At 41.9% G+C, this 107,102-nt stretch overlaps 7 protein-coding genes across 18 annotated transcripts in view; 4 read left to right on the top strand and 3 right to left on the bottom strand.

The window, feature by feature from the left end:
- LOC135500108 (polypeptide N-acetylgalactosaminyltransferase 1-like) overlaps positions 1-13,539 on the top strand; it is a 23,506-nt gene extending 9,967 nt beyond the window's left edge. For 3 of the 5 annotated variants that reach the window (XM_064791322.1, XM_064791318.1, XM_064791319.1), the window contains 13 exons: positions 177-227; positions 3,142-3,310; positions 5,473-5,645; positions 5,878-5,982; positions 6,239-6,341; positions 6,848-7,018; positions 7,217-7,334; positions 8,537-8,717; positions 8,813-8,952; positions 9,200-9,298; positions 9,666-9,800; positions 10,187-10,265; positions 10,746-13,539. In XM_064791322.1, coding sequence (XP_064647392.1) covers positions 177-227; positions 3,142-3,310; positions 5,473-5,645; positions 5,878-5,982; positions 6,239-6,341; positions 6,848-7,018; positions 7,217-7,334; positions 8,537-8,717; positions 8,813-8,952; positions 9,200-9,298; positions 9,666-9,800; positions 10,187-10,265; positions 10,746-10,813 — 1,592 coding nt within the window. In that variant the 3' untranslated portion in view covers positions 10,814-13,539. The remainder of the gene's footprint in view (positions 1-176; positions 228-3,141; positions 3,311-5,472; positions 5,646-5,877; positions 5,983-6,238; positions 6,342-6,847; positions 7,019-7,216; positions 7,335-8,536; positions 8,718-8,812; positions 8,953-9,199; positions 9,299-9,665; positions 9,801-10,186; positions 10,266-10,745) is intronic. The other 2 variants (XM_064791320.1, XM_064791321.1) reach the window with 1 other exon arrangement.
- Positions 13,540-19,639: 6,100 nt separating this feature from the next.
- Positions 19,640-64,962, top strand: LOC135500199 (secretin receptor-like). Of its 8 annotated transcripts, none has more exons than XM_064791462.1 (13): positions 19,640-19,758; positions 34,074-35,838; positions 57,035-57,134; positions 58,693-58,803; positions 59,144-59,286; positions 59,815-59,909; positions 60,795-60,963; positions 61,178-61,334; positions 61,572-61,705; positions 62,031-62,122; positions 62,566-62,704; positions 63,155-63,272; positions 63,672-64,962. In XM_064791462.1, exons 2-13 carry the CDS (start codon positions 35,746-35,748, stop codon positions 64,022-64,024), a joined length of 1,704 nt encoding a protein of 567 aa, XP_064647532.1. In that variant the 5' UTR covers positions 19,640-19,758; positions 34,074-35,745; the 3' UTR covers positions 64,025-64,962. The 8 variants fall into 8 exon arrangements, with proteins under 8 accessions (XP_064647532.1, XP_064647533.1, XP_064647535.1 ...); XM_064791463.1 differs by lacking the exon at positions 19,640-19,758 and adding an exon at positions 33,205-33,239; XM_064791465.1 differs by lacking the exon at positions 19,640-19,758 and adding an exon at positions 33,855-33,931.
- A 288-nt stretch (positions 64,963-65,250) lies between these two features.
- Positions 65,251-69,244, bottom strand: LOC135500198 (uncharacterized). The gene is made up of 2 exons (XM_064791461.1): positions 68,907-69,244; positions 65,251-68,480 (listed from the first exon to the last, which is right to left on the bottom strand). Exon 2 carries the CDS (start codon positions 68,469-68,471, stop codon positions 66,504-66,506), a length of 1,968 nt encoding a protein of 655 aa, XP_064647531.1. The 5' UTR covers positions 68,472-68,480; positions 68,907-69,244; the 3' UTR covers positions 65,251-66,503.
- A 384-nt stretch (positions 69,245-69,628) lies between these two features.
- On the top strand, positions 69,629-72,814 carry LOC135500100 (uncharacterized). The gene is made up of 2 exons (XM_064791270.1): positions 69,629-69,868; positions 70,318-72,814. The coding sequence occupies exon 2, from the start codon at positions 70,327-70,329 to the stop codon at positions 72,277-72,279; it is 1,953 nt and encodes a 650-aa protein (XP_064647340.1). The 5' UTR covers positions 69,629-69,868; positions 70,318-70,326; the 3' UTR covers positions 72,280-72,814.
- Positions 72,815-74,695: 1,881 nt separating this feature from the next.
- On the bottom strand, positions 74,696-83,883 carry LOC135500099 (cullin-2-like). Its single transcript, XM_064791268.1, has 20 exons — positions 83,741-83,883; positions 82,945-83,097; positions 81,984-82,086; positions 81,495-81,592; positions 81,053-81,241; positions 80,814-80,910; positions 80,582-80,692; positions 80,219-80,381; positions 79,904-80,034; positions 79,449-79,556; positions 79,062-79,124; positions 78,808-78,936; positions 78,348-78,434; positions 78,044-78,190; positions 77,742-77,819; positions 77,539-77,605; positions 77,018-77,211; positions 76,568-76,672; positions 75,912-76,028; positions 74,696-75,783 (listed from the first exon to the last, which is right to left on the bottom strand). The coding sequence occupies exons 2-20, from the start codon at positions 83,061-83,063 to the stop codon at positions 75,652-75,654; spliced, it is 2,238 nt and encodes a 745-aa protein (XP_064647338.1). The 5' UTR covers positions 83,064-83,097; positions 83,741-83,883; the 3' UTR covers positions 74,696-75,651.
- Positions 83,884-86,571: 2,688 nt separating this feature from the next.
- Positions 86,572-87,999, top strand: LOC135500780 (basic helix-loop-helix transcription factor scleraxis-like). Its single transcript, XM_064792430.1, has 2 exons — positions 86,572-87,144; positions 87,925-87,999. Exons 1-2 carry the CDS (start codon positions 86,572-86,574, stop codon positions 87,997-87,999), a joined length of 648 nt encoding a protein of 215 aa, XP_064648500.1.
- Positions 88,000-88,252: 253 nt separating this feature from the next.
- Positions 88,253-99,617, bottom strand: LOC135500732 (uncharacterized). The gene is made up of 13 exons (XM_064792366.1): positions 98,273-99,617; positions 98,063-98,145; positions 97,830-97,885; positions 97,002-97,186; positions 96,546-96,696; positions 95,555-95,785; positions 95,282-95,318; positions 94,989-95,087; positions 93,576-94,589; positions 89,837-89,934; positions 89,279-89,498; positions 88,978-89,124; positions 88,253-88,629 (listed from the first exon to the last, which is right to left on the bottom strand). Exons 1-9 carry the CDS (start codon positions 99,612-99,614, stop codon positions 94,464-94,466), a joined length of 2,310 nt encoding a protein of 769 aa, XP_064648436.1. The 5' UTR covers positions 99,615-99,617; the 3' UTR covers positions 88,253-88,629; positions 88,978-89,124; positions 89,279-89,498; positions 89,837-89,934; positions 93,576-94,463.
- Between the last annotated feature and the right edge of the window lie 7,485 nt (positions 99,618-107,102).

The following is a 107,102-nucleotide window of genomic DNA, read 5'->3' on the forward strand; positions in this document are numbered from 1 at the left end:
TGATCCACCGAGAATCAAAAATTTCGACGAAGACTGAAGTCTTCTTTGTCATATTTTATAGAAATGAAAAATCACGTGGCTTATGTGTTTTTGTTCCCTCCTCAGTAATAGTATCGCAGAAATTTTCAGTTATAAATGTGGCAGCGATTTCAACGTCGATAAAAATCTGTTTGCAGATGTAGGAAAGAACGCGGTGGCAAACCATAACATTCTTCCACCACAGCATGGTAACATATATCTTTGTTTTTCCTTCTACTTCATGTCCATGTAGATGAGAGTGCTCTAGATTTGTCCCGATTTCCAGATTTTTTTATCCAGATCTGGAATTTAGATAAAGATTTCTGTTGATGATCGCTCGATTGTTCTTAACAAAGCGATGTTGTGATTCCTAAAGGCCCCAAAGGCATCTTAAAGTTAAACATTTGATAATAATCTAGGCCCAAATTCACAAAGGGCATTTAAGGGTTAGACATGTACAACTTCTCTCTAATCAGTTTCAGGGCCTATTCATATTCTGTGAAGATTCACATGAAGGGCCTGAATCTGTCTATTCAGTAGTTAAACGCTGTTTTAAGCTAAACACCCTTTATGAATTTGGCCCCTAATGTTTTGTCTGGAAGGTTCCATCTGCCATTCTTTTCCTGATTTTTTTGAGTGGCCACTCTCATCTATGAAGTCCAAGATGCGTTGTTCAGGAGTGCTTTTTCACTGTTATGGGTCAAGCTGTTGACATCTTAGCTCAACTCGGATGCGTTGTTGAGAAATCTGCCATCAGCTTGAGTCCATGATACTTGCAAATAAGAGAAGGCCTTAAAACTTTGCGTGTAAAAATGATATCATTGGTGTAACGTTCGTTGCAATCACCTGCTTTGCTCCTTTTTCTCCAGCTCCAACATTGATGATATCAAAATTATTTTGAATCCTTGAAACTAATTTGCAAGGGGAATAATAAAAAGGGTCTAAAGTTGACGAATGCGTAAACATTGGATGGTTGAAATTGTCTGGTTATGATCATTCTCGACTACTGATTAATTTTGCTTTTTGAAGTAGCATAGAGTCACCCATCATGCATAAATTTCTCACAATATTTCATATTTCAATATTTCTCACAATATTATAATGTTTCAAATTTCTCACGATTTCGTATCCCTTGAGTTCTGCTATGTCCTGCCAATGTATCCATGTGCTTAAAAGCTGCATGCCTTTTTGTTATCTTGTAGATTTCTGCTTGCCTGTGTAATAAGTAACCTAGGGGCAGGGTTGAGGTGGGGAAGGGCATTTGACCCCCCCCCCCCCCCCCCCCGCCCCTCTTTCTACACTACACCCTTTTAAACCCATTGATAATCTTTTTGGCTTTTAACTGAACGTTTTCATTTTTTGATTTCATAGTTTAATATTTCACATCTCAATATTTTTGTTGCGTGTTCCTTTAGGAAATGCTTCAACATGTTTTTAAATCGAGTAGGCAATTAATAATTCTTCTCATATTGAAACTCGTTTCTGTAAAATGAATTCAATTTATTTTGTGGTTAAATGCAAATTAATGTTTTATTCTGCTTTTCACATCGATTTTTGAATGTTCTCTGTTTATTTTAGTTCAACTCTTTAATTTCAGTTATAGGCTAAGAAATAGCATCTCTGCCTGCCATGAAGTAATAGATCTCTTTTAATCCAATATCAAAGGCAAAGGTTTAAAAAAAACTGATTGCTCTTATAAACCCGCTTCATGCAAATTTAATAAAGACGTTGAGTGAAAGATTTCCCTAAGCAAACATGCTGAGGGGCTCATAATGTGCATTTGTGCTTTAGATATCACAAAAGCTTATGAGTGGTAACGAGGAGTTTTAAAATTCTGAGATTTTCTGCACTTGAGGATGTGCTTTGCATACAATATGACGTGAAATTTATCAAAAGTTCCTGGTCTGCACATAGAGTAAAACGTTTCCATTAAGGACACCCTTGGGACTGACTAATCCTATCCCATTGTACACTGATCATATGCAACGGAAAAGACCAGTTTGGGACTAAATGTAATGTCCTTGATAGATAGGGTGTCCTTAATAGAGGTGTCGCTAAGGAAGGTTCCACTGCATAGCGATATGAATTAGGGTATATTCACCTAGACTAAATGTAGCAGTTTTCTGTTTCTCTACCCTGAATATTCTACCAGAGTTCGATCAATTCCACACTGACCTTTGGGGCATTCGGTTTCCAATCACATCAACAAACACCATATTCATATCAGGTACATTCTATTTAATGTGATGTCACTGAAATGATATGCCATATTGGTTTTGGTGCGTTTAGTTTAGGAAATGATTTAACCCTTTAGCTCAAAGAGTATTACAATTACTGTTGTAAAAAGGCCCTGAAGTTGCTGATGGTAAATGCTAGTCAGTGATATAAGAAATTGTCAGCAATAAGGCCTAAAACGACCTGGGGCATGTGTGTACTGTTCATTTTTCCTTTGTTGGGGAAAACAACATGATAATGGACTAGGCCTATAGACAGTCCTTTCATCTGCCCTTGCCCCAAGGCTCCATGACCGCAAAATCCCTGGAAATAGGCAGGGATTTGGCGTATTAGGGTAAGGTGATCTTCAGTTGATTTGTTATGGTGTGCCATGTTGGCAGCGTATCTTTCCAATACAAAGATGAAAATGTCACGAATTCCTAATAGGGTGCTATAAAAGGTCAACAGTGACACTAACATAGATGAATCTTGTAGGCCTGACGCCATATCGGGTCCTTAAAGCCTTCTAGTATTTCTATCAGTTAAAGCCAGCCTACATGGTTAGCAAAGGTTCTGTGCGAGTCTTTTTTGCCGGTATAGGCCTACGAGTAGTAAAGTTACGGTGGGGGTAGCAATGCAGATTACTGTGATTGAATTTGTACTCTTGATTGAGTTTGTAAAATGTACTCCTGAGTGTTATTTGTAATGTGTTGTCATTGATACAGACGTTGATCAAAGTAGACATCGTTGACTTTGGAAAAGAGGTCAAGTGTCCGAGGTCCCTTGTCAGAGGTCAATGATGTCACAGATTGTATCTTCGCACAATGCTATTGCTTGCTTTTTTCTTTCAGTGCATAGACAAGATGTGTGAGGGCACCCTTGTACAATTGCTTCAATGTGTCGTTTCAGGTCTTTTAAAGCGTACACCAATCGGTCCAGGTGAGATGGGTAAAGGCGTGCCAGTACCGCCAGAAAAACATGAAGAGAGCAAAAAGATGTTCAAAATCAACCAGTTCAACCTAATGGTCAGCGATATGATCTCAGTTAACCGTTCACTGCCTGATTATAGGTCATCAGGGTAAGAATGAAATCGATTTTGTTCTCAATCGGGGTGCATAGGGTGCATGGGGTGCATAGGGTGCATGGGATGCATAGGGTGCATGGGATGCATTGGGTGCATGGGGTGCATAAGGTGCATGGGGTGCATAAGGTGCATGGGGTGCATGGGATGCATTGGGTGCATGGGATGCATTGGGTGCATGGGGTTCATAAGGTGCATGGGGTTAATAAGGTGCATGGGGTGCATAAGGTGCATGGGGTGCATGGGATGCATAGGGTGCATGGGATGCATTGGGTGCATGGGGTTCATAAGGTGCATGGGGTGCATAAGGTGCATGGGGTGCATAGGGTGCATGGGGTGCATGATCGGTCCCTGAAGTGTCACAATACTACTTGTGGCTTTGTGCATGTACAGGTAGTCGACTGCACATACACCATGTGCAGAAATGAGGAGAGTTTGTTTGGGCAGCACAGACATCAAGCGGAAGTGATATACACTAGGACGAAATCACGCTGAATGAGATGCTAATTCACATGAACTGTCTGCACTGAAATAGTCCCCAAAGTATTGTTATTTCCCTCATCTGTATTCAGTACGCTTTCCCCTTTGTCAGCACGGGTGAATGGTTTCAGCATGACTTATCACTTCCGACGGGGCAGTCGGGCAGAATGAGAAACATTTTGATTCCATATACGGCAAGAAGCATTACTTCTGGGATTGGCTCTTTATTATTCAGATTCATGGGGGGAGGATAACTAGGGAGCTCGGTTAAGGCGTCCTGATGAATTGAGTATTTTCTAATATTCTGTCACGATTTGAATCATCTTGTTTGATTGAGAGAGATCTTAGATATTTATTGGAACAGGATTAAGTCAATTATAAACCCATCCAATTCTGATTTACAGAAGATTGAGACTGAGATTGTAAGAGACAGTTTAATTGATTGCGTTTTCCTAAGAGGCTTTGGTTGGGAAATGGCTATTTTCAGGATCTTGCAGTCAAAGAGTTAAATAACTCCAGCAAGAATCGGGCGAATGATAACGTTACTGAGCAACTTAGTCTGCGCATATTAAATAAAATCTTGCAATCTCGGGTAAACCAACATATCTTGGTACAGGTGAAATCATTAATTAGAACAAAGTGGCTCTCTTTTGCCAGAGGTAACGAGACTTCACCAGACATCAAGCAATCTAAAGGGAAATGTGTATACAAGTCGCAATAAGACTGCCATTTTGACCCACCAGCTCCTGTTTGCTTGTTTCTTCTTGTGTCACGTTTGCCTTGGAGCAGTCATTTTTCCCAAGACTTATTATGACAGTCGTAATAGGAGATGACTACTCTTTTGGCTCGTACATCTATGTGGGTGTCTTATTGTTAGAGCATGTATATTTTCTGTTTATCAGTTTCGTATTTCAATAGAGTGTGGAGATGTTAGTTCTTTTACATTTGTGACTCGCTCTACCAAAAATAGGCGCTTGTCGCATCTGAACTCGACAGGTTGATACGGACTTGTTGTTCATTTCCCTATTGTAGACCTTTTGTGAAATCTATTACAAACTGATTTGGTCACATTTCACAAAAGGTCTACAATAGGGAAATGAACAACAAGTCCGTATCAACCTGTCAAGTTCAGATGCGACAAGCGCCTAGTTTTGGTAGAGCGGGTCACATTTTAATATTCTTTGATAGTCACAAGCCAAAAAAGGAAAAGTCCCCGCAAACCAACGAATTACCTGTTTCGCTCGCAGAAGAGCGATCGTTTTCCCACTCATTGCAGCGGTAATTGCTGCCAGTCACACCAACTGAAATCGCTAATTTGAGGGGTGCTTTAGTATCTTACCACGCTCATTGCACGGAGGTGTAACATACCTTCTCCTCTGACTCAATGTCTAAAGTGGGTGTATGATTGTCAATGTTTTGGAGCTTGCTATCTTTCCTCGCGTGTACTATTGGCCGGGTGTCAAACATATGTGAATGTTTGGCACCTAGATTCTTCTCAGAATTGATTTTTACGTGAAGTGATAAAGTTGTTTTCTTTCGGTGGATGAGTTTAAAATTGTGGCTGGGTGGGTCAAGATGGTCAAAAAGTGATTGTTTTCAAATGCGGTCTTCCAGCGATAAAGTAAATGGGGACGTTAGAAATGACACTTGATTTGTCTCTTTCTCTCTTCTCTTGATAGGTGTCGCTCGAAAGCCTACCCGACCATATCCGACCTGCCTGACACGAGCGTGGTGATAGTATTTCACAATGAGGCCTGGTCGACACTTCTGCGAACCATCCACAGCGTCATTAACCGCTCTCCGCCACAGCTTTTAAAAGAGATTATATTAGTTGACGATGCAAGCGAAAGAGGTAAACTGTTTTGACTGAGAAATGCTGTCTTTAGCTAAGAATTGTCTGATTACAGAGGTCAAATTGACTGTTTTGAAACCAAATGTAGTGTCCTTAGTAGAGACTTCCAGGGCCACCTCATGGCCAGGTTTTATGGATTCTGTCTTGACTTCTTAGTCTAAGAGGGGGAGGGGTATCACATGACCACATGAGTCCCGATTCAAGTGTAACATTTCTTTCCTGTACCTTTCAGATTTCCTCCAAAAACCATTAGAAGACTACGCTGCCAAATTACAGACATCAGTTCGTATCCAAAGGATGGGAAAGAGAAGTGGTTTAATACGTGCAAGATTAAAAGGTATGGATAATTCGCAAATGTTACAAAAGTGTCGGTTGAGTGACGTGATCTTGTGGTTGGACTTGTTACAGACTCGTATTCCAAATGTTGTGACCACCACCACTGTGCTAGTAACCTTGGGCTTGGAGCTAAAGTGAAGTTCCACACCTGAGGTAGTTTGGCCAGAGGTTACAATCAAGGTGTGTAAGAATCTCAAATAGTGATCAGACATTTTAAATGATTGATTGATTGATTAATTAAACCTTTTTCTCCTCAGGTGCTGCCCTTTCTGAGGGAAAAGTAATAACATTCTTAGATGCTCATTGTGAGGCAACAGAGGGATGGTTAGAGCCTTTACTTACAGAGATCTATCACAATAGGTAAGTTTGAATCTTTACAGTTTAGTGCTGTAGTTAGCTTTCGGGGCAACTTGGCATTATCATTATCAATATTTAAGTTTCAAACCAGACAGTCAAGCCCTGACCACCCTTATGATCGAGATCTAGACAGGCTGAAGCTACAATAAAACGGCAGTTCACTATTGACAGCTACATTGTATATCTGTCTGTCTAATGGAGGTATAATCTAGGTATTGAGGTTCTTAGCCCTAGAGAGTTGGTTGCAGCAGGTTGGTAGGACTCTTCATGGGTAGGGCTCCTTGGCATCTCCATCAATTCCAAAGAGCGGGCTGCATACGATTCATAATGTTGCTTCTCACCCTTTTGACATATTTTCAAGCCGAAGTCAATAAACAAACATGCTTGTGACAAGTGGGATGATAAACGTGACAAGTGACAGTGTGAATCCTATGTAAACCAGGCCTTGATTATTACTGTCTGTTTATCAGTTTGTGCCTTTTTATTGAATTTTCAAATCTCCATTGCAGAAAAGCAGTAACGTGTCCAATCATTGATGTGATAAGCGATGAAACATTCGAATACATCCAGGGGTCCGACATGACTTGGGGTGGCTTCAACTGGAAGCTCAACTTCAGGTGGTACCCCGTACCTCAGAGGGAGGTCGACAGGAGGAAAGGAGATAGAAGTTTACCACTCAGGTAGTTAACTGAAAAAAGTCTTTACAACAAAGTGTCGCCCTCCACTTCAGATACTGTAGTCCTGTGTGTGTTTTTAGCTATTTTGTTGATACAGTGATATAATTGAGACATTAATATGTCGTGGCAGCATCGTCGGATGGAGCTGTTTGAAATATGCTGTTGCAGTTTTATCCTAACGAAGTAATTTGCATATTTCAGGACACCTACAATGGCTGGTGGTCTCTTCTCAATTGAAAGGAACTTTTTCTATGAACTCGGTTCCTACGATCAGGGTATGGACATTTGGGGAGGAGAGAATCTAGAAATGTCTTTTAGGGTGAGTGTGTCCGATTTCGAAGTGTTAAACGACAGTTGAATTGATTGCTAAACGTGACATATGAAGCAAGTAGTGAAGGAAGACCCAGTTGCCATTACAGATATATCTTGACCTCAAATAGTCTGCATCTCTTACAGATTTGGATGTGTTATGACCCAGTTGCCATTACAGATATTTCTTGACCTCAAATAGTCTGCATCTCTTACAGATTTGGATGTGTTATGACCCAGTTGCCATTACAGATATTTCTTTACCTCAAATAGTCTGCATCTCTTACAGATTTGGATGTGTTATGACCCAGTTGCCATTTCAGATATTTCTTGACCTCAAATAGTCTGCATCTCTTACAGATTTGGATGTGTTATGACCCAGTTGCCATTACAGATATATCTTGACCTCAAATAGTCTGCATCTCTTACAGATTTGGATGTGTTATGGCCCAGTTGCCATTACAGATATATCTTGACCTCAAATAGTCTGCATCTCTTACAGATTTGGATGTGTTATGACCCAGTTGCCATTACAGATATTTCTTGACCTCAAATAGTCTGCATCTCTTACAGATTTGGATGTGTTATGGCCCAGTTGCCATTACAGATATTTCTTGACCTCAAATAGTCTGCATCTCTTACAGATTTGGATGTGTTATGACCCAGTTGCCATTACAGATATTTCTTGACCTCAAATAGTCTGCATCTCTTACAGATTTGGATGTGTCATGACCCAGTTGCCATTACAGATATTTCTTGACCTCAAATAGTCTGCATCTCTTACAGATTTGGATGTGTTATGGCCCAGTTGCCATTACAGATATATCTTGACCTCAAATAGTCTGCATCTCTTACAGATTTGGATGTGTTATGGCCCAGTTGCCATTACAGATATTTCTTGACCTCAAATAGTCTGCATCTCTTACAGATTTGGATGTGTTATGGCCCAGTTGCCATTACAGATATTTCTTGACCTCAAATAGTCAGCATCTCTTACAGATTTGGATGTGTTATGACCCAGTTGCCATTACAGATATTTCTTGACCTCAAATAGTCTGCATCTCTTACAGATTTGGATGTGTTGTGGCCCAGTTGCCATTACAGATATTTCTTGACCTCAAATAGTCTGCATCTCTTACAGATTTGGATGTGTCATGACCCAGTTGCCATTACAGATATTTCTTGACCTCAAATAGTCTGCATCTCTTACAGATTTGGATGTGTCATGGCACACTATACATCGTCCCTTGCTCACACGTGGGCCACGTGTTCCGTAAAGCCACTCCGTACACATTCCCGGGAGGAACGGTCAAAATTTTAAACCACAACAACGCCAGGCTTGCGGAGGTTTGGATGGATGAGTGGAAGGACTTCTATTATAAAATTAATCCTGGTAAGTGAATTTCAAAGGGGTAGCGTTGGACAGGCGTGAAAGTTTAGCAGTTTACAGTGTTTATTCTCTCTCATTCTTCTGCTCCTTAATTTCAGGTGTGAAAGCAGGGGACGGTGGTAATACAGATGTAAGAAAAAGTCTACGAGAAAAATTACAATGCCACGATTTTAGATGGTACTTAAAGAATATATATCCTGAGTCACAGATGCCTTTAGATTATGTTTCACTAGGAGAGGTAAGCTTTTTCAGAAGAAGTACCTGGGTGTGAATCAAACTGTCTCATTGAAGCAAGAAGGCCTCAACAACTGGTGCTGCCAGCTGTCAACATGACTGGTACCTGTGCTGCAAGTGGTGCCAGACCAACCATGATGCCAGCCTACAAGTTATGTTCTCTCAATTGGATTTTGCGATTTGTTTTAGGATCACTGACAAGTAACAAGCGAAATTTCTTGACTGAATATGAACATATCTTTTTGTTTCAGGTGAAAAATAAAGCCACAGGGCTGTGTTTAGACAGCATGGGTCGTAAGAGTAGCGAAAATGTTGGTCTTGTCAACTGCCATGGGATGGGGGGAAATCAGGTAAGTAAAATGTTGCAATTCTAAAATTTATCATGTTGGTTTCATCCTCTGTACCCAATATCAACGCTTTCTAAAGATACATTTTGAATTTCTTGGACAGACATCCCAATATGTACTAAATCTCTGAAATTCATGCTGTCCCTCCTGACGTGGAGCTGCATGTTGATGGCAACTATTGGTGTCCAACAATAGTGCTCGGTAATCATACACTTTAGGTAGTCTTACGGAGCTGAAAGGGAAGAAGAGGAAGAAAAGGTAAAGGAAGAAGAGATTAACTTGACATTTATTGAAGTCAAAATGCTTTAATGACTTCAGCCCTTGTCTCCAAGAACAAATGATCAAATTTTACTTGAGAAATATTTTCCAGGTGTTTTCATATACAAAAAAGAAAGCATTCCAGACAGATGATCTGTGTTTAGATGTGTCTGCAATCGGGGGTCCAGTGAAACTGTTTACCTGCCACGGGCTTGGCGGGAACCAACTCTTTGTTTACGACAAAGCAGTGAGTATATGTCTACCCTACGCGTAAAAACATTGTGAGAAAATAATTTGTGGTTGAAATATTACTTTACAAAGTTACATTGACCATGCTAAGTATGGCCATTATTTCCATGCTCTCAGCTGAGACATCATCTTTTAGAATGTATCAGCAACTTTCATCGCTGATTAATCCATAAAATGGAGAGAAAAAATCAGTTCGTACCAACGCTGATGAAGTCACCTGCTCAACATTTCTTGAAAACGTGGCGTTTCTCCGGCATTGCAGTGTAATCTTTCATTCACAGCAACGTTATTATGCAGTCAGTCTCTGCGGAGGTTTACCATCAGTTTGTTTGCGGTAGTTTTTCCCTCTTTCTTGTGTGTGACGATGCCTTTTTTCTGTTTCAGACATTACATATCAAACATGTGAATAGCAACCAGTGCCTAGATAGACCGTCGCCAACACAGAGAGATGCACCAGCAGTTGGTAGGTAGAATTAAACTCTTTGGTCCTATTTTGAAATGAAAATGCATCAGGCTGGGTTTACATATGATTCACATTGTCACTTGTCAAATGTCACTTGTCATCAGAATGTTTGTTAATTGACTTCGGCTTGAAAACATGACATGTAATGTCATGAGGGTGAAAGTGACATTGTGCATGGCTTGCTCATTGGAAATGTCCTGTTTAGTCCTTAAGTGACAATGTGAACCCAGCCTCAGACTGCTGCAAGAGTCTCAAGACCATGCCAAACAGGACTGGATGTACTGTGCTGCCATCTGCAAACATTTGTGCGTAACAAAATACTATGGTGCATATTCTACAAGTTCAAACATTAGCCAGTTTGAAACAGGAACTAAACCAACAGCTGAACACACGAACTTATGCCCACGACTGTTCAGGAGTGTCTCGCCTTTTTATCCACGATACCAGCATCATGACTTATTCTACAATTCTTTTTTGCAGGTCCATGTACAAATTCCGAATCACAGCAGTGGGTGATAGGTGACATTGATTGGTCCAAGTTTAAATAATGCTGGTAGATTTTATATAGAGTCCTGTTAATTCACAGATGATATTATTTCGAAGAATATTTTTATACTTGTCAGTTTCGCTTGTAATCATTCCGTGATTGTTATTGGAAGGATGAGTTCTTATGGTTGTGCGAATAAGTGATGGCAAATATCCTGATATAATGCATTCTGGCGTCGGCTCTTTAAAAGAGTGGTGCTCCAATAAAGTAATACTTCCTCAGCCTGGGGATCAGTTTCCAATTTTAACTGGTCTGGAAGGGGATGGATTTCCATACCACCAATTTATTATGGACATCTAATCTAAAAAATGAACCGAGTTTACAATGGTTAAATGCTGATTGAATTCAGATTTCAAACATGGATTGATCAGCAGCACATGTTGAGGGGCAGAGTTCAAAAGTAATTCAAATAATGAGGAAAATAATGGTGTGCTTTTTTACGTGGCTGGTAAGTATTTGAGATACTGGGGGTATAATTGTGACTTGAGAAACATATTGAATATTGTGAAATGTGACTTGGTGTCAATCTGGAAGTTTTGTGGTCACATGGAGATTATCATCATAGTTGATATTGCGATATGTAAATTCATTGATATTTTGTAATTAGTGGCAAGCAATAGTAATCTTCTTATTAGGCTGGTTTGCATAGAGACAAGGTATAACTTGTCAGTTGTCATTTAGATTTTAAAAAGGCTATTCATAACCACACTTTTCACTCTCATGTCATTTTAATACGTCTTCAAGCCAAAGTCAGTTAACAAAGATGTTAGTAGCAAGTGACTTATGACTCATGAATCCTGACAGGTAACAAAGTGAATTCTATGTAAACCCATTGATCCAATTGGCCCGGTTCGATGAATCAAATATGTCACCATATATCATTTTGGTAAACGTAGAGATAAGCCTGGCAGTAGAAGATTAATGAATTAAAATAAATGGTTGTACATATTGATGCAAAGAATTGTGATAAATATTAATGTCAGTTGAAATTGTAAAGAGAAAAACTTACATGTACATCTAGTAGAAAAAACATTCTGTTGTACCGGTATTTATCTGTCACAGTGAATTGTAGGGCTTAGATTTCTGCAAGTATTTTGGCTTGATTTTTGGCCTTGTGCATTTGTGTTCCAGGTAAGTGTCTCGTTGACTGGATTCAAACAGGGGACGATGGGATTTACATCTGTACTTTACTTACTTAAACCTTGATGAAAATTGACTTTTTAATTATTTTAAAATGACATTTTATCATTAGTATTTCTGTGGAATTTTAATATTTTGATTATTGTAAAGTGCTATTTTATTGTCTGTGTATTATTTTCACAAATAACTAGATTCACGAAATAAAAATTGTGAAAAAATATTTGATTGGAAAAACTGAAAGAAATTTTGTAATTTGGGAAAATAAAAATCATAAAAATAATTTTTTCCCAGAAATTTTGGCTAAGCGCAGTGTTAAAATTTGGCAGTTTTCTTATTACTTCTATGTTATTCAAGTATTTTGATTATTAGAAAACTTCTTCAAGTGGTGGATTTGAAGAAAAAACCTTGTTCTCATCATACCAGGACAAGTTTTGGTGTAAATTTGATGCTTCTTCAGACTTTGTAAAAATACTGTGTTAGGAATTGTTTGATGGTTTCGAGGTTACTCATACGTTTTTAAAGTTAAAAGAACAGACTGAGAAACTGGCGTAAAAAATCAGGTGCTGTTTTGGCTTGTTCGATGACTGAACTACTTCTGGTATTCTGACGTATTCAATAAAACAGGCTACGTGTTACCACTTGAAGAGTCAACTCGGCCCTTGACCTAGGTTAAAATCATGTACTTAAACGTTGACCATATTTGGTTTATTTCATGACAGGGAAGATTTTAGATTTATGCATGTTCAGCCACATACTCAGTTGATAAAAGTTGATCTCATTTTCCAATTAATTCAAGATTTATGTTCATAAGAAGATTCCCAGAATGGTTTACGAGAAGTGAAAATTCACAATTTGAAATTAATCATTCCCTTTTATTCATGTGCAACTCTGAAATTATCGACAACATGACCATTACGATAAAGGGAATTGAAGGCTCGAGTTCGGGGTTTGATTGGTCAATATCTGTTGGGGAGTCCCAAATCACTGCACTGGGTGGTGCTGGTCTGAAATGGCTCCTGCAGGGAAAATGGTTAATCTCCGAGAAGATCCTGTCGACCTAACTACACATAATTTAGAACTATTCAAAATTCATTCCTTCTGATGGGTGGACTTTGCCTGCAAGAAAGTTACCCATTATTTATTCTTAAATGTGCACCATTCAATAAAAAGATGCATATCCCTCCATTTGCCTGTTGTATGTGATCATATCACACAAGATGTAAAGTTTACACAAATAAACATTTATATGTCTACTATTTTCAAAGAAATCTGTCTTGATTATTTTTTTGCAGCAGTCGCAGTGAGGATTTGGTCTGTCAGCCAACCACCGTAGGCCATTATTCCATAGTCTTACTCAATGGCTAAGAGATAATTTTAAACATTTTTAGCTCAGCTGACTACGTCAGTGGAGCTAATCAAATACGGTACAGTAGCTAGGCTATGCTGCGCTTTCCAGACCTGCTTACATGTAGGATTTGGGCAAACAATATATGGCCTGGGAACCTGGTTGTATATCGTGCAAGAGGGACATGACACTTTCAATCTAGCGATCACAAAATGCTTTTAGAACCAATCGAAAAAAACTGATTCTCACCTCTTCACAGCTGCCACCATATCGACAGAGCTTGTTTGCCATAGGGTGGCCATCTTTGATATAAAAATTGGCGGCCATGTTGATTTAAGATTGTTTGTTCACCTCATTAGGCTTGAGAAATTTGCTTTGCACTTCAGCCTCTGTGTTCTTGGGTGCCTGATGTAAAATGTAGTGGAGGGTAAATTGGTGATCGCACCAACTGAAAAAAATTGGGGTCTGATAAATTGATGATGTTTTTGAAACACAACCCCGAGAGCTGTTCCAAACAAACGCCGTAAAAAGAAGGCCAGAGGCATCTCCTGGTACAGGCTGAAACTGGTGATGGCTCAAATGACCATCAGCTTATTAAAAAACTCTTGTTGTCTGGTTTTGATACTAGAGTTGATAGCTAGTTTGTATTGTAGGATTACTTTCGGATCTTAACCAAAACGTACATGCATACTTGTGAAAGTGCTCTATCACTGTGCATGTCGAATTTTAAACCCCCTTGCATATGTACCAGGGTGATACCAAATTGATCATAAAATTCAATCACCTGTTTTTACACTTACAGATTTTGCGGGACGAAGCAGATGTTGGTTATGGCGATGGCATCTTGCCCTGTCTTCATATGATTCGCACTCTTCGAGAGGTAGAGTACCGAGGAGCAGAGCATCGGTTATGCAGTGGGTCCGCTGAACAAGACGACCAAATGGCAGAAGGAGACAGATCCTCACATTGCCGATCATAGGTTTCTGGCAGTTGATATTGTCGTCAGAAGGTGTTTCAACTGCAGCTTTTGGAGTACATCGATTACTTTTTTCAATTCTTCCTCGCCACCTCCTTTCTTCTCATGTTTCATTTCGTAAAGGAACTTCTTGAATCAGGCCCGAGGGTACATTTCTTTAAGATATTTCCCCTTCCCCCTCTTTACTATCTGACCCAGTCCGCGGTCTGTTTGGTATACTGGTTCGTTCTCAATCTACCTGGGGAACTATTTGGACTACCTCTATGTTAAAACCTGTCACAAAACGCCTTTTTAGTCGCCGGTCTGACTTTTTTGAGTGTTTCCATTTCTGGATGTTCCCCTCCTTGTGTGGGAACGCTGGAAGATAGATGGACACGTTTGCTCCAAGCTTTGGATGGGGCCGCTTTCTTGCACATGTACTGAAGCATTTTCATATGAAATAAGATCTTTTTCTACCGCCGGGCTCGTGATATTCATCCCTCATCCCTGACTTGTGAAATGTACTGGCGTTGACGTTATCCCAGTACTGGCGTATTTTCATATGAAATGAGATCTTTTTCTACCGCCGGGCTCGTGATATTCATCCCTCATCCCTGACTTGTGAAATGTACTGGCGTTGACGTTATCCCAGTACTGGCGTTATCTTTGTCATAATCCGAGGTAAAGCTAGCCGGGACTGAACGTCGACGACAATACCAGTCGTGTCAGAGTGTACAAACGACCAAGGCCATACCTCCCGGAAGTAGAGTCCATTGATCATATTCTTTTGTTACGAAGGGTATTTCAATGCAAATCGGGTATTTTTTCAATTGGCTATATCCCGTTGGCATTAAAATGTGCACTCGTTCACCGTATACAACAAATAATTGGGCCACTGGAATGTTCTTCTTGGTATAGCAGGGTCTTCTTCTTCTTCTGTCAATCCTATGTCGTTCACGTTGATGTCATTTTTATAAGACCTGATGACTTATCTCTCTTTGATCCTTTACAAAATATATACACGACGTCGGTTCGGAATTTTTTACAACCCAGACAGTAAGTGTAAAAATTCAACGAAGGGTTGATAAAAAGTACGAGTACAACACTGTCATATGCGACCTTTCGAATCTGGGTCAGTTGCGGTGTCATTGGGTATTTAGCGAGCACGGCGTCCCAGACCCATCTGTCGATTGTATTGGGGATGTTCGTTATGAAAAACACGACCGTGACCAGGAGGAGCAGGATCGTGATGTGGGCATCTTTTTGTTTAGATGTTTGATTGGTGTTAAGTTTTGATTCTGCCTTTCGCAGACGCTGTAGCCCAAGAGTTATGATGATCGAAATGTTGAATAGGAGGACCAAAAAGAAGGGCGTGCTAAAGATACAGAATTTATGAATTAGCATGAATAGGTTATGGAACCAAGACGGGTAAATACTCGGCTCAAACAAACAGATGTCTTTTGCTACGAGGGCTTCGGGGTTAACTGTCCTAATACTGTAAGGAATCGACACTAGAAGATAAAACAATAAAATCAAAGTGACCGCGATTTTTGCCCTTCGCTTAGTGCACCACGACGCCGCCTTCAGCGGAAACCGAACGGCGAGAAATCGGTCAAAGGTCATTGCAGCTATTGTCCAATTGGATAGTCCGTATCCTCCAAAACATAATGCCAAAATTGGGCAGACGAAGGGGCCTATTTTATAACTGAACATATGTTTTGGGTGATTGTTAATAATCGTGCGTAACAGCACGTGACCAAGGAGGCACGTGCTGTCAAATATCGCGAGGACTCGCATGTAAAAACATGTCGTCTGCTTGGCGTATTGCGGCAGACGTAAAACGCGGAATGCAAGAAAGTTTCCGACCAACCCGAAGGCGATAATGAACGGAGGAAGCACTTGATCTATAACGAATAGAATAACAACGAATGTTCCCCCCTCACCTGATATACCAGGGGTTGCAATATTTACAGTAGTTTCCATGCTCTGTTGCATATTCTGTGTGTGATTGCCAATGAATTACGAGCAATCTACAAGTATGTATTATGAATGCATGCAAACCTATTCGACGCTGCGGTGCCTACATTATTTGAGTCAAAAAGATACCCAAATTCTTTCATGAAGTTCAGAATAGTTGATGAAATAAAGATCCATCTTCCACACTTCGTTTGTCTTCAGAATCACGGGGATTTTGCCAACTGTGCATTTAGTTGACACACTGGACATTGTCCCCAGTTGCTTTTCGTAAGACATGTCTCTAAGAAAAGATGTAAAATTGATGCAACATTGATAAAACCTCGTGCGATTGCGCGAGAGGCTTGAATTTCCGAGATCTCTCTCGTGAGTTGAGATTGCGAGAAATAGCCCGAGTTCTAACTGCGAAATTTGTCGGTCGATTTTTATAGTTCCTGCTTTGAGCGACGACTGGCAAGACGATACCAACGTCATGCGTACGTAAATACTCCCCAACGATTGGTTAAATTCTGAGGGCCGCCTCGGTGAAGCAGGATCGATGGCCGCTGACTGGTCAATACGGGAGGAGGTCGAATGTGGCTCGGGAAAGCAGTGAGCGCTGCAGTTGTCGTCATCTACACGTGCATCTTCTCACGGTCGTACTCCCTACCACTGTCTTTATCATGACAAGACGTGTGACAGCCCATAGCACTTGTTAAAATCTGAGAACATATTTACTGATATATCCCCAGAGGGGCCTCATCGGGACTCAACCTATCTCTCAGACAGCTCAAAAACGATTACCACTCCGGTGCGGGTATTTAGCAGTAATTACACGAATTCAGACGCGGATATGTTTTCTACCGCAGGCGCTATTCATGCTACGAAGTCCAGGCTTTAAGGGCAATTATGAGAAAAGTATTGTTTTTCTGACACAAGATCCGTTGTCGGTGGTTAGATGTGACTCTCAATTATTTCTTGTGAGAGGGTGATATAGGGTTACGTGGTTGGCCTTGACGTGGTGCAGTTGGAAGAGAAACAAACTACCCATCACCAAATTGACTCTGAACTACTGAATCGGAGGCTCTAGCGGAAAGGCTGATTTCCTCGGCTCAAAGATATTTTAGTGGGAACTCTTTCTTCAAAGCGATTTCGAGCTATGGGGTTTTACTGGAATGGTCATTTAAGCCATTCCTCTGCGAAATAAAGCCCAATATCTTCATAAATACCGCAAAGATTGCAAGCAGTAATGCCAAAGTTATCAAATAATTGACCATGCGGGAATATTTGTCATACAAATCTGTTTTATCACATCATTTGTCACATAGTCGTGAGGAATCGTGATTGGATGCAAACTAGCCTCAGACACCTAGGCGCCGATTGGCATCCAAACTGATTTGAGTGACTTGGATGACCCTCTCTCAGAACTCACATCACTCAGAGTCGAGGGTTAACAAGTCGATGAATTACAAGTTGCTGGACTGCAGCTAAAAACCAGTTACGTGTTGGCGCCATACAACACGCGCGTACCAGATCGCATTCTGTCCGTGTCATCTTCAGGTGGCTGATAAAAGCAAATCCCTTCCAACTCCGTCTTATTAACTAGATGTTAACGTACAGCGTAAGAATCAGTTGTGTGGCTGCTTCTTAGAACACGTGGCGGTCATCTTGAAAGAAGGAATTCACTAAGTGAACGTTCAACGAACAATGTAAGGATCAGTGCCGTGGCTGCTAGGTGGCGGCCATCCCTAAACAAGGAATCCACCTTCAAGTTCTTAATTTGTTCAGGAGTGCAGCTGGACTTGATCTGTATTCTTACATGTCAAGAAGAAGTCACTTGATATCATCACTTGATGGCATCGAGTGCGGGCGTTTACAGTCACATGTTGCGTGAAGCGGAGCGTATGAGCTGCCGTTGACTTGTAACACTTGTGATGAAAAGGCATTGGTAGGTGATGTAGAATGACTTCTGGCGATCGAGCAAAAGAGGCTTAAAAATCGTTTCAAGTCCTCATGAAGTCATGGTTATGCACTCACTGTCATGTCGATGGTCGTGTCCACCGTCCATCGCAAAAATAGCTGGATTCCTGAAACAGATGGAGCGAGTCATCACAGTCACCTGTTGCGTGAATCGAAGTGAAAGAACTGCAATTGTCATGTAAAAAGTATAAGAGTGGTTAAAATTATTCGGAGTTGAGGCGGAAAGTCTTCCATGATCAAACGATTGGAGAACGTCATTATATGTTCACAGTTATATGTCTCCTTGATCAAGATAAAACTATTCATCATGCTATAACCAACTAAATCTGAAACAATTCCGCAGTGTCCTGCCTCTATAGTTATTGACAGTAGTGTATCGGCTTGTTTGTAAAATTAATTGGAAATATAAATTTCAAGTGGGCAATTCATATTTTTCTTGTAATTGGCCAAATTAGGAATCTGAGTTTTCCTGAAGCATGCCTGAAGGCATGTTTTAAGAAGGTTTATCACGAGTTTATCGGTAACATCAAAAATTTGGTAACATTTAATTGATTTTAAATTCTAATTTAGCAACGTTTGAGGACAAAATCTTGATGATGATGATGAAGCACGCATTCGCGAAAGAACCGAGTCTGCTGAATTGAAATTGAAAGAAATTTGATTGTAACGGGATTTAAGGCAAACGCTAGAGAGCAGATACGGGGAAGAGGCCATATTAGTCTGGATTTGTAATTTCTACCAAAAAGATTAGTTAGTGGAGAGTGAGCTTGAAAAAGACGATGCCTAGGGTGCAGGGATTCGATCCAGCGACCTACGGCATGGTAGGCAACCGCTCTACCCTTTTATCCACCGGGACAGCTGCTGGCGTTTGAAAATTTGTGCATAATATACACAGATCCTTATAATATATGTAGTGGTCTGTAGTGCTAACCCTCACCCTTACCATCCCGGTGGTTGGGGCGGGCTGGGGGTGAATCGGTCCATCATACCCACCGCGCGCAAATTTAGTCGAATGAGAGATGTATTTGGAACTAATGTGGCCTGGACTCGATGGGCCTTGTCCAGGTTTTCCTGGCTGTCAGTAGTGTATAGTACCCCCAGGTAAATGGCACGGCTTAACCCGCCGGCCATGAGGGAATTCCTTTATGGCCCAGTGGTTGGCGCGTTGGTCCAGAGTGGAAGTTCAGCAACGTCGAGCGCGGTCAACCTTTGGATCGGTGACCGGCGCGTAAAATACAAGTAGTACAATAGTAACTTTTTATATAGGATTGACATGTCCATGTGTAAAAGGAAGTAACCTGTTGCTATCGTGTCTTCGCAGTATAAAGTGATAAGGCGTGCTCCACTCGCACTACCTGGTCTATAAGTATCACTGAGACTGCCCCCATGATCAACTGTTCTCACCACTCGAAGATCGCGTATAATATCAGTAATCACAGTCGTGTAGCGGAAAACGGTCTTATTGTTGTCGGTAATTTGCCTAACTTCATGGGATGCTTTCGTATTGCTATATAGTATTTTGGATAAAAACTCTTGCTGTTATTTGCGGGGGGATAACAGCTTCCATCGAATGGTAAGTTTGTTGTAGGCCTACTGTCTTCCATTTTCAGTAGCTAAAACAATTATACATTTGTATCACTGTAGAAGTTAGTTTGTAGTCTGACAGAACGCTACATGTAAACATATTTCAAATCAGTTTTTAGAGTGTTTCGCGAAGCTTCATTTTGAGAGGATTCCATTGTCAATTGAGAAGAATTCGATCTTGTTTCACCCAGGTAGTTGCTGGAAATAAACCAATAGCAGCAGTTGGGACATTTCGCGCCATTTTTGACCTCAGTAGGAAAAGGGAATTTGAGAGGTTTTGAGTGGAATGATGTATACACACCCTGTATAATTTGATAGTTGCAGTATTGTCAATCAAGTATTGTTGCAATTTCCATTTATATATCGAAGATAGTCACTGATTAGATTAGTAGACCAGTTGATTCTACCTCGTCCCCGTCCCCTGCCTCTGCTGCGACATTCTAACCGGGCTACTATTTTCTGTTTCTCCGCCATCTAATGTCACAGGAACACAGCTCGCATGTTTCCTTATCTGTTTTTTTTCTCGTGGCATTATCCTCCGCAACATCACCCAAGACATGTTCGAGAATGTTACAGGTCAGATTTTTGATGGGCGTTTTTTCTACTATCCGGCTTATGCTTTAAGCTTGTTTGTACAGGCCTCGAGACAATCTAAATCAGCTTTTATTTATTTATGTTTGTTTGGGGTTTTTTTTTGGGGGGGGGAGGGGGGTCTGTACCTTTGTTATAAGAATATTATGGCAGTTGCGCTCGTGCTGGAGTAATAATAATCATGTAAAAAAATATGCGAAGTCTCGTCAGGCCCGTTCGGCCTTCCCTGGTGTCTCTTGAAAACATTGCGAGAGTTTTATTGACCCCGTAACTCATTTTACCTCATACATATTTACTCTGAGTTCCTGACAGACTAATCATCCCGGAAGGTTTACCAACCATTAGGAAACTTCAGATAACATGCTCTCAGGAAACTCAAGAACGTGTATAATGGTACTCATCACAGTCTTGTTTGCTTTCGGCAAAGAGTAGTGCATTGCATCATTGACACCGGTTTCTGTGTCATCCCGTAGATGCGCGGAGTTGATTTCCCGTTGTTCTCTTGCCACGAGAAGCCTGCCAACAACTCTTCACACTATACACAACTTCATAATCAACCACTCTCTACCCCTAAGATTAGTCCAGAGGTTGGTGCAGGGGCGAACCACGGAGGAGCGTGAAATGTACTTTTCTAATCCGAAAGTATGGAATGATGGAGAAGAAGAAGAAAATACATGTAGTCTAGTTGCATAAATAGATTTGGGCATGAACAAAATGTGCCCACAATACAGCCCCCCCCGTCATCTTGACTACCCTGGCTAGGTTTCAAGGGAGTACAGACCATAAGGTTCAGGGTACCCCCTTCTACATCATTTTAGTACATCAACTGGTATAGATATAGATAATCGTACTAAAATTACAAACTCTGTCAAGCAACACTCTATCGCTAATAACTGAGGAAGAACCCTTTCAATGTCAACCTTATCATTGTGTAGGCAATGATTGAGTGATCCGGTGCTGTGTTGCTTCTTTGACTATAGTCGTATCTTTGTACAGGATCAGAACCGAAACTGTACTTTGTGGCTTTATCTTAGTAATACACCAATAAACCATAATACATCATGATACCGACTAAAGAAAAAATCTCTGTGTGCGTTACTCGAGGCTTGCTCGTAATTGACGGCGTGGTTATTTCTCAGAGAGGGTCTTGGTAAATATATTATTAACTCGAGTATCAGATGCAAGTATACTTCCCTGTGGGTCCGCTAACATTTGTTGTAAAGTGGTAACGTCCCGTAATAGCTTGATAGGCAAATTTCAAAGAACGCCACTACGAACTACGAAGCTCTGTTGCGTCATTTCCTGTGCTAGTTCCTTCACCTGACCCTCCAAGGCATCTTTTATACTTACCTGTTCGAGAAATTGGAAATTTCCGTTCAAAAGTCGGAAATTTCCGTTCAAAAGTCAGAAATTATACTATTCTATACCACTTGGTGAGAAGACCACCAAAGTAAATTTAATACACCTTGATGCATACACTATCGGCAGGTAGCCCCGAGACCTTTGAGCGTTCAATAATTGCGTAAAATGCGATGAAAGACATTTCCTTCTTATGTTTCAAAACAATTAGTAAGAAAATATCCCTTATATCGTCGTCATGCCTGACCTTCTGACACCTTTTCCTGTGGTGATTGACGTATAACGTTTTTCGAAACAATCCTCGTAAATGATGTATCGTTCGCCTTAACCTTTCGGAACGTCTTATTGGGAGGAAAAGGACCTAGTGCCAGTGCATGACGGCAATGTTTGTTTCTTTTTTTATACCCTGAGCAGAAAGAAAGATTAATATGATCATGAGCATTGGTACGAACGGCGTATCGACAAATGTTATCCGCCTTCTGGTTTAATTACGAAAAGGAACAAAATATGGCTTAGTTATATTTTTTTCGGAATTGCGTCGCGTTTACTATCACCTGTGATGCCTTCCCTTTTTTACGAAACATAAATTAGTTATTGCAAACCCTGTGAACCCGTACCGGCCTAATATATCAAGATTTCTATGACAGAATAATGGAAATTTAGGTGGGGAAGTTAAAGCCATTTGAGTTTTAATGTACGAGGCAGTGCTAACCATTACTGTTGAGGTGGAGAATAAGTCATTCTAACTCCCGAAGGAGCAAGCAGAATGCATGACTTCACATTATTTTGACAAAAATAGAAACTAAGAACGGTATGAAAATAGTTTTTTAATTAGCCCCATGCTGTTTTGACTTTTAAGTGACGAACAAATGGCTGTCGTTCTTCGAAACAAATGGCTTTCGTTTCAGAGAAGGAAAGCCATTTGTTCATGCTTATGACAGCAGTGTATTCACCTGTTGTAAAGAGCCATCTGTTTTTTCGAGAATGACAGTTTAAAGGCGTCTCGTCACTTAAACATTTGAATTTGAAGTTCGATTTACCAGTTGGGATGTTGATACGCATAAAGTTCAACAAATTCGCAGCTGACAACCATTGATTTCTTCTCCGCCAGAGGGCCAACTTTAAAAAGTGTACACGAACGAATCTTGGACGAAAACAGGGGCGTGGGTGGGCTGGGGTGGATGCAGGGGTGCATGTGCACCAGCCTACGTTTACGCACCTGAAAAGTAAATTCCATCCAGCAAGATTCTCCATGATTTCATACGAAATCAATCCAGATGCCATGAATCATTCCCTTAATTGCAAATATTACATCTCATGTGTCTTGGAAAAGAACGAAATATTTCAACACTGGTATTTTTTCTGATATTTTCGTTTGTAGCAAATTTGATAGAATGAAGTAAAAACTTTTCAATTGATATATCCTAGGCCTGGTATTTGTTTGTTAAGTTGAACTGTTGACGCCTTCCGGCACTATGGAAAATAGCTCTCGACAAAATGAACGGAATAAATTCAAATACAAGCTAAACAAATTAAAGGAAAAACCATTGTCTGATCTCTGACAAATATTTTGTATCGGAAAAATTGCTTTACTGGTACAAGTTTAGTTTATAAGCAGATTAATGCAGAAATAAAATTTTCATGCAGCTCCCCAAAGCAGTTGTAAATAAGGACCTTTTGAATAATTGTGTTTGCTTTACAATCTATCTCGCAGACTGAACTGCTGAAACCCATTTTCTTTGCATGCAACACGCCTCCGCTAAGCAACATGCTCAGGGGCCCTGCTCCGAGTAACAAGTTTGGTAGCCTCTGTTGTATTGTGACGGTATAAGGATCGGTTCTATAGCGACCATTGGCATCACGTTTCTATGAAATTATAAAGAGTACAAAACGGGATCCTTCTCAGGACGCTCTATCCTAGGAGACATGCTTTTCTTCCAGACCGGTATGTCTATAGCTAACAGGCTAACGGCACGGTAATAAAATACACAACAATCATTCATTGGCTATTCATTGCAATACTTTTTTCTGATCTCCGAAACGAGTCCATGTCTTCCAACCTCAAGGAAAAAAGAACGCGGAGAGCAACGCTAAGATACAACGCTCGATACTAGTATATCATTGTTTATCTTCAAAACGCATTAGTTGCATTGCCTCACAAAGCAATATCTTATTATGTATATGTGTATTGATCAACAAATACGTGTACAAAAATCTATCGCTATCCGTCAGTTAATTTATGTCATTACAAAAAAAGGTCGCCATGGCCTGGCTATGAGACGCGACGAAAATCCCCACCATTGCCTAAAAGCCTTGGTGGCTCAACGATTACAATGCTGGACTTCCGATCTAGTGGTCACGGGTTCGATCCCCGTGATTCCAATACATTTTTCTCTTTTTTTTCTCTTAATTTTGTTATTATTTATTCATTGGGCTGTACAAAAGGGAACAATGTATATTCATGTATCTCGTCATCCGACTGTGATTGCAAAATCAGATCAGTCCGCGTGTCCCCTTTCCACCATGTCCGCCGGGACACCAGCGCACCACAAATTAAGACCCTGGGGATCCCATCAGAAGCCATCTCGTCAATGCTCGTAGGCCGAATCATTTCTGGATTCGCTGCCGCCAAAGAGCAGACGAGTTTCTAAAAACGGAACTTGGCATGGTGGCCACCACTATTTAGCGCTGAACATTCGTTATTAGGCACAGGAGGCACAGTTAGGCACAGAAGATGAATTTAAATAGCTGGTATTAAGACGCCATTGTTTTATATGGTCTCATGCACACACTCTTGTTGCATAGTATCAGAAAAGCTCGCTCGATAATAAATTTTTGGTAGTAGTACGTGTATGTGTAATTGTATCCAAAATTGTCATGGTTACCCAAGCAGTTCTATACCCATAGGCCAATGATGATAACTACATTCAATTATCTAATCAGAAACCGATGTGATTGACAATCGAATCAAATGGTGTCTTCGACGGTCTGCGGGGAGTCTGGTCCGTTGCCGGCGAACCCGAGGAGCTTATTGTGGCGGCATCTGGGAAGTTTGGGTTGTAAATTGACTCGCGGTTAAAAGAGTCCCAGGAGAGAAATGATGAGGCGCGATTGGTTTGTCACTTTAGATATGGCACGATGATGCTCAGTCTCAGAGAGAAATTATGCATAACCCAGTTACAACGTACGTGTCTTTTCTAAAGATAGATTCTGAAATTATTTATGTCGAAACGTACATGCCAGTGTAGGCTTTATCAATGATTACATGTCGTACATTGTAACGTGCCCAGAATCTCATCCACACGCAGGTAAGCTAATACGTCAGCCGCCTCCTCTCATTAAGTTCTCTTGATGATATGAATCTAATAAACCACTACTAATATCATGATTTATACTATCGCTTATGTGAGAAGCCGTCTTGACTCGATACTACTATCATTGAACCGACATACACAGACTCGATAAAAGTTTCACTGCCTCTCTCGAGGTAAGTGCACGCTGCATCACAATGGCTCAAAATGGTATGATACCATGACTAATTTCCGAAAGTGCAACCAGCACTTGCCTTTAGAAAAGTATAATGCCTTTCATACCCATCTTGACCCTCAATATATATGTTTACGTTTATTTCGTACTCGTAGGTACAATACAATGCAATGGGTGCATTACAAACACTAGTGCATTACAACGCGATATTACAAATGGAAATTAAAGAGGAAGAGAAACCGACATCATGTGAGACATGCAAAAACTACGTTCAATGCATTGACATTGCTCAGCTTACAGACAACGCGCGTCGTTATGGGCGGAGGCTACGGAGGCAATACCGCTTGAAGTTCAGTGTGTTGATACCTAACACCCTCTATCCTGAGAAAGTCGTGGGGTTAGTGTTCGCTTCTCCGGTCACGCTGGAGCCGGGGAAGCTAACATTAACCCCTGAATTCCTCGGGATAAACGCCCCCATGTACTCCTCAAGGCTTTGGCGGTTACTCTTGATCGGGCGAAGAGATGATTATCTCGCAAATAAAAATAATGCTCTGCCCAGCCCGAAAAGTCCACGAACGTTCTCCGTGGGTTCTAATGACACTTATTGCTGTTTGAAAGAGTACCCATGGTTTCCGATTTTAATGATACAGCTATTTTTTTTCACATACTGATTATGCCTAATTGGTTGGTTTCTTGTAATCATCAACATCGCGCTGTAATAATCACTCCCGCAAGAAAAGCTGCTTTGCTACACAGGGAAAATGCGAGCACCGGTGGGATTAATTTGTGGTCTAATTAAGCGCAAAACTCAACACTAATGTTTTTTGCAAACTTGTAATAATCTCCCTCGCAGCTCAACTGTCTCAATGCCGCTGGAAAGTTTTTTCAAGTGTTCCCCATCTCAATGTTTCCATACTAAGGCAGCAAGAGCGATCATGACTTCTCAACGGAGAAAGAAGTCATTCTTCTTTTCTGGCATTCCCCAAATCAATGAGAAGAAACAATGAGAAACGGAAACACCGCAATTGCAAACATGTTGAGTGGAGGAGGGAACTTGAGCGTAGGAATTAGGTGGCGAGGAGGATATTTAGCCTACACGCCGCCATGCGTCGCCTCATGTACGTCAAACCAATGCCGACTCCTAATCCTGATATTGGCTTACATGTCTGTCGCGATTTTGGACATGACTTGTCAATTTCAAGTTAGCTGACAGTTACATTCCGATCTAGGGACGTGTTTAATAACTTTAGCGATACTTTGTGGGGAAGTCACTGTCCTGCACGACCCAATTCCACAATTCCACAATTTTCACGAAATGAAGACGTACGTGTGTGATAAAACCAGTCAGATATTATTCGAAGCATCATACACGACATTGATTTGAACATTGATGAAAATTTAAAAACCTGCCCTCCCATACACAGTTAATCAGGATTCCTAATTGGTTATTTGCCTGACGTGAGCTATAAGGCTTTAGCTTGGTCTGTTGGAAGTTTATTTTAATTTTGCAATGATCATTGCTGTTTATGAAGTTAATTAAAGTTGCGTGACTTCTGCAGACTAGACTGCAGAATGTTGATGGTTAATCAAAATATTTAAATTTATTGGAATGGGTAAGTGTAAAACTTCTTCTGTAGCCTTCCTTTCAGACAATTCATTTTGAATTGGAAATGGCATTTGAAAATGTTTAATTTCGCGAACAGGACTTACAATGTTAGATGGGGTCCATCTTGCCCGTATGTATCCGTCTGACAGAGGTTGACTTGTCAGGGTTAGAGATTCGGTCCGATAAATCAGAGACTTTTACATTGAAAGACTCTGTTTAAACAAAGCATTAAAAACTGGTATTGCCGCTGCGCTTCATTTGGCATTTGAAACAGTTTTCATGATGGCGTCTTTTTCAAGCGCTTCTATTACATAATCCCAAAGGTTACACGCTTTATACGGTAGATAACGAATCACCCGAAGTGTTCTCATTAACCTGTAATAGCAGCAACGGAAGACAAAAATATCACATGAATAAAATAACATCTCCTTTGCCGATGGAGAAATCGCGGAATCCTTTTATGAGCGGAGTGATCTTCAAATCAGCAGAAGGTGAAGTCAAATTGAGTGCTTCCGTTAAAGAAATGACCCTGTCATTTAGAAATTTGAGATGCAGTTCTTATCAAAGATATTTGACGACTTTCTCTTTACCTCTTCTATTCGTTTAATTCTCAGTGGTGTAATGAGTCACTTTGCTATTCCTTCTGTGCTCGCATGAGAAGTGATCTGCATGTTATACCTACCACTAAACAAGGCAGCTGATGTATGGGGATGCAGCACCCGATTTGAACTTTAAGGCGACTATAGTTAAGGACAGGGGGTTAAATTGGCCATCTTCAGGTACAAATATATATACAGTCAGGGCACTGGTTCGTGACATGCCCTTTACTCAATTGATCTCTATTCATTGTTGAAGCATAGAACGAATGCAGCGAAAAAATACTCTGGTTAGGATCACGATAAAGATTCATTGGTAGAAAATTATAACCATTACATTGTTCATGCACGTTCTCCTGACCATTTTATGACGTCAAAGGATTGTTTAGGAAAATGTACGACATCCACCCGGTGCGCGGATGTATGAAGAAAGCGAAAAAACCTCTCCTATTTCTAAGGTTAAATAGAAATGGATCACCCAACGGTATAGTTCCGCGCAGGATTATTGGGAAATGTAACAGATAATTAACTAGAGTCATCATTGTGTTTACTATTGTCAGGGGATGTATCAAGAAGCGAAGATTGTAGCAGAATCTTTGTATGTTTGACCGGTGACATTTGTCTCTGTAGCAAAGTTGATGTGTTTTGTTTGAGAGGCAGCTTAGGATACTTCGAATTGTTGTAGAGAATCGACGAGTGTATAGACACAAACAAGTAGTTTTGTGAGAAAACACACTTTAGTCCATTCCAACATTTGGATGAGCCTTCTCAACGATGTCATTCATTCCAAATCAATCCTTTGCGGACCAAATGACAACGAGAATACCTGGGTAAGATCACTTTAACATCTGACAGCTTGTAGCACTTTGATAATCTAGCCGAATCCCAGAGGAACCCGCCACAGATTTCAAGTCACTTGATTAATACTTAAAACTGATGGATTACCAAAACAATATTACTTCGTCTGTAGTAATGGAATCGTCCTTCGAACCTTATACTCCTGGGAACAAAATTTAAGATGGATCGATACTCTAGAATATTAAGAAATGCGTTGCCTGATTTTTATGCTTGGCTCAATCGAGAGTATTGCCCTGCCTAAGAGATGTTATGACAGCAAGAAGGTGAATGTTGAGCTCGCATCTTATTTCAGACGTAATTGGTTGGTGAAGCAGCCGCAGGAGTTGTGGCTGCTCCGTGTTGGCACGGGCTGTGAGTAAGACGTGTATTCTCAGTACAGACCGAAGGTTGATCTCTCACATATTCCCATTACACCATAAGGTCCCTGAGTGGTGCAGGCGCGTGACGATATCTGGAACAACGGATCAATTAGCGATTGATCAATCACCGCAAATTCTAAAATAACAGGTACAAAAACTTGGTGATAAAAGGTGTTATGTGTAGAGTTTAAAAAAAACTTGTGTGTATCAATTAATTCTCGGCTGATCGATGGCCAGGATACTGGTCACGCACCTGTGATCAGATCCACGAATCGCCACGAATTCGATTGGGGGGGACGACGAAGGTGGAACCCCAAACCACCCCCACAGTCACACCTCCCTGAAGCGACAAGCACGAAAAGGTTCATACAACAGCAATTGTGGTTTATCTTACCTAACACAAATGACATACCTCTTATATATGGTATTGTGATTTCTCCCAACGTCAATATCACCTATCATGCCTGAAAGTTGTAGTGCCGGTCCTTAAGTCCATTTACTTCAATCAGTTACGGCATCGACGACTCGAAATTTTGGGAAGAGACTGTTACAATTATTTAGGGATCTTCCCAATTCTTAAGGCACTGAATGTGTCTCGCCGAACAATTAATGATAATAGCAGTGGTCTATCACTCAATACTCTATGAATTGATCGCAATTATCTGGATGATTCTCTGACACTTTCAGACTACCGAAATAATCTTGTAGAACGTATTTGAAAAGGTCATCAGGCGTCTGTCTGAATGGAGTTACAGATTGAAGCTCTGTTGGTACTTTGGTAACACGACTAAAACCTCGTATGTCATGGCAGTCAGGCCAAGGAATAGTAACACCACGTCGGTGGAGGCTGAAGATTGTCTTGTGCTACAGCTTGGCATTTGAACCAACCACACAAGGATTCTCGGCAGGCCGATCGTCGGCTGAACTAGCACTAGTATAGGAGGTTTCTTCCGACTTCTTATAGGTTTCTCTTACAACCTTTTCCTGATTTATCTGACAAAGTTTGACTTTTCTCTGAATGGTCAGATTTCTAGAAAACCTGTGAAAAATTCTAGGGCTTTCCAAAATAGGGCATTTAAGATCAAATGCCGATGTAGAATGGCGTAAATTTGGTCTCTTCCGCTCTAAGAGGCAAATGAAGCGAGTCCTCACATTAAGAGATTGTGGGTGTACGTGGCTTTTGGCCAATCAGAATACAACCAATTTACCCAATCGGAACGCTTGTAACACGCTTTGCAAACTATTAGGTGATTTTGTGGAGGCACCCTCCCGAACATGTTCTAGTTAATGTACGTACATGTCCATAATACGCGTATCGAGCGATGATCAAGTTATTTCTGATTTCGTCAAATTCTCACGAGTTTCGGACCATCAGCCGTTCGGGCCAACATTGGATTCCGGGCATTGGGTCCAGGCAATTAACTATTGTCGCTGTCATAACAGGAAAAGGAAGCGCTCAATCTGATTAAAATCAAATGGACGAATCGCTTACGAGGTTGAATAATAAGCTGTCCTGAGTTCCCCTGGCGTCTTCCTCATACTCGAAGGGCAGGTTTCTCACGGTGATGGTCAATATGGCAATTTCCATAGGTCGCACAATGGCGGGAGGTCGCAATGATATATTCCTGAGCACGACTCGAAGCTGTCAGGAGAGCGCTGGTCTCTTCACTCTTTTGGTACTGAGGACAAGGTCCTGATCTTTTAGAGAGGTCCATAACAACAAACAACTATCATCTGAGATCGTGGGTTCCATCCCTAGTCTAATCAGCTCTTCACATGAAATCAGGTGACTCGACCTTTGAGCAAAGGATCTTTTACGTTGTATTATATACATATTATGAATTAACGAATCTAACTAGACACATTTACACTGAAATGAAACAACGCATCAACTTTTGAAAAATGTCACAGCTTGCCTCGACGCATATTCAGATATCGGCACCAGATCCAATATCTTTCACGCGTTATTATTGTCACAGGTGCAGGAAAAGACGGTTTCTTTTATCCTGAAGCAGAACAACAAGTTCATCGGAAAACATAATCCGATTTGTCAAAGATATTTGTTGGCACACGGGACACATCAGCTGTTCAGTAAAAGACATAGTATGCGTTCTGCAACTGAAAGGGATTGCTGGTGTTATCAGTAAAGTATACAATGCTGAAATTCGTATTTGTAGTCCATATGGAAACAATACAAAGCATTCACTGGACTAGCTGCATGTACTAGATGCATCTTCCCGATTTCGTACCTTACAGTACTGATATTCGGATGTGGAGAAGAGACATTAGTCGTACACTGCTTGAGGTACCAATGATAAAAACGATAACATGGCAACCTCCTTCTAAGTTATTGGAAATACATATCAAATATATAACTGTACTTTTCGGATTTCCTTCATCTGCATAGTTTTAAATCCAGGGTTGTAAATTGCAGTCCGCAATTTCTTTTCAGGAAATTGCATGTTGATAATATTTATTGCGGATATAATGCTATTTTTTGACGAGGCTTTCCACTTTAAGACCGGCTAATCCTTGGCGAGAAAGAAAGGGCTTCGCCACACCAGCGATGTTACAGGTTGTTGCCCTTTATATCAAATGGTTTTCTAACTAAAAACTTAAGCTGGATTTGTACTTCGACGATACTTTGGTTTTGGAGCATAGGACACGTATGGGGTCGAATCATCGCTTTTTTGCACAATGTCTCTGAAAATGAGTTTTGTTATCGATAGTGGGGAGAGGCGTTCAACCTCCCCTTTCCAGGATCCGTTCCAAGCTCAGTGTATTGCCACTGGTTTATCTTGTAAGCCCCCATCCGCAATAGAGTTAGGAGTACATTTACAGGGCCACCGATAATGTTACATCGGGAATATTTCCTCTATCCAATCACATAGGTCAAATTTAAGGTATACAATAATAGGCTTGTGTACTGATAGAAACATAAGGGTGGTAATTTCAACAATGTTCCGTCCGATAGTCCAAAGGAACGACTCATGTTGACAAAGCTTGACACGCGCTTTGAGAATCTGAAACATGCTGATATACGGTTCCCGGAGCCAATCTTCGTTCGAGTAACTCAACTAAGGCTTTGAGGATATCACAATAGTACTGGGTGTTGAAAAGATGGCCAGGTTGCAAGAGTGAATGATCAACATTCAAACTGTTAACTGTAAACCTCATATATGTCATCACCACGTTTGAAAATGTCTACTTTTCATTTTGCGTTGAGCTCATATATAAAAGATCTAAACAGAGTTAATTTCATGGCCACTCTCAACTGATCCTGCTAACATTTCAATAAACTGGCATAACATGCATACATACTCATTTACTCCCGAGTGGAAAGAAGCAGTGTTCAAACCTTTGGACTCTTCAGTATATTAGGCTTGCCATGTGGTACAGGAAGGTCAACCTCCAACCTTCGGCCGAACAGTAATTAAAGAAGTTCGGCCAATATTTGTGGCATCAATTACCAATTCTTATCATATCGATAGTTTGCGTCTAACGTCGTTATCTCGCCCTCATTCCTCTGTTACTAAGTGCAAATAGCTATAGATCGATATATCCAAGCCCGGACCAACGATGTGGCCATTTTACCAAATACATGTAGATTGAAAATAATGATATAAAATGGAACCTAGTGCTAAATAAGCTGCAGAAGTATTGCTTCCAAATACATTGTCTTTATTAATTCTTGATATAACATACAGCCTGATATTCTGTTAACATTGCATAACATGATATCCGCATTGTTTATTTGAGACGGTGTCCGACATTGATTGACTGTTTACTGCCCAAAAATTGTCAGAAATAATATATGAGGTGTTACAGAATGTTAGCCTTGACATGTTAGTGTAACAAAGACAAACGTATTTCACGTGTAAGTTGTGGTGGCTGGCAAATATTTGCTGTATATGCATACATAAACCGCCCGGCATCACATCTTCTATATTTCTGAGATTCTCCCGATTCTCCCGTTGATGTTTCTCTGTCTTCTGCGGGATCTCCTGTTGTCTACTTCGAATGGCGCGCATTGGGTTTTCCATCAGTTAACGCTGTCATACATGTATGCATTTGGGACTTAACGATATTAATTGATATAAAAAAGCTGTGTGAAGCGGTCGTTTGTCTGTACAGTATTTTGCTTCCAAGTTTATTGCTCTTCGTATAGTAAGAAAAGGTATATAAAAAAAGTTTCATAAGTCAGAAAGTTTCATTTCGCGCAGACCAGTTTGTTTCGTCCTCCCATAAAAATGTAACCAGTACCGCATTATAGCGGAACCAGCGCCAGTTCGTCACACTGGCGATAAGAAGAGATAGACCTATCGGAATTGGAATTAAATAGCTATGGAATTGCTATCGGGGACATTAAGATAACGCCCGTGAAATGCAGCTAGGGCTGTCTGGAGCTACGATCCGATGTGACATGACAATTTCTGTAGTCCCAATAATTTTGATCCGACCATCAGCACAAATCGATTTGATTCTTTTCGTGCATGTGGTGAAATTTGAAGGTACGACAGGTGAAAAATACGGAGCAGAATCAGGCTTTCGGCGAGCTCTTGCTTCCAGTTTTCTTTATCGTCCGGTTGAGGGAGGAGATCAAACTGAAAAAAAGGTGAGCCATACATGAGGCAACCTATGAGTGGATGGGTTTGTGAGGGCTCAACATCTGAGTAGTATCTGGGAGGAAGCTGGGTAGCCCATACACTGGAATTATCAATCAATGGACGAAACGTACCCGTTCCTTTACCCAATAAAGGTTTTTGGTGTCGTCAAAGATAGTTACATTCACTTGATACTAGAAAAGGGACTGGTAACTTTTATAGGGTAGCTGAATGTTCCATCCAAATTTCTGGAAATTTTGGTTGGTTGGTTGTGGCAGGAGGAGCGAAGAAAACTAGTTCACCGCAATACAGTAAATACGTAAGAACATCCTGTATCGTATTGGCTGTATGAACCTTTGTAACTCGAGCCCGCTTCTACAGTGCTTAGCTCGATATCTGTCACAGCCCACGAATTGCTTTGGAAAAGTAGGAAACTATCTTTGGAAATAGCATGACAGAAGATAAACAACCGTATCGAGAGGAGGTTCACTTGACCTATCTCTCATCAATTGATGCAAACAAATCTATTAGTGAACCAATTATCATGCTCCTTCGATATTCACAATGACAATCAAAGGTTAAACCAAGTTCGAAATTCTCTTATTAAAGGATGAAATCCGTTACTTGAATATTTCGAGATTGGATTGATGTGCCAAAAACACGAATAGTGATTGTTTTTCCCCCCTGCTGCCGAGAAGAAAGTGTAAGCTATTTCCGTTTCAGTTTCCGAAAATCTGTGCTGTGAACTGCTCTGTAGGTATTCAAATACAGTTTGTATCTGTATTTCGCTTAGTACCCTTGTCGTTTTTTGAGCTGAGCTGATGTTTACCGGTATTTCTTTCCAGGAAAGACACTTACTGCTTTGACGAAACGCCCCAACGACTGGACCAGCTGAATCCATCCCAAGCTCGTGTTAAATCCGAGACTGAGGAACTTCGCGTCTGATTGCAGAGCCGAGCCAAACTCTACCGAATTCATCGAAACTAAGATCAGGAAATGTGCCGAATTTAAATTTAACTATTATTGAACTTAAATTGATTCGTTTCGACAACGCACTTGAAATTGTTTAGGATTCGAAGAGTCGAGTTCAGAATTGAAATTTTATCGAATTCGAAATTGCAATCGTGTCGAAGTCGTGATAGAAATTCGAAATACTGTCGAATTCAAAGTTGGCTCCTGTCGAATTCGGAGTTTCCATCGTGCAGCTCATTTGTGTTATAATTTTGCATTTCGTCTGTTTTGTTGTGTTTCAATCTTACCGTAAGAATGTTTCTTGGTTATTAACCTCTCTGGATATAATTTCCGAACCTGTGTTAAGCAAAATACAACTGACAGGTTATTTAATGACGTGGCATGTCAAGCGCGGAGGAAAGGTGGTAGTTTACTGACATCACGCCATCAAGCCATTCAGGAGTCAAATGAACTTTGCGAGTTTAGACGGAGTGTGTAAAGGACAATTCTTTAATCAAAACGAAAGCGCATCGGTGATAGCTGATGCGCAGATCCCAGAAATAAATCACACCTGTTATTTGGTGACAGAGGCTAGAGGAGAGACCATGATCGAACACCTATTCGATGTGACTAATACAGAAATACTTATTGCCTATCGTATTTTTTTGAGTACTTTGTGCAAAGTTCATAGCTTTTAGAGGATACATTGTATTTTTGATATCATTTTCCCTGTTTGGATAATGAATTATAAATGATTCGAAGGATCCGCTTCAAGTTGAATGTTGATCTCATAAAGTGCAGCTCATGAATTATCTGCTTCACTTGACAAACAGTTTCGAGTGCGACCCTAATAGTTTACCTTTCAAATGGGAGATCGAGGGATTTCCTTTTGGCTCATATAATTTAACTTGAAATCGAAGCAGGTATTCACGAAGGCGATCATAAACAATTTCTAATATACTTCAGAGCAGACAATTGGATAGTGGTATAAAATACAACGGATCTATCTCTGGCGAGACAGTTTAGGAGAAAGTCGCCAGCATGAACACATTTCCTGTGGAGAAGAGAGACTTGCTTATCATTGCCTTGATGATATTCATGAAGTATTGACCTAAGGATGGATTGATAATTTAATTTGTTTTACCTCGTCACGGATAATTTTCAATGAATAATCAATATTTAAAAACAGTGATTTACTTGGCTAGACCTTTAAAGGGAAGACACTTGCTGCGTAACGATGTTTTCACTGAGGAATAATATAAAAGACTTGTCAATCGGTCGACTTTATTTTGGTTAAATGTTTATATGAGAGGACATGGAGAAATTTTCCAAAATTTTCCGTTTCTGATAATCGGATATCTAATAATTATCTATCTGCTTCTGGGTAGGAAGTTAAGGAGACAATGTTGAAATACATACATATTCCAAAATCTTCCATTTCTGATAATGGGATAACTATATCTGCTTCAGGGTAGAAGTTTAAGGGAACGATGTCTAATTAAATACAGGTCACATCTCGTCAAGAGACAAACCATACCTCTGACAGGATACTGGTCTTAAAATAGAATGGATTATCTCGAAGTCCTTGGACGATTTTTGATTATTCATCGTCTGCTCATCGGATTATCGTTAATGATGTCTTTGACGGAAACGCGTGGGGTTAGTACCTTCTTATTCATTACTTCCTGTCTAATGCCAGCTTTTAGACTCATGATGTCCTAGAAATGATGTCTGACATTTAATATAGATCATGAACCATCTTCTCCCCATTTTTTTGTAAGTTATCCCAATTATTGTTTTTCTTCGACACCTATTGGTAAACTTGTTGTTTGGAATTTCTTTAAGAGACAGGTTTTGCAACCCCTAAGAATGACGACCTCCAAATGTCTGTTATGGCACTATGTCTTTGGCTAATGCGTTCAGAACACTCGCCGAACATCTTCTATACTCAATTGTGAGAGGAATCGGGAGAAATTTAAAAAAGGTCGACAATTAAGTACATTATATAGAATGTACATATGTGTAGCCTCTTCAATGTCAAAGTTAACATTACAAGGTAGAGACCTCAGTCCAGTACATATTATACGTGCCTGCAAATCTCTTCGTAACCTTACCAAGGATATAACAAAAGAAGAAATAAAGACCAGGAAAAGCCTTTGATGGGAAATTCGTCTTAGAAATTCACCATGAAGTGCTTGTTTTTCTTGAAAATGGCTGGTCCCCTCTCAGGAAATCAGGCTACGCCTCTTTAGTTACCCGACCTTCGATTGCTCGACAATTTGATATACTCCGCGTACGTTTTCTGTCAATCCCACCACCTGTTAGGAGCGGCAAAAAGGTATCGATCTTGCCGATAATTTATCGGGCTGCCATCTCCCTTAGTTAGGCGGAACCACTTTTCAAACATAAAGGCACCTCATCAGTTTATCAACTGAAGGTTGACTTTGACGATATTACTATCGGAGGATTGACGAGGCATCTTAACCCTCAGGGGTGGGTTTATATGGGATTCACTTGTCGTGTATGGTTCACCTGTCACTTGTCACGAGTACGGTATGTAAAATATATTTGGCGATCAACAGAACTTATATTTGAAATTATAAAATTTTTGATCGCCATGCCGATACAATACACTGGCCCGTTCAAGTGATGAGTACATGTACTATAATTTTTTATTTTTTTATATTGTTATCATCTTTTTAGTCCCTGTCTATTGTGATGAGCTGTCAATAGTAACATTCTTTCATTTTTTTGGTCAAATGGCAGACTTTCCTAGGGCTAGATCGGGCAAATAAATTATATCAGTGTCTGGTGTTTGGGACTGAAAACACGTACCTCGGTCACAAACAAAACTCCCTCTGCAAATGCATAATAGCGGAACCAAATGTCAGTATCATTATCCTATTTGGGGATGTAGCGCCAGTTTCGCCATATCAAGCTCCACAATACAGGTTGATTTATTATCAAGATAGTAGACCTTAATTAACGGGATAGTAGCCGCTTAATGAGGAGTAATGGGAGATAGCCGCGAGTGAAATGGTTTGGCGTGTGAGCTGTCACGCACAGTAGCAGAATGGAAAGATTATGCATGGGGACGGGGGTCGATGAGAAAAGACACAAAGGAACATAAGTCAAGAAGATATGGGTTAAAAGGCTCCTCGTAACGTAGCAAATATTTCCCCGTGTAGTGTCGAATACATGTCGACTTCTCCATCATTTTGAATAGAAAGTTCATCAGTGAAGAATCTGTGGACGGCAAATGTGGTGAGCCGTTGGCAATTTTGTTTCAATTCCTTGTTGATGTACATGTAGTGTAGAATCATCATGATCATGACGCTAGAAAAAAAGTCAAATGTCGATTGAACCGGGTTAATAAGCCACCAAAATGGGCCCTCGTGTTTCTCTGGTCGCTCGGGCGGAGTGACTTCGCCCATAAATATTGTCCTTATATGATATCCCGTGATATTCTGCGTGATTTTCCGTGATATCCCGTGATTTTTCGCGTTGAGATCGTTGACTCTATCACGATGAAGTCAACTCTTCCCCACTCACCTAGATACCACCATACAAATCGTCTGTTTGATTTCAATATATCATCTCGAAAAGACGGTACTGTATGATAAAATACCAATTGAGGTTTGTTTATTAGACGTGGGGGAAATTGAGAGATGACGTACAGGGGAATTATGGTTAGGAAGAAATACAACCCCGGGATGAAATATGACGGCATCAGCTGAGTGCCATGCACTAGAGAGTTTCAAATACCGAATGTTCCATTAATCATAAGTGGCCGTTCAATGAGTACGTAGCCAACATGCATGAATTTGGCACGGGTATACTGAAGGTAAAACACTCAGAATAATTTTTTTGGAAGTGACTATTTGGCAAGCCCGGCTTACCAAACAGCGACTTTTTCTTGTCCTGAATGAAGAGCTCTCCGATTGGCTAATGTGTGGTAAAGTCTCCAGCTCGCCAAACAGGGTAGATTTTTTACCTGTTTGGCAAGCCCGGCTGGCCGAAGAGGGTGGCTTTTTAGTGCTGTTTGGCAAGCGGCTCTCCAAACAGGACAAAAAAAGATGCCTGTTCGGCGAGCGGCTTGCCAAATGGACCCGGCCTAATTTTTTATGTCGTCTCCTAAATGTCCAACGATGTTTTTTCCCCCAAAGATAAATCGTGTATCGCCTTCTTGTTATGCATTCTAACATGTGTACTTGCAGTGAGTTATAAAACATACATGAAATGATTGTACTGGAACTTTTGCTTTCTTCTAGTTATGCCATTAACTTAAGGGGACAGTGTAAGTTGGCCAGTTCGAGTTAAACAAAGTCGCCTATAGGTGTCAGTCGCATCTTCACACTTGCAACAGCTGGAATTGTTCTTCTTCTTCGGCTGCCACACCGGTACTTCTTCCATACTACCCCGACCCAAAAAATGCCCATTTAGAGTGAAAAAAAACCGTCTAGACAGTTTCTTTTTTTTCTTGACGTCTGTTTCAACATAAGCGTATTTTCGTGATTATCTTCTCTTTGTTGTTAAAATTGACGGCGTGCGTGATTAATTAAAAATTATCTTTAGTTCGTGGGCAACACTAATTAGGCGCATTATAATCCGTACAAAATAAGCCTGCAGGCATGTATGCGACGCATAAAGAAATCACATGACGGGACCATTGGGAAGGACTTTTTTCTTCTTGTATGAATTCAAGCTTTGTATTTGTAGACCCTCCACGAAACACATTTTATAGGGGTCCGTCGGTACATGAATTTGATGAATTTATAAGAAAAGAGTTTATTCAACATCATTATTCCTGAGTAGTTCAGATTAATTAGGAAGTTATAGCGACGTTGATATTTTCAGTCACTTTTTACCGAGAAAAGTTCGTTCGTCTCAGTATTTATATGCAGCATGTACAACGGGTTCGTTCCAATCACGAAACGACAAGTAATTTTTGAGTGCTTTTGGCAATGGCAGATTGTCAATATTAGAATCTGAGCAGCCATGTTGGTTCACAGAGAGAGTCTGACGAATGTTTATGCGGCACAAATCTGATAGACTTGAGGGTACCCGAATCGTTGCAAGCAACTCTTTGGAAACTTCACAGTTCTTCTGCGCGGTTTCCAATGCATTTCTGTGTCCGCAAGCGGACATATACTGGACCATTTCCTCATCCTGTTTTTTGCAGACGATCTGAGCAAGTTCTGTGATCACGTGATCTTTCACTAATAGGCAGAACAGTTTCATGATTTGCTTCCTCCATTCGTTTTCCTGATAGTCCCCAAATTTCGAAACAGAAATAGAAATATCTGACAGAAGTGAACAGCCGTTCTGACAGAGTCGTCCAATACTGACTGAGAGCGTCCGAAGGTCTGTGTAAACGGACGTGTTTTTGTGAGGTTCCGTAACCGTAGTTATTGCCTTCTCCAAAAGGTGACAGCACCGTTGGGGAGATTTCACCATTGAGCTAATCTCGCAGCCATGATAGAGCAGTGTAAACGAAATGTGCAGCAAACCACGTGTGATATACTTTGCGAAGTAATCTTGTGTAAAATCTTTGTATTCATTCATATTGTTCACGATTACCACGGGGGAGCTGAAGTCGTCATAACCGAACACAGGTTTTCGTGACGTGGACGGTCCTCTTATCACAGTTGCTGAATACGTCATCGACATCGAAATAGGGTCAAACTCTGATGAGGTCTCTGAGAGAATCTTCACAGCCAGTGAAAACGGGGACAGTGAATTTGATATGACATTACAATCCGCATCAAAACGGAGTAAAAGTCTTACTAAATCGACGCGGCAATTCATGACCGCTATGTGCAACGGCGTGTACCCTTCGTTGTCAATGATATTGGAGTCTGCCCCCCTGCGCAGCAATTTCTCCACTTTACGCGAGTGCCCCTTTGAAACAGTCGTGTGAAGCGCCGTTCGACCAGTTTTGTCCTTGAAGTTCACACTCTCTGGGCCACCGCAGAAACATGACGGGACGTGGTCGTTGGATGGGAGCTCAGGGCCAATCACGCAGTAACTGCTCATCGTGTAATGAGACCTCTGTGACTTCTTCCTACCAGGGAAGGAAAACAATATTAAGAATATGTGACGGTGACAGTCTGCAGGATCTAGTTAGAAAATGCTCATGAAAATTTGGTTCTCACAAAATGACATTTTAAAAGTTAAGTTCATACATTTCAAGCGAAACGGCCTAGGCCTACATTAAGGTAAAATTGTCTTGCTTGGTCTCGCCTTCATGTATACTGAATATTCACCTTTGCCTCATCGTTAAACGTTGAACTAGAGTAGGTTTCAAAAAACAGGAGGAGCTTTCAATAAACTTGAAAGGGTTTCATCGGCAAAGGTTAAACTGGTGTAGGTTACAGTAAAAGCGAAAAGGACAAAAATCAAATACCTCACCTGCTTTTGACGAAGGTTCTGGACAGTGTCACTTTTGTCACCCGGCGTCGTTTTAGTATCCAAGTCCGAGTAGTCAGCCTCAGGTCCCTGTTAATGATGTTGCGTTTTTGTCTGCAGGAATGGTTGAAAGCTGCGGACATTCGCAGCGATGACACCAATCTGATCACAAAATATTATTTTGCTTTGCATTCGTTCGGCTCAAGGAGTGGGCATATACAGGTTATTCGATAATCAGTATACACCATTCGATTCACGGAAACCGAGAACGAAAGTATTGGGCGAGGTTCCAAAGGGATTCGAATCATCCGCAGTCCTGCAATATGTATTGATAAAGTGGTTAAAAAAAGTCGTACTTATATATATGTATTCACGTTCCGTGAAGCAAAGTGTAGGGGCATGGTCATGATCGGGCTCCGTTCCGAACCTGTCCTTGAAAACGCGCGTGTTTCGACAAGGAGGCAGAAAAAGCCAAAGGCCTATATTGTTTTATCTGCTAGCGGGTCGAGACAGCTTTACCAAGGCCAGGCAACAATACAAAGAAAACTCCCCGATTACTTAGGCTGTAATTAGGGCACGTATTGTAAATAGTGCTAACGCTTAAACAAATGGTGCGCATGGACATGTCCCAGCCCCTGCTTGCTTTGTCGAGAGGCCAGTGGTGCCCTGCATGCATGGGGTGCTACCAAAAACGTAGACCTAATTAAACAATAACGTAGGCCTAATCAAGCAAGGTAATCACAAGTAGCTGATTACACAGTGCTGACTATGGAGAGCATAGCATGTTTTACGTAAAATATTGATCATGATATGCTTTTAGATTCGCCGAATCATTTCAGCCAGGTTTTTCCTACGGACGGCTAGGTACGAAATACGAAGGTCAATAAAATCATTTTATGTTCTAATTCAATAACGTGACAGTCGTAAATCATCTACATTGTACACATTGGATGTATTTAAAACTTCCCTGTTAGTCCCCCGTTGCATGAGGAATCGGGGATTTTTCAAAGTCCTTCATGTAGATGAGTACATTTACGTTCTCCGCCGTTCCTTAGGATGTTAGCTCTTGATAAAAAGGTTGCGTAACCTTAAAAATAGGGGATTCTGCAAATCAATTATGATTCTACGAGTCTACAGTGATGTTGGGCCTACTATATAAAACACGTTTTTCATTCCTAACAAACGAGAAGACCTGCATACTATTCATTTACGCGACAATCGTAAGCCCTTAAATCATCTTGCAGGAAGAATCGTAGACATTTTTGTCGACAAAGTACATTCACATGTACTAGAAAGTGCTTCGTACTTTGTCATTCATAGTGAGCTCTTCGGAAGGGTTGTGACACTGCCTATCATTCATTTTGAATCATTTTCAAATGTGCGCTACGCCACTAAATTAACGCACGAAATCTTTTATCCACGGCAGAGATTCTAATGCTGTTTGGCACTTGGTAAATAATTAAGATGGCCTAATGTATGGAAAGGAAGATATGTCAAACTGTCATATGCGGAGGGCGACCTTGACCACGTGTACGTTCGGTACGTGTACGGCTTTTGCTGTCGACAGACGCTTCCTGCTAGATGTGATGCGAAGTAAAATGTGTGGCATGTTGGGCGCCCCTTTCAAACGTTGATTGAAAAAGGATGCACCTCGAATACCAGCCGTGGAACCCAAGTTGGCTCTCGGCACACTGAGACATTGTGAGATGCAATGGCAAACTGACCACTCATCTTTCACCGCAAGTAGTTGTCCTAGACTCTCCAGCCCCATCTTCCCGCACTCAAGTATGGGCAAAACACCCACCCTAGAGCAATTATCCTTATTTTTTCCGCCGTTGATAGGTCAGCTGTCACCAGTTGCCTGACCAACATACCAACCTTTTGACACCATCGCGTCAATATCAGGATACAATTTTTTTCTTGGCTATAACTGCCCTGTCTGACGTGGGAAGAAGGCTAATGATAGCATCGACTACTCTCGGCTCATCTAGAGCCAGCATTTTTTGCGTGGAAGCCGAGATTTGCCACCCGTAGCAAAATATCCAATTTCGATTTGAATTGCTCGCCCTGCACGGTCAATATGCGTTGCTTGACTTTCAGACAGCGATAAGGCCGGTTTTGCAACGCCGAAGGCAATGCACGAAGGTTTGTGGTGTCATCAATTTCTGAGCTACATTTGTAATTCATTCACGCGACACGTGTATATGATCTTTAATATTACATGTACAATGTAAACCGTCGAAAAATACCTTCGCATAGTTCGTACTTCGTCGTCCGCAGCTCTTCGTAAGGCTAACGAAACCAGCCTAATCTTATTGTTTTTCACTTCAAAGTTTCACTTGTAAAAAAACACACTTTGTTCAACTGCTGTTTTCTGTGTGCAGTGATAAAAAGCATGAATGCCGTGTTCTCGTGAGATGGTGACGAGCATTAGAAGGAAGCCATTAACAACTCTGATATTAGTCACGACCCTGGATGAAAGATAGTGCTCCACATTCAGGTCATAGCATTCAATTTTAAGTTTTAACTAGATTCTGTGATTTAATTGTCTTCATATTAGTAATAGCATTTACGATTAAACTGATTAAATGAGCAAAAATGCTTTTCTTCGATTACGTGTACATGTAGTTAAATTAAGAAGCCATCTCAATCCGCGTTTCTCTGTATCGCACCAAAGGCAAATGCGAGAGAGGTGTTCTTTTAGTTTGCCTAGTATCCGGTCCCCAGACTACAAATCCACTGCTCGAGAATAAAAAAATAGATGACGAGACCACTAAGGAAGCAACTACGGACGAGGTTACGTAAATAGAAATTCATTTGGCGGAAGTAGCCACTTTTTGGCAGATTGCAACATTAATCTGACGTAATTATTCGATAGGAAGGCAAAACCTGAAATTGCAATAATTATTGGCATATTCTAGATTGATTGAGCAATTAAAGGGTGTTATGGTTGCTTTATGACACGACAGCTGAGCAGCCTGCGAGGGACATTGTAAGGACTTGTTGCACTTTCGTCGTAATCTCAGCTTTTTACATTTAGGTATTGTGCAAATCAGTTTACACGTGTATCGCCACATCAAGTTCATCCTACAGGGTCAAACAGCTGATGCACAGTGATAATTCGTAATAAAAAATATGCCAAGGGAACCAGTCAATTAGTCGTTGAGTGTCAAAGTTCCGTTTTATTCGGCTAACGACATTTCTTTCAGTTTTTCCGCCGAACAAAAAAAAATTCATATTCGCGAAACTAAGTTATTCTTGGAATCCGCCAAAGAAAACGCCCGCATGAATCTACCGAGTTCACGGTAGCAGACATTTCTATAAGTCTGGATCCATCCTAAGGGCCGAACTCAGACTCGTAGAAACTCGATACTCATTTGGTCGTTGTACAATAGAGTTGACATTTCAGTTATTCCTGAGGACAAAGTTATGATCCCCGGTGTGTTCAGGCACCAAACGTCATCCATTAGCTCTCGGCTTAGTAGAAACTTGGGAGTAACTTTTGCTTTTTTAATGCCCCTGCGCGCTACATGGGTGTCTTGTTACTGGCGTGAAGGAACTCGGCATGTTAGACGATGATCAGGGAGGGCTCGATTTTCTGTTATCTGATTGTCGGTTCGGGATGCGCAAAAAGCATAGTGTTACACTATCTTCCAACAGACATTACGAAGATTCTTCAGAAGAATTGCCAAGTGGTGCTTGTATGTGTATAGTTGTCGGTTGAAATGAAAATATTTCATTGATGATTTAGGGCCCGATACAAGCATGTTGAGTTCTCCATGTTTAGCTGTGATTTACTGCCGGTCTGTTAACTGCGTCCAATAACTCTCAAATTTTCAAAATCCCGTAATCGGACGTGAAATTTTATTTCTCTCTCTGCGACATGATATTTTGATGAAATTCGTGATTTAGGGAAGATCATTGTGATGGCGGGATGCACGTTATTCAGACTATGATTTGAACGATTTACAGCCGACAGATACATGTAACTGAATCACCTTAAGAATTTTGCGGATAATTCGATCCAATATCACAAAGAACTTGAGATGATAAGGCACAATTTTACCCTTTATTTGAAAGACTCTGACCAAACTAAATGGAGTGAGCGCCGAATGCTAACTCAGCTGCAAGCCAGAAGACACGGCGTGATCTATAACCTAAAGCAAACGTTTGACTCCAGCGAGCAAGAATGAAGCCAGCATGCACGCTTCAAACATGCCCTCTACAAAACGATTTTAATAATTTACTTTCAATCGGTTTAGGATAACCCCCAAGTGTTATCAAGGTATAGTCCTGTTTTAGTCAAGGTCTAGTTCTATTTCAATTAGGGGATAGTACAGTTCTTACCAGGGCTCTCAACGAGTATCGTCCGTGTGTTCTTAGAAACACAATTATGGATCCCAGTCAATCACTCTGGCTTAGGACAATCGCGAATCGACTACCATGACAAAGGCTATGTCATGAATTGATTACCTATAAGTTGCGACCAGGTCAATACGTCTCGTCCTTTAACGATTTTAACCCGCTTCGGGAAATGAAGGTTAATATCATATATTGATGTGTCAATAACTGCATCCATGGAGGGTTGGACTTCTTTACTCGGACATCTTTTCCTGTTACACCAATGACGTTGAGGTAGTAGATCACGTGACTTGGTAGAATAAGATGCCTGCGCCCATGTGACTTGGGTATACAAAGGTAGAATCTTGAGATGTCTATTATCTTGGTAGATAGATGTCTAAAAGGACATCATTCTGTGACGATGACATCATTTCTTGATGATTTCTAATCCCGAATGGACCTCCCTATATTCCCTGTGTACTGCGCAACATAGTCATGAAACGAGTGCGGGAGCTGAGGCCAAAATCGCGTCAACCTCCAAACAATCACTCTGGCTTAGGATAATCACGGATCGACTGACATGATGTTGGGTCTCTCTTAAATTGATTACCTATAAGCCGCGACCAATTCAGTTGGTCTCGTCCCTTAAAGATGTTTAGAACTATCCTTTTGACTGATAATAATTCGTTTTAGGATTGCCCATAGGCACCATCATTTTGGCTAGACCTTGAACTTGTATGAAATTTGAATGAAGAATTCTAGTTAATCTGTCAACACGCTAGCGATATTTTTTTGTAATGAAAAAAGCTCTTATTCGACTGTGGTGCCTTGTCTTCGCACACGAAGTAACTCAATCTACGCTTAGTTACCGTCACTGGTTCAAAACGGCTCCTATTTCCATCATCCCAACCCTCCACTGTTCTTTCAGCACCCAGCAGTTGCGCCCATACCTACTTCCGTTTTAATCGACGTGTACTGTTTCAAACAGAACTGGAGTGTCGCTAATGATTTAGTCTAATATGGACTTGAGCCTGAAGTTGGCGCAGATGGCCTTTGATTGACAAACAGTGTAGTGATATTGACAAAGGTAGTGCGATGTACTTCTAGTAAGATGCTGTCGGGCTGATAACACACCTGTCATGCCTGTGCTAAGGTAAGGTACGGCAATGTTTTTAGAGTCGTTAGGACTGCTGGCGGCAGCTTGTATCCGCTGATGCGGAAACTGGTGTGCACTTATTTCATCCTAAACGCCCTGGTGAGCTCATCTGGTACCAATCTCGTTTGAAAGGTCCAATCTCCGTCACGGAATTTTGACATCGCTTGTTGTTGCTGGACCGGGGTTGATATAGCTGCTCGACACACCTCGGCTCGCTGACAGCCTTGCAGATTAAAAAGGTTCAGATTTTTATCCGGGAACGAGAACGGGGTGGTTCTCTGTTTCTCTGGTTGAGTCACGAGGTTAATTCTTCATTTTCTTGAAAAACCTTTATAGGTGGTGCATGTATTTGTGTAGGCCGAAAAATCCTTAAAGATCTTTCCGAAGCTCAATAACCTTAATTTCTAAGAATGTGGTGATAAAAATCCTATAATGTGAACGTACGTGCCGATTACGAGTCCGAACTAACGAAGCCAGTATTCGACCAAACTAATTTGCCGGAAATTCGCAGTACAAGGTCAGAATTTGGCTGCATAGCTTCTTGTTTCCCCTATGAGGACTCGCTATTTACAGCTAACGAGCCCTTCCTTTGGACAGTCGGTTTCTTTCTAATAGCCATGGGTGTTGACATATAAAGTCATTTAGCCAGTTGGAAAGTGACCAAAATACAAAATGGATACGTTTGGGAAAACAGCAAGTTTACCTTAATGTGTGTCTTGAGTTTCTTATGTTTGTTCTTATGCTTGGTGAAGTACATTTTGGTGCTTGGTTGTTTTGATATGCGCAACTGTACCAGAGTGAAGGCCACCAAAATATATCTGTGCTCCAATTAAAAAAACACCGACAATCGTCGAGAGAATGCGTATTTCTATGCCTTATTTCCAGTCCTATAAAAAAACCTCGTTCCCTACCCCATATGACAACCACAGTGGCGACCTAGTGGGGTTTGGTAGATCTCTGGAAAACAAACTGTGAAATATCGTGGACAGAATAATTCATGCTGTCATTAAGGTGTTAAGGACATTTGTAAATGGATCATCATTGCTAGTTGGGTCGTATGACTTCTAATTTAGCCCTCACTAAATATCACAATTCGTGCCTTATCGGGTCAAATGTCAGTTTAGGAAATCACCCATTTTATACAGATACCCCCATTCCCCACTATATTATCCGCTGCACCTCGCATGAGAATTCACCAATCAGGCAGCAGCGCGAAATGACGTCACGGCAGCCAACCAAAACAAACCCATGTGTGCGTGCTGGTCTATCACAGAGATAGGCGGATGTGATGCTCGTCTGTCCGGTGTTTTCCAATAGTCTGCGAAAGTGACTATCCTTTTAGTCATAAGGTTCTTCAGCTTCGAATTCTCCTTGGATCACGGGTTTGTGTAAAAAGTGAATTTCAAACGGCGAACCACTAAATTATTATTCTCACATTTCATCATTCAGGAGGAAGCATTCTATTCGGATTTTCGAATATCGAACGTGAACTTGTCAGACCCGAGTTTCTGGACAGGGAGTCATACAGATCAAATGTGTGGACTGAAAGTTTTTTTGTTGGCTCATCCTCAAATTTAACTTGTGATAATTTCTTCTTGAAGTTTCATTGGAACCCAGTTTTAGTCGTGATTTCCAGATGTTACTTTTTGTGTTACCTTTTGACGCTTTTTGCTACGTAGACTTGCGCTCGTTCGATCGGCACTGTTAAGCATTGGTTTGTTTTGTCTGCTTGATATCTGGAGTGTCAAATGATATTTTCAGACCGTGTGAGGATTCACACTGCCCGAAGTATTATTATAATATATTTATGCTAATGAATTATACCACAAAAAAGTCCGCACGATTTAAGATAAAGATTGTCCACATCCCTTCAAACTGTTGTAATTTGAAACGGTCAGATGTTAAAAACAGGACCAATGACATTTGATATACTGAGCGACTAGCTTTCAACCACCAATTATATTTCAACTTGATACTTGTTCGGAAAGGAAATAATAGCATATGGATAACACCATATCAAAATTCTGTCAATTATTTTCATAGGGAATCGATTTCTTGGCGTATCGATATATCATTCGGATCATATTTCCCTAGTTTTATGTACGGGTAATCCACACTTTTTCCAGGGCCATGAAGGGTAACTACAGAGATAACCTTGAGCTTTCTTGTCCTCATCGATCGTGCCAATCACTTTTATCGCGTGAAACGCCACCGCTATGATATTACAAATCGCTATGACCAAACCCCAAACGCACATTGTTTCACTTTGATATTCGCTGAGTCGATGAACCTAAGGTTAATCGTCTGGCGAAAGATCTAGATCTTGCCTATCCATCTGTTTGATACAAACTATTAAAGCAGCTATCCAGACAAAGTCTAAAGCAATTTCTTTTTCAATCTCATTGTTTGTCCAGTGAAAAATACGTCCCTTTGCCTACCAACCAACCAACCAACAGCCCCAGGAGAAACCACTTTCGCAATGGTTAGTATTTGCCATTATAAAACAACATATTCCGTTTGTAAGCCTCACAAGAAGTACCGATATTAATGATCAACTCCTAACTGAATCTGTAGTCGTAGAAGGATTGGCGCAGATTTGACGGTATTTGCGATAAAAGCTAATTTCTCTAAAGTTTGGATGCTGGAGAAAATTGTAATATCCGCCTAATTTATCATTGCGAAAATATTTCCACATCCCTTAAAATTCCTCCTAATGAAATATCCACTTCTGTTCTGCTGGAAAGTGAATATTCTTGCTCAGGGGGATATCTCAATTAAACGTTTGGCGCATGACTTTGACAATCGACCAATCGTAATCATCACCAATAATAATGATCTTTTGAAGTCACGCAATCTTTAGATATTCTAACCATAAGGAAGAGGACAGAGATATTTATTGAAAGTTAGTCGTGAAGGTTTATGCTTAAGGATAAAATATTTGTTATATCAACCAGAATGAAGAAACCGCAGGAGAATCACTCTGCAACTGATTGGCCACCTACGAATGCGGACATAAATGTTTTTTTTTTATCCAGTGAATGATTTGGACCACATTATGTCAACTAGCATTTCATCCATCAGCGAGTCTAACAGATTATTTTGTCACGAGCTCCCAAAGCAATACTAGATTATCTAATGTCTCTGGAGGTCATAGCTTCGCCAAGTCAAATTGGTGTCAAAAGCAATATTATGTACTTTTTTCTTGACTGTGTCGGCACCGATAAGGTTTTATACATTTTCTTTCAGTCTGACAAGCGAGGAATTTTGCTTTGTTAGCATGACTTTGGTTCAGAGGATGAAAATTTCGTTCAGAGTGCTGATCTCAAGCTTATTAGAAACATTCTTTATTTGACTCAATCGCGTTTGGCTTACCTGCCGACAATAGAATTTTGCTGATGATCTAAAGTGTCTTGAGGAAATCTACAAGGATTCAAATCTTATCGTTTTGCCGCAAAATTGACTATTTCAAAATTGACTATTTCATAATTAACGATTGATCTGTAACGGAAAACTCCCCGCGTGTTGACTTGACTCAATGTGGATGATAATATTTGGATAGTCAAACAATGCTTCAGCAGTTCTTCTGTTTGCGCAGTGTGGTATTGCTATTCTTGATGCAGTATCGGCAAACTTGATGTCCTTTAACAGGTGAGCACTATTTCGATCTCCCAATTCGTTAAAAATAAGACAAAGCGAAGCAAAATTGTCGTTATGTTCAGACTCGATGCCGCGATTGATCTTTGGAAAACGTGTGTGTTTTGACTTTAATGAAGCAATGCGATTGGAAAGTCGAGCAGTGTTCAAGGATTGTTTACGTTTGATCAATACAATATCGACATTACTAATGCTGTACCGATATCGGAAGACTTTGTGTACCTTTTAACAAATGCACGCAAATTTGATCTTTGATCCTACCAGCTTATTAGAATTTTCACGAAGGAAAAAGTAAAAGTTTATTACAAACTTTGATAAAGTGATATAACTTTGACAGAGAACTTAAGCGTTGACCTCAATGAAGCGTTCTAATATATCTGCATTGCTTATGGCGTTCAAGGATACTATGTAACACATATATGTGGCCGGTCCCGATCTAGATTTTTGCTATTCTTCGTCAGGGTGTAGTAGCGATCTATTCCGAGCCTCTACTCCTCAGCGACTTCATACACATTCAGATGTAGCGCCAATTCCGGCGACAGTCTGCTTGGTCTTCGGTACTTTCTCAAGATACATCTATAGACCCTTGAAGCGACTGCCTTTCATAAATTAAGGTAAAGCAAGGGGCCTATTTTGACTTATTATAAGCATGCAGCGCGATCACATTTGGAAAGTCAAACAGGGTGCATGGACTGCATTCGTGGACATGACGTGAATTGTTTCTTTTTGTCGTATTGATGGAAAGACGTGTATCAGAAAGAATCGTAAAATTCGACGGGACCTACATGTCCATGTAAAACAAAGTCAATTTCGACATAACTTTCGATTTTGATAAGTTATAGAAATGTTGAAATCTATCAACTTATTACTAAAATACATTTTCAATTAGATTTGGTTCTTTGTCTGTTTGGAATACATTCAAGGATCCGGCTGTCTACCATAGCACTGTTTGAAATTTGACTCTCTGTTTCGTCGTGCTTTGACCTCAAGAGGGATATTCGAAGACACTTGAAGTGATTACTTTTAAAGGTTAAACGGGCTTGCTTTGACTTTAAGCTTGCAATAAGATTGTCTTTGAACTTTTACGATCTACAAGGATTCCAATATAGGGACTGTCTCAAGCGGTTGAACTCAACGAACCAGCATGTTGGATAAATTGGTAAGTCCTTTTGGCAAAAATGTTAACATTGAATGTTTTTTTGCTGATGTTTTTCTTCATGATAGTGTGGGAGTATGTGAAATGCCATATGTCTCAGGAGGAATCCCATTTCGCGATCACGGTAAAGGACACTTACTTATAACTCGACCAAAGACATTTTCTCCCAACATGCCCAATACTCATACGTGAACTATACCTCGGGGTCATCATATGCCGTTTAATGAAAACGTCAATCTGGCCGTAACCTGGCTGATCCTATGTTCGGAGGTCACTCGGGTATCGCCCAGTTCCTCAGTGGACTGGGCACAATTTCATCCGCCCTCACAAGCCAGTCGAAGTTCTCATTCCTTCTAACATAATTCACTAACTTACTTCAAGTTGACACATCGGGATAATCGAGCTAATAAGATTTATCCAGAATACTTAAACTCGCAATTTATAATATAAGTAAGGTGACATGTCCTCTCAAATCCATTTAGAGCCGACGGAATTTCAACGAACGTTTTGAGATCCGGTTTGAAAGATTAAAATTTACTTGACACATCAAAGAAGGATGGTTTTCCCTGGAGAACTTTATAAAGTGGGTTATGAGAATCAATTAAATGAATGCTTTTACAGATAATGACGTTTGTGTTAATGCGATTTGTGGGCGATTGGCGCATTGAGTGGACGCTTATACTCATGGGATAGGCCTAAAACGATGAATGATGAGTTGCTTAGCTTTGAGAGGAGAAGCAAAAGTGCATAGCGACTGAAATTCGCTGCATTGAAGAGGCCTGTGAAAGGTACCTTTGTATATTCTTAGAGAGAAAGTCCTGGGGAAGTGAGATTCTAATGTAAATCAGTCGTGCGTATTCTTTGGTGTCACACATCTCATAGACATTGTCGTGGTATTGCAAGTGTGGTCGTGATCTCTTTATGTTCATGCCCTTCCCACCCAAACTCTGCCTGTACCTCGCCGCGACATCTTGCTCCAGGCCGCGTATCAGTCATTACGCACGCCGCGCAAGCGAGACAGTCGGTTAATAGTGCTCGCAACTTTGATCCCTCGAAAGGCGAAGCAACGCCTCGAAGCTTGCTGATAACATTTAGGACTCAACTAACATGTTTGTATACGGACGGTAACATTGACTTCGCGTTCGCTTACGTCCCATGCCAACTCGATCTTTCGTAAGAAATTGCCATATTAATGCTTTCTCTATTAAGACTATAGCGCAATTCCAGGTACCACAATCATTTGCTATTACGGTATATTGTTGATTGTATTTATTTGGCTTAGTCCGAAATTTCCACGCTGGGTGTGTGCATTCCACATCCACGTAAAGACAGCGTCCCGGAATCGGTCTTGTACATGTACCATTACCCGCAGCGTCAGTCACTGAAACGATGCCATACCGCTAACAGACAATGATGAAAATCTTTATTGGATGTGTTTGGGGTAACTAAGATATAATTTTTATGAAATACCCAAGGGTGTCTTTGATGTGATACAGATTTCCCCGGGAGACCATTGGTAGTGTAATGGGATTCGTTTATTGACGGCAATATTTCGCAGCTAATGTAGCTATTTTGATAGAAAAACGCCAAACTGCAAGCAAGGGATTTAATTTTATAGCAGAATAGGCAATTTTAAATTGAACATGAGAATTTCCGACTTGCAATTTGTCTGATCGCTTTGAGGACTATATTATCTAAACCACAAACTCAGGCGTTTTTCCGAAATGTCGACTTACTAAACACATTCTCGGCGCCTGATTGCACAGGCATGATTGTCTGTAGTGTTGACCCATCGAAGCTACCAAGAGCGATCCAAGTACTAAGAGGGGAAGCCAGAGCAACAGGAAGTTGGTCGAAGACACCGTATGAGATGGTAGAAGGCTGCTGAGAGGGACGCGAGGGCCGCCGCCTGGACGGAAATATCCGACCTCGCTAGTCGAATGTGCTTACATTGGTGGCGACAGTCGTCTAATAATTAACTGACGATGATCGCTGCTGGAAGTTGGGCTGGTGACCTTTGAAGAATTTTCCGAAGGCAATGGCTATTGATTCACGGAGCGATGATCGTCTGCAAAATCTCAGATATGCTCATGAGATGATTCAAACATCCACTTATAAGACCCAAAGCTTACCATCAAACGCTCTGCCATGCCCAAAAGTTTTCCCCATTCCCCTTGCTCACCCAATTGGAACGGCATCAGCCATTCTGCCCGGGGCTGGAGGGCAGGGACGGTCATGTTGCCATGACAGCATAACAAGCAACGACACTTCCTGTTGTTGCCAAGGGCAGTCAGTACCTTAACATATTTTGACAGTGGAGGAAATTAACCTTGTTTTTTTGGGTCTGTTTTCTGTCAAACTTCTGATTCTAACCTTCGGGCTTTTTAAACTCATTCCATCGGAGAGGATATGTGCGTGTACTCGAATTTTTAAACATCGCTTTGAGCAGCCGTGCGCACTGGGTCGATACATTGAATATCAATAAAAGCTGTCGTGCTGTCAATAAAACCAAATAACCCCTTTTTTTAAGAAACTTCGAATGATCGGTCGTCTTAATCCTGTTCCTTTGCCATGGGAGATTAACGAACTGCAACATATTTGATTTAAGGAACTGACACCGAACTGGAGGTTTTGGTCGTCGCACCAAACGCCGAGGATGTAGATAAATGTTGGCAGAAACTATGGCGCCTCGCCAATGTTTTGGGAAAAATAACAGCTCCAGCCGAATAGAGTTCGACGAGACTATCAATACCGACAGTCAGGCATCAATAACTCTTCTGAAACGCCTCAAACTAAACCATGAAAGGCGTTTTGACTGCTTTTGCCAGGTTTCATATGATCATGACGCCTTACAAACAAGGCAACCAATGTGTTTGACTTGAATACCCAACTTAATTTACTTCAACCTTGTCAGGGAAAGTTATTTGTTTGGGTCCAGAGACACTTCTTATACGCCAAATAAGTACCATCATGTCCGAGTGTCCGCTTCAGGTGGGCCGACGTGGTCCCGGAAGGGTCGTTACCATAATCATGAAATTCATCCTCAAGGCATGCCAGACGTAAATATTGGCCCTTCAGCAAATTTCCTGAAATCACTGTATGAGCTGGAGCTGCCATTGATGTTCCATGGTATTACTCCAAGCAATATATGAATATGCATTGACTTCTGGCCTTGAAGCGGGATATCATCGGTCCTGAAGCAACTAACCTCAGTCCATATGAATATCATTATACAGATTACATAAATCCATAAGATATAAAGCATAACTGCCGTGCGCGAGTTACTATCAATCATTGGCTCGATTCACAAGCAACTGTGAATATATTCATCAAATCTTGTCTCTCCTATGACAGTCTCTATTCCTTTGAATACGTAATTTGATTACTTATTTACAGCTCCATGGCCCCTAATAGCCATCGGCGCTTGTCTTAATGAAGCTAACTTATCCTTCTCTTCCCGCCTCAAAGCCCAATCACCACATCTGCGGCATGGACGACATTGGTTTAGTCGTGCGAGAGCTGAGGGAGATGTGCCATGTAGGCTATGATGGCTGCAGGGCATTTCATGTGGCCAACGGATTCAGTTTTGCCTAAATAATTTTGTCTATTCCAAATATTTTTTTACACAATCCCAGATAAACATTGCCACCAGAACATCTCTGACGGCCCTCCAGGGCCATCTGACTGCAAGTTGTTGGGAACTCTGCACCTGAAGGGCTACCTATTATAAAGCGGAACCATCAAAGAAACCGATGTTTTGATGTTCTGAGGCTTTGAAGTTTTGTTATTTTTGTTATTTTTGTTATTTTTGTATTTTCACTTTCATGATATAATTTACTCAGAAGGCTTGCAGAGAGACTGTTCAACGTGTAACACTCAGTGTAATTGGAGTTCACCATATAATAAAAAAATGTTGTTTGAAGTCATCTGCGGGATCGCATGCTTAGCCAGACAGATGGAATGACTGGAGAGAGCTTCTCAACCCACATCAAAGCCAAAATAATTGGTACAAATCCGCCTGACTCAAAAACACAATTGCAGGACTTCCTCACAAAAAAGTGATTTGGCAGGCAGGTCAAGTGGAGAGCTTTGTCGAAAAAACCCCACTTTTCTAGTGAAGTCGTACATGTATTCCAAGTCGGGGTCCGTCGATACGGTGTTGGAATACGATGATTATTTGCGGCTTTTGCACATTTCCAAATAAACTCGGCTGTTGGGTTATTCTTTGACAAGTAAAGGTGGTTCATTAGCGTGAAATCGTTCTTCAAGTTAGTTCAATTGTTGGCGTCTTGAAATCAATGTTATTCAGTCCCAAACCTGAGTGTAAACGGACTTGGAAATCTATTGTCGTTCTATGACGGCACTCTAGGGTCATCTAACTGTACAAGTTTAAGAAATTTGGACTCGTAGTTCCACCAAGCAACAGGAACCTTAGATTTTCGAAGGCGTCGCGCTAAGAAGTGTCGCAATTTCCTTTACGAAAGTGGTTCCTTCACGAGAACAAAATGTATGCTTGAGCCTTGAGCATTTTTTACAATCTCCCAATGAGAGGATAGCTGGCATTTGCTGCGGAGCAACCGTACGCTGGTAGACGGTGTTGGTATCACTAAGCAACCATTACCAATTGCGAGACTTTGAGATTGCATCTTGTATTGATGGGCCAGTTGTGCCTCATACACGCGTGAATAATTTTCATGTACTGTGAGATAGAAGCGACCGCTATCGGTGGGTTTGTGAAATTTTACCTTCCTGACTCCTGTCCACAGTCATCTTCTACCAGGTTCCATAACTTCGTTAAATGTTCAAAAAACGTTCCTTTTCCATTCATTACCGGTGTAATGTTTTTGAGTGTTTCTATTTTTGAGTGTTTCCCCTCATTGTTTGGGAACGCTAAAAGATAGATTGACAAGTTTTTCTGTGTTTCCCCCTATTGAAAAGTCATGGTCTCTCTAGCTGCCTATTGTTTGGAAACACTGACACATGGGAAACAACCACAGATGTTACACCGGTAACGACTTAAGGAATTGCGGTAGCGGTCTCTTCATTAACTAGAGAAATCAAACTCAAACTTGAACAATCGATTATGGAGCGAAACGACCATCAAGGGTTAACTTGCAGCGGTTTTGAAAAGAAAGGTTAAAGACGACGTTTCAGCTTCCTTGCTATTCGCGGTCGTGGAGAGAAACCACTGACGAACGTGATAGCTTAGAGGATCATTCACAATTAGATTTTAATCAATCCATCGCCTTCATTATTGGCATGATTAAATTAGAGTGCCTTTGAACTTTTACACGACACCTTTTGCCATTTGCCATTATGCAATTCCATAAAGGAATTCAAGCTTTGAGGAAGTTCTTTATCATCAAAAGCTCATAACTAAAGTATGGCTTTGTCAATTTGCTGTTTTTTAGTTACAGTCGAAAGGCTGAAGAGAAACCCTGGGAATACTTGTGTTACACTTGTGATAGTGGCAATATATGTCGTTGCGGGGAACAACAGTCAAACAAGGTGGATGATACGGATAACCGATAGTGTTGTCAGAAACCCTCGTCGTCTGCTCACAAAGGTCTCCGATATTAATGGCTTATATCCTGGGACTTCTGTTGGAGATATTATTTTGCTCTCTTCGGTTTTTTTCTCTCGACGATTTAAGGAAATAACAGACACTGTTGTTAGTCGATCTATTCCGTTATTTCTCATGCTCGAGTGCTTAGTCGGTATGATGATGATGGAATCTCCTTTTTTCCCCATATTCCTGATAACCGTGTATATCTTGATGTTAACCTTATTCAATTGTTGAGGTCACAAAATAATTGCTATTCTCCAGTAACCTTTACATACAATAAATGAAATGGTCCATGGACCATGTGCTCACCTCGGGTAATGTAATGCATGTCATTTGTAGTGGATATGGGGAGAACAGTTTCTGGCTAGTTTCACCAGTTTCGATTCCTGGATCATTGAATAATATTATTCTTCTCGGCTCAATGACCATTTATTCTTCAAAACATCACGAAATGACGACTTGGACATGTCATAGATAGACCAATTCAAGCACATTTTCTGTTCCCCACCTATTTTGACAATTCGGATTTACTCGCCCCCACACACCAACGACAATTGTCATTTTATCGTTTTAGGAGACAGTCTATATCTCGGAGGAGACCCAAACGAACCGCCTCCACGAAGAAGCTTCGAAATGCCTAGATAGGATTCACACAGAAGTCAATCCCTTCAACGGTAGGTGGTACAGGGAACTCAGTTTGGGCAAGTTGAAAATTGTGCCAGAGCCCAACCGACAAATTAATGTCCGGAAACCTTCTATGTAAGGTGACGTGGTACAGTTATCAGTGCACACTGATGCACACACAGGCTATAATTGTACTGGGACTAACTCTTACCTTACCCGTAGACTTTTCGCAAATATCCCCGAAATCTCATTGTTTGACATCCTGATGACAAACTAAGGCGCGTTAGGTGTTCCCGGATGGCGCAAGTGATTAAAGTGCCGCAGGTCAGGAATTGTTTGCTCAGTGGTGCTCGGATCAAAGTGATTTTCTTGCTAATGGAAGAGATTGACCGTAAACAGTGTATATAAGTGGTCGGATGATGAGGCTGCTGCATCTGGCAGCCGTCTGCAGATACTCTGTTGATCTATATCAAGGACCAGTATGGGGTGGTGTTGGCGAGCCGTGTCGATCAGTAAAATGGTGGGAGCCGGGGGCCGGGATCTAATGTCTGATCTGATCTGTAACCTCTCATGATACATTAATGGAAGAGATTTCGGAAGTACGAATCCAGAAATTCGTAAACGTTTAGTATTCGCCTCCGCACACTCTCACGTCGAATCCGATTCATCTGTCTTTTCGTTAAGTCGGGTCATGTATACATCACATCGAAATTCCAGTGGGGACCCACTTCATTAGCCCGTAATGAAATCATTCCCATTTCTTAAATTGTGTAAGTTGACATCGACCACAGGGACAGACACATGGCAACTAGTTATTGGTTCCAACATTTCCAGGTAGGCCTATATTAGATTTGACATCTTAAGAACCCTCTTCCAATTCAGTCTTAAAAGTTACCAATAAATAACTCTATTTGGCTTACAATTCACACAGATGGAAGAGTTTGGATGGCAAATAGATGAAAACCTTTTACAATGTTTTTTTTATCTGAACAGAATAATTCGATTTCAAGACATCACCAACGTCAATTTGAACTTGTTTTGAAGGCAATGAAGTAAGCTGTACGGCTATCAGCAAAATTCAAAATATTTCAGTCTTTTTCAGGATGCAGTAATGTGGTTATTTGTATTTGCTAGATATAAGGAAACTTCAAAGCTATGCCAATTTTGCAATGACGTGCAAATAAGGTAGAATTCAGAGAGGAATGTCATGCATTCTGCCAAAGGTATCACGCCGTTCTTTCAAAATTCGATATCAAATATTCAATAAAATATTGTATTTGCATTTTTTGAAAAAAAGGTTTGATTAATTTAGTAGGGAACACCATTATCTATTTCAGATATATTTTGAGACAAAATTAAATCCTAGGTTAGAGTACAGGCATTTCTGTATAGTCGAAAACTGCAAACGAGTAAGTAGAGAGTTTCTATTGAAATAAGGAACAAAAGGGTTCCGATATTTCGCAGGGTGCTCGAAGGTATCTCGCTGACGATTGACGCCGTTGATTGATGAACTATCTGGACGTGTCCCAAATCCTCGGCTGACTTTGAAAATCGGCACTTTTTAGTCTAATTCCTGTCCTCATCACATTTCCCTTTCTTTACTTGCAGGGACGGCTTGCAATGTAACATGGGATGGAGTGAGCTGCTGGGAGTACACACCGGCCGATAGTGCGGCCATACACAATTGTCCTGATTATGTCAATAAATTTAACCCAAGTGGTAAGCAGGAGCGTTTGAGGTTTTTCACAAGCCCTAAAACCTTACAGGTATGGCGGGGATAGTAGTCCTAGGGCTGATAGTCCGTGTAACAATAGCCCGCATTGCTAAATGTTTTGGTTAGGGTTAGCGGTACAATAGATCATGCTGCTTAATTGGTCAAATACAATGCTACCGGACTATGACTCCAGGGGGACTATATCCGCTGTCACACCGGGTTCTTCATTTCCCTAAAAAACCGCTAAGGGGCGCATTATATTACGACTCAAAATCCTTATTTTCAAGAGCGTGTGTCAAACTTCAAATCATACTAATTGCTGTTGTATTATTTTGATATCTTCAGCTTTTGCCCGGCGGACATGCATGGAAGATGGAGAGTGGTTTGTCCATCCCAGATGGAACAGGTCTTGGACAAACTACACCGAGTGCATTATGCCCACAGATACGTCAGATGAGAAATACCCCAACATATCAGATACCATGAAGGTACGCATAGACCATTAGATCCCTTAAACGTAGGCCTATTGATGATTCCAAGATAACCAGATTTTAGATTAGATTTTCAGCTTTTAACCCAGAAATCCTATTTTTGCGGTTTTAGATTCCAGGAGGACCAGCCTTGTTCAATTTATAATCAGCCACTGCTTCTTATTTTCTTTTTACATGCAATGATATCCTTACCTCAGGTCCCATCAAGCCCCAGAAGACGTGTCAGTTTACGAAATGTAATAAACCTAGATCAACGCTTGCGGCAACCTTAGTCAATACGTACTCTAGTCCAATTGATCAAAGACCATTTCTGAATATACAAGATACGGGAGACACTAGTACTAGTGTTATGCTTGGTCATTTGATGCCCGCCCATTCGCAATGTTCAGTTCGGATTGATCAAAGACCATTTCTGAATATACAAGATACGGGAGACACTAGTACTAGTGTTATGCTTGGTCATTTGATGCCCGCCCATTCGCAATGTTCAGTTCGGATATTTTCATTGCAATCTTCTCATTTCAGAACCATTTAGGCCGAATTAAGTTGATGTACAATATTGGATACGGCGTGTCTTTGGTCTCACTCGTGACAGCGGTAATCATAATGTTGACGTTAAAGTAAGTTGGCAATTCCCTTTACCCATACAGGATAGCGGAACAATCCTCTTTCAAAGCACGACCGAATGAATGAATGAATGGATAATCGATTTGAATGATGCAATAGATGTCAAGTTAAGAACCACCGCCATTTTCCCTTGGGATCCCATTCCAGCCAGAATAATCGAAAAATATGCGCAACCTTTGATGCAGTTATTGTGATGCAGATAACGAAACAAGATTTTTGTTTCGACCATAAGCCAAACTGGCCAACTACTACATGTTTCAGAAAGTATTTGACAATTTTTGATCTCTAATACTAATAGATCCTGGATGACAATAACATATCTATGTCATGCAACTCACATCCAATAAATCGTCGTCTGATAAAAGGAGACGTCGGTTAAGTGGAAGTTTTTAGTTGTCAGATATAAAGGATATAGGTGTATAAGAAATCGAAAGTGTCAACTTCATTTTGTAACTCATAGTACAAAAGGTCATTCTCACTGCCCATGCGGTAAAAGGAAATCAACTTTCAGAGGTAGTGGATTAGGTGACAGCATGCAGCAATCTAATATTCCCGGATACGGCTTCAGTAAGATTAACGTCGGGTTTGAAATGATGACGACCATTTTTTATGTTGCCTGGTAGCAACTATTGATTAAGACTAGCCTTTGTTGATTCTTGCTGGTGGTGGTCACTGATGGTCAAGTATCCGATGTACTTCTGGTAGTCATGACCATTGCGCGGCAAGAAATATCGAAAAGATACCCACTCAGAACATTCAGCGTTGCTTTGAAATAAGTCTAGGTTAAGCCTATCCCTGGAGAGGACTGACCATCGGTGAGTAACACATTGAAGACTTTGCTGCCGTGGTGACTCTCTCTGATTGTTCTCATTTTCCAGGCGTCTACGCTGCGCACGCAACACAATCCACATCCATCTCTTCTGTTCGTTCATCTTACGTTCACTCATGTCCATACTTAAAGACAATCTATTGGTCGAGGGACTTGGATTCCCAAGTGACGTCACTTACACGTCAGATGGCGACATTTTGTTTCTCACACGAGGATCAGTAAGTATCAAGCAAATTCCACCTTCAGTCTTGTTAAGTGATGAAGCAACCGAAATAACCGCCAACTTCGGGGTGTGCAGGCACATTCGTAACAATATTTGTGAGGTCAATCCTTTCAGAGTTTCATTCATAAGGTCAATCCTCTTTGTCTTTTATTGAGATCAAACATGTTAATCATAATCATTTTAGTCTTTTATTTCCTCATTGCTTTCAGCACTGGGAGTGCAAATTCTTCTTCACCCTGATAAATTACTCCCTCACCGCCAACTATGCCTGGATCTTGGTGGAGGGCCTTTATCTTTATATGCTCCTCTATGTGACTGTCTTCTCAGAAAACACCAGCATCGTCTCCTTTGCTATTTTAGGTTGGGGTAAGTCATATATACATGTACTTAAATACGTCGTCCTTTTTATGACTTGTTTATCGGAGGTTGAGGTAAAGTAAGATATGTAATCCGACCAATCTTTAGCCTGGTTGATTTGGCAGAGATGGCTGAGGGAGTTCGCTGCCTCTATCAAATCAACCAACTATTACCGGGTAAGTACTTGATCTTCTTCCTATCATTTCTTTTGATAGATATGACAAAATTAAGGTCTCCTTTTCTTAGGTGTGCCGCTCATCTCCATCATTCCGTGGGTGGTCACCCGAGCTCTGTTGGACGATTCGCTCTGCTGGAATGTCCATCGGCACGTCCCAGGACTCTTCTGGATTCTTAAAGGACCAATTGTTCTTTCTGTCGTGGTGAGTCAGATGAAATATCTATGTAGGTCTCTTGTGTCTAACCACCGACCAAAGCATGGCGGCAAGGATGAACCTCATTTCTACCGTTGTCAGCAGTTTATTAGCCATTTTCCTTGTACATCCCCTCAAATATGAGACTTTTTCTTTGCAAGGCTGTGATGTGCAACTTTCATAACCTCCGTAGCCCATACTCGGGCAGTCTAAGATTGGGGTTGGAGCGGCGGTAGACGATGGTTCATTTTCACTTTTTAGGGGCCAGCATTGCGAGGAACCACGACTCTACTCAGGTTTCCCTAAGGACCGTTTTTATTTTTGATATTTGCAGATTAATTTCGTTTTCTTCGTGAGCATTCTACGGGTTCTGTTCAGCAAATTGGTGGCAATAAACGCACCGGAAGCGAGAAAAGTTAGATACAGGTCAGTCAAACCAGAATCTATTCTTCTTGTATAGTTAATGGTCGATCCCATCAAACTTCAGGGCATGACTCTGGTATGGAACAGGTATTGAGGGATGAAATATTGCCATGGCCTTTAAACGATTCCAAACCAGCCTCTTGTTATCAGAGGATCTGAATATTTTGCGTCTATCAACCCCTAGCTTATGCATATAGTCCTCCTTTTATTCACCAGTGTGCCTAGTGTGGTTGTACCATTGTGGTGGCCTACAAAATAAATGATCGTACATTGTTCTAATTTCACCATGAACCTAACTGGACAGAATCTCTCTCAAGGGATTTTGCCTTTTACGTGAACATGCAGTGATGCAGTGATATTTGGCATATTCCTTCAAGACTGCTTTTAAACCTCTGAATCCCCGTCCTTGCAAGAACCTTTTCAGACAGTTCCTCCTCTATTTTCAGGAAACTGGCTAAGAGTACCCTTGTCCTCATTCCACTGTTTGGGGTCCACTACATCTTGTTCATCGGCCTACCAGATGACGTAGACGAAACTGCCGAGATCGTCAAGTTGTACTACGAGATGTTCTTCAATTCGTTCCAGGTAAGAACACCAGAGAGAATTATTCAGCTGACTTCTGTAGCCGGCTGGTGGTCTTTGTCTAACTTGTCCTTTTCATGACTACTTCGCCCTTTCTCTCTAGAGTCCTCGTTGGCGATATTTTCCGAAAGGCTCGCAAAGGTGGTGGGCAGGTAAAGATAGCATCTGTGGAAGGAGATCAGAATCCTGGTAAAAAGTGTCATACTCCATGATACTTGATCTTTCATACTGTAGTCTGGAACGGTCTCATTGGCTTGATTTGTTAAACCTAAAAAAGTAAACCTTGGGGAAGGTAGGCTGAATAATGATAGCTCTCATGTGGACGTCCCCAGCCAGGCCAGTCTTTACTCTTCAGGTCAAAACGTTCATTTCCAGTGTGTTCATCCCACACATACAGGAGACGATGAACTCTACGATACTGTTCCTACATCTCCATCTACGTTTTCTTTCTAGGGGTTCTTCGTGGCGCTGTTGTTCTGTTTCCTGAACGGCGAGGTCCGGGGCGAGATCAGAAAGAAGTGGCAAAGACACAACCTCCAGCGATCGGGTCTGAGTACCACGAACTATACAGGTACCGCTTCCTATTTTCTACTCTCGAAGTCAGAGGCTTGATAGACACAGAGATCTATTGAAATGTAGTTTTACGAAAACATGAGTGTTTTTGAATTTTGATGAGAAACACAGATGGTAATACCATCTCATTCAGAAAAAATTGCAGCTTGGTCCTTTTGTGAAATCAACTGCGAGTTGGTAGAACGTTTGTTCAGGCTACAGGGTGTGATATATCCCTTGAGCTTGCGGCCTCCATAACTGTTACTGGAACTCTGTAGATTAGCGGTATGACATCCTCTGCTTGAAATCAAACTCTGGTGAAAGCATGACCTGGTAGAAAAGTGTTGATCTTACTCTAAGGTCTTTGATACAGGATTTTAATGTGACGATGACAAATTTCCCCCCATTTCCTTTCCAGGATCAATGAAGATGAGCACGGTATCAACCTTCACCGGCCGGAACCGAAACTCCATCAACTCGTTGAGCTCCGAAGCAAAGCGCGAAACGCAACAACATAACGGCCACAGCCAATCACTGCTGAATACGAACAAAGTCAGCTGCATATCAAATGACGTCACGTGCCCAATTACCATATTGCAAGATCACGTGGTCGATGCAACCAATGAGGAGACGAATTTGATGCTTAGCGAGGATGCGCCGGATGTTTTGAATGTCTGCTCCTTCTCAGAGCCGAGTCCTTATGGGGAGACGACTGAGTGTATTTCGCCTTCTCGTGGACCTATCACAGCGCGGACTGCGAACTGGCGATAAAAAGTTCGAGGAGATGAGACATTCTGGTGCTTTTGACTCAAAATGTTACTAGTAATTGTTTGTTTTCATATCGCACATCTGCATTGTCTGTACCGTTAGTGTTCCGTGGACTGCGAAGTCTGGCTTGTCAGGGATGAGGAGTCCACCACGAGCGACTAATTTGTTGTTTATTTAAAAGCGGTTGGTCTTTGCGGGCCGACACAAAGTCCAAGGTGGAGTCTCGATGTAACATATCATGCAGTTGGCGTTACAAGTAAAGTAACGTGACTAGTCCGAGGTCACAAAAAACAAGTTGGTATTGGGTACCGAGCCACGACGTTCGGTGAAATAGAGCGAGTGACTGGCAAACGTACAATGTACTAAGATGGCTTCTCCGGGATGGTTCTGGTTATTGAGCAAAGTACAATTAAAAAGGGGGCTCCGAGAATATAAATTAGGGCTTTCAACCGTAGAGACTGATAGATAGACTAGCCCGTCTACGTTTCCCATTCGTGTGCCAACATTTTTCGGTAGCAATTGCTTAAACCAGATATCTCATTCAATACAAGTAGACAAGCAAGATAAAAGTTGAGACTGTGAGAGAAAAAAAGACTACTTTTGCAGAATATTTTATTTGGATTATTCTAGACCGCGAGCAGAACGTGACAGAGCCGAGTTTACGGTATAAATAGCCAACCATTAATGATTTTAATCACAAATAATGTATTTCACTCTCTGTAGATATGCCTATACATTGTGATCATGATGTAGTTTATGTTGTTTGAAATCAATTGTGCCGTCCGTGAGCTGTTAACATATCAATGTTACGATGTATGTATATTTGAATTAATATATACAAATTCATAGTCCATTATTATTCAAAGCGCTAGTTGTACATGTAAGGTGAGTAGGGATCTCGCTGACACCATTAATTCAAAATGTCTGACGACACGGTTACAAGTGGCCAAAAGCATGAAAAGAGTGATGTCGAGTGTGCACGAAAATAATATCACTATACATGATATAACATGATAGAAAATCCCCTCTCTGGTTCATTCTTTGGTTACGTTCGAGGTGTTCTTCCATCAGGTTTTTGTGTCACATTACAATGTACATGTACATGCAAAATCGACACTATAGAGATCTCCAGCGGTAAATTATTACCGGATTTAAAAAATGTATTCGTTGGGCGAGGCAGGATTTGCATAGGCACATGAGGGCCTCAACAATGTGAGATAATACCGGTGTGACTATTTTGGTTGTTTCTCATATTTCAGTGAAGCTGTGTTTTCGTATACAATAGACTGCTGAGAGATGACCTCTCAATAGAAAAGAGAGAAACTGTGCCAATCTGTATTTCAGCTATCAAAACAACGAGGGGAAACACTCAGAAACGATACACCGAAACATCCTAAAAATTAGATTTGGGCTCCATCTACCACATGTTTCTACATGGACCATGACGGATTATTAATCAACAGTATACATTTGTGCGTGAATATCATTTAAAATAAAGTTTATCAATTATGATTGTACATAAGTCCTTCTTGTGTTATTAATTCAAGAATTTCCGGAGAAGATATTTCATGGATAGTTACCCGGTAGAACTTCAAGGAGCGACTCCTCTCCATACTGAACTTCCAGCAGTATTGCGGCCGTAGCCTCCGCCCATACGTTATCTGGAAGTCGAGCAATGTCAATACATTGAGGGTCATGATGCCCCTTTCATGCCAGGATATCAAGCAAGGAAAAGTCAGTTATTCGTTCAACCAAAAACTGCCGTCCAAGTATAGGTGGCGTTGCATTTCTATTACACCAGAGGGTCGTATAGGTAGCACAGTCAAGTCCTTTCCCCACTATGAAATGTAGCTACATTCTCGGCCCCGGGATGAAGATGTTTCCTACACTAAGCCACTACTAAATAGACAGATATACAATGTAGATGTGCCAGGACACAGCACCAACCTTTAACTCCGATTACTTTTTCTACACACACTGATGTGCGTTCGTACCATGTTTAAATCATAGAATGAGATTCCCCATATACAATAGACCAACGAGAATCAAGTGGGAGAGTGGACACATAGCCGAACCATGGATCCGTCACATCATGAAGATGCCAAATCGGTTGACCGTATCGGGTGGGGAATACATTTCCGGTACAATGGCTCTATTCGATCTATTTTGTGACTGGTGAACTCGAGGGGTGTAAAAGAAGTGCATGACATCCCTCACAATCAGTCCGAGAATACGTCGGGCCGATCGACCTGAAATGTCCCCTTCCCCCCCCCCCCCAAACACACGCACACTCATCAGCACGCATTGTCCAAGCGTCGTCAATGGTAATCATCGTTGCCAAGTCCAACTCAATTTACTGACACTGCCGTAGTTGGTTCATCGGTCACCTTTCAACAATGGAAACAAATTCGACATTGGACCGAAGACCGGGAGAGTAGTCAGCACGCTCAGCTGATTGGGCACCCTGGTCTGGCTCACGAATCTACGATTCCTTGAACACCATGATCCTATTACCACGCGACCACACAATGTACTCGTCACTTACAGACACACGCGATTCCAGGTCTGTTCCACTTTGTGCCGAAAAAATTTCTTTGCAACCAGCATACACCAGCTTATATGGTTGGTAGCCCTGTGCGAATCTAAACAAGTCGATAACTGTAGCAGTACAATTAAAACACACCGTGACTCCGGCAAACAAACTAGCTGATATGTCCCCGTAATTAAAGGTGTATTGTTTATTTACATCGACCAAAACTAACTTTTTGTCCTCCTTCTTATATACCTCAATGGCACCCCCCTTCCCAATCAGGTAGATGAAGCTGGCACTGCAACTGATCCGTCTTGCTTCCTTGACACCATCTGCTTCTACAACCAAGTGTGTGAGCTCCACGGACCCGTCCTCGTTGAAGAGAGTGATGACCCTCTTCCGTCCATCACCGCTTAGAATGGCATACTGGTTAATGGGACTGATGTCAAATGAGAGTGGACCACCGACAGCAAAATCTGTTGTCGTCCTGGTGTAGCCCTGCTCTGGATCGAAGATCCACACTGCACACGACCTTTCCTTTGCTCCGTCAGACAGTACAGCGATTTCGCCAGCAGGAGTTGCAACCATGTCGTAAAATGGGGGAACATGATCTGTGATGGTCCGTTGGAGTTCACCAGGAAACTTGAAAACATCGATTCCATTTGAAGCCTCACCATGGAGGATTGGGTGAGCAACAGCGTAGAAGTCAATACCAAGGTTGGCAACACAGGGTATAAACTTGGCATCATTGTCAACTTCGAGTGTCTTTTCGCAGACCAATGCTGCATTCTCAAGATTACACTTTCTTTCCCTGACAGTCATATCTCCTATGCTGTAACTCTTATTGGTTGGCACAAAGCACATAGGACTCTGAAACAAACTCCTGTAAGCTTCCCAGTAGCCATCCAAACAAGCCTCAATGTCGTCATCAATGCTGACCTCAGTGACCTGTCTTAGCATCACCGACAACAGCCGCAAATCATCAGGGTGTGGGCCAGCTTCTGACAACAATTTCTGTGTTTTGGGAACAATTTTGTCTAACAGCGGCAACCCCGGCAACTTATTCATCCACTCCAACACTTCCGTTACAGCCTTATATTTCGTAAGGACCTGTTCCTTCAGTGCATCTTTCTGTTGTATGATTTGTTCAATACTCCTTTCCGCGTGATTTTCAATCTCTTGAACAAGGATGTCCTTCTTTCTCGATACCTCAGACGCATTTAGCACCTTCAACTGCCCCTCACATTTCCTTGGGTTGGTCGATCGTTTTTCCTGCCCTTCTGTAACGTTCTTCAGGTCCTCAACAAGGGAGCGGAATGCATCTCCAATCGATTTGACGTCATGGTCGCCGTGATCAAATAAGATACACAAATGACAGCAGGGCTTCGAACAGGTAGAGCAAAAGCTGGCAGGCTGTCTTTTGTGTTTCTTACAGACAGCCTCGGCCTTTCTCTTAAGAGATTTGAGTGAGCTGACCACATGGCGTGAGGTGACTGGATTATTAGCATGTATCTTTGTACAGTCGACACAGAGGTACAAGTGTTCACACTCATCGCAAAGTGTTTCAGCAGGAACACTCGAACCCAAGGTAAAGCGGCAACTTTCACATTTATCAATTTTGTCCTTCAAACCCGCATCCTTTTTCATCGCTCGAACGCCTTGCCTTTCCTTACCCAAAACATCTTCTCTATCAACGTCATAGTCCATCAATCCATCTATCCCTTCCTCTGTCAATGTAGACTGGACATGGCACGTAGGGCACGGAAAGCTCTCACTCGATGGTCCCTGCTTCTCAAGGTGCTTCGACAGACATCTACGGCAGAATACATGCTTGCACACAGGCACAACCTTTAAGGTGTCGTGTGTCTCCAAGCACACGAGGCACACTGGTTCACCACTGGATTCTTCGGATGCCATCATATTTTCGTCCTGCAAAGACAAAAGTGTTAAAAAATCAGTTCAATGAAAATAAATTAAAAAGAGAGAGTTACATGTACATTTAGTACAATGACGTCCATGACACAAATGGTTGATGAGGCAGGGCTCTTTCAAACCAACGGCTTGAGCCATTTCAGGAGAATTCCTCAGAGTCAAGCTAACCGCGCACAGATCTTTGCCTCTGTGAAAAAAGCAATGTCAAATTAACTGCTTGTCGTGCTTTTTTGCTAATGATCACTGGGAATAGGAGGTACGAGTCTATTTATACTGCTATCAGTAACTGCTATGAAAATTACAGTCTAGAATCAGTCAGTGACGCATAGAACACGGTACATTAAATCTGTTGTGGTATGATAGGTCTGGAATATCTTAATTTCTTTTAATTAGCACTTGTTGCCTCATACTACATGTACTTACCTCCTATAATCTGTATCTTGTTGTCATAAATCTTGATCTGAGTGTGTTCGCCCTTGAAAATCAATTCAGCAGGAGACGAGCTAGCAAAATGCTGGTATAGCAAAACACTTCCTGGAATGGATTCGTCGAAACATGCCAGCCGCAAAGCGTATCGGGTAAGTAGTCGAATCAATCTCCTAGCTTCGCCATTCATCCATTGGCAACGGTTGCTTAGCGATACTAGCACCGTTTAGGAGCACACATTTGGCCTCTTCCGGTTTAATGAGGCAAATGAAGCGGATTCCTCTCATTGGGGGAATTGTAGTTGAATCATATTCCACAGTACTGCGATAATTTGCCCGAACAACTCCTCGACGCCTGTGCGAACAGTTGAACCTGATCACAATATGTAGATGGAAGCGATATGTAGGTCACATAGATCTTTTAAAGATAATGGAATCTCAACCACCCCACCTTCAATTAAAGAAAACAACATGTGAAGGGTTTTATGCACTAGTGATAAACATGTATTTTGTTGAGTAATTAAATTAACCGTTTTGATTATTTTTAATTGAAGCGCCCGTTTCTAACCGTTGCTTGCTCAGAACCGCTTGATAGTTGACATCTTTTGGCATATATGAAAAAGTGACCCAGTTAGATAAGTTAACGACGGTATGTATTGTGTGTCACTATATATGATGACGACCTCGTTATATTGTTGATTATAGGAATTTATGGCACTATCGATGCACGTCACTGACAGTGTCGCAAATGATATCTTATATTGGTACTGAGTGCACATCACATGCATGTACTTCAAGTAGTCGAATAGTTGTTCAGCCCGCTTGCGTCGTTTCGCCGAATCCGTTCAGCTGAATCGATACGAGGAATCATCATCAGACATTCAGTCAGTGGGAATGTGGAACTAGCGCTCGACTAAATCAAGGTTTTCGGGAACTTGAATTCGGTGGAATACGACTAAGGTATGTCTATGTCTACCCATATATATGCACCAGGGGCGTAGGTATGTCTATGCCTACCCATATATATGCACCAGGGGCGTAGGTATGTCTATGCCTACCCATATATATGCACCAGGGGCGTAGCTAGCTAATTGGTCGAGGGGGGGGGGGGGCAAAATACTCTTGGTGACGTGGGGGAGGCATTTCACCTCCCTGTTTCCTCCCCACTCCCCGCTAGCTACGTCCCTGTGCACCAAAGCGTGTGGCCTCGTGCCTTATGCATCAATAAGAACAGAGGTAGCACGACTAGTTGCATTATAAAGGAAATAATTCGATCTTGAAGCAATACAGAGGAAAGACTTGCGTTTGAACATCACCACTGCATCATCCCACCATAACTTAGCAATTGTTTTAGTTTTCAATGAACCCGCTTGTTCTTACGACTTCTTTTCACACTTTTGTCTTTCCAGGACGAAAATATGATGGCATCCAAAGAATCCAGTGGTGAACCAGTGTGCCTCGTGTGCTTAGAGACACACGACACCTTAAAGGTTGTGCCTGTGTGCAAGCATGTATTCTGCCATAGATGTCTGTCGAAGCACCTTGAGAAGCAGGGACCATCGAGTGAGAGCTTTCCGTGCCCTACGTGCCATGTCCAGTCTACGTTGACAGAGGAAGGGATAGATGGCTTCATTGACTACGATAACTTAATCGGCGGCGATGGGACTTTAGGTAAGGAAGCAAAAGGTAGCGCTAGGGGTGGAATCGAAAATAGCGGAGATCCCAATGCGGAGACGGATGAATGTGGAACCTGTCGCTTTACCAAAGGCGTTATGATCAAAGCAAGAGCTCTTTGTGATGAATGTGGCCAGCTCTACCTCTGTGCCGAATGCACCAAGATTCATGCCAAGAATTCAGCCACAGCTGGCCATGTTGTCAAGTCCTTGAAATCAGTTAAGAAGAAAGTAGGGGATTTGTGCAAGTCACACAAGAAGCAGGTTACAAGTTTTTGTTGTACTTGTTCAAAACCATGTTGTCATTTGTGTGTTTTCCTTGACCACGGAGACCACGATGTTAAGACGATTGGTGATGCCTTCCGCTCACTGGTTGATGACTTGAACCAGGCCACAAAAGGGCAGGAAAAACGCTCAAGCACCCTGAAGGTGTACGAGAGACAATTGAAAATACTACATACATCTGAGGTTTCAAAGAGGAGAGATGTTCTGGTTCACGAGATAGAAAACCACGCTGAAAAGTGTATTGAAGAAATAATTAGGCAGAAGGATGAACGGAAGGCCCAGGTCCTTACGAAATTTAAGTTTGTAACAGAAGTTTCCGAGTGGATCAATAAGTTGCCTACGCTACAGTGCCTAGACAAGACTGTTTCAGAAGCGAAACGTGTCTTGTTGGAAGCTGACCCACATCCTGATGACTTGAAGACGTTGTCAAGAATGCTGCAACTGGTCACGGATGCTAGGATTGATGAAGACTTTGAAGAACGTGTGGATGGCTATTGGGACACATACATAGATTTGTTAAATAACCCTCTTCACTTCGCTCCGACCCGCAATCAAGGTTATGATATAGGAACCATAACAGTCAAGAAAACTTTCGGAATCTTATTATCATCGGTATTATCGGATTTTGAAAAGAAACTCACGGTTGACAATGACACCAAGTTCATCCCAAGTCTTGCCACCCTTGGTAATGACCTCTACGCTGTTGCTCACCCAGTTATTAAAGGCCAACGTTCAAATGCAATTGATATCTACAAGCTTTCTGGTGAACTCCAACAGACCATTAGCGACCACGTTCCCCCATTTTACGACATGGTTGCAACACCTGCGAGAGAAATCGCTGTACTTTCTGACGGGGCAAGTGAAGGAACTTGTTCCGTTTCGATATTTGATCCAGATCCAGAGATTGGATTCGTCAGGTCAACAGAAGATTTCCCTGTGAGTGGCGCTCTTTCTTTTGACATCGACATTCGTTATCGGTACGCTGTCCTTGGCGGTGATGGGGGAAAGAGAGTCACTCTCTTCAACGAGGATGGGTCCGAGGTGGCCAGTCACCCGGTCAGTGAGGTCACGGATGCAAGTAGAATCAGGTGTAGTGCAAGGAACGTCTTTATAATGGGACTGAACAACATATCAGTTTATGAACAGAAGGGGAAAGACCTGATTAAGATGACGGAACGTGCTCAATACGATTATAAGGACATTGCTGTTAATCATTTTAATGACGTTGTCACTGAAGTCTTTAATCACCCAAATGGACTGTACGTAGAATCTTTAAGACTACAAAACAATCGACTGGACCGCGTGTGTCAAAAATGCATTGGAGGTGTAACATCCAGAGACGCACGACTTTCCGTTGGAGATGGCTACATTGTGGTGTCGAATGGACACACTTTCACGGTGTACAGAGTCTAAGCACTGAACATGGTTAAGAACATTGAATTCATCCCGGCATGTAGAATTGTGAAAGCTTAGTTCAATGACGCTGTGGTTATATCTGACGTTCGGTCCTGGGATATTATCAGTGACGGAGAGAAATGATGGTCACTACCTTCATGCTGCATATCAGGACAGCAATATTTCCGATTCATCCCATTTCTCAGTGGATATTTAGTGGCCTATTGGAGACGGTGAAAACCAGAGTTTATTGAGTGACATTAAAGTTTTTAGAAAAATGGGTCGGATGCGTGTTCACAACTTCTGATTTTTCAGGGGGTCCAGCAATCTACGAGTAACAGATGAAGCTACATTAGTGAGGCTCTGTTAGAAAATAATATTCAGTGTCAGAGGTTGCTACGTGCGCTTAACTCATTGCTGACGAAATTGTCACTTAGTAGACTCTGGTTCTCACCACCTCAGTGACTGGACAATATCATCTTGGTGAACTTCAAAACTCGCGTAAGACCAGGGGTCTCTATAAAGTGAAGTCACCGGGGAGAAATATATACAATCCTAAAAAATAACCCACAGAACAGCATACTTGATGAAAATGAATATTCATTTTTATTTTTTCACATAAAATTACCAACCAAGAAACTGTTGTGCACTCCCGCAAAATAGCTCACAGTTTCACACATAGGGGGTGTTGATTACAATGGTATGAACAGAGTGAGCAATAGTTGGTATTTACACCTTGCAGATTACAATAACGGCAAAAGTGTACACCAGAGATTATATGCTGGTGCCTCCTGCTGATGGTGCCACTACCATAGACAACCACCCATCATAAGTGTCCCTTCGGCATAAGACCTGTTGGTTTTCCGTACAAAACTGGATTCCAGCAGGCCCGCAGCCTCTCCGAATAGGATCACTGAAAAATCATTGAACTGCAATAAACAATGCAATAGAATGGCGGGTAGCCTTTGGCATGCCTGACATTTGCAAGCCAAGTCCAAAAATGCCTCGTACCACTGGCGAAGAATATTAACAAACATCACAATTAATGTGATGCTACCAGTGGTGGCACATGGTGTCAAGCAGGGGCATTATCCTCCTGGTCAGGTAAATCCCACGCCCAAGTTGTCCCTTTAAGATGTTCATTCATCAAATTCACCAAATTCAAGTGCAGGGATATTTGGTAGAAGTTCCACGCACGTGATTGCTTGCTGCATCACAAAACCATGTGTGTAAGCCCTATTCCGGTAACTCCTCTTCTGAATATGTCGGCACATCAGACGAGGACGGATATATCCACCCCAGACACTGTAACACATATTTACAAAAACGGATATATTTCCAACATAAGTCGTACTTCCACCTATCAAATCCCCGTGTCTTTTGCGCTTACACCTATGAATTGCCGTGTCTAAATAGACCCGTGTGTCAAATCCCAGTGTCTATCCCAGGTGGAATCTGAATAGACACGGCAATTGCAAGTTTTAAGATCCGGCGACAGATGGCGCGGTGTAGTTGCCTCGGTATTGCGCCCCCTCCGACGGGAAAGAAACACAGGAGAGCTCCCTACCTACAGCGCACCTGTCGCCGGGGCTATTAACCATTATCTAACACAACTGATAGGTGTAAGTGCGCCGCGGATTTTTTGACACACGAAGAACACACGGGCCTTGAAAAAACACTGGGTTTTATGATAGGTGGAACTACGACTATATTTCTCAGTTCAAATCTCTGGGTTCTACCCTGTACGCCTAATAGGACACTGTATGGGTGAAGCTTGTACACCAAGCATCTAATTCAGATGATGAGAAATTTACAAAGTTTGTCCCAAGTTGTCCAAAATAGAACCACACAGGTAGAAAAAACTACATTCATGTTGGTTTCGGATTGTTACACCAGGATGAGTCCGACAACTGCAGAGTTCAATAATATTCATGCATTAGAATGCCACATTAAGTCGGTTTTTCGGCTGGTGTGGAAACGTACCATGCAGGGTGTCAATACCACTGGGCCATATTTTTGTAGAGACAAGACCACTAATGAATATTCATAGGTTGGAGGGTCGAGGCCTATCAATTAGACGAGTGCATGTTTTTAACTCTCAAGTACATATTTGGAGAGGTATTGAAAAAATATTTGTTGTGGCAAGTCTACAGATATAAAGAAATTATTTGATGAAAAAATTAATTTCGAATTTTGCTAATTGGGTAATAGGGGGCGTGTTTTGAGTTTTTTCTGCCAGTTGGCTGAAAAGAGTGGAAATATCAAAGTCTGTCTAATTTGTCGATTATCAAAAAATTTCCGTGGTCAATCACCATTTTATTTTTCACCATTTACTTGCCCGACTGTCCGGAATAACATAATCTAAATTTTAGATTCACAACACCACGCGTTCTTTGATGCGTCGCGGTCAAACATTGACAATTTAACTGCTAAAAGGCCTAAAAAATCAATTGTGGTCTTGTCTCTGTATCGCTCTACAGTGACCGCATTACGACAGGGCTTAACCACCCTAAATGAGAATGAATTATGGCCAGCGGATCCTTCTTCATGTGGGTAAAGCATTGTATGCTAGTAATGCGCTTTTCCACAGTGAAATGATAGCTCTACACAGCCATCACAAACTACCTTAAAACAGCCCCGGCAAAGAAGAACGGAACAAGTTAATCTCATTCCCCTTGCATTGCAATTAATGTCACCTTTCATACATGAGGTAACCAGCCCTGTAAAAATTATCTCCTAACCATCCCCCACCAACTAATGGAAAATGCCTTAGATGCCGGGGATGGATATTTGATGAGGGGAGAGTTTCTGAGGAATAGTTTATTGACTTTAGCTCTCAGCTTATCTGTGCCAGGTAACCTCCTGCTGAGTTGCCCGACCAAAGGCTGAGGTCAACATATGTTGTTACATAACCGATCTTGCTATCACATCCTGGTTGCCTTGTAGTCGACCAAATTACTTCTAATTTTGCCTCATGACAGTAAGGGCCAAGTTCATCATCATGTGATCATGACTGAGTGTTATCACTGGTTACGCTGGCCATTAGGTAGATAAGGTAAATACGCCGATCATCACTGTGTGTAGTATCAGCGGGGTGCTTGAAGTTGGAGGGCGACTAAATATTTTACAGGGCTGGTTTCCTCATGTAAAGCAGGGTGAAATTGGCCAAAAGTATTGAAATCCGATCAACTACCCAAAGTCAAGTGTACACTAAATTACAATAAGTTTACCCCATTGGGAACAGCGATTCAGGTAAAAGATTTCGTTTGTCATTTCAGCTGAAGAGTGGAAAATGAATGACACATAGGATTGGGCAACTTTATCCAAGTTTGGGCCAATCTCATCCTGTTTTTCGAAGGTTCAATAGAAAATCCTAGTTTCTCTTGTAAACTATGCCATGTAACTGTATTCGTCTGAAGAATTTGGCGTGCGCTCTAAATATTGTTTGTCTATTAGTGTCTCTATACATTTCTTGATTAAACTGATGCTTGGTGCGAAACGTGCTCGTGATTGGCTGATGACCTGAAAGGAGAAGAGATAAATGAGATTAATGGTAATAATTAGATATAGCCAGTATCGAAAAGACCTAATGACCTATTTGAATCCCCGACTGAAACTTTTTTGAATTCGAATGCAAGTATTTCATTTACCTCTTGAATGAGCTGGTTATGCTTGAACAGTTTCCTGGCTTTCATGATCCTAACTATGGCAGCCTGGAGGTACATCTTTCTGTCCTCATCGACACTGCTGTGCGTCTGTTCAACTTCCTGAAAAGGTACGAAATACAGTTAACTACAGTTAACTACAGTTGACTACAACAGAATGTTTCAACAACAGAGTCGCAACAGAGTCTATAACGTCACAACGTCATTGAGAAACCACCCCGGAGTCATGATGTCATTCAAACTGTGAACTTCGAACAAGACAGATGCTAGTCAACCCCAGCCACCCTGATGAAGCCTAGAGGGGCAGAAACGCATGTCGGTGGAGCAACACAGCAGCCCAACAATAGGGACCGACGGACATTGTTGTAAACTACAGCGACGGTATCCAGTTTTACTTCTACTATTACGAAATACAGTTAAACCACTCTTAGCGGACACCTCAATAAGGAGACCCTCTCTACAGAGGACACCACCTCTATTAAGGACATAAGTATTGGACCAAAATTGGTTCATTCCATTCAATTTGACCTCTCTAATAAGGACACCTCCCTACTAAGGACAGCACTTGTCAGTCCCGATGGTGTCCTTGATACAGAGGTTCTTAACCCTCTCAAGCCTTGTCAATTCTTCACTGCACTGACCTGTGTAGACTCCTTTTGTACAGCGACCGTAATTTTAAATTTGGTTCTTTTGTTAGTGTAGTTCATGTTCAGTAGGAAATTGCTATTCTTATCTACCTCTTCCCCCTGCAAAAACAAAAAGGTTTTTAATTTCGTGGCATTATCGATATTCATATTTAATATCAATAGAGGACATAGGTGTACAAAAATATTCACATGCCTTTTCTTTTTTCGACTATTTCACATCAGATCATCGCGAAAATATAAAGTTGAATTAAAACTACCCATAAGTTGGGATTTAAGAACTTTAGATATGAAATAGCCACGATATAAAATGGCTTTGAATATTTATCAGAGATGATAGAACTCTCAAATCAAGCTTAATTGACTAAGAATGGATTCTACAACCCATTGAATGACTGGTTTAGTCAGAAAACATCATATAAAGAGGACAATAGCACGTTAACTCACATCTGAAGTAATTATCTTCGTTTCCACGAGAGCCTGTAACTGTTTTATTAATTCTTTTTCGGGTAGATCGGTGTTGATAAGCAGGTCTTGAAAGCTCAGCGTGTTTGCGTTATTATATAATAATAGAATGGCCATGTGAAATGTGCCCATCGTCACAAAGTATGGCTTCTTTAGGTAGGCAAACTTCAGTTCAGCTGAAATGGAAAATTAGAAATTGACTTTGAAGAAAAGAACAGGGATGAGTGAGGTTCTCAGAGCAAAAAACTAAAAGGTTTTCAAGGTGAAAATGTTGTACGTAGAACTGCCTGTGCTGGCAAAATTACACCTTAAAAATGCTTATTTTGGCTGATTTTACAGAGTGGCACAGGAATCACCATTTGTGCTGTCTAATCAAATTCTTTTAGGAGGCAAATGGTACAGAATCGTGGAGGTCTATAGATATGAGAAGGCAGGGGAACCACAGTACATGCAGAAGGCATGCATATTTGCCGAAGTCAGCAGTCTCAAGTGTTCTAACTTACCATTGCAGAAACTATGCATCCACGTTAGTTTCCTACCACTGAAGTTTTTCTGGTAAAATAATTCAAACTGAAAAGAAATTTGAAAATGTATATGTCTTCAATAAAAGAGCCATAATGGTCCGACTGTTACTAGAAATCAAAACCGAAAGAAAATTTACAGAAAATATCATCTCTGTACTTGTTCGGAATAACAATTTGCTTACTGTTCGGACACTCTTCTCCAATTCCTGAGGAATGGCAAATGTTGCCAAGTTACTCTGTCCAATGGGCCATGCCCCTGCCTGCAATGGAAATACAACTACATTAGAATGATTAGCTGGGGCTTAATAGTCATAACATCATCTCTATGAGCATTTGTACGAGTTCTTCAAGCCCCTGTAGGTGATTCTCATGCCGTCCTTAATAGAGAGGCTGTCCTAAACAGAGAGGTGTCCGCTATGGAAGTCCACTGCTTAGTCCTGTGGAGAGCTAGGACTGGGATAGGCTAATCAGAGCTTGTACATACCTGTAACACCAATATTGAGAAGTTCACACCGAGTTCATGCTTCTCCTCTTTTATGAACTCGCTGAACTTATTATTTAGATCTGAACTGATGCTCATGTCCGTAAACATCCGATGAAGTTTGTTAGTGAACTCATAACCACAGGCTTGCTGCAAGAGAAGAGAAAGTTTGGAGAGAAATGATGCACTGGCTCTTCAAATTCTGCTTTTGCTCGTCAGACTCTCAAGTGAGACGTCTTTAGATTTCCAAACAAGACATTTTTATCACCGCAAAAATATGAAGAGCAAAGATCTACCGATACCATACCTTTAATCTATTAATCATGGCTTCCTCTGCATCCATTGACATTGACTGGCCATATATCAAACGTCTTGCTAGCATCCTTGCATAGAACTGAAAAAAACAATGTCTTGGTACTGAAAACATTATAAATCTTAAGTGGAATTCCAATCAAAAGCAACTGGGAATTACGATGTCAGATATGCTTCGAAAGTTCATAATGTAAACATACAGTGGAACCTCCTTTAGCAGACACCTCTCTATTAAGGACACCCTCTCTATTAAGGACACTAGTTTTGATCCCAAATTGGTTGTTTCCATTCAATTTGACCTCTCTAATCAGGACACCTCTCTATTAAGGACAGCACTTTTCAGTCCCGAGGATGTCCGTTATAGAGAGGTTCTACTGTACTAGATTTGATCAAGAGAGGTTTTACAGGGTTCCTTCTATTCTCGATTACTGGATTGGAATCAGTAGTTTTCTTACCCGTTGATAGACGTCCTTGTCGTCGAGATATTTGAACACAGTGACAGAGCTGGCAAGTTTATCATCAACTTCAGACTCTGACATGCCCTTGGCACTTTTCTTTAGTAATGCATCACAGTATTTTGAAAGCTGAAAAAGGCAAATTTGAAAATGAGCAATCGTTCTCAATATTGATTGCTTTTTGAAGATGCTACTGTCAGAAATTTAAGATGAAAAATGCTTTTGAACACACAGTAAACGAAAACAATACTCACTAGTTCAGGAGATCGACAAGGAAACCTTGGGTTAGCTCTATGGTTGATCACAGATGCACAAGCCTGCAAGCAAATCAAATGAAGATGGCTGTAAAGGATGTATTAGGCTGCGTTTACATAGAGTTCATGATGTTACTTTTGTGACGGATGCGTACCACCTTAATAACGGATGAACCATTTCCCAAGAGTGGGCTTTGTACGATTCACAATGCACTATCCAACCTCTTGTGTCATCTCATGTTTTGAAGTCAAAAACGGACATGTTCATTAAAAGGGACACACGAACCGTAATGAGCCACTTAAACAACAAACAAGTCCTATTCAAAGAAAATTCCTTTCAGAAAATTGAAAAGGCAAACTTGTCAACAGAGAGCGGCAAGGACTTACCTTATCGAGGGCACCCATGAACTGCAGATCACCGTAGAAGACTTCATGGATCAAGTCCTTGAACCTCGCATGCACCTCTAAAATTGCCTCCACAAAATGACCAGATGCCTGCGGGAAAATTGTCAAATTAGAGCTGTCCTGCTGATGGAAATGCTACATTAAGGCATGTACATGTCATGAGCCTGCCCATACCCCTATGCATCGTCACATTAACTCCCTGTAAACTCTGCACTGTGCTCCCTGTCAAGACCTTGTGTCACTGTTTAAATTGTTTCGATTGGAAGTGAGGCACTTCGTGTCCGATTATGTTTGTTAAGTAAGAACCACTCTTCCACAGATAGACGGAGCCACAAAGCCATTAACCCAAATTGCCTCAAAGTTTAATTTCATGAAACTGACAGTTGCAACAACAAATGAAGAAGAAAAAGATTGAATAAGAGAACCATCTTACTTACATTTTCTCCACTAGAATTTTTGACAGCATCGAAGCCAACCTCACGTATGTGATCCTCAAGTTCTTGCACCAGCACCCCAAGGCCGCCGGGTAAATATGTGGGGTTCAGGAGTAGGTACATGTTGGACAGATCTGCAAATAAGATTTAAAGGTTTATGGTTTTAAAAACATTTTGTCAAGGTTCGAATACGTTAATACCAGCATTGATGACAAAACCTGCTTTGAAGAACCCGACCCTGGATGATGATAGCCTGAGGAGGGTATAATGTTTACACTGGCTACGCAGGTGGCAACCGGAAAACAACAATGTACCCACCTTTCTTGATTTCCTTTGTGACCATCTCCTTACACTCGTTATGTAAAAATCCCAGATGATCGGCAACCATCCGCTGGTGACATTCTCGCCGAACCTTCGTGTATGAGCTCGGGTGAAGGAACTTCCGACTTCGGAAATTCTCCTCATCAAGTCGCTGTATGACCTGTGGTAAAAGTGGAAAACACTAATATGCAGTGAAAGTTTTTTCAAAAACAATACCTGTGTATTAAATCAAGCCGAGGTTGGCATGAGTGGGACTGGTTTCCTGTAAGGTATGCAAGGGTATGCTGCTCAACAGGGCATTCTATACCGAAACTGGGAACATGATGACCTGTATCATGAATGTGGCACTAATTTCCTTACCTTTTCCATGTACTCTGAGCAATTACACTGATCAAGAAGTTTCTGGGCTTCGGATCTGTAGTACTCGCCTGTCCGGTTCAGGAAGGCACATTCAAACAAGTCTTCGTATAACTGCAAGGAAAACGGCATAATGATAAATGTAGGAGTATTCATGTAATTCCGTTTGTGCAAAGGTAAAGGGTTCAAAAGTACAAGTTGGACATATATTTTGCTGGCAATAATCGTCACCTACCTGCAGTGGGGTCTTTTTCTTGAAGCATTCTACATTAACGAATGAATTAATGACGCCATGGATGACAGACTGGTGGACATTACCACCACAGCGATCCCTGAAAAGACAGCAGTGTAGAACTAAGAATTTGAGAAATGCATTTTGTAAGGAGGTCGGAGAAAAGAGTACTGCACTGGACTGGACAGGTGTACTCTTTTAACAAAAAAGAGGCACAAAAATTGGTGGTGTACCATACTTACTGCTTTATTTCCTCCAGTAATAAATTCAAGAGTTGAGTCTTTAGCGGTTGGATCATTAGTCGCTTCCATGTGTCCAGGGCCAGTTCTCCGATCTCCAGCATCTGCTCCGTAAGTTCGATGCCGTATGTTCCATATGTAAGGTCTGCATCGCTGTATTTTTGTTTCTTTATGAACTGTGTGTTGAGATATCTGAAACAACATCAAAAACATATCATTACAGAATTCCTGCCTTCGTTTACAAGTTCTAGGGTTGGACACATCTGTAGAAAGACGACCACCCTCTTCAGGGACACTTGGTATTGACAAAATACTGGAACTGAAACTTTTAAAGAAAATGTCTCTCTATTCATTACACCAGCATTTGTTACATGAAGGTAAAAGGTGTCCTTTACTGTTGGATGTCAAGTCTAGGAATGAACTTGCAGGTTCATGGTACACTTACCCGTACAACTGATTGAGATAGGTAGCACCTTCGTTGAACTCCTGCCAGTGTTGATGATAGACGTTGAGGAAATTCTCCTCACCTCCCTCCGTCACCAGCTAGAAAAGAATCAAGGATCAACAGGAAAACACTAATCATATAGGATGAACAGGGAGAAGTGGGCCACAATACAGTTGTCAGCTGAGCCATCTTAGACATTGTTGGCAGTCACACGTCACTTAACAAGAACAGTGTATCAATAGAGTGGCCTGAAAACTATATGCAGCCCATCACTCTCTGGTCAGCCTTCATGTACACGAGATATAAATGGTACAAAAATCAAATTTTTATACAGGGTTGTCAAAACCCTAAATCAAAGTCACAATTTTACAAACTACGAAATAAAATGGCCACAATTATTTTTCAGGCTTACAATATTGTAAAGTAGAAAGTACACTACAATTAAATTACGTAAAGTTATCAGCCGTACACAAAATGATAGGCACTTACGCTGTAAAGCTTTTTGACATGATTCTCCAGAAATGTCTTGGTCTCCTGGTAAAGTCGGTCAGACAAGGGCTCGGGGTAGGCCACGCACAGAGCATAAACATCAGTACAAACAGGTCAAGGAGAATTGGTATGAAATGATATTGTTCTCCCGAGCATAATAAAGGATATTCTCTCCGCCAACACAGACCACCATTACATTTACAGCAGGAGGTCCAGGATCTGTCACAGGCACGAGACGATTTTCGATCAACAAATCAATTATGGGTAGTTTCTTCTTCTTCAGCGTTCAACATAGGCATTTTAGGTTGTAAATGCGTGCGTACCCGGTTAGACGCCAGTATGGCCGGTGCGCTCCGTCTTCGGTCAGGTTTTATATCGGAGTTTCCGTCTCCTAGTCTGGTTGCCATAACCCGGCTGAAGAGCCCAGACTACCCGGTTACTCCTAGGTGACCAGTCACATGTGTGTCTAGTTACCTGGGAGACATAGTTTCCGCTAGGCAATGCTAGGAGAAAGCTAGTCGGCCGTTGACCCTATGACGAGCTCATCCGCCCTGAGTGACTAGTAACCTTGATTTCTAGTCACCCACCTGAAACAGGTGACACTGGATTACAGGGCTACCAGTGGCAGGTAGCCAGCCTGACCTGACCGCTGATTATGGGTAGTGATATATACATCGAACCTACAAAAACACATATAAAACCTGCATATAAAAGAGCAATATGTCTGGTAAAATAATTTCGGTTGTGGGGTTCAAATAATTCTGGGTTGATCGATCGCTATAATTTTGTCTTCTTCGCGCACCTGTGATCTACTCCACGAATCAAGGACTAAGAGATAAAAAATGGCAGCCAGCGTTGGCAGTCGTGGGAGCGTAGTTAATGTAGTTATAGGATGGTGCGGAAGTATGTGGAATGCCACAGTTGGCAAACAATTTCCCATCAATTCTTTCGCAAAGGATATGAGAATCGGTCTTGGAAGACATTCCTGGAGACAGCACTACACGTGATCACTGCCTCTACAGTCTCAAGCAAGGTGGACCATGTCGACTCGAAATCTACTCGCCGCGGCTTCAGGGACATGGTGGCTTGAAAACTGTAGATTATAGGTGTGTGACTGCAAAAAAGAGTAGACGAATGAAAAATTAGGATCAGGCACTACCAGGAGAGCTTAGTATTCTATCTGTTCAATCAGGAATTGTAATGGCAGACAGGGAGGGGGTGCAGGGTGTGTGTGTTGCGTATGCGTGTGGGTGAGGCAAGGGGGGCACTGGGGGGAGGGCAGGGGAGGGGAGGCACATCACATCATCACTGACATACTGCAGCACAGTCGTCAGTCCTAGTCATTAGTGCACTGCACTGATCACCTGCATGATGTACATACAATACGGTATAGGACAAGGCCTACATACTACTAGGCCAAGGGTACGCCCCGTACGGTAGGCCTACAGCTGATCATGTACAGACGTCAATGCACTCTATTGGCATTGCAAGGTTCAACTATTTACTAACCATTAGGCCTAGGTCTCAGCATACTTGGGATTGTGACATGTCATGCATTATTAATGCATAGTCCATAGGCCTAGTGGGAGGAGAGTAGCAAATATACGGTCATTCTGAAACTAAGGAAGAAATGCGAGTAGGGTAGGGATGTATGGAATGGATGAATCATTCATTGAATGAAGTAGGCCTAGTCTTAGAAAAGTCTTCTCAGAAGAGACAAAACGGGCCGACAAAATAGCACAGGACACTAGACTCACCTTTCACAGGCTGTTTCATGTGCGATAGGGCTGTGTTGAGATCTAGTTCTTGAAGTTGATCTTTATGATCACTAATTTATTTAGTAATTCGCCACTTTAGTGAGCAAAAAAGGGCAAAATGGAAAATAGATCGCCATGATTGTCATCTCGTTCGATCTCGCGAGAGTTGGGCGAGGTTAGTTTGTTTCCCAATTCATAGATGGCAGCACCATTTCGTTCCATGCCTTTTTCGCCCCCAGTCGTTTCGCTCCAAATCGTAGTCGTTTCGCTCTAAATTGTAGTCGTTTCGCTCCTTGAGATTTAACTAGCCAATTGGGTTAATGGAGAAAGCCCGGGGTACCAACTTGCTTTCTTCTATATATAGATATAATATTTTTGAGTTGTGAGTTATACGACAAATAACGGGAAGGTACGTTGAATCATTCAACTGATCCGGTCAACTAGATCTCAAGGGCACAGGGCAAGCAAGCCATTGGGAAAGTCTTATTTCTATATATGTATAAAAGTGCTTTGTTGTTGACTATCGGAAGTTTACGGTGGCTGGGAAAGGCCATGAAATTATTTTTTATAACTCGGGCGCCCGACGGAGTAAACTCGGGCGCCCGACTCGTACGGAAGCGAGGCTGCATGTTTCATATAACGCTAGTGTTGGCCGGCTGATTATACTTGGTCCCCCAATTCTGTGGTACGGCCTCGTTTTGAGATTTGTCGTAAATACGTTGCATGCTCATGAGGAGGCGCATGGAGGCGAATAGTTGCATTTTCCTCCTGATCACCTAAATCCTACACCCAAGTTCCCCTCGTATCGTCAAGATCGAGTGTCTCCCAGCCAATCTACTACAGGACAGGACAGAAAAGGTGTCCCATCCTCGGTCCTCCTTGTCAATCCATAGCCTGGCTATTACATGCGAAGACAATCTTCATTCTAACATGAAAACCACTGTGGTTCAACGGTTAGATGCTGGACTTTCGGTCTGGTGGTAACGGGTTCGACTCCCCGAGTATCCACAAATTTTTTTTCTCTTCATTTCCATTTTCTAATTCATTCATATACATATAGTATATATTATTGTCATATAGCTCAGTTTGGCATGTAGATATATAGGCCTAAACACATATATCGCATCTCAGAGCATCCAGAGTTTAAATTGCTTTTGACCTGGGCAACCAGACACTCTAACTCTAACTTTGAAAGCACACGAACGGTGCTCAAAAATCAAAACCAATCAGCTCTCGCAACCTGCAGACTCATTCCCGAAACGACACCATGAGCCCCATCGGTCATGCCTAGATAGGACATCATTTTGCTATTTACACTTCGACAAACGAAGCCGTCACAGATGAAAAACCTGCCCCAACATGTGCGGAGAAATTGAGAAATTGACAGAATTTCAAAACCAGGTGAGAGCAATTAGTCAAGTGTTACACGATTGTTACCTACCATGATCGTTCTCTGTTAACTGCATGGTGAATACTTGACTTGCCAAACTCAGCTCGACGCCGAACTGCAGCGCCACTCGCGGACAAAGATAGAACAACTCGACATTTTTTTCACCGGTTTTCTTGCTGCACATGCGTACCAGCGTCATCTTTTGTTGATTTCCGCTGGTACGCATGCGCAGCGAGAAAACCGGTGAAAAAAATGTCGAGTTGTTCTATCTTTGTCCGCGAGTGGCGCTGCAGTTCGGCGTCGAGCTGAGTTTGGCAAGTCAAGTATTTATCCCTCCAGCGTTCAAAACTAATTGATGGCCAGTATGATGCTGCCCCGGTCAGACTGTATGTCCTGTTATGTTAGGGCCTGGGCACCGTGGGGTAATCCGCTGATACTCCGAGTATTCCTAAAGAAGATGGCATGCAAACACAAATGTATACTCAGTCACAATCACGTTTATTTCACAAATACACACGTCATAATCACTTCAGCTTAGTTTCAACATTCTCTCAGCAGCTCCCTCCTGACCTCATTCTTTATGGGTCACGTGGCTGTCAAAACGCACGTGGTAACGGGCGGGGCTTATCACTATATAACAGTCCGTCTATCAATTCTGTCGTTTAATGAAACAGTCGTCACAATCAGGATGCCGGTCTAGCAGTTGAAAATGTCCTCTGAAAAAGTGTCCGTCGGCCTGCTCAGTTACTCTGAATATACGTTAATGTTTTGCTGCATATTCGAGTATAATACTGTTTGCAGATTTTTCTAATATTCTAAGTAGCGATCTATGCGCACCAAGGCGCCCGTGAGTCGTTTCATTAAAGGAAGTCGTCCCCTCTGGTGACATTGAAACCGAGCCCGTGAAACCCCGCTGTTTACGGAAATGAAATAGAAGCCTTTGTGACCGATGACACACAGGTGTTATGCGATGGTAACTCGCAATCTAAAGCGATACATCGCGAGTAGGCTCCTCTTTCGACGGCTGGATGCTTCATTTCGTAAAGAGCTGTTAGCAGCTTCGCTTGTATCTTTACTCTCGCTGCTCTTTCCGAGAGGCTCCTCGATTCTCTTGTGATGCCCGGATTTCGTGTTAGCAAGGAAAAGGATGATCTATCAATGGCATGGAACTGCATCAAAGATTTAGTGTTTTTATAATTTAAGCACGGAATTACGTCATTTAGGATGATCTGTTTTTAGCACGGAACACAGCGTTAGCACGGAATTACACAGGACGAGTTATCATCAGCAAGGAACTAAATCAAGTATTTCACTGTTAGCACGGTACTGCGTTAAGCCAGGGCGATTTACGGTTCTTTCGACTGAGATATGCCACAATATTTCAACCACAAAGTCACCAAACACTGGTAACGTTTATGCCACGGGACATAGTAGATGCAGGATGTCCATCCATTTGCAGGCGGCTCGGCGCGACCATACGACTAGTGGAAAGGTCGGTGCGGTGCCAATGTTGGTGCCAAAGGGGACAAGACTAAGCGAACATCCACGGACACCAGAAAAAGAAACCAAACTTACATTTGGTATCGACATGTATTCTAGGGGTTCATCAAAAACAAGTACAAGTGCTGAAAAACTCAGGACTTCGTCGAAGCCATTAATCGGAAATTGTACTGCATCAGGTTCCACCTGTACAACACATTCTGCCTCACCAAAAGCACGCCGCAGCGCAAACGCAAGAGAAAGGGACCGGACGCATAGCGTTAATTCTGCCTTCGTTACACTGAGGACTCTGATACCAACCGAACCAGCGGACAGAAAACTTTCTAAGATTGAGACGCTGCGACTTGCCGCAAGTTACATTTCTCATTTGAGTAATCTTCTGGTGGTGGGGCGGTGTACGGGTCTGCAGCCGTGCGTGCGACGTAGGGAGATGTTGGAGAGAGTGTCGGGAGGCGCGGCCAAAAGGCCTGTGTGTACGTTTTGTCTGAGCAGCGCAAAGACAACGAAACCATCGGTGAGTACAGTATTTCAGTCCTGCCTATACTGTACTTGTATACTCATGTTTTTGTATCAGGGACGTCCTGCGTTAGCCCATTTGGCTCCAAAGTGCTACGCTATCCGCTGTACCGCCGCTGTTCCTTTTGTTAGGGACGAATTATATCGGTCATGACCGAAACCATTGCCCCAGGAGAGTTTGATGCCTACCTGATACGCTACTTTCTGCCTAACTTGTAATATCTTCAAGATGGGTGGCTCATAGCGCTCCGATCACTCAAGTTTCACCAGCCCGTGTTTCCTTGTTTTCCCGGCTGCTAGTAATCGGTCGGGGTGTCGAGAGATAAGAACTACTGTTGAGTAAATGTCATGTTATACTGAAATGCAAGAGGCGGAGAGCGTGGATATTGAGATGTAAGCCTCTCGTTCGCCTTGCGATATGACGTGTTCTCTCGAGAGGAGGACGTTTGGCGAGAGGATGGTAGTGGTGGCTGGGGTAGGGGAGCTGTCAATGTCAGACGGGCAACAGAAAACGGCCCATCCAGGGATTAGCTCTCCAATAGTAACTGACATGACTGTTTGCATGTACATGACACCTGCTGCCAGTTCAAAACGTGTCCACCTTTGGCCTAGCCTGGTACCAAACTCAGTACCGGATTTAAGATCAGAACCAGTCCACTCATGGCTTCCCAACAGCGAGACACTTCAAAGAATGCAGCCCTGATTACATCCGCTAAATGCCGTGAAACCTTCGCTAAATGGTACAGTTTTCTAATAATCATATTCAATATGATTCCAGGAAAGGTCATCAGATTATATGGACTTCCCAGTGCAGCATCAGGCGCAAATCTTCTACCGGAGCGCCCTCAGATAGAGCGGAGAAACTTCGTCTGAACTCTATGAAGACTAGAGGATATAGTGACCGGACGAGAACCAGTTCCATTTACATGCACGATGCACATTTGTCACATGGAGGCGACAAATTGGACCAGTGAGTCCCCTGGCTCTGGCGACCGCCACAGGAGTTGACAATCCAGTTCCTGCCATCGTCAATAGCAGGCGAAAATAACGTTATTTAACGTTATTTTGTATATAATTCTTGGAATGAAAACACAATCGACACACTATTATTTTCTAAACATGCTACATGTACTTTTAATTTACTTTTAGTAAACACGTCACCCTCCATTTGTCCTATAAAATTGTTAAGTGCTGCTACGTCATAATTCCAATTCACGAAAATAAGAAGTGCGAAAATATTTTTGAAATGGAAATTCCAAAATGTTTTCGGTATCTGTAAAGATGAAGCGCGATTTTTTTTTATTTCACAAAATCAAAGAAGCAAGAAAATCTGGGGGTTATAAACAGTATCCTAAAAGTAGTAGTTTACTATGCTTTCACAGCGCTTCACGTTGATTTCTTCGTCCGGGTGTTCGAATCCGGTACTTGAGAAACGTTCTTTGAACATGCGAATCTGGCCAGTAAAGGGAGGAACGCCGACGCCCTGAAAGGTACAAGGATTGAACTGAGAAGGTATTGGTCATTATTTTCATCTCGGCCAATTTGGGATTAACTAGACGGGAGTCTGATTGAGCATTGTAAAAACATATGATAGCGTACTCTGATTACAATGAGGCCCAATCCTTTTCGTTCCGTTCGTCGCTATCTTCCTCACCTTGGGTCAAACGTGCTGTTCTCGTTGTTACAAGAAATAGGGGAGGGTCGGGGACACCCTGTAGATATGTAATATGACAATCGATTACGTTGGTTGTCTTTGACCATTATTCATGAAATTCATCGACAAGCCGGCCGCAATGCAAGCAAGGCTAAGTGGTATCTTGAATAAACCTACCAAACTTGCCGGGACGCCGCCTATATAGTAAGGAGATCGAATACTTAGGTGGTCTCGGATGCGGCTGTCCTTGTACACCAGTTCGCCATCCACGACAAGACCCGTAGTATGCTTGCCGTTTATCAGTTTATTTCGGTAAAAATCAACCTGTCGAGAAGAAAGTAAGTTGTAAATTTCCACCCGTTGTTTGGTTAATACATGTTACATGTACAGTATATATTCCCGACTTATACGACTTAGATTTCGTTTTCAATACCCCGGACCGGTGGCGAATCTGACCCTTCCCTTTATTGAAGAATACCTGATGCCTCTGCCCATCATTCAGCTTCCGCACAGTGGTCGCCTCGAATCCATTCGCTTCAGACGAAGTAGAACCATGTCCTGATTTGTCAGGGTTGAAGATGAAGTAGCTTAGCCTGCCATCGCGTAAGAAGATGCCTTCGTAATCATTCTTTAGGTCCCCTGCGTAATAGATAAGGCCCGAACTAGCTTCTGTGTTGAAGGAAAAGCTGAAGTCACCCCTGAAAATGGTTATGAAGTCTTATTATGCCTTAAGGCCAACAAAAGGTTGTATGCATCTAAAGTAAAGGAAAAAGCCTGGTGAGCATCGTTTCCTTTTTTTAAAACACTTCTGCCTCGTAAGTGCCAGTGAATTTGTTGGAGACAATAAAACTTTAATGGCAGAGAAAGTTTCGTGTAATTTTTCTGTTTTATTATCGTCAGCATGCTCAGATAACAGCCAATGCAGCTCTCCCACTTTAAAACCGGTAAGTTGATGACGCTTACAATGTTTGTGAAACCACGTAAAAGTCAATTTCAGAATTTGACGAATGATGCGGCGGGATAGTTACGAATGTACCTCAGAGGGTCCACATCGATGCTCTTAAAGACGACTCGGCCTACCCCGTCAAACGAGTAACAGTGCCAGGGGGTACCCTCAGACAGGAACAACCACGTCTGAAAAATAAAGGTTTGATATCCACATTTACAACCCACCTACATACAAGGCATTCCGGGCCATGTATCAACCCTACACCTTGAACGTCAGTGCAACACATAGAAATGAGCTCAGTCATCGAGTGCGAGGGGAGGAGCTGCCGCGATATGACGGGCGCATCTTGTCTTTAATTTCTCAGTGACATCCTGACATATTAGTCATTCAAATGCCAGTCAAATGGCAAAGTACGCTGATAAAATTGCACGGCCCATTGCCCAGGCAATACTTTTGCCATACAAGTTCCCAGAATACTGGGATAGACTGATTAATTTTTCCTGGGAAGCGAGGCCATGCGTGTAATGGTTACCAAGGTTAAAGCTAACCTCGTACAGACATTCGCTGTAATATCAGGTTATCCAAATTTGAACAAGCGAGTTGGCTTGATGAACCTGAGGCTAGTGTGACAGCTACCATTTGGTCCCGCAAATGGCCATACAAGATGCATGGATGACATTAACCGTATCAAAACCACTGAACCATTCCGTGACCTTATCCGATGTAACTTCCCCGCCCCCGGGCGCGCTTCATCGATGCGCTCGATGAGGCCAACATCACTCATACCAAAACTGATCATTAGCTCCCGTGCTATGTCCCAATCGGTTTAATTGACCAATATGTCAGTCTGAGATCTGACATGCTTGTCTGAACTCACCGCAATATCTTGTAACTTGTGTGCAAATGGCACGGTGTAACACGAATCAGTGTCCAGCTTAAAAAGTGTCTTACTATATTGCTTAACGAAAGCTTCATACAAGTACATCGATACATCCTATAACTCCACCTGGCCTGAATGCAACGGACACCCAGGTGAATCAGCGCCGGTGTAGAAATTTAAAATGCCCTAAGATGGAATGTTCTGGGATCGAAGGATTCTATTATTCCCTTTAATCTCTGAGCTATTGAATGTCATGGCCTGTCTATAGAACCATATTTTGTCCGACTTCAACAGACTGGACACTTTTTCCAGGGGGGCATTTTCTACTTCTACACCGGGTATGTCAGGTGGCAGAATGCCAGTGGCCACGTATTCAATAGAATATTTTGTTTCGTGTACTCTCTAAATGTAAAAGAGTGAACCCAGAGTGTAGTTAGGGACCACTCTTGCAAAAGAGTGAAATTCCACTCTTTTTGGAGTGAATTCCACTCTTTTAAGAGTGAGCTTCACTCTTTTACATTTAGAGAGTATACCTTGGGACAGAATCCAACCGTATTGCAATTGGTTTTATTGGCATAGAACAGCAACATCACTGATGCCCAAAGGATGTCCCTATCGGTTTAATTGACAGATCTCTCAGTCCGCCATGTACCATGCCTGTCTGAACGCACGTCCTCTTGTCACAAGCTGCCAGTGACAAGTGACACAAGAGGCTGATCACAGGGAATAAATCGTTGGCGCATGATACATGTTTCTTCGACGATAAGAAATCGAAATGCCATCATTTAACCTCGTCCCCAAAAGTTGTAAGTAAGTTCTTATATTACGCTGTACAATCAACAGTCTCATTTAGAGGGGTCCATTTTCATTCATTACCTAGCCTTCCCCGAAGAACGGGATGAAGAGAGAAGGAAAGAGACTTACCGTCATGATAATTTGTTCAGGTTCTTTTTAAGAGACACATGGAGCAGATGCATCACGATGCCTTATTTTTGGGGGTAAATTTGATTTATCCGACTTACGAATGAGACTTTTTACTACATCGAGATGCATTAGGCGTGACAACTCAAAGGAAAGTCTTACCTTTATGCTGAGGAATTAGCGAAATGAACAAGGCAAGAGACTAGAATCAAATAATGGGGCGGGGGAGTGGATTAATGCATTAGCTTATCACTGTACTGCTGTGGGTGTACACCACTTTTGCAAGTACGTCGTTGTCTCATTTTCTGTTCGCAAGCCGTGTCTAAAATATCATGCAACATGGAGGAAAACCATAACAGATCAGCATGGTAGTTTGGTGCTGAGTGTGGCGGTTCATATTGGCGAGGGGGCAGACTATCCTGACCATCTACATTGTAAATCCCACGCCCAAGTTTTCCCTTTCATTGGGTCGTCAGTTCGTTTAGGTTCATATTTTGGCAAGTCAACGTTATTCCATGTTATCGCCAGCGATTTTAGAGGCAGTCTTTCAATTCCTCGTAGTCGGACTCCTGTAATAATGTGTATCACTCTAAGCACCCTCCCGGGACCTGTTTCACGGCGGCAAATCCGATAAATCAATTTGAGTTGAAATTGATTTGAAACGTTCACCTCGGGAAAGAATTGGATATAAAGCTTGATGCGCTTGGCAGAAGACTCGCATCCCCGTGATTTTTGACACAGCAGCTAACGTGCGATTATGATCGCCTGCAACAGCAATCTCTCGTTTGCTGTGGTCATTTCAGGGGCCTGCTAGAGGAATAGGTCAAGGATCCATATAAAAAACAGCGAATACCTCTTTCAACCACAGACGAGCGATCCGATTCATCGCTCATCACAGCGACAATTATGGCAGGTCGCAGCGACGAAAATCGCACGACAGCGGGAGCTACATGGTGAAGTTCATGTACTGCGAGTAAAGGTGAGTTGATTTATTAAGGGGACTAGGTTGGCACAACATTCTCATAAAAAGACAATAACAACGATAACACCCAATAAATAAAACTTTGGTAAAATATCAAGAAGGAAAGACCACATTAAAGATTGAAATGATTTACAGTAATTTCTAATGACTTACCCCGTTTAGATAAATGAGCTCGAAGAGCATTAATGCATCCATGATATCCGGGTGATGCGACTGACGCTTGTGATTGTATCCCCTTTACTGTCTTGTCTCGAACTCCACCAACCATGGCAATCCACCTCACCATCCCGGCCCCACTTTCAATGAAAGCACCGAAGTAAACGCACCCATTCGAGCGCGGAAACGCCGCCCCTGATCCGCCCGGGTTCCAGCGATATGAGGAGTCAACAAGCTAGGCTCGGTTGTGAGAGATCTCTCGAGTCGGCGTCAGAGCGGCGCTTAAGGAACTGCTACCGAACCGGTGAGGGTATTTATGGTTAACTGGTCACATGCATGACACTTTGATCAACTGCCGAGTCTACAGTAGACAGCGAAGCGCCGATGCCCCTTCCTTCAAATATCCAAGTATGGTCATGGCCGGATATATGTGGGTGCATTGTCATGTTTGTAGTTATCTCTTCAACCCAGCCGTCGAATTCTGCACCGGTTGACCTCCTCATTGAACGCCTTGAATCGATGGTGCGGAATCCGAGGCCAACTGCGCGTAGCCGGTGGTCAGATTATTGTAACCTTGTTCGCCTTCCTCCCTGTGGTTCGGAGGCGTTGATGTTGTTTTTCTTACAAGATATATATAAATAAGGTTTAACTAACAGATATTTTTGATGACAAGCATTGTTACAAATAAACTATCAAGCCCTCTAACCATGTTTCATTAGTTAGTCACATCTCTGAACTGTGAGCCATTTTGATTCCCGCCATAGATGCACGGCGAGCGAATCCAGCTTCAACGAACATTTCCAGGGTTGTTTGAAGGCTTTTCGCTGCACTTGATGGGGGAGGGGGCGAATTGAGATGATTGTGACAATTGATAAAATCAAGCTCACCTGTATCAAGAAGACAGCAGTCAGATGCCTTTCCATTGTCAAGACTCTGAGTTTTGACTTGTCCAAGTTTCGTCAAGAGGCTTGCTCGTGTGAGTGTATACCTCATGGCGCATTATATACGTACAAATATACGGGAAAAAAGATAATTGGGAGTTTATATCATTAGGTAAGGCCAAGGTTTACGAAGAAATTAGTATTTGGGTAAGTTGTTTCATACTGGCTTTTTGTCGGGCTATTCCTTTCATACTGACTAAGCATCAAGTAGCATTTTGGTACATGCATTGCAACCTGATATGGCACACATGATGGGCCCCACAGTTCTTTTCATTTACTGATGTCGACCCCTTCCACTTGCATTCTGGAGTCAATGATGGAAAATTGAGTTATCAATATCGCGTTTAGCATCATCCAAACTGTTTATATCAGCAGAGGTTTCAGCGACAAAACAATCAGAACTTCATTAATTTGGGTAACAGTGGTTTCCTAACACGTTTTTGTCTGATTTTTTTCCTCTCCTCTCTGTGCATTCATTCATTGAATGGTCCGTAACTTGAACGGCAGAAACCTTGCGTCCTAAACTATATTAGTAAGTGGTATATTGGGAGAATGCTAATCGTCCTTGTTAAGTGTTAATCATTGGTAATATTTATGGTAGTTGACCTCGTCCACTGATTCGATTTTTCAGCAGATTCCTGATGAGGGTAAACATAGAGAAAAAACACAGCGGCACGTTTTATAAGTAGGGATTGCCGTCGAAATCTTCATAAAATGTTTTATTGCTCCTTTTGATTCTGCTGCTGAATGCTATTTGGGTCGACTACATGTAGTTATATTATCTGAGAAGTGTAGAATTTTGCCAGCGTGCGAGGACCGAGAGCTGGTACTCCGTTACAGTGCAGTCCACTGACTCTCGCCTTCCCCTGGGTCACTGTAGTCCACATCTAGGTCAAGGTTTGGGTTTGATAACCCATAATATCCGTGTCCATTCTGGGGAACGAGGTGGCCGATTCGAAACTGTAGGAAAAGAAAGAGAACTACGTATACAAGGTGAGAATACGAAGGGTTTGGAAAATCACATCAAAAATTCAAAACAAACAAAATAAGTTTTTCTTTGTGCCAGCATGCCTGCGGTTTCAGAGAATCTTCCCCAACTTCTGTTGATGTGAAAGTTACGCACACCCCAAAATCCAGAAGATTAAGTCAAAATAGAAGATTTTTAAGAGGGCACCTCCACCATTGACCCTGTTCAGTCTTTGAACAATCGAGTAGGACTTATTATCTGTGAACTAAATCTACGTTCACACAGATACAAATATCTTCCAAATGAAGTACTTAATGAGGTTGTGTACATCCTTGCAGCTCGCTTGGACAAGAGACAGTGTTTCTAAAAGCAATTCTCAGATTGTCTCTCACCATATTATCATTGGAAACACTGTCGAGAGGTGGAAGGTCGGTCGACATTGATGGAAGGCTTTTCAAGCTGGTAAGAGAGGCACGGGCACTACGACAGTACTGGAATGATAATATGATAAACGATATACCATATACATGTACTGCGTCAGTGTTTCAGTTTATGATGGTCTTACATACTTAGTTACACAACAATATGGGAAAACCAACGACGCTGTTTTAACACTGCTTACAAATGTAGCTACGCAGTAGTAGAATGGGTTCACAAAATGGCAGAACACAAGTAACTTCCTCACCCCGCTCCCGAAGTCTGCTTCTGTGTCAAATGACTCACTGAAATGAAAGAAAAAAGTATTCGATGAGAAGTTGAATGTGGATCTGGAGAGCAGACGCCAACTTATGTGCTCTAGACCAGCTCCGTAATGGAAAACAGAGAGAAATACTGGCCAAAACACAACCTTGAGCACACAACTCAATCTGGGGATCTGCGACAGCACTCTGAAATACGGCCGAGTTTGTTACTGAAAACGGGCTGACTGTCCTGGTTGCATTGCCAAATTAGTGCTTACTCTGTATACGATGCCATCTCGCAATCCCGACATGCCTGACTGCCAAATGAATGTAACTGTCTTTTCCGCAGGAAATTGTACGTCGTCATGACAATCCCAACGGCAACTAGAGAAAACAGGACGATGGGAATTGTGACGACTGCAATGTACTCCATCGAGTATATATCCCTTAATGCAGCATGGTCATCAACGCGAAGTTGGCATCTTTCTCCGCTGTAACCTTGGTAGCATCTGAAACAAGGCAGACATTCTTGAACTTTTCTTGAAAAGGAAGTTCATTTGACGTCGTACCGTGAGGGCCAGCACTAGCCGACACTACTAAAGATCTACAGGTAGTATCTGGGAGTAAACGACATGCATGATATAAGCGTAGAGATACCAAAAACATAGCGATTGATGGCCATTGATAAAACAATACCACATTGTATTGTACGCGCCGGTCACCGATCCGAAGGTTGACCGCGCTCACCGTTGCTTAACTTCCACTCTGGGGCCAACGCGCCAACCACAGGAATTCTCTCATGGCCGGCGGGTTAAGCCGTGCCATATACCTGGGGGTACTATACATCATTCCCCCCTTCGGACAGAGATGGATCGTCCTCTATCCTACTTAGCGCTTCTTGCGTCTCATTACCGAACTACAAATCCAGAGCTCGCATCGCATGGGAAGGTCTGCCGGATGTATTGTACGCGCCGGTCACCGATCCGAAGGTTGACCGCGCTCAACGTTGCTTAACTTCCACTCTGGGGCCAACGCGCCAACCACTGGGCCATAAAGGAATTCCCTCATGGCCGGCGGGTTAAGCCGTGACATATACCTGGGGGTACTATACACACATCACCCAATGTTCCATGTCCAGGTTTTAGACAATGTCAGGCCTCTTTTCAAAACATTTTAATCATCAGAGAGAGGGCTTTTAGAAATTTACAAATATGGTACAAAGGATATGGAGGTTGGCAGTATAACGGTAACGTGATAGTTTCAACCCACCGGCAAACTGGCTCTCCTCTTCCATCTTCGACGCAGTGTCCATGGGTGCAGTGATGACCCACGCATGGGTTCAAACATGCAATGTGGTAGGATTCAGAAATGTCGCAGCCATGTCTTTCAGGGCAGAAGCGAAGAGGTTGGTCAAGAGCGTCTGTTTCGAAGGAATAACATACTAGATAGCGTCACATACAAAATGCAAACGGCCAACTTCTAATTTTGAGATATCGAAAAAGTTAGCTTTGAATGATGACACCTTGGGCAGGGAGACCCTTCAGTTTTTATTGTTCGGTTTCAGGGGAACACGTCGTATAGTCGCGTCCCAAAGTAGACCCTTAAAGGCACCCAGCCGAGACATCAGTACAAGAAAACTTCATACTAGTGAAATGTTTTCAATTTTTGGGGGATCAGGTTCGATATTGACTCTGCTGAATGTGTCTTCCTTAAAAATTGCTTTACCTTCGATTTCACTGAAGCCTCCTGGATCGATCTTAGTTCCATTGATTGTCGTGCTCTCATTTTTTATGTATGGATTGATGACGTTTTCCACAAGGAATGTGACGTGGTTAAATCCGCTGTCACGTGACTTCAGCTGGTCGAGTAGCCGCAGGTCCATTCTCAGCTGCAGAGTTAAAGAACTGAGCCTGAAAAAGTGAACCCGTTGAAAATAAAGCATCTTACTTTCACCACAATGTGTCGTTGGTGTCAAGTTTTAAAATGCCACAAGCTCGGCAGGCGCCAGCACTGGCCACCTGTCGTCACTAGAGCTACTGAAAAATTGCCCTAGCCATTCTAGGTTGTGCAGTGACATTTTTCGTGAAATGGAGTGCAGACTTTTAGCCAAGGACCCTTATAGTATTCCGCGAAGTTACTATTTATAGCTCACAAGGTCATTTGCATAAGATATTGATGACGTTTTAGTCACGTGACAGTCGGACATCGACACTTATTTCTACGCATTTGAGCTTATTTCAAAGTCAATTATCTTTGACCCTGCATTGTTTTTAGCATGAATGATACCATAGAGTCAGAGAGAGAAATATTCAGAACAATTATGTAGTATTTCCAACACTCGGACATGTGCCAGATTGAATCTAACTGCCCTAGTTAGAAAGTCTGAATCCATTACGAAACCGCATGTTTGTCCGACAGTGCCTGTAATTCAGCGATGGGGAAATAGAGGGCAGCAGCTGCAGTGACCTCATCATCGCGGAATGCTATTACCTAGGCTATATTTGAGTACACTATTTCCAGAATAGCTTTCACCATATTCCGAAAGATACTTACCAGTGATTTGATACAGTGGCGTTCACGGCGGAGACGGACTCGAATAAATCCGATGCCTGAAATTGATTTCATTTGAATATTGAAACATCCATAACATTCATCATCAAAAGCGCTGATCATTTGGTGATCCTCAGATCTGAGGATGCCTGTCAGATGTGAGGCCCCATCCCCGACCTACCATACATGTACATATCTTTCTTCTTGAGATAGTCATAACCTTGAACACTGCTTACCCAATTCTGCAAATCCTCCAAAGACGCATTTAGATCATTTTTGAATCTGATACGAATGCTGATACACACATAAACTCCATTATCTGAAATGAAACGATTTTAACATGTTGAATAAGAACTGAATTGGGCATTAAAAACAAGGTTTCTCCGAGATCGTTAATTGTTTCCATGGTTTAATCATCACAGATTACAAAAAACAAATGCACTCACGTAAGACTGGTGGCGTCGAGTTGGTCGGGGACACTGAGGCATTACTTGAGGTCGTTGGCCGGATAACCGTTGTTGTCGTGACAGTTGATGTTGTACCTACGGAGGTGGCCGCTGACGTTATTGTTATTGTTCCAACAGTGGGAGTCGTTGGAAATGTGGATGTCTTTGCTCGATTTATCGTTCTTGTTGCATCTGTGGAAGTCGTCGGAAATATCCTTGCTGACGTCAAGGTTCTTGTTTTGACAACGGAAGTGTTCGGAAATGTGCTTGTTGACGCTGATCTTCTTGTTGTGGTATAAATGGAAGTTGTTAGAAAGATATTTGCTGACGTTAATGTTAATGTATCAACAGAAGTGGTTGGAAGGACGCTTGCTAGCGTTGTTGTTGTTGTTGTTGTTGTTGTTGTTGTCGTTGTTGTTGTTGTATCAACAGATTCTGAACTCTTTGGAAAGATGCTTCCATGTGCGCGGGATGACGTGGCCGATGATAAACTAGTTATCTTATGGAAACTTCGCGTGCCATACGTGGTACTGTGTAGGAATGTTGGTAATATTGTTTGGGGGCTCAGTGTTGGTGGGAATTTTGTGGTAAAAACTAGCGTTCTGCTGATGACAATAGATTGTGTTTCGCTTGTAGTGTCTGATATTCTGGGTTCAGTGTTGAAGTGGGATGATAGTTGTGATATTTCACTTGTGTACGTGGGGAGTGTAATTGACTTTTCACTGACAAAAGAAGAGGAAAGTTTTGGTGTTTCAGTCGCATATGTAATGTCTTCGAAATCAGAGGATGGTTTTGGTGTTGCACTCGTGTTAGTGACTGATGATAGTCTTGGAGTTGCACCTATGTAAGTGGTTGATGATAGTCTTGGAGTTGCACCTATGTAAGTGGGTGATGATAGTCTTGGAGTTGCAAAATAGTCTTCAGTAGTACTAAGATAAGGCGTTGATGAAATAAGAGAATGCGTGCTCGAAACTACTTGCTCGTAGGCAGAGCTCTCCGAAGAGGAGTGTGCCGATGATAACATCGAAAGGGGAAATTTAAGAGTGGTGCCGGGTGTCTCACTGCGGTAAGTGAAGTCATCCCGAGTGGTTGTTTCAGCAAACGTACCAGTGTCAGCTGAATATAGGCTACTTGACAAAGACAGCTGTGATGTACCGCCAAAAAGTGGTAGCGTGCTTAGATCCTCACTGTTGTACGTAAAGTCATCTAGTGATGCACTCGTGTCAGTTGAATACAGGCTACTTGATAGAGTCAGCGGTAGTGTAATACCTAAAACTTGGGTTGCAGTTACATCTTTACTGGTGTATGTAAAGTCCTCCATTACAGTCGTAGATGAAGACATACCAGTGTCCGTTGAATACAGACTACTTGTTGACACAGACAGCTCTGTTGTTTTGCCTGGAGATGGAGACGTGTTAACATCCTCATTAGTGTATGTAAAGTCCTCCATTACAGTCGTAGATGAAGACATACCAGTGTCAGTTGGAAACAGAGTTGTTGTTGTCTGAGACAGTTTTGGTGTATGGTCTGGAGCTGAAGACGTGTTAACATCATCGCTAGCGTATGTGAAGTCATCCATTGTGGTTGTTGCAGAAGTAGTACCAGTGTCAGTTGAATACAGTCTAGTTGTTGACCGAGACAGTTGTGGCATACTGCCTGGAACTGACGACGTGTGTACATCCTGACTAGCGTATGTGAAGTCATCCATTGTGGTTGTTGCAGATGATGTTTCAGTGTCAGTTGAATACAGTCTAGTTGTTGACATAGAGAGTGGTGGCGTACTACCTGGAACTGACGACGTGTGTGCATCCTGACTAGTGTATGTAAAGTCATCCATTGTGGTTGTTGCAGATGATGTTTCAGTGTCAGTTGAATACAGTCTAGTTGTTGAAAGAGAGAGTTGTGGCATACTGCCTGGAACTGGCGACGTGTGTACATCCTGACTAGCGTATGTGAAGTCATCTACTGTCGTTGTTGCAGAAGATGAACTACTGCCAGTCGAGTGCAGACTGGTTGTTGACAGAGATGGTTGTGGCATATTGCCTGGAGCTGGAGACGGGTGCACATCCTCACTAGTGTATGTAAAATCATCCACTGTCATCCTTGCAGTTGAAGTACCAGTGCCAGGTGAGTGCAGACTACTTGTTGACAGAGACAGTTGTGGCGTAGTGCATGGAGAGGGAAATGTGAGCAAATCTTCACTAGTGTGTGTTAAGTCATCGATTGTGGCTGTTGCAGGAGATGTACCAGCGCAAGTTGAATACATGCTAGTTGTTGACAGAGACAGTTGTGTTGTTTTGTCCGGAGCTGGAGACGTGTTAACATCCTCACTAGTGTATGTAAAGTCCTCCATTGTGGTTGTTGAAGAAGACATACCAGTGTGAGTTGAATACTGGCTGCCTGACAAAAACGGTTGTGATGTGATGCTCAAAACAGGAGTTGTACTTATATCATCAGCTGTGTATGTAAAATCCTCGCTTGTGGTTGTTTCGGAGGATAGAGCAGAGATAACGCTTCTTGACCTGAGCAGAAGTGATGTGATGGTTGAAACTTGTGTTGTAATAAGATCATCATCAGTGAATGTATAATCATCTTTGGAGCTTATTACAGGCGAAACACTATTGCCAGTAAGAAACAGGCTTCTTGACAGGGACATTTGTGTTGTAATGCCCGAAACGGGAAATGTGGTGAGATCATCAAAGTTAATCTGTGTGGTTAATACAGACGAAGCAGAATACAAGCTACTTGGTAGAGGCAGCTGTAATGTACTGCCTGAAACTGGAGACGTTCTTACATCATCACTAGTGTATGTAAAATCGTTTGTGGTTGTCGGAGAAGACATACCACTAGCGTCAGTGAAACTTGATAGAGGAAGCTGTAATGTACTGCCTGAAACGGGAGACGTTCTTATATCATCACTAGTGTATCTAAAGTCATTCTGTGCAGTTGTAACAGGCGACATACTGGTACCAGTGTCAGTTGAATACAGCCTACTCGACAGAGCCAGTAGTGGTGAACTACCTGGAACTTGAGACGTGCCTGGATCATCACTAGTGTATGTGAAGTCACTTGTTTTGGTTAATACAGATGACGCACTAGTGTTACTTGAATAAAAGCCACTTGACTGGGGCTGTTTCGAAGCGATGCCTGAAAGTGGTGTGTGTGTGAAGTCATCCCTAGTTATTGTCACAGAGGACATGCTTGAATCAGTTGAATACATGCCTGAAACTGGTGTGTGTGTGAAGTCATCCCTAGTTATTGTTAGATAGGACATGCTTGAATCAGTTGAATACATGGTACTGGCAGAGGACAGTATTTGGGAGGAGATGTCTGACGAAGGAACAGTACTCTGGTTTTCGCCCAGGTACGTTACATAACCCACTTTAGTTGTATCAAAATATGTTTTGGTGGACTCTGTTACATATGCAGGAAAGGTAACGTGGGGAAGGGACATAATATTAGTGGGGTGGAGAGTTGCGGAAGTGGTGGAGGTCGAACGTGGGTTGTTTCTGCTCTGCAGGTGGTGCTTAGAGAAGGAAGTGGGTTTTGGGTTTGATGTCGTGGGAGTTGAGTCGAAATGTGTTGTGAGGGGTGTATTGCCTGTGCCGGCAAGAGTGAATGAACTAACATGAGTGCTTGTGAAGAGTGATAAGACAGGAAATGAAATAGTAGATGTGTTGGGAGCTTTGCTAACAGAAACTTGCGTAGATAGGTCAGTGCTTTTTGCTGTGATAATAGGACTATTGGCCATAAGACTTGTGGTCATATGGCCACCGGTAATTGTACTACCGGTAATAGTCCAACCGGTAACAGGCCATGTTTGAATATCTGTGTAATAATCAGGTGCAATTGCTGGAGACCCAATAGTTGCACTGAAATACGACGAGGGTAGTAGGTTACGAGTGTATAGCCAAGAAGGTGGATCCCCTAGATCTCCGTAGGAAGTGGAAGTGTATATCCCCGATGTTGAAATTGTTCGAAGCACCCCGGATGTGCCTAAGGACTGTGCCAGGGTGCTATTGTAAGTAGGTACCATTGTAGAGGACCTACGACTGTCTCTACTACGAGGAGTCAAATATGAAGAGGCTGCATCCATTGATACATTGGTAAAACTAGCTCTTATTGGTGTAGGTCCTGCAGTTGATGATCCGAATCCACCAGATCGTCCCTTCAGGCTGACTGCAGTGGTAACCGTACATGTCCGACACGCCGTAGAAACACTTCCCGAGGAGTATAAGTCACTTGAAGATGTTGCCAATTGGCTCGTGCTTGGGCTCCAGCTAACACATGTCGAACCAGGAATCAGTAGGATGAAAACACACACGTAGATCAATCCGTTGGTCGTCCCAGACAAATTTGGTAAAACCTACAATAGATAGTAGTGATTTCAAGCGTTAATCCGTCTTATATCATTTCTCTCTTTTGGAATTTCGTAGATTTGTTATCATTCACAGTAATTCAGAACTTATAAAGAAAGATTACAAACTGAAAATTGTACTGCATTCATAGATGCGCAACAAACGGTCATCTACCAAATTAGGAGACGTGACTATCCAAACATTATCAACATCGATCTTTGTAAAGCATGGCACTTATTTTGAGTCTTTCAAAGATATTGAGGAATTACATACTTCACACTGGAAAAGTCATTGTTCTTCAGTATGAAAGTAACGGCGAGGTGTCACGAGTGTTTATCATATGGTTCGATTCTATTGGTAATACTATCATCGGTATTAGGGTGGTATAAAGGTGACAGAATATTGTTTCTCCGCATGTACACGCAAATCTACATTAGATTTAGATGTATTACATGTAGATGATAAATCGCGATCACACAAGAGCCGGAGGAAGATAAAACACTTTTCCATTCACACAAATCCCACATTATCAGAAGACATACATTTCTTAAGTATATACTTAAAGCTGCATATTTCATTGGACTAGTGGTTAAAGAAAGTTTAGCCAATTCCTGGCCGAGGCACGGGTTTAACCAGCACTTCTCTTCAGGTCAGGTGCGCAAAATCTTACAGAATACGCTATGCTACGCCTCCGAATAAACTGTTAGAGGCCACGTCAAGAATCGCCTGGTGTGGGTGTCGGCCTTCGTAGAGAAATCAGAGCAGTACCGCCAATCGTGTTGATCGAGAGGGCTCCCCTCTTCCGAAAGAAAGCAACCCGAGGTGGTACCTCCCCTCCATGGACACAGGAAGGCTACCTGCGACTCCCCTGATGTGTGTTACACGAAAATTAACCTACTTCATGCCTATGGAAAAATATCGCACACTGAAATGTCAAATCATGTTCTGAAGATCTAATAGACGAGAAAAGCCTACTATTGCAGTATTCTTACAATTTGTCTTACCTTTCCGTGATGCTCGATCCGACCAAACTTGAAACGCTTTGGTCCCATGGTGACTGATGATGAAGAGAGATAGAAATCGACTTCGGTTTGAGATCGCTTGAAAACTAGAGAGGCTGCGTGTCACATCACTTCGTCTGTGTCGAATTAGGCGTATTTGACGTAATCATTTCTCAACACTGACTATCTATGACTTATAAAATATTCCTTAGTCCAAGGATATACAGAGAAATCACACGATTCTTTTCATGAAGCGATATAAGTACCGGTTCAGAAAATTTTCACTATCAAGTAGTTTCCGCCAACAGTGCCTGATTAGCCATCGTTAGCAGGAAAGCAAGGGGAAACTGCTATCATTCCGTTGTTAGTCCAAGATGTCGATAACTGTAACCAAGTTGCTTAACCGTCAACAGTATATGTGTTCCAGTGTTGTCGTCTCGGATCACAGAATTTTCTTTGAGTATTTTGCAAGTCTCATATATTCGCAAATGGATCCATGATGAATATTTTACAGGGTAAAAATACCAGTATTCGAAATCTTCTTTGGTGTCGACACAATTTCGCACTTCATATTATTGTTCTTATTTTTCGGAGTATTTTCACTTTTACATCATTTTTATCCCATCGTTTCAGGGCGAGGACTAGTTGGCCGTTTTCCTGCTTCAAGCCGACGCAAATTCGCTATGAATTGAAAATACTTACTAATCATCGACAGAATGACAGAAATAAGTCGGAGTAATTCTCATTCATGTAGCGAGCCCCGCCCAAAATCCCATAGGCGATATGACAATGGACATAAATATTACAGTCATTTATACAGTATTTCGCTAAAAATATACGAAATGTATTCAAACTGAATTAAGTGTGCATCATTATTTTGTGATGTATTATCTCGGGATTTAGTCCTCGGCCTGAGTAGTCTCTGCCTGGGGCAGATCTAGCAAAGGGCTATGCTTTATTTGTAAGTAAAGATTTTGAGTGCGCACACACTAGAGGGATGATTCCACAACTCATACATATGTGTGCATACAACAGGTTTGCATTTTGAGCGGTTATTGGTTATTTTATAATATGAAAGGTCACCTAAAAGCAAAAGCGTTCTCAATATCGTCTTGGATAAACAAACAGTCCTTAAGCGATTTTTATAACTTTTATGCAACTTTGAATCATCTGCAAAAAGTGACATCATGATGTCTCTATTCACGACTTCAGGCAGATCATTAACGTACAATCAAAACAGCAGTGGCCCAAGAATGGAACCCTGTGGGACACCAAACGATACACTCTAGATAGAGGAGAAATCACCATGCAGGCCAACTCTTTGTTGCCTACCAGTAAGACATCCAGAAAACCATCGATACCAAAGCCATCGATACCAAATTGATCTTTCTATAACCTTTGAAATAACACACAATAAAGAAATTGGCGATAATTTTCAACCTATCGTCCCTTTTGAACACTGGTGTGAAATTGGCCAGCTTTCAAATGTCGGGGTGTTAGCGGCGGTGGTGGTCTCCCATGCGTTGATTATGACCTATGTCATCATGTCGCTAAAAAAGTTGACCTATTGCATATTTGCCAACTTTACCCTGCATATCCATCTGGCCCAGAGCTACAGATATACTCTTAGATGCATTGTCTACTGATGGACCTCGTCCAGCTTGTTTGAAGGCAAAGTTAGTTTCGGGTGAAGCCGTAGGATATTTGCCCGCTGGACCACTAATGCAATATCCGGTGGTCCAGTTATACATATTTTGTAAGATTGCTTTCATGAATAAACTATTTTTAATCTTTGCATGAACTGAACTTAAAGTGACCCCTCACAAAGCGGGAGTATAAAATCTGGAGCAAAATAAGTTGGCACTCACTCATCTAGAGCTGCCGCGCATTTGGGCCTATTGAGTGCAGCGCAGTCCAATCCAAGCTGATTCCTCAGGGTAATCTTACCTTCAACGCAACCGAAAAAAAAAACTGAAACCATTGTTTTGCTAGTTTGAAAATCGGTAGGTTTTAAACTGGTAGAGCAAGCACAGTGGAGACCACGACGACATATCAGCCCGGGATAGATTTCAAGTATCCGTCGTCCCCTTTGGAGAAGAAGTCACCGAAGTTATGAGCCGCCGAGTTTCGAAAGAAGAGTGTGATCTCATCCTGCAAGGGGCGGTTGTCCTGGCTGGAGGTGGTGGGGGACCACTACACTTCGCAAGACAAATTCTCAATGTATTGGAAGAATATGATGAAGCAGTTATTGCAAGTCCAGGCCAGGTCAAACGCAACGACTGGTTGACGATGATAGCCCTTGTAGGAACTCCATCAAAGGTCCAGCTGAGCCGAGTCAGAGACAGTAGTCATGCCAATTTATCTCAATTGCGAAGTCTAAGATCGCAAAGCAAACACCGAAAGAGGTCAACCTCAGTTGGCACTATAGAGCGCCTGATGCCATCATTGTACGAACGACTACATCAAATGACGTCTGTAAGATTTCTCAGTTCCATCTACAAGAATAATCGCCGAAATTTAAAGGAATTTAAAGAAGATGACGTGTTGACCCCAACCAACGCGGCTCGAAATGCGTTTCTGTATTTGCAAAAGCAGTGCAGGCAGCGCGCCGACGATAGAGGTCATTACGACAGATTCAAAAACTTTAGACGATTTTCGTACCTTCTCACGGGAGAGTTGGGCGCAGTCAATATGGCCACTGCACTCTACCTCGCCGCCACAGAAGGCGTAGCAGTGGTGGACTGCGATGGCGCAGGGAGATCAGTACCGCAGGTCAACCAGATATCATATGCAGAAAAATTCCAGCTTGCCCCCACAGCAATTGTTTCGCCAGAACCAGGACCGAAGTTAGATCATGTTGCGTCAACGTTACTAGACTTTCCGAACGGTTCGGAAAATATGGTTGAGAATGTTGCAGCTTCGTTGATCGCGGATGAGAAGGGGCCGTTTAGTCCCTACATCGGGTACGGGACGTACGTTATCAAAGGGGAGCAAATGAAGGATGTCCCAGTGTTCGGATCGTACAGCCTTGCTTTAGATGTCGGCAAGGCGATCAGTACGTTCTATGGCGAAGAGCGCGCGCTAGCAGTGTCACAGGCTCTGACCTTCCATGGCCGACCAAACAGGGTCGTCTTTCGTGGCATCGTGACAAAGAAAGTTGTCTTGGCTGACAGGACGATAAAAGACAATGGGTATATAGACATCGAAGACAAAGAACTTTCGACCATCATGAGACTTTGGTACAGAAATGAGATAATCATGGCTGGGCGGCCGGGGAAAATACCAACATATATGGCACCCGATTCGATTTGTGTACTTCCTGCGAACGAGAACGCAATGGATATCAGTTCAATTCCAACACCGACCAACTCCGACCAGTTAGAAGTATATATTTTAGTCATACAAGCTGACGACAAGATAAAAACGAAACAAATCATCAACAGCTTCGAGTCAATTTACCCGACTTTCGGC

The sequence above is a fragment of the Lineus longissimus genome, chromosome 16, assembly GCF_910592395.1.
Source record: "Lineus longissimus chromosome 16, tnLinLong1.2, whole genome shotgun sequence".
In the NCBI taxonomy this organism is placed as follows: domain Eukaryota; kingdom Metazoa; phylum Nemertea; class Pilidiophora; order Heteronemertea; family Lineidae; genus Lineus; species Lineus longissimus.

What these genes read in the sequence shown, in the direction of transcription:
- LOC135500099 (XM_064791268.1), bottom strand. Translation starts at nt 83,063, where the DNA reads ATGTCCCTGAAGCCGCGGCGAGTAGATTTCGAGTCGACATGGTCCACC. An exon ending in TTACTGGAGGAAATAAAGCA is followed by an intron (nt 80,911 to 81,052) that starts GTAAGTATGGTA and finishes CTGTCTTTTCAG; the next exon opens with GGATCGCTGTGGTGGTAATG. An exon ending in ATAACCAGCTCATTCAAGAG is followed by an intron (nt 75,784 to 75,911) that starts GTAAATGAAATA and finishes TTCTCCTTTCAG; the next exon opens with GTCATCAGCCAATCACGAGC.
- LOC135500100 (XM_064791270.1), top strand. Translation starts at nt 70,327, where the DNA reads ATGATGGCATCCAAAGAATCCAGTGGTGAACCAGTGTGCCTCGTGTGC.
- LOC135500732 (XM_064792366.1), bottom strand. Translation starts at nt 99,614, where the DNA reads ATGTCTTCATCTACGACTGTAATGGAGGACTTTACATACACCAGTAAA. An exon ending in AGGCTTCAGTGAAATCGAAG is followed by an intron (nt 96,697 to 97,001) that starts GTAAAGCAATTT and finishes CCTTCGAAACAG; the next exon opens with ACGCTCTTGACCAACCTCTT. An exon ending in GTGTTTCCAATGATAATATG is followed by an intron (nt 94,590 to 94,988) that starts GTGAGAGACAAT and finishes CTTTTCCTACAG; the next exon opens with TTTCGAATCGGCCACCTCGT.
- LOC135500780 (XM_064792430.1), top strand. Translation starts at nt 86,572, where the DNA reads ATGTCCATCCATTTGCAGGCGGCTCGGCGCGACCATACGACTAGTGGA. An exon ending in CAAAGACAACGAAACCATCG is followed by an intron (nt 87,145 to 87,924) that starts GTGAGTACAGTA and finishes ATATGATTCCAG; the next exon opens with GAAAGGTCATCAGATTATAT.
- LOC135500199 (XM_064791462.1), top strand. Translation starts at nt 35,746, where the DNA reads ATGGATTATCTCGAAGTCCTTGGACGATTTTTGATTATTCATCGTCTG. An exon ending in GCGAGAAAAGTTAGATACAG is followed by an intron (nt 62,123 to 62,565) that starts GTCAGTCAAACC and finishes CTCTATTTTCAG; the next exon opens with GAAACTGGCTAAGAGTACCC. An exon ending in TGTTCTTCAATTCGTTCCAG is followed by an intron (nt 62,705 to 63,154) that starts GTAAGAACACCA and finishes TTTTCTTTCTAG; the next exon opens with GGGTTCTTCGTGGCGCTGTT.
- LOC135500198 (XM_064791461.1), bottom strand. Translation starts at nt 68,471, where the DNA reads ATGATGGCATCCGAAGAATCCAGTGGTGAACCAGTGTGCCTCGTGTGC.